Source organism: Elgaria multicarinata, chromosome 16 (genome assembly GCF_023053635.1).
Source record: "Elgaria multicarinata webbii isolate HBS135686 ecotype San Diego chromosome 16, rElgMul1.1.pri, whole genome shotgun sequence".
NCBI classification, from domain to species: domain Eukaryota; kingdom Metazoa; phylum Chordata; class Lepidosauria; order Squamata; family Anguidae; genus Elgaria; species Elgaria multicarinata.
The window spans coordinates 23635106-23779284 of record NC_086186.1 but is presented as its reverse complement, the minus strand read 5'-3'; the positions used below and the strand labels follow the sequence as shown (position 1 = coordinate 23779284).

Genomic DNA, 144179 nt, shown 5'->3' with positions numbered 1-144179 from the left:
GGAAAAAACTTCCTGACTGTTAGAGCTGTATGACAATGGAACCAGTTACCTAGGGAGGTCGTGGGTTCTCCCACACTCTAGGCATTCAAGAGGCAGCTGGACAACCATCTGTCAAGTATGCTTTAGGGTGGATTCCTGCATTTGGCAGGGGGTTGGTCTCGATAGCCTTGTAGGCCCCTTCCAACTCTGCTATTCTATGATTCTATGCCTGACATTTTTCCACAGCAGGAACAACCAGGGCGTAGAATTGTGAACACTAGGGATGTTGGAGAAGTCCACAACAGATTCAAATGAGTTTAGATTTCTATGAATCCAACACAGGGAATTCGCAGCGAATCAGCACAGATTCTGCAGTTATCTGGCCATTTTTGTTTTGTTTTTTACTTTTTTTTAACTTTCTGGAACTACACACAAATTTAGTTACACAAAATATACAAATACCAAAATAATTAAAATCACCAACCGAAAATGCACATTTTTCCACATAGGCTAAAGTGCGAAAATGAGGGTGCTGGGATTTGCACAAATGCACATTTTTGGAAGCGCACAATCCCGTCAATGAGTGGACAATAGAACAAAAGACACCTGAGAATCCACAAATCACAGACAGAAGAGGTTTAACAAACTTCATAATGCTCTAGTGAACACACGTTCACACAACCTTCCCCTACCTGGTGTCGACCAGAGGTTTAGGATTACAACTCCTATCATCCCTGTGTATTGGCCATGCTGGCTGGGACTGATGAGAGTTATAGTCCAAAATATCTTGGGAGACCAGGTTGGGAACATTGTCGTAAGAGCATACATTCTGCATATTTTCGTGGTAGAGAGTGGATATTTCGTTCATGATTAAAATCGCAAGGCACGGTACCGTGTATCACTAGAGGAGTCACGTTAGGTTATCTGAGAGTTAGTGTGATTCACTAAATAGCAGAGACTCTGCTGAGCTTGGGGCAAAAGAATCTTGAGGTCATGGAAGGATAACTTAGAGGCAATCATAATCATTTAGTGAACTTACAAGGGGAGATCACATTAGACACGGAGATGTGCTAAGTAATTCCAACATGATTCTTTTTTAATCATTAGCTTTCCAACAAGGTTTTTCATATTCCAAATGTTTACATTTTAGCAGGCACTTAGAAGAACCATTTGTAGAAAGGGGGAGATGGTGATAACAAGGGTAATTAATGAGCTTACCGTTCACATGGCTCTGATTAATTGAACGAGCAAGGAGGCATGTGTGCCTTCATGTTCTTTTATGAATGTGCCCCTCTGAGATGAATACACTCCATTGCACAATCTATCCCTGGGAATGTAGACAGGTTTTTTCATACAGCACCACTGTTGGCAGCAAAGTCATTTCGATGGATCTAAAAAACGGTATTACTTAAGATGGCGAGAGCGCTGGGTGCTATAAAGAAGGAATGTAGGCGCCAGAACACAAAATTGAGCATTCTGGTTCTATGCTCTAGGGGGGCATAGGATTTTGGGATCTTGGCTCTGGCAAGCAACAATGCCTGATGTTTCAGAACAAAGCCAACAAAAATTAAAATCTGTAACAAGCTGAGCCAGCCCTCATTGCTGTTGTTTGAAGAGTTGTGTGTGTGTGTGTGTGTGTAGGGGAGGGGCTTCCTAATGCCTGAGGCCATTGTATTTAGAAGCAGACTTTAGAAGGAAGGTCTCTGTGGAGAACCACAGATCAGCCATCTTCACAGTTCAGGGATCTTTGACTGTGTGGCTCTGTGTGCAGTACAGATAGACCAGCTGAGAAATGTGGGTCTCTAATTCTCCAGAATCTGGAAAGAAAAGATGAATTCGTGTCACAGGGCCAACTTCTAGTATCCTGGCTCTTTGAGATATTGACGTTTTGATATTTTCAAACTGCTAGAAAAATGTAAGTCGATGCTGACAACACCACATTAAATCTGATAGCATTGTGGTCACTGTTTCCAAGTGGTTCGACAGCACACACGTCTCGTATTGGTCCTGGTTGGCTCCACTTCAGATTGAATCCAGGGTCACCTCCCCTCTGGTTGGTTCCATGACCAACTGTTCTAGGGCATAGTCATTTAGGCCATCAAGAAATTTGACCTCTTTGTCACGACTGGCACAGGCATTTATCCAGTCAACGTGGGGGCAACTGAAGTCACCAATTATTACACTTCCTTGTTTGAATGCCTCCCTGAATTCATTTTCCATCTCAAGATCACTCTGAGCATTCTGGTCTGGGGGGTGATAGCATTTTCCTAGGACTAAATTGCTTTTGGAGCCTGGTATTATCACCCACAGTGCTTCTGTGGAGGTGACTGTCCCATCTAGGTTTTGACACTCTTTGACATACAGAGCAAAGTGTATCATCGAGGGAATATGCCCTTCCAGGTCCTTCCTATAGAGTTTACATCCAGAAATTATGATGTTGATGATAATGATGGTGGATATATTTCTTACCCGCCTCTTCGATTGAATCGAGGCAGGGAACAACAGCAAGCATAAAATACTGATTAAAAACATAGTATGCACTGTTAAAAAAAATCCTAAAAGCATACTAAGGAAAGGAAAGGAACCTCTCATGCAAGCACTTGAGTCATTACTGACTCCTAGAAGGACACCTGCTTTCGCTGATGTTTTCTTGGCAGACTTCATAGCGGGGTGGTTTGCCATTGCCTTCCCCAGTCACGGTTCCCTTTCCCCCAGCTAGCTGGGTACTCATTTTACCGACCTCGGAAGGATGGAAGGCTGAGTCGACCTGAGCCGGCTGCCTGAGAACCAGCTTCCGCTGGGATCGAACTCAGGCCATGGGGAGAGTTTCGGCTGCAGTAACTGCCGCTTACCACTCTGCGCCACACGAGGCTCATACTAAAGCATCCTAAAATTCCACTGGATAGGCCTGCTGGAAGAAATCAGTCTTGATAGCTTTCTTGAATGCTAAAATAATGGCTATATTCCACTGGTAATCTCCACTCCACCAGGTTTCTGTTATGCTCACTACAACTAGATTCTCCATTTAAAACCAGGAACTCCACCTCTCCCATTTTCACTCAGAGGCTACCTAGTGTCAGCATAGAAACACCTACACATGGTGCCTTCCCCAGGTGTCTCTCATGTGTGCATCTTCTGCTATGGCACTTAGGCCTCGTTGACTGGGTATCATATCTCACCATATGTCCATGGCCTATTTCTTCTCCATTTGGGCAATCAGAAACATTTCCATCTTCATCCCCTAAGAATGTTTCAACCCAAACCAGATGCTTCTCATCTTCTGTTGGCTTCCCTCCAGAGCTCATTTTGAAAGCTACTCTGCCATCTTTTTTTATGTTAAGCTACAGCAATCTGGTTCCGATCGGGTTCAAGTGGAGCCCGTCTCCCTTGCACAGGCCTGGCTTGTCTCAAAATGTTCCCCAGTGCCTAACAAATCTGGATCCCTCTTCTCTACACCACTGCCTCATCTGTGCTGAGACTCCTCAGCTTCTCCTATCTAGCTGGCCCTGTGCATGGAACAGATAGCATTTCAGAAAGTGCCGCCTTGGTGGTCCCGGATTTCAACCTCCTCCCTAAATTTGGCTTCCAAGACCTCACAGTTAGATTTCCCGCTGTCACTGGTACCAACATGTACCATGACCACTGATTCCACCCCAGCATTATCTACAAAGCTATCTAGATGGTGTGTGAGATCCACAACCTTTGCATCAGTCAGGCAATTTACAATATGGTCTACATGCCCATCACAAACCCCCTGCTGTCTATGTGTCTAACAATTGAATCTCCCACTACCACAACCCAACCCCCAAGGAGCATTCTCAGCAAAAGAGAATATTTGTTTGTCTTCCAAGCAATTGGCCCCTTCTAAGGGATCTTTTCCCTCTTCTTCAATCCTTCAAATTGAGAATACGTGGGCACCATAGATAGAATCATGCACCAAACACACATGTATTTGAAAAGGCAACCTTGTGAAGGACAGACCTGCACATGAAAAAAGAATCAAGTACTTTCATTCACTGGGACCAGATTTTGAATGCCATGCACTACAGATGGGTGCATAAGCACACTTCCAAGCTTAGCATCTGCACATCATTGGGCAGCCAAGTTTATTCTGCAGGGCAGAGTGAGGGTGCATGCGCTGAGAGCCTGTTGTTGTTGTTACAGCACTCTGTTGCGCAAGGGCAACTAGGTCTAGGGGAGCAGCTCTTTAAATTTCTCACAATATTTTATTTTATTTTATTATTACTTTTATATCCTAACTTTTTTTCCTCCAAGGAACCCAAGGCGGCGTACATAATCTTCCTCCTCTCTGTTTTATCCTCACAACAACCACCCTGCGAGGTAGGTTGGGCTGAGAGTCTGTGACTGGCCCAAAGCCACCCAGTGAGCTTCCATGGCGGAGTGGGGACTAGAACCCAGGTCTCCCGACTCCCAGTCCAACACTCAAACCACTACACCACACTGGCTCTCTTGCTGTGTACACTGTGACAAACTGAGATGGCAGCTCCCACAACCAGGACCAGCATCAACGGTCAAAATGGTTGGGCACTTGCTGAGGAGCCCACTGACAAGAGCTCCTCCTCTTCGCCATGGCAACCTGCTTGTACACCTGCCTTTCACTCTGGCCCAGACAATGTTGGTAGTGAGGAGGAGGAGCAAGAGATGCCAAGGCCTGCTCTCTGCCTGCCGAGCAAGCAAGGGGCTGCAATGATGAGAAAGAGGATGAGGAACAATAGCGGCTGGTGACAATGGTGGCGAGAAGATGGCCTTACTGAAAGAGGAGGCCCTTTGAAGGTGCCTTGTCCTCGGGCTCCCCAAAACCTGGAGACGGCATTGCCCCTCAGCACTCAGAGGTCCACAGCTGCCTCCATCAGGGGGGATTCTACACGTCGTACTGAGGGAGCTTCCATGCACCCCCAGTGTGACCCCAAAGCGATCGTGTAACTTGCCTGGCGAAGAGACGAGGAAGAGGCGTCCTTGCCGCCGCCGCCACCCACCTCGCCGGCCGGGTCGGAGAGCTCGGCGGAAGAAGGCGAGGTGGCTCTCTGACCCGGCCGGCGAGGAGGGAGATGGGTGGCGGCGGCGACAGCAAGGACGCCTCTTCCTCGTCTCTTCACCAGGCAAGTTACACGATCGCTTTGGGGTCGCACTGGGGGCGCATGGAAGCCCCCTCAGTACGACATGTGGAATCCCCCCAGGTAAACCAATGAGTTTCTCCTACATCAGGAAAGCCCCCTCCCTCAAACCTGGAACCAGCCCTACATACATCCACACAGCAGATTGGAGAGGGGGTACTTGTGCTACCTACCTCAAGCCATCCAATGGGGTAGGCTGTGTGTCCAAATAAAAATGAAATCTGTAACAACCAATGTGTGTTTTGTTTTGTTAAACTGCATGGATTTAGAAGGGAATTCCCTGGTCGCTTTTCTTTTTCCCAAACTGAATTCAAAGAAGTGAATCCAACTTCACCTCTTCTTCCATTGCCATCAAAGATGTGTTCGTGAAGTCCTTAAAGAGGAAGCAAATGCAAGGTGTTACTTTTGCCCTGCGGCTGCCCAGCTGCAATCTGTTCTTGTACATCTGCTTGCTGCTCTCGCTATACATGACAGCAAAGGTCGAAAGATTAAGAATCAGTTTATCCCTTTCGTTGGTAGATAATGGGGTGGAGGAGAAGAGATGATGTGGAGCAAAAGGAGATCAGGGCATTTGGATCCTACACCATACATATGGGCCAATGAGAATCAGGCACCCACAGGGCAGCCTGGGCAGGGCAACCTAACTCCATGACAAATTTATCTCTATAGATTCTACTTGAGCCAAATAATTCTGAAGGAAACTAGAGTAAATTATTGGCTGGCCCTGCTATGAGGCAAGTTGTGTCTTGTGACTCAGGTGGCAGACTGCAACTAGAGGCAGAGCAAGGTTCAATATAGCCATCATTGCTGAAAGTCATTGTCTTTTAAAATCATCTAAAGGCCAAAACAGATGTGAGATCCAGAGATTTGCGACTGGACCTCCTATGAGGGTTTTAAAGTTTAATAACAAAGGGACCTTCGACCCCCACCCCTGACCCCCACCCCAAAATTTTGTCCAGCACAATTCAGGGGATCCAGACTGCCAAATCTCAGCCTTGCAAACAAAGATCTCTATAAGAAGATGGTTGCTGAATGTCATACTTTAAAAAGCAAGAACCCAGGAGTTGAAATTGGTGGTTTTACTTATTCGTTTATTTACTCTTATTACATTTCTATACCACCAAATAGCCAAATCTCCCAGAGTGGTTTACAATTAAATCCATACAATGCAGCACAATAATATGAAACGTTAAGAACACATATGCCTGGCAAAATAAGAAAGTCCTCACCTGGTGCCAAAAAGACCACAACACAGGCGCTAGCCAATCTTCGTTGGATTACTCCCCCAGATGCACATTCAAAGGCCTGGTTCAGACAACACACTGTATACCATGCTGCTTAACCACAAAATGGTTAAGGGAATGCATTAAGGTTAATGCACTCCCTTAACCATTTTGTGGTTAAGCAGCATGGTTTAGCGTGTGGTCTGAACCAGGCCATTGTGTATTTAAGGTAAGCCAGGCAATAGAAGCTGTCTTTGGGCATCTTTGTTACCAGTTTCACTGAACGTGTGCGGAGCACTCCACTGCTACCACCCCTCCATTGTCACATCTGTCACCCTGATGGCGTGGAGGGCCACAGTCGGAACAGAAGAGCTGCCTTTACTGATGGTGGCTCTGAAAGCAATCCAGGACCCCAATATTCTGGGGTTCTTACCCATGTGGATAGCCTCTACAGATACAGGAGGTGCTCCGCTTTAGGCTAGCATGTACAAGGAGAAGGAAACGCGCAAGGATGAAAATGGCCCTTTATGACCGCCATGGTTGCAACAGTAGATCCATGACAACAAAGAGCCACCATCTTCTTTAAAAAAAATGACTGCTCTTATGCAGGACAGATGGCTCTTTGCAAAGAGAACCAAAGCAGAAGACATGAAAGAGACCTTGGATCCGATCTCCAAAGGTGTCTATTTGAGTTAAAAGCACTTACTGAAGAGAGGAGGCTGAATTGGATAGGGCAGAGCTGTTGGGGAATGAGGGTTTTGCCCAGATTTAATTCCTTCTCTGATCTACTATTAGTATCATGCATGGAACTGGAATGTTTGTCGCTAGGAAACATGTTTCCTTTTTTATTTGACAAAGTTCCACAGAGTGTATGACTCACTTTGCCTTCACAGCATCATGGTTTCCCCCAAACTCCAAGAACTTCTTTTGCACCTCTTTTTCTACAGGTCCTGCAATGTGCTCAATTTACAGCTATATCTGCGCAAATTCAGCCAAATTCGCTGATAAATTGTGCAAATTGCTCAAAAAATTGCACAGATTGCAGACGTGCCCCCCAAAATGCACAAAATGCCCATTAACATTTGCAAAATGGCTCAACTTGCTGCATACCAAGTTGAGAACCACAACGGGAACTGGAATAAAGTCCAAGGGGGGTGGGGAACCTAGGAAAACCCATAAGATTCCCCCCCCCAAATGAATTTCTCCAACATCCCTAGTAGGGAACTATGGATCGCTTGTGTCTCATCTCTTTTGGCCCTGAGCAGAGGAGAATGACAGGAACTTCCATAGTTCTATACTTTTAATGTTTGAATGCCTTTGTTGCTGCGGCCTTTGGATTTTGCAACATCAGAATAGAGACAGGGGTGGAGAACAGCAAGTGTGATCCAGAAGTGCCCTCAGCGCGTTCAATACAACTGGCCATTTCCTGTCCTGGAGCTCTGAAAAAACTGTTCTAGACATTTTCCATTGGGCTTCAGTCTGGAGACAACTGTGAACGATACTTACAGGGTAGTGTCTATATCATCATCAAATATATCTTCACTCCCTTACCCTGACACAGTTTTGGAACTGCTTTTTTTGTTCATGTTAATACTGCAAAGAACAAAAGTGTATACTTTTGGTGGCTTTTGTTTTTAAAGGAGCCTTCCTGCAGCGTGGAGGATGGAGCAAACCTGTTGGCTGAACTACGACTCAATTTTCTGATAGATTTGTGGTTACAGGAAACCACAAACCTTGGATCACATGGCAGGGGAAGGATCCAGGATGGCCACAGATAAAATGTTACATTCACCTTAAACTTCGCTAAAGCAAAGTGGAGAAGCAAAATCTTAGATTCCCTCCATCCATTCATCCCCTAACCTCTGATTATTATGTCCGGTACATTCAAAGATATTCTCATTGTCTGGCCAAAAGCATCCGCCTGTGTCATTATTTGTCAAATTGTCTCTTTCCCTAGACACAACGCAATGCCAACCACAAGCATTATGTAGCCTTCAGTGATGTGAAACGTACAGAAGCTCGGAGGCACTCCGTTTGGCTGAAGACTCCAGATGGCACTGGTCATTTTACCGTACTGTGAAAAACATTGAAGACCTCAGATGCCCTGCCGAGCACGGAATTCAAGAGACAGCTTTCCTTCGACTTCTTTGGCAACCCTGAAAATCAACTGGCAAATACACTTTTCACTTCCATGTTGCAAAAGTATTTCCCCCTCTCTCTACACAATATCAGATGAGATTACAGGGTGGGGGGACGTTTATTTTACTCTTCTTCAAAACATACACACTGTCTATTAACTTTCAGTTGAAGATGGCTGTAGCATACTATTAATGTCAGTATTGTTTGGAAGAAAGGATCTTCCTTTAATCAGTGAGTTAAAGGCAGTACGATAAGAGATACAATTGCCCCATGTTCATTCCATGATTCCATGGCTCTTAGTGGGTCTTTTTTTTTTTAGTAGGCTTGACACTCTCCAAATGTGTTGGATGACCATTGTCCATGTTGGCTTGGAATGACGGGATTTGTAGTCCAACGCATCTGAAGGGCACCAAAACCTGAAAAACAAGTTTGATCAAATGCTATCATACTAGTAATGTCCAGATCTGCAAACCAGCTCTGTAATTTCCATCTCAAAGCTGGTTCCGACTTGAGTCCATATTAGATTGCAAGCTTTGTTTTTGTTTTTTTCTCATCAAAACCCGTGCATATTTTTCCAAATATACACATCAGTTGTGCGCGTCTTTGAAATGTATACATCCCTCTGTCCCATCGATTGAAGCATACCTGTGCGCATTTTTTAAACATATGCATTTTTTCATGCATATTTTTGAAATATATGCATTCTGTCAAACACATTTTGGGAGGGTCTGTGAATCACATTGAAAATATGTGTGCGGGGGGGATCACTTTCTTCACACTCTTAAGATTATCTCTATTTATCCTCATAACAACCCTGTAAAGTAGGCTAAGAGGGTGACTTGCCCACAGCCACTCAGAGAGTGTCTGGACTGAGAAGGGATCTGAATCAATGAATTCCTGGCCCAAGCTGAGCATTGTATAGTCATATGATATGTGTGTATATATATATCATTTCCGCCATGAAGAGAAAAGCAGCCAAGGGGACAGACAACTGGCGTGAAGGGGAAACCATTCAGCAGTGCCTGTTTTTCCCTCCACCATTTCTTTGCTCAAACTCACAGCCAAACTTTTCTGCTTTGAGAGGGGGGCACAATGAGGGAATGGGACATGCTGATCTCATTTTGACTGCTGTTCCAAGGAACTTATTATTTATTTATTTATTTATTTATTTATTACATTTCTATACCGCCCAATAGCCAGAGCTCTCTGGGCGGTTCACAAAAATTAAAACCATTCAAAGCATAAAACAACAGTATAAAACCATAATATAAAATGCAATATAAAAGCTCAACCAGATAAAAACAGCAGCAATGCAAAATTACAAATTTAAAACACCGAGTTAAAATGTATTTATAGATTGTTAAAATGCTGGGAGAATAAAAAGGTCTTCACCTGGCGTCTAAAAGCGTATAATGTACGTGCCAAGCGAACCTCCTTAGGGAGCTCATTCCACAGCCGGGGTGCCACAGCAGAGAAGGCCCTCCTCCTGGTAGCCACCTGCCTCACTTCCTTTGGCAGGGGTTCGCGGAGAAGCACCCCTGAGGATGACCTTAGGGTCCAGGCAGGTACATATGGGAGGAGGCGTTCCTTCAGATAACCTGGCCCCAAGCCGTTTAGGGCTTTAAATGTTAATACCAGCACTTTGAATCGGACCTAGGCTGGCAGACAACGAAGCTGGAAAAGGACTGGCGTAATGTGGTCTCGTCGGCCAGTCCCTGTTAGTAAGCGTGCTGCCTAACAGGGAACTGTCAACTCTTCATCATTTATTATGTTCATACTGAGGGTTTATTGTTACTTTTGTTGTTAGAAATGGTGGGTGTGACATGTGATCTTAAACCCTTATGTTGTTTTCCATTTCATTGAGTTCCTTTTCGGAAATACGGCAGGGCGTAAGAATTATTTTTAAAATTTAAAAAAGCCGCACGTCACATCCAGTTTGGCCCTTAGGTTGTTAGGCCACTGTGCCACTAAGCCAGATAACTAGAGTGCTGGTCTCTGGCTGAAGGGGGGATCAGAGTTCAAAACCTCCCAAGCCATGAAGCTCACTGGGTTTGTTTTGGCAAGTGACTCTCTCTTAGCCTGGTTTTAATCTGTTTTAAACCGCCCAGAGAGCTTTGGCTATTTGGCAGTGTAGAAATGTAACAAATAAATAAGTCTACTTCACAAGGTGGATGAAAAACCATGTGTCTCCCCTTGAATTCCTTGCCGATAATACTATTCTGTATTTATATAGCACTTGAGAGTGTTCAAAGTGCTTCTCATAATTACCTCAGAAACAACACTAGGGCACTAAGTCAGGATTGAGATTGAAAGAAAGTGGCTGGATAGCTTAAGATCATCTGGCAAACCTGAGGAAAGAAGAAGCTATCCTTCCCGCTGCCACCACGAACAGGGCCGGCCTAAGACATGTTGCTACACCAAGCGAAAAACAAGATGGTGCCCCCTCGCGTTCCACATACGAAAGCCAACTGGACTGGCAGTTGGATCTTCACCACTGGCGATGGGACAGCATCCTCCACCATATCTTGAGGCAACAAGTTTGTGTCGGAGCGCAGGGCAGGCTGGGTAGCACAGAACACTCTCTTCTGACACCTTGCTTCCACCTTCCGGCAACTGCCGTCTAAGGTAACTGCTTCACTCTGCCGGTTAGCTACCAAGCCACATACAAGGTTATGCTGTTATCCCACAAAGCCCTAAACAGCTTGGGACCAGCATACCTAGCAGAGTGCCTCCCCTTATATATAGCCAGAGGAGAGCTACAATCTTCAGAGGAGGCCGGGCTGGCCATTCCAAAACAGACGAAATGTCACCATGTGTAGTAAATACTCATGCACACACTGAGGGTTGAGGTGACTCGAAGTGACCGGAGCCACTCGAGTGAGTTCATTGAGCATACACAGAGTTTAAGTAGCAAAATCCTTGCTCTTTCTTCCCCCCTCCCTCTTGGGTGAGTCAACGCCCATTGTCAGGTTTGGGTAAGGTAATTAACTTTTCTCATTACTGGTGTTTGCTAACCAGCTCTCTTATCATGTGTCTTCTTGGGATTAGGCTAGAAGTTGATCAGGATGCAGACGCACTGTTTGCAAGACAATAGCCAATTACTGAGATACGGGGTTTTGTCATTTCCACCTTTTTATCTCTCGACAGAGTGCTGTCCGCAAAAGACTCCAGGCTTTGTGACATCCCTACAACCATGAAGGGCCTCAGCGGCGGACCTTCTCTGTAGTGGCGCCCATTCTCTGGAAAACCTTCCCTCATGTGGTTCAGGAGGTGGAAAATGTAATTGCTTTTAAATGCCTCCTAAACACATACCTCTTCACCCAGGCTTTCCCTGGACTGCAATTTATCTGATTTTATATTGTACTTTTACATATTTATTTATTTATTTATTTATTTATTACATTTTTATACCGCCCAATAGCCGAAGCTCTCTGGGCGGTTCACAAAAATTAAAACCACAGTAAAACACCCAACAGGTTAAAACACAATTACGAAATACAGTATAAAAAGCGCAACCAGGATAAAACCACACAGCAAAGTTGATATAGGATTAAAATACAGAGTTAAAACAGTAAAATTTAAATTTAAGTTAAAATTAAGTGTTAAAATACTGAGTGAATAAAAAGGTCTTCAGCTGGCGACGAAAGGAGTACAGTGTAGGCGCCAGGCGGACCTCTCTGGGGAGCTCGTTCCACAACCGGGGTGCCACAGCGGAGAAAGCCCTCCTCCTAGTAGCCACCTGCCTCACTTCCTTTGGCAGGGGCTCACAGAGAAGGCCCCCTGTAGATGATCTTAAGGTCCGGGTAGGTACATATGGGAGGAGGCGTTCCTTCAGATAACCTGGCCCCAAACCGTTTAGGGCTTTAAATGTTAATACCAGCACTTTGAATTGGGCCCGGACCTGGACTGGCAGCCAATGAAGTTGTAAAAGGACTGGCGTAATGTGATCTCGCCGGCCAGTCCCTGTTAATAACCTTGCTGCCCTGTTTTGCACCAGTTGAAGTTTCCGGACCGTTTTCAAAGGCAGCCCCACGTATAACGCATTGCAGTAATCCAAACGAGAGGTTATCAGAGCATGGATAACTGTAGCTAAGCTATCTCTGTCCAGATAAGGGCGCAGCTGGTATATCAGCCTGAGCTGATAAAAGGTGCTCTTTGCCACTGAGTTCACCTGTGCCTCAAGTGACAGTTCTGGATCGCAGAGCACCCCCTGTTAACTTCGAATGTATTGTATACTTATTGTGTTTTTATGGTTTTGTGCACTGCCTGGAGAGTCTCGGCTATCGGGCAGTATAAATATGTAATCAATAAATAAAGGTAGGGCCAGCCCTGAACTCAGACAAAATCTGAAGGCGCTGGCAGGGAATTGGAGACCAAGAAAATGGCCAGGTAAAGCTAAAAGCAGGAGAAGCACAGATGTGAGGATTGTGGTGGCATAGAGGAGGAGGAGGAGGGATGATGACTCCAAGGAGTCATCCCCGCTTTCCTCTCTTGACCAGCCAGACTTGTCCAGGCTACACCCCAATGACCGGCAAGTCCTTGCCAGCCTCCTGGCCTTGCTCACTATCCAATATCTACTGGAAACCCTTATTTCCCTGGCTTGTGGACTAGGCAGATAGCACAGAGGAGCACAAAACCAGGGCTGGTGTGCCTAGGACCCGCACCTAGCAGGGACCCCTGACAACCACACCTTGGACTTGTTCCTCCTTTTCACCCTTGCAACGTGCTTATTCACCTGCCTCTTGCTGTGGCCCAGACCACGTTGGTGGCGAGAGGAGGAGGAGCAGCAGCAGATGCCCCGGACTTCTTGCTCACTGCTCTCTGCACCTGCCAAGCAAGGAAGTGGTGGCCATGGTGAGAAATAAGCAATAGCAACTGGGACAATGGTGGCGAGAAGGTAGCTTCACTGAGGGTGCCTCGCCCAAGGGCCGTCCAAAACATGGAGCTAGCAGCACCACAAAGAAGTCTGATCTTCTCCAACAAGCCCATATTCATCAAAAAGTAAATGGGGAGTTGGAGTGTGGGGGGGGGGGGGAATGGCTGAGCAAAGGGTGGATCACACACACACGGCAAAACACCCCTCCCGTTAGCAGCACCCGGGCTCCCGCTGGGAGAGGGAGAGTGACTCTCAAGCAATACGTCCGTACGTACACACACACACACACCGCATTACAAAAAGTAGGTTTTGTGCCAGCCTCATCAGTGTGGCAGGGTAATAAGGTCAATGTGAAAACAACTGGAAGGCACATTCCCCAGTAAACATGCGCTGAGTGAAAACAGCCCGACCTTATGTTGTAGAATCCAAACCCATCGAGTCAATTGCCAGAAAACATGACATGACCTTTCAGATTCAGTGAGCATCAGCTTCAAGAACAGGGCTGCTGTGCTCTTTTCCATTTCATTGCTGCCCCCGAGGGCCTCCAGTCACCGGAAATAATAGCTCAGGCCTCTAAATCTGCACTCCTTTAATGAAAAAAAATATATATACACATGGCATCCAGTTTGACCCTGGTGGCAGATACTTTTTCCTGTGTGCTTAGCTCAATTTCTTTAAACTTAACAACCTTCCTATTTATTTATTACACCCACACACACACACACATATGCTTTTCCTGGTATACCCTCGATATATTTCAGGATATCTTTCTTCCCCACACCCCATGATCCACACACATAAAGTTCAAATGTGACAAAGACATAAAGAAGTTTCTTATGGTTCATGAGGGTCAGGCGTGAAATGAACATGCGGGGCCAATGTCAAGGGTAGACATGATAGGGCACCTGTCAAGGGCCCACACCCCAGAGCACCCTATTTATTTATTTATTTATTTATTATTGTGTTTTTAACCTGTTGGGTGTTTTATTGTGGTTTTAATTTTTGTGAACCGCCCAGAGAGCTTCGGTTATTGGGCGGAATAAAAATGTAATAAATAAATAAAATAAATAAATAAAAATAAATTATTTATTGATTTATTTATTACATTTATATCCCACCTTTTTTCATTTAAGGAACCCTCACAACAACAACCCTGTGAGGTAGGTTGGGCTGAGAGTCTGTGACTGGCCCTAAGTCACCCAGTGGGTTTCCATGGCCAAGTGGGGACTAGAACCCGGATCTCCCAACTCCCAGTCTGACACTTTAGCCACTGCACCACACTGGCTCTAGAGTTCATCCTCACCTGCCTTGTCCCCCTGCCTCTTGCTCTGACCCAGTCAATGGTAGAGGTTAGGACGAGAAGCAGGAGACGCCACTGCTTAAATGCTCCCTGCCAAGCAAGCATGTATGTAGTTGCAATGAGGAGGAAACTAACACGGAGAAACAGGATCTGGTGACAATGGCTGCAAAAAGACAGATTCACTGAAGGAGAAGACCCATTGAGGATGTCTTGCCCAAGCCCTGAAAAACCTGGAGCCAGCTCCAGCAGCAGATGAATGTATGAAGCTGCCCAATATTGAGTTAGATCCTTGATCCATCTTGCCCAGCATTGCCTGTTTTATTTATTTTATTTATTTATTTATTACATTTTTATACCGCCCAATAGCCAAAGCTCTCTGGGCGGTTCACAGTCTGTTCTGACTGGCAGCATCCCTCCAAGATGCTCTGAGATCCTTTTCATCCCTTCTTTCAAAGGACACATTCCCTCAGGGGTAACTTCTTGGGGGCTGATGGTGGGGATGGGTGGGGACAATGCAGAGTGGTGGATGAGGACAGGGCCAAAAGTGGGTCAGGAACCCTTTCTCTCTCTTTCTGCCACCCCTTCACATCCACCCTCTCTCTCTCTGCCATCCTCTTTTCTTTCATTCCACCACCCCTCTCTCTTTCTGTCATCTCCTTCTCTCCACCCCCCCCTCTCTGCCACCCACTTCTATCCTGGTCTGCCTTTCTCTCCCTTTCTGCCATCCCCTCTTCTCTCTCTCTCTCTCTTTCCACCACCCCTTCTCACCCACCCTCTGTCTCTCTGCCACCTTCTTTTCTTTCTTTCCACCACCTCTTCTCATCCACCCTCTCTCTCTTTCTGCCATCCCCTTCTCTCCCCCCTCTCTGCCACCCACTTCTATCCCAGTCTGCCATCCCCTCTTCTCTCTTTCCACCACCCCTTCTCACCCACCCTCTGTCTCTCTGCCACCCTCTTTTCTTTCTTTCCACCACCCTTCTCATCCCCCCGTCTCTCTGCCACCCTCTTTTCTTTCATTCCACCACCCCTCTCTCTTTCTGCCATCTCCTTCTCTCCCCCCCCCTGCCACCCACTTCTATCCTGGTCTGCCTTTCTCTCCCTTTCTGCCATCCCCTCCTCTCTCTCTCTCTCTCTTTCCACCACCCCTTCTCACCCACCCTCTGTCTCTCTGCCACCCTCTTTTCTTTCTTTCCACCACCTCTTCTCATCCACCCTCTCTCTCTCTTTCTGCCATTCCCTTCTCCCCCCCCCCCTCTGCCACCCACTTCTATCCCGGTCTGCCTCTTTCTCTCCCTCTCTGCCCTGTGGGCTAATGGAAACAGAACAGATCATGCTTGGCAGAGGGCTGAACTGTTCATTTGCAAGGGGCTTTTGAAATTAAGCTTAGCGCCTCATGCAGCGCTAGGGCCACAGGTAGCCCACCCCTCTGCTAGGAACTGAACTGCAATCTTAGGCAAGCAGAAGTTAGGTTAGGACTAGGGTACCCTTACTTCTACGCTACTGTTCATCCAAAAAGGTGTCTGGCAAAGGTTAAGATACAAATACAAAATTCAAATACAATGGGAAAAGTTAGGAGGGTTGATCTAAATGGCCTTTTAGGGATCCCTGACAGTCAACTGCAAAGAGATTCTGGATTTTAGGGGGAAGTTTCTTTGCCCCACCCCGCCCCAACCCTGACCACAATCGAAGTGCAGTCAGATCTTAACTAGAGAATTGCCTGAATGGAAGATGACTCGTTCTTTCACTCTATCAGGCCAACATCCACCATGGTGTGTTGATTTAAGATAGAGGTCTGGATCCAGATTTACACTGGGCCAACTGCAATGGCAGAACTAAAATCCCCCGCCCCGTTCTGCCCCTGAAAATGCTACACAGAGAGTCAGGAGACCTTGCTGAATGAAGTGAGCTGTGGGGTAGTGGGGTGGGGGAATCCTCGAAATTTGGGCAAAGAGACCTTTCACAAGCACAGGTCTTTCTCTCGAGGAAGTTCCCATTCTCTTGCAGAAGGTAGACCCTGGAGCCAACCCAGAAGAAGCAGTGTAAGAAAGGCATGGTAAACTTGAGGAGGGACAATGTTTTAGGTAGCCGGCTATGCTCACTTCTGTCATAGGTACATAGGAAGCTATTTCATACTGAGTCCATTGGTCCATCTAGCCCAGTATAATCCACACTATGCTTGTCAAAGAAATATGCAATGGAATCAAGTAATGAATGTAATGAATAAATAAGTCAGTTCAGATTTTTAGAAGCCTGACCCGAAACAGCTTTTCTACAGCAAAACAGCTTTTCCCAAGTCACATGAATTCCATGGACTTGCAGATGAGGGTGTGTGTGTGTGTGTGTTTGGGGCGGGGGGTTGTTACATTCCAGAATTTTACACAAATGTAGCCATAGAAAAATACATTAAAAAACCCACCACTCAATAATACACATTTCCTCCATAGACTAAAGCATGAAAATGAGCAATTGGGGAGAATTTGTGCATTTGGGGAGAATTTGCACATTTTTACTAAGAGAGTTGCACAAATGGAAATGCGCACATATCTGCAGAAAAAATCCAATTCTGCCAATGAGTGGACGACAGAAATAAAGGCAACTGATAAACAATCTGTGAAACACAGAGAGAATGAATATTACAAAATCTGGACATCCCTACTCCACACTGACTTGCAACATCTCTCCAGGGTTTCAGGCACGCAGGCAGTTCCCTCCTGCCTCCGCCCGGGAGATGCTGAGGATCAAACCCAGGACCTTCTGCCCTGCCACTGAGCCACACCCCTTCCCTGATTTGCCAGCAGTTGAGAAACGGTAGCTTATAAGCCCAGAAGAGGATTCCCCAGAATACAGTTCAGCAGTTTAACCCACTATCTAACAAGCTGTGTCGATCGGTAATACACAATAGCAGTCAACGTTTGGAGGAGGGAGTTTGGGTTTGCGGAACATGGGCGATTTGGTTTGGGGGTGTTTTAATTTCTTGTGGGATTTCTGTTTACTTTGCTCTGAGGCTTGCCCGTGTGCTGGATACAAATGCATTGCCAAAAACCACCTGCCATCTGCGTGTGGTGTAGAGAATCATCCAATGGCCAGTTAAACACAGGTTAATTGCAGGGATGTATCACATTCCCCAGAGAGCTAAGTGCACTGCAGGGAGTTCCCTTAATGGAATCTGTTCTGTGTGTGTGTGTGCGCACACGTGCGTCAGGGGTGGAGGGAGCAGGGGAAGAACAGATTCTTTAAAAATGGATTCACAACTTAGCCAGTCTCGTTTTGCAGAAGAGCCTTATGTCTCTATGCAAAGTGAGGAAGGTTGCAGGAAGACTTGATTATTTTTTTAATGGAAATGGAAAAGAAAAATTTAACCAGCATTCAAAGGTTAGATCAGGCAACACCGATTTCTCTTCCAAAACTTCCAAGGACAATTGGTTATATTAGAGATGGATAGGGGTGCGCAGCCTTAAAATCATCTTAGAAAGAAGCTGCAACATTTGATCAACTAGAATGCAATCCTAGCCATGTTTAGACAGAAAGAAGTCCTACAACTCCCAGCATTCCCCAGCTATTGGGAACCATTGTAATGTAACCATAGTGCCTGGTCCCACTTAGAATGTTGTTGGTCTCCCTCTCCGACCACAGAAAGGGAAGTCTGGAGATGGAGAAAGAAGTTTGCTTCCAGAGGTGGAAAAGTTCTACCACCCTTTCTCCTCCACTGTAGTTGATCCAATGGTGGCAGGGGGTGAAAAGGGACATGTTTGGGGCACCACAGGAGACATAAGGAAGTTTGGATCTCCCCCTTCAAGGATAAAGATGGAGCTTCCTCTGTGGAAAGATTGGCGATCCTCTCCCTTCTGACATTGGAGCTCCCATGGCAGGGATCGGGGAGCTCAGGCCTGGGGGGGGGTCAAACCTGGCTCTCCTCGGGTCCCAATCTGGTCTTGAGAGCTCCCCAGATGGCCCTGGACCTTTCCCTGGTCTGCCCCCTCTCCCTCCACCACTGATCATTTGGTGGTTTTGTGGCTTTTGTGCAGTCCCCCCCCCCCCAACCATTCTAAAAGATTGAAATCCCTCTAAGTCTTAGAGCGTCATCACACGGGGGAAATAGTGTTTGCTTTCCGTCACTTCTCCACCCACACATTTGTCCCTCATCACTACCTCTTTTCGAAAGAGGAAGTAAACACCATGCACATGGCCCATTCAGTGGGCCATTTCCAACCCGCTGCTTCTCCTGCACACAGCAGGAGTCAGCGGCAATTTCCGTCTTTAAAAATAAGTCAGACTTACTGAGGTGCGTTGGGGTTTTTTGGTCACATGAAGGCTAGAAGGGGCAGGAGGTAGATGACATTGTGAGGGACCTGCGAAAATCCATGAGGGCCCAGTAATGCACACACAATAAAACACTCACCTGATAGAGCTCTTAGGTACCAGTAGAAGGAGCTTTATGCTAAAACATGCTGGGGTGGGTGTGTGCACGCGAGTGCATGCGTTTGGCTCCACGTCCTTTGGCACTACCCACCACTGAAATGTGCCACTCAAGGAAGTGCCTGAGATTGAATTCAGCCCTCAGGCTGAAAATCATTTCCTACCCCTATCCTATCAAGAGGGGGAGTTGTTTTGAATAGGTATTGTTGTTTTTATGCTTTTGATGGTTTTAAATTTTTGTATGTTTTTAACGTTCACTGTTTTAAACTTTTGTAAACTGCCCACAGGGCTTCGGCTATGGGGCGGTATATAAATGTAATAAATAAAGAAGGGAATGGAGTATGGTGTGGGTGGAGCTGATAGAGATCCCAATATAGGGGGAACATTTAGGGCCGAAACAGATATTCCTTTAAATCTGTATCTGGCAGCTACATCTCTCTTTTTTCATTTTTACTCTAGAGTAGGCTCAATCCAAATTGGGATCCTAGCATGGGGGATAGGGAGGCTTTTAAGATCGGTGTCGGGCATCAAGAGAGGTGCCTGTGGGTACATTGGTGCCCACAGAGACAAGGTTAGAGACCCCAGAGCCAGCTAGTCACCTACTAAAACAGCTCTCCCTAAGCAGCACTTTCCAGATGTTTTGGACATCAACTCCCATCAGCCCCTGCCAGTATGGCCAATGGTGATGAACTCTGGGAGTTGTCATCCAAAACATCTGGAGAACACCAAGTTGGAGAAAAAGTTGGAGAAAAAGTAAAAGATCCTTTAAAAAAAATATCCAGCTGTTCAACCCCCATTCCATGCCATATATTTTTTAAAAATATGAAGGATGATGTTTACACTGCAGTTGGATGGAGAGAGGAGGGTAAGAATTAGAAACAAAACCATCCCATGGATAACTCTTCCCCAACCCAGTGCCCTCTAGATGGAATGGACTGCAACTCCCATCATTCCTATGCTGGCTGGGAATGATGAGAGTTGCAGTTCAACATGTCTCAAGGATACCTGGTTGGAGGAGTCTGCCCTAGCCTGTGCAAACTTATGAAACGGCTGAGACGATTGAGCGTCTTGAAAAGTAACAAGAAGGCTAAATAACAAAGAGCTTAATGCAGCAGAATTGGCATGCTTTGGGGGGTTTCTAGGCCAACGAAGAAGCCTGACCTGGAAACTCGGAATAAGAGAGGCAATTTCCTTACTGCTGATTTCTTTTCCAGCTCCGAAACAAGGGCCTGGCGGAAGGGCTGCTCAAATTGCTGCACCAGTGAGTCGAAGGTTTTACCCCAAGGCTGACACCAGCTGGCGTGTCATACGGTGTGCCAGTTAACCGGAGGAATTAAGAGTAGACCTTAGTGCCGTATTTCCTATTATCCTGTACCTCCCATGGAAATCTGAGGGCAGGCATTTATGGTTGCTCCTCATTAAGGCCTTGTCCAGAGCATCCAAGGTTCCATAAAAGTACAGTGCAGGGGATTTTTAAAAAGGAAAGGAAAAGACTCCCACCGTGGCTTAGATTGCATTATGCGAGAGATGGCTGGGCGAACCCTATCCAGGATGAACAGAAGAGCGGGTTGCTCAGCATGAAGAGAACTAAAAAGAATAGAACTGGATCAGGATAGCTGTCGGCCTTGCATATTTTGCTACCACCAGCCGACTTCAGTGATCTGCAATCAGAAAGTCAGCAAAAATTAAGTTTGCACATATAGGCTTCAGCAGTCCTCCAAACAACTCTGAACTAGGAGACAAGCTTCTTAACAATTTGAGCCATTTAGCAGACGCCAAAGCACATGATGTAGCTCTTTGTGGAGGCTCCATTATCATCTTCAGGCTCTGAGAACTCAAGCCCTGCATGCCACAACCATTCCCACATTGCTGCAACCTGAGGCTGCTAAAACAACATAAGGCTCAGTAAAGGTATAGGCAGAGATAATCACCCGAAAGGCAGCTAACAACCTATTTAAGCCACAGGCTTGCTCTCATCTTTGTTGGAGCAATATACAGGCAATCCTGCCCAGCCTCCAATCCCAGCACTGTTCGGAGATTCCCGTGATGCTGATCTCTTTCCACCTTGATTCCAGAGAAACGTGACCCAACCTGATCCCTGCTTGACATCGGATCCCCAGCAAAACTCTGCGACCCAAGATACATCACAGATTGCCATCAGGACTCATGGCCTGAAATGGTACACCATGAAAAAATCAACTCTATGCAAAAAAAAAAGGCAAATGGATTTCCAGGGATTATTAGGAAAGGGATTGAAAATAACACAATGCCTATATGGTGCAGCCACGTCTGGAAAACTATGCATAGTTCTGGTTACTCAAAAAGGTACACAGAGATACATATGAATTTCTGCATATGGTAGGGAGAGACCATTTCATTATTATTATTATTATTATTATTATTATTATTATTTATTTATTTATTTATATAGCACCATCAATGTACATGGTGCTGTACAGAGTAAAACAGTAAATAGCAAGACTCTGCCGCATAGGCTTACAATCTAATAAAATCATAGTAAAACAATAAGGAGGGGAAGAGAATGCAAACAGGCACAGGGTAGGGTAAGCAGGCACAGGGTAGGGTAAGCAGGCACAGGGTAGGGTAAAACTAACAGTATAAAGTCTGCACAACATCAAGTTTTAAAAGCTTTAGGAAAAAGAAAAGTTTTTAGTTGAGCTTTAAAAGCTGCGATTGAACTTGTAGTTCTCAAATGTTCTGGAAGAGCGTTCCAGGCGTAAGGGGCAGCAGAAGAAAATGGACGAAGCCGAGCAAGGGAAGTAGAGGCCCTTGGGCAGGCGAGAAGCATGGCATCAGAGGAGCGGAGAGCACGAGCGGGGCAATAGTGTAAGATGAGAGAGGAGAGATAGGAAGGAGCTAGACCGTGAAAAGCTTTGAAGGTCAACAGGAGAAGTTTATAGTGGATTCTGAAGTGAATTGGAAGCCAATGAAGAGATTTCAGAAGCGGAGTAACATGGTCGGAGCGGCGAGCCAGGAAGATGATCTTTGCGGCAGAGTGGTGAACAGATTTCATGGAATTTATCTCGGGGAGGAGAAATTCTCCAAGTTTTCTTCACGACTGGGGCTTACCGTTAGCAGTGGGAATAATGCAGCTTCATTCTTTTTTTTCCCCCCGCTAAGTCTTATGTTATTGTTGTCCACTCCCTCCTTTCAAATGGCAGCGACAGCAGCAACTGTATTGACAGCTTGGCTGCCATTTTGGACCTCCACAGTGCTCTGTCTTTCTGGGGCATTGTGGGGCAGGGGGAGAAAATGATGACTGCCGTAAAAAGATGGTAGGGGAATATTTGGAGACAATGAAGGATAGTGGTCTGATTTTTATTGTGTGGTGGGGTATATAACAAATCAATAAAAAAATGGGTGGTGTCCTCTTTCAGCTTGAGCGGCAAAATGTCATGGGCTGGTCCTCCATGTCATATTTGAGCTGCAGCACTTTGCCTTTGCCTTGGAAAATGGGCGAACCGATACACCGAGGCCTGATTTGGATACTGCTGGAGTCTCCAAACAGAGCCACAGGCAGTGATGTCATGGAGACACTGTGTTGGCACTTGTGGGGGGAGAAATGGATTTTCCCAACAGTAATATTTATTTATTTATTTATTTAGAGTATTTTTATCCCGCACCTCAGCCAAAAGGCTCCCGGAGCGGCTTACAATGTATCAATAAAGAAGACAGTCCCTACCCTCAGGCTTACATTCTAAAAAAAAGACGTGACACACAAGGAAAAGTGGATGGGGAGGGAAGAGGGAGAAAATAAAAAGAAATTAAGGAGACTGTTTAGGCTGGTGGGAAGGCCCTGCTCCGTCCTCTCATCTCCCAATGGAGGGGCAAACCAACAGCTCCTTCTTCCCCACAAGGTGAAGATGTTAGCCCTGGGGGGGGGGGGGTTCCAACTGAAGCAGGCCCGGATGGTGCCTGCCTGCTCCAGTCTCTCTCGCATCTTCTTCCCCACAGGGTGAAGATGTCAGTTAGCCCTGTGGAGGGGGGGGGTCCAACTGAAGCAGGCCCGGATGGTGCCTGCCTGCTCCAGTCAATATAGTGTTCCCTGTTGTATCACAAACTATTTTGTGGTGGCTTTATCTCAAATTGGCAATTAAGTCCCATTAGCTTCACAAAGGACCTGTTCCTAAACAGATGAAAACTCCTACAATGGCTTTGTTGATATGGATTGACACAGGTTTGGTCTCTCCTTGGGAGCATGACGGTGAAGACTTCCATGATGAGTGCCTGCCTGCACTTCAAAATGTGCCACTCCACCACTGGCCACAGGTTGCAATTCCCCATGGCTCACCTTCCCCTTCTGCCAATGTGCAGCTGCTCCAATCTCTTCCTTTCCAGGATCTATTTCCCATAGTTCAAGTGAGGCGAGACAAGGCGTTTTTGACCATGGTTCCTCTTAATGTTCCCTGCTGCACGTGCTTTGCTAGCTCATTTGCTCTATGTCTTAAGAAACAGCGGATGGACTTGATATCCAACTCTTCCTATGAAGAAAAATCTCTCTTCTCTGAAGCAAGGAGTTCGAATGAGGATAATGTGCCTTCATTTTAGTAAATAATACAGTAGGTGCGCTCTCTCCGATGTGAACTTCTCTTGCACTTCTTCTAGAGCTCAAAAGCGGCAGAGTTGTTTAGTATTCCGATGAGGACGTTAAGGCACACACAGCACCGAGGAGGCCTACGCACATGGATTCAAAGATAAAATCATCTTATCTACGACAGTGCAAAGGGAAGAATATGACTTATGTGACTGAAAAACAGGGCCTTTCGTACACTGTGCAGTCCTGTGCATGTGTGCTCAGAATGAAGCACTGAGGATTGCAATGGGACTTACTCCCAGGTAAATACCTATAGAACTGTAGCCTGGAGCTGGGATCTCAAGGACGGTAACTTCTACGTATGGACTCCTTGTTAGAAGTTGACTTCAACAAGCATCGTCTCTCTGTCTACTGACCACCAATAGGGTGCAATAATTTTAGTTAGAAGAGAGTCCCTGCCTGATCCTTCTCTCCGCTATCATTTAAGCATGTCTTTGCTTAGACTTCCCCGCGGCCTGAGTTCGATCCCAGCGGAAGCTGGTTTCAGGCAGCCGGCTCGGGTTGACTCAGCCTTCCATCCTCCCGAGGTCGGTAAAATGAGTACCCAGTTAGCTGGGGGAAAGGTAATAATGGCTGGGGAAGGCAACGGCAAACCACCCCGCTATAAAGCCTGCCAAGAAAACATCAGCGAAAGCTGGTGTCCCTCCAAGGGTCAGTAATGACTCAGTGCTTGCACGAGAGGTTCCTTTCCTTTCCTTGCTTAGACTATCATAACTTCCACTTCCTGTCTTCTTCCCACAATCCCCTCTCGCTCAACAAAGGGCTGCCATGCAGCTGCCTATTCTCCCTTCCTTCTCCTCCTCCTCCATTCTAGTTAGACAAAATGAGGCTCCCCTATCCCGTGTATTTTCTCAATAAATATGTCCGTCTCTTAAAATAAAGATTCGTGAATTCTTTTTATCTCCAAGCCCACATACGCTGCTGCTTAAACTAACCCAACACTCCTCTCATGGGGCCTACTAGGGCTCCCGGCACGTCCTGATTAGGGATGTCAGAGAAATTCACAATGGAATCAAGTGAGTTTAGATTTCTAGAAATCCAACACAAGGATTCCGCCACAAACCAGCTTTTCCCACTCGGATTCCGAGGGCTTGCAGACTATTTTTTTTTACACAGATTTACTTGTAGAGAAATACATAAACTAATAAAGAAAGAAAAAAAACACTGCCCCAAAATATATATTTCCCCATATGAAAAAGCATTGAAATTTACATTTTGGGAGGATTTGCACATTGGGGGAGGGAGAACTTGCTCATTTTTGTAAGTGGGTAAGATGGACCAATGATCTGAATCAGTATAAGGCAGCTTCATATGGTCCTATCCATTGACCCCCAAGGCGGCTGACAATAGGCCTTGCTGATACAGGTATTACTCCATCCTCAACCACACCTCTCTTATCCCAAGTTTGTCAATGGGAGGGGCAGATGGTACCCCTCAGAAGGCTAGATTGGTTCTGGTACCTGTAACTGCTGATCCCTACAGTGCAGTCATACATATCAACAAGAGCTAAGACCCAAACTGCAAATTCAGGGCTACACCTTCCCATGCGTTCGCTTAAAAATGAAAGGCACTTCCATAAATTGGGCTTTCGGTGGACCACTGTTAAAGGAGAGGGAGGTTAAGTCTGATTTATAAGCATTAACCCAACTCCACTTCATAAACAGCTAATGTTTGCGCGCTTTGACATAATTGCTGATTTCCTCCGCAGATTTCAAAACCTAGCGCTGTCTTTGCATTAATCCAATTTCACGCCCAGAAACCGAGCAGAGCACAACAGAACATCTCCCTTAACCTTGTGATATCATTAATTATTGCCTCACATTGGGATTTTCAGCATGGAACGAACAGGTTTTTAAATAGAAATCATTTGTCTCTCAGCAGGGGAACGCAATGGTATTATTCCCTACAAATCTCCCCCAAAGCCGGCGTTGACTAATCTGTTTTCATGGCCATCTTTCCCCATGACCCCAAGATGCAATGGGGAGATCCCTATCTACGTTGTCTTGTCTCTTCGCTAGCCCTGGTGGCCACCTGTGGCAGGAGGCGGCTATTCCCTCCCTTAATTGCAAAAGAAAGGTCCCCCCATACTTTCACACAGTTTATTCATCCCCAAGCTTAGGGCACTGGTCCGGTTTCCTGGTGTTTTTCTGCAAAAGGAAATCCCTCAACTCATTAAAAAAAATAGATTAATTGACCAGTTCAGTAACAAGGTGCCCCAAGACCCAATAAACTTTACAAAGGGTGCATTCCAATTACCACTGGGCTCAGCAGGAACTTGATAAGTAAGCCAGCATAATCTTTTCCTAGCATTAAGAAACTTTTGCATTTCAACAAAATATTCCAGAGAGAGAGAGAGAGAGAGAGAGAGAGAGAGAGAGAGAGAGCGTACCTCTCAGCATCCTACTAACACTTATTTAACTCCTTGCCAGCACATTTCAGTTTTAAATACTTAGTATTTCCAGCAAGCTTCATGACTGGGTAAAAGGTAACGGTTGTGCTTCGCATGATGGAAAACTTGGTAAAATGAAAAAGGGTCTACCTTGTCAGATCTGAGAGGGGCTTGGTTCTCCTAGAATACAATTGGACAACTTGTAGCCCTCCTGATCCTTTGGCTTATGGGTGGTTATGCTGGCTGGGCTTGATGAGAGTTATAGCGTTCCAGCTGCTTTGGCTACAAGTTGCCCATTCCTATTGTAGAGCAAGGCTGAATTTGAGCCACCTGGATTTAGCCATTGCACCATGCGGCCATATATATGCAACATCCTCACACAACTGTCTGTGGAGTTAGGCCTCATCTAGAGTATTGCATCCAGTTCTGGGCTCCACAATACAAGAAGGATGCAGACAAGCTAGAGCATGTTCAGAGGAGGGCAACCAGGATGATCGGGGGTCTGGAAACAAAGCCCTATGAAGGGAACTGAAAGATACGGGCATGTTTAGCCTGGAGAAGAGAAGATTGAGGGGAGACATGATAGCACTCTTCAAATACTTAAAAGGTTGTCACACAGAGGAGGGCCAGGATCTCTTCTCGATCCTCCCAGAGTGCAGGAGACGGAATAATGGGCTCAAGTAAAAGGAAGCCAGATTCCAGCTGGACATCAGGAGAAACTTCCTGTTAGAGCAGTACGACAACTGAATCAGTTACCTAGGGAGGTTGTGGGCTCTCCCACACTAGAGGCATTCAAGAGGCAGCCGGACAACCATCTGTCAGGGATGCTTTAAGGTGGATTCCTGCATTGGGCAGGAGGTTGGACATGATGGCCTTATAGGCCCCTTCCAACTCTATTCTATGATTCTACAACACTACCTACACAGAGTTTTCACAAGCCCCCCTCTGTCCATCCACGGCATGGCATTGTCCATTCTACCCACCTTCCACCTTTCCAGGTTGCCACCAGTGCCATGAGCTGCTTAGTGCTGAAATTATTCAATTCCCTCCCCCCAACACACACACCATTTTATTAGCACTCAGTCTTGTGGCAGAGGACAGAGGACTTGAGAATTTCCAGTAGCGTTACAATTTTCATTCAGAGCAGTGCAATGTAATACACACCCATAACCAAAGTTATCGATGTTGGTTTGATTTACAATGCGACCGTAAACTAATACTGTTAAATATTCAAAATTTGCCCAACTTTCCAGTTTCACCGTTCAAGCGTTCAATGCGACCTTTCATATTTGAAACTCAACATTTTGATTTTTACCTTAAAATTTGACATTTGGATGCTTCAGACTCGGAGCTGGCATCCTTCATTATTTTAAGCTGGCAGACATCAAATTTCATGAGCTGTCGGCTGTCAGCTATGAAACAACATCTTTGATAGCTTCATGTCAGCTATTAAATATTGTCAAATATCAAATACTATTGACAACCTTCAAATGCTGTCAAATATCAAAGACGGATTTCAGTATTTGAGTCACATCTGTTCTTTGATTTCAAATAACAGGTGTCAAATGCAGGTGTGAAAAATTCAATCAATGTTCAGCAAATATTAAAATATTCAGAGATGGCCAATTAATATTTGATGTACATTTTTATATATATAAAAAAGTATTGTGGCACCTTAAAGCCAAACCCTCAAATCTGCTTGCTGGAGAAGGTAGCCAAGTGTTGTACTTTACAGTCCTCTACTTAGAAACCCTGTTGGAGGGCAGTCCTCTGTTTGAAAGCATCCTCTGTTTAAAAGTCCAATTGAAAGGAAAGCAGGGGCAGACCAGGAATTACCCCATCAATAGTTAGCACCTAGGCAGCAGACTGGACAGGCACACGGGAGACCTGGCTATGGTCTTCCCTACTACAGTGAGATGTATTTTGTTTCTATTTAAAATTATAGTCATTATTTTTTAATTTGCATCTGTATCTATAAATTAACATGCAATGATTTTGTGCAAATCTGTGTCCCCCTCTTCTGTCTTCTTTTGGGGGATGCATTTCCTCATTTGGGGCAGTGCATACATGGCCTCCCTATGGTTGGATGTTAGGTTGCAGCTGACCCAGGGTTAGGGTTTGTCCCTGACCCAGCTCGCTCTCTAGCAGGGGGCTTGTCTGCCCTAGTGGCCCTTTACACGCTCTCAAAAATCCCTGCAGGATCTTCCACGAACAGTGTTTCTGGTAGCAATAGGCCCTGAAACAGGGAATTCTCGGGGTGGCTGCAGAGGCAGCTTCAGATTGACTGGATCCAAGGACCCTTCATCTGCCAAAGGACCCCAGAATTGGGCCGTTCAGCCAGTGGAAGCTGGTGGCTCTTATTGTGGTGGGGCTGTGAATCCATTCTGGGTCCTTTAGACTTCTGGCTGGTTCGGAATGAAACTCAGAGTGGAATCACAGCCCCACCAATCTCCACTGCCCTCACCTACACCAGCTCACATCTTTAGGATATGACATGTACACCAGCTCAGCTTATCCTTTGTGAACTGGACCTACAGAGGCAGTTAGATAAAGTAAGAAGATGATAAGACTCCTCAGGTGGTAGAATGGACAACACCAGATTACAGGTGATGATTGTGGCGCTACACCCCACAAGTCAGTTCCCTAATGTCTGTCTGTCTTGGTAAGTCTGTGGTGCTTAGAATGTTGACCTGAGTGGGTGGAGTTAGAATGTCTGGGGAGGGGGGGAGTGATATATAAGGGAAGGACTGGGGAGATTGAGAAGAGACTTTTAGGTACTCTTAGAGTCTTTAGCCTTTTGTGCTTTAGCTCTCTGTGTGTAGAGTACTTGGGTTCTGGAGAGTCTGAGATTCAGTATAGAGAGTGGTGTCTTTTGAGTGGGGCGTGCAGATAGACAGTTTGTGTAAAATAAACAATACTGATAATAAAATACAAGAGTGAATGTGTGTGTGACAGGAAAGCGTGTATGTGAACGGGTGAAAGGATTGGATGAGAGGTTTCAAAAAGGTTTTTAAACAAAGCTTGTGAACTTTTAAAATAAATTTTAATTATTTTGTTTTAACTACCGCAAAAATCCCACGTGTCTGTTTGGCATTTATCATCTGAAGTTTATTCATTTAACAAGGCAGTGTTTGTCCCTCGCCTCAAGTGTATCAAGTAGTGGTGCTTGGCTTGAGCAGGGAGTGTCCGCAGCCGGGCCTGTTGTTCAGAGCCTGTGTCGTGGCAATGATCCCCTCGTTAAATACATACATATATATACACACACACACACCAAACACCAAAATATCTAACAGAGTGCTTCTCCCAGTAAAAACCAACCCATAAACTATGATAGTCATCTGAAGCCCGCTCCCAGGAGCCTCATCCAAGGAAGATTTGGGGGATGGCAACAAGGGAGAAGGCCTTCTCGATGTTGGGCCCCCAATTATGGAATGCACTCCCCAGTGAGGTCCACCTGGTGCCAACATTGTCATCCTTTCAGTGCCAGGTTAATTCTTTTCTCTACTCCTAGGCATTTAACAGCATATGATAGGGTTTTAACCAGTGCTGTGATTTTTATTGTTGATGACTTTGAATTTGTGTGAGCGTTCTATTGTTTTATGTTGCATTTTTAAGGTTTTAGGTGTTGTATAAACCACCCAGAGACCTTTGGCTATTGGGTGGTATAGAAAGAGAAATGTAATTATTATCTAACAAGGCAAAGGAGACTAGAAGAGCAAGGAGAAGAAGGCTGGGCTGGAAAGTTCCTCCGTGATGTTTCTCATGTTTCTTCTCGCACTGAAGTTTATTTTTACACATAGGAGAGCGTTCAAAACATGGTGTCCCCCTTCCCACCTGCACCTCAAAGAGGTACAGCCCAGTCTCCACCTTCAGCACTCTATAGCCTTGGCCAGATCTACACTACTGCTTTAAATCACTTTATAACAGTTTTGACAACGCTATATGGTGTGTGTCCTGGGCCCCAACAGTTGTCAAAACTGTTATAAAGCACTTAAAAGCAGTAGTGTAGATCCTGCCCTTGTTCCACTGCAAGAGCAGACCAGGCCCAGGTGAGCAAAGTGCAGGCAATTGCATGACTTCCAAGAACACCTTTAACTTGTCATCTTTTTCACTATCCTTTCCTAATAAGGGGCTGCGTAATAACCAGGTGCATAATAGGTATCATTTGGAGTTAGGCTGGGGGCCAGGTGCAAAGAAGTCTCCAAGGGCCTTCAGGCTGCCAGTTGCCAATGCTTGCCCCAACCTTTCCCAACCTGGGCCAATGGTCAATGCAACTGGGGATCATAGGAGTTGTAGTCCAACACCTCTGGAAGCCCCTAGGTTGGCAGAGGCTGGGCTGCCCTACAATGTGTATATTATCCATCCTTTGGCACGAAGTAGAGCATTCCTCCTCAAAATAAGCATGGCCCTCCTTTAGTAAATGAATCAGATTTATAGATGCCTGTCAGTTTCCCCATTGCTTTCTTAATCAGATGTCACCCAAAGGCGCCAATCTAATTAGGGATGAGATATGGAGTTTGGTGGGGGAGGAGAGGAAAATGTCACCACCCCTCACTCATCATCGTAATGCCTTGCTCCGTGATCACCGGTAAAGAAAGCCGTACTTCTTGCTGCATGACATTTGCTAAAAACAAAACCTTCTCCGTAACTCTCTGCAGTCCCATATAGAGTGCCTCCATGATAGCTTGACAAAAGGCCATATTTATCTCCAGGGATGCCAAGCTGTGTTAATATGACATTTTGTCACAAATTAATCTCACGCAGGGGTAATATCTTTGACTCAGAAGATGGAAGTCGGCACAGAAAGGTGGTTCAGGTGGTTAAACTGCCAATGATCTCACCTTTAGCCTGAGCCAAAGTTCAGGACTGCACCTACCACCCTGGTGAGGAGCAGCTACAGTGGTCGTCTGACAGTAGGAGTTCACCACTAGTGACATGGAAGGACCTGTCAAATTTCACTCCATTTTTTTTTTTCCGGAACTGTCAATTTCGATGTGACTTCATTTCTCCTTACAGATCTGTCAGTTTCACTTGCACTCAGTTTCTCATTTTCCCATTTCATTTCATCTCATTCCCACCACAGTTTAATTCCCCCCGCCCCAGTCTGCGTAAAAATGCATATACTTTTTCTTGTGCATTTCCTAATAGATGCATCTTGGTATGTATTTTTGCCCAATATGAACATTTTTTGCAAGCTACTTTTCTTAATATAATGCATGTTACTTTCATGAATGCTAATGTAAATACCAGATGCCGTGGTCACTGGTAGTGAAACATATTGTTCCTTGAACCCCACAGTCCTCCAGAAGCTGTATGGAGGTTACTTTCCTTCAATGCAACCAAGGGCTTCTGGCCCCCGCTACTTCACACCCGTTGACACTGAACAATGGTCACTTCTTCCTGTCAGGCCTCAAGCCTTCCCTCTTCCCTCACATTTCAAAGCCTGGCTTTTCCTAGAGCTGCTTCTATTCCTCCGCCACTGACTCAGAGCATTCGCCCCTGCCTCCACCACCATCCCTGCCACCAATATGGCCGCTTCAAGAGAGGGCTCAACTTGCAAAGCCCAATCGCCTCCCTCCTTCTATCCCTGCCTCCGTATTTTTCTCTCTGCATGCCTTTGCGTCACGGAATTTGTAAGAACTGTAGTTCTCCAACTGTCTCAGGCTCTTGACCAGGGCATGGAAACATACACTTTGGCTATTAAAGCTTGAGCTTTGAACTTTTTTTAAAAAAATCTGCATATCTGCACTGCTCAATCTTCAGTTTAAAACAAAAATGAGCAAAATTGGTTGGGTGGATCTTGAATAATAGCCCTTACACTATCATAAGACATGTATATGCATCTTTTGACTGGAGGTGCACATAATTATCACAGCATTCAGGAAAAGGCAAATATTAAAGCATAACTGTGTCTCAGTTCTTGTATTGGACCAGGAGCTGCAAATTAGGTACCGTAGTTTCCGGCATATAAGACGACTGGGCGTATAAGACGACCCCCAACTTTTGAGAAGATCTTCCTGGGTTAAAAAGTCATCTTATACTGGGCGTATAAGACGACCCCCAATTTTTGAGAAGATTTTCCTGGGTTAAAAAGTCATCTTATACTGGGCGTATAAGACGACCCCCAACTTTTGAGAAGATTTTCCTGGGTTAAAAAGTAGTCTTATACGCCAGAAAATACAGTAAATTGGCATTAAAATGTGAAATGAACAAATTTCTCCGCTATCCATATTCACCACTTGAGTTGCAATCCGTGGGGCAGTATCCAATGGTAGTCCTATGTAAACTATGCCCACTCGCTTCAGTGGGTCCACTTTGTGTAGTACCCATTAGACGCTACATCTGGAAGGCCGTAGCTTGCTCAACACCACATTAAACAGGATGTACAAATTAATAAGCAGCAAACCAGCGTTAAGTTGCCAACACTTACAGACTCTTAGTTTTGAGAAAAGACGGCTGCAGTTGATGGCCCCACTATTCCCATGGCCCCCACCATGTTGATCTTTTCTTTACAAACTGGAGAGCAGGTGAGGGAGGAAGTCATGGTTGGCCACTGAAATGTGATGGCAGATCACTACAGAGGCTTGGAATGGACAAAAGTAGGTCATTTTCAAGCTAAATTTGTCCATTTTAAGCCTCCATAGCAGTTATGGACCCTTAGAACTGGGGAAAAATAGTTTGCAGGGGGGATCCTTTTTTATTTCCAATATTTGGCTGCACAGTAGGAGTGCATCACACAGTAGGTCCATTCGACCATTTTTGTCTGTCTCTTCTGCCAAGACTCTCGTTCACGCACTGTTTATCTCTCGGTTGGACTACTGCAACCTTCTTCTCTCTGGCCTTCCTTCGTCTCACCTCAGTCCGCTGGTCTCTGTCCACCACTCTGCCGCTAAGATCATCTTCTTGGCCCGCCGCTCTGACCATGTCACCCCACTTCTGAAATCTCTTCATTGGCTTCCAATTCACTCCAGAATCCAATATAAACTTCTCCTGCTGACCTTCAAAGCTCTTCACGGTCTAGCTCCTGCCTATCTCTCCTCTCTCATCTCACACTATCGCCCCGCTCGTGCTCTCCGCTCCTCTGATGCCATGCTTCTCGCCTGCCCAAGGACCTCTACTTCCCTTACTCGGCTTCGTCCTTTTTCTTCTGCTGCCCCTTACGCCTGGAACGCTCTTCCAGAACACTTGAGAACTACAAACTCAATCACTGCTTTTAAAACTCAGCTAAAAACTTTTCTTTTCCCTATAGCCTTCAAATATTGAGTTTGTTCTGACTCTATACTGTTAGCTTCACCCTACCCGGTGCCTGTTTACACTTCCCTCTGCCTGTTTGCATTCTCCTTCCCTCTTTATTGTTTACTACAACTTATTAGATTGTAAGCCTATGCGGCAGGGTCTTGCTATTTACTGTGTTATCTGTACAGCACCATGTACATTGATGGTGCTATATAAATAAATAAATAATAATAATAATAATAATAATAATAATAATAATAATAATAATAATAGGTCCAGGGAGGGGAGAAATTATTACCCAAAGTTGCCCACCTTTGAGCTAGATGGACCAGTGGTCTCACCCCAGTATAAGGCAACTCCACGTGTTCATACGCACTACAGCACATGCCATAGAGGTGCCTGGGAGTTTATGGGAGTTACGGGATTATGGCACCAGGTTGGGAGAAGGCTGCGGAAGAGAAATGTTAGTCTAGATATCGGGGGGGGGGAGAGATTTCTGAACTGTAATAGCAGGCATGATGAGCATCTTTTTGGAGGTGATTAAAGAAACGTTGCCATTGTATATGGTTTGGCTAGTTGCCGCTTTTCAATTCTGCAGTTCCAAACCGCACAGGTTTGAGAGAGTGACATCATGTAATGTGTTCTGATCTAATGGGCTACTTTTGGAAATGATGTCAAACGTAGGTCCTGGCCCCTGTTAAATTCTTCACGGCCTCTCTTTTTGCTAGAGGAGTGGGTATTGTGAATGTCCGGATCCTGGCTACATTCCAGTTGGGGTAATTGCTTTCTGCCTCACTAAAATGCCCCCTGTAGTTCCAACTGGAGAACTTACATTCTTCACTTCCTCCCAAAACAACTAAAACATGTGACTTGAGGCCAAACTACTGCTACGTTACACCTGAGCAGTGGCTCAGTGTTTCAGGGGCAAGTCAACTGACCCTGAAGAATACACATTTATTTCGTAATCGGTGCTTTGGGATCCATTAAACAAGGGTATTCAACACGTCATAAAAAAACAAAAGCACACCAAGGCCCCAGCTACATGGTAACACATCGCGCATCACTGGTTACCGGCAAGGTCTTACGGACTGTGGGAGCTATGTGAAATAAATGCTTGTTAATCTGTTAAATGAAATTATTGCAGTTTATGTGAACATTTTACCACCTGCTCACCTCGGAGTCTGAATGCCACAGAGAAGCAGGACGCAAAAGACACTAAAAAGCAATCTTTGGCATTTGAGGACGGCCAGGCTGGTTTCAAGTTTCTAGTCCAGAAGGCCCTAGGGGTGCACACTCATATCGGAGACCTACAACTATAGAGGGCCCAGTTCCTGGATATCACCTCTTTGGCATCCAGTGTCACTGTGAACACAATAAAGGCACAAAATTCTTGCTATGATCTATGCCGTGCTGCCTTATCTCCACTCAATGGAGTCATCTTTCTGTGCCACCAGGACTAGTCCAGAAGAATACCTTTGCACTCCTTCAAACCAATGGTGCATCTGTCCAAATACACAAGACTCCAATCCATGGTTGGCCAACTCTCAGGGATTGTGGGGCTGCATGCCCCCACCCCCCAAAACCAGCAAGAGCTGCAGACCTGCAGCCAGCCTAAACGTCCTGTGTGAGCCATCACAAAGGTTGCCGGGGGGTGGGGTGGAGTTCATCTGGTTCACAGTTCTTTTAACAAAAATTGTAATGGGGGGAGTGTTAAATTTGTTTGTTAAAAAAAAGTGGGAGGCAGAGCGAATTTAGGGGGCAGGCCCCCCAGGCTACAGGCCTGGATAGATGCACCCCCTGCCCACACTTTCCATGCCACCCCACCACCAACAGGGGGGAAAGCCCCTTAAAAAGGAAAATCAGGAGAATGCTACTGTATTTTGCCCGCAGCAGCAAAAGGAGCTATTCTACATTGAAATAGCCCCCTTTGGCTGCTGCAGCTGCACTGTCAGAATACTGCAGCAAACCACCGATTCGCCTTTTAAATTGAGCTTCTTTTCCCCCGCCCTCTTCTTACCACACTATCCGTATGCCAATCCCTACCCTGGCAATCTCAAGGTCCCTGAACGGTCATCACCAGAAACTCTGGGACATTGCTTTAACGGAAAAGCTTAAAAAGCAAATTCGGGCCCAACGTACAACCCCAAAAGACCACTTTTAGGCTGTCCGCTTGCCATTCGTTGAATATGCAACACAAAATAAACTGGACCTCATTCCTCCAGCCGCTCATGGCAGTTTGTGAAAAGATCTATTGGGGCAAACTGCTATGGTGCCCTACTCTGTTCTGTAACCTGCCTTTCCTTCAGCAACAATGTACCTGAAGTTCAGCCGGAAGCCAGATTCTGGCTGGGCATCAGGAAAAGCTTCCTGACTGTTAGAGCAGTACAACAATGGAACCAATGACCTAGAGAGGTCGTGGGGTCTCCCATACTAGAAGCATCCCAAAGGCAGCTGGACAGCCCTCTGTCAGGGATGCCTTAAGGTGGATTTCTGCACTGAACAGGGGGTTGGACTCGATGGCCTTATAGGCCCCCTCCAACTCTACTATTCTATGAATCTATAACCTTTTGTGTACATGGGCAAACACTCTGTTTTGACAGTTTTGTCATTATATACATATTTTCATTTATGATGGACCTGTCCACATACAGGGATTCTGTACACTGATACACAGAGGAATAATTACTGTTATCAGAGTAACGATAGTGTATGAACCAGAACAGTTTCCACTGTCAATATATAAAGGATCCAAGTATTAAGGGCAAAGATTTGCTATCATTTTTGTTAATTGCCGCTCGTCAGACAATCACACAGCAGTGGAAATAACAGGATAATCTGAACACCTACATGGTGCCGAAATATATGGTCTCTGGCCATATCAAAAAAATTCTCATGATTTGCTTTTGATTCAAGTAAAGCCAGAACCATTGGCATTTTATGCCATATGGTGGAGATTATGGCCAGATCTACCCCAGGCAGGATAAAACACTTTGAAAACTATATATGGAGTGTGTAACAGTCCCCTACAGTTGTCAATTCCATTATAAACCATTTTAAAGCAGTAGTGTAGATCAACATACATCACAACCTGATTTACAACAATATATGCCCACGTCTGCTTCGAGCATCTGGACAATATAACAAGTAAATGAAGATTACACAGCACACTTATTTTTAGTTATTTATTTTCCTGTCCCCCCTAAAACTGCATTAATCAAGTCTTTTGAAACTGATTATTAAGACCCAGTTGTTAGGGTACTGTTCTTTTTTCTGTTATATTTAAAATAAAAATTGTTTTTAAAGTAAGTTGGAGAAGTACATCTGTACATATTTATGACCCTCTTCAGAATGATGTTGAGTACATAGAATCATAGAATAGCAGAGTTGGAAGGGGCCTACAAGGCCATGGAGTCCAACCCCCTGCTCAATGCAGGAATCCACCCTAAAGCATCCCTGTTGATCACGAGTGTATGTGTGGCTCATATCTAGGGGACACGGCTAGCTGATGTGTTCTGAGAAGCCTCTTCTCATGTTCAGGACCCAAAGGTACCAAGTTCCTGAAGAGGGCTATAGTATTCCCAAACCCAACAGAGATTATGGGACACCAAAGTCCACAGTTTCCAGTCCATTGAAGTATGCCCAGTTGTCTGATGGATGGTGACTAGAAAGAGCCATGTCGCTCATTTAAATGCCATTAACGTAAGAGTACGCGCACACACATTGTGTATATTTAATTTCTTTTTAATTGAATTCCCCATGTGACCTACACTAGTAAAGAATGTGCAAGGTAATATATGAGAGAGAGAGAGAGAGAGAGAGAGAAACCAAAATACCATCCCAAAGAGAAATTAATTGCTAAGAATGGTTAATATGACAGAAGAGTACATAAAATCCCATTATATTTCTTCACAATTCTATTCTGTAGTGTATACTACTGCTATACTCAAAGGCCAGGGCGATCTCCCAGGGTAAATTGCTACATTAGTTTGACATTTCTGGCTCCAATTAACCTTACATTTGAGCTATTTTCTGAGGGGGTTTTTCCCCTTTCTTTTTTTGCCTGAATTTGTTAGAAGGTTATTTTCTCTCTCTCTCTCTCTCTCTCTCTCTCTCTCTCTCTCTCTCTCTCTCTCAATTGGAATTTCAGTTGCTAATATACAAGTGCTAGTAGAGGCTATAGATATCTTCCTGTACTTGCCCCAGGTACAGGTGCTTAATCTTGCATCTTGTGTGAAAGAGGTTGTATGGATCTATTATATGATACTCAGGGCTGCTGGTAAAAATAGCAGCCCTGCGTTTTGTCCCACCCGCCTTAAATTCCTTAGAGATAAAGCACAACAAAAAATAACAGCATCAAATTCTATCACTCTTGACCTTGGGATAGTGTAAACTATCCCTAGTAAAACATCATTCGTGCCTGCTAAGCAAAATGAAAATGTCATTTCCCCCTTTGCCTAGCAAGCACTAATGACGTTGATTTATGCTAGCGCTGTGTCAACATTGGATACTGCCCAAGAAATTAACAGAGTTCATTCTATTCTTTAACATTTATATACTGCTTTGCACCAAAGAGGCAAACAAAATAAGAATAAGTTAGAACAGCAGCAAACAACAGAGCAATCAGTAAGACGTGGCCGGCGCTGAATCACAGCCACAGAAAGAGCTATCAAAAAGCAACACTAACCAGCAGTCAACTTCTCCTCAAAGGGCTCCTGAAAGTGCCATGTTTTGGCCTAGCAGCAGGAAACACACAAGGATAGGGCCACAGGGGCTTCCTTGGAGGGAGTATTCCAGTTGGTCAGTGCCACCACTGAGAAGGCCCTGTCTCTCCAAGGGATACACCCCACACTTGTTCCACCAGTTTATTCAACCAGCACCCTCTTTTTATCTTGGGGGGAGGGCAGAAGTCCATGCAGGCCCCAAGCATCATGAGGGGGGAGGCATTACAAACTTGTATTATGCCACATCCGACAAACATAACATGATCCCAACCCATACATGCAATCTCATGAGACATGAAAGAAAAGTATCTAAATTCTGAAATGACATTTTCTACATTTCTGAAATTGCACCATGGGCCACACTGGGTACCCCAACACACACATCCATTTTTTGCTATTTTTAACATCCAGCCTGAAGAAGACCCTTCTAAAGCTTGCTGGCTCTTTTGCAATGTTTTCATTGGCTCTATTAAAGGTTTTATCTCGTTTGCTGCTTCATTGGAATAAAACAATGCAATGCCAGCACACTTTATAAATTGAATGATTCAATTTAAAAGCTTTATTTTTCTGGCTTTTTCAACACAAAATCATAAAAAACCTCCCCAAAGTCAATTTCTCTTACAAGCTCATATTCAACAGAGCATTCTTGCTCAATAGTAGAATGCATTTTTTTCAGCTTTCACCATAGTCACTGGCACACTATACAGAAAATTAGTTCACCCCATAAACCCCACTTAATAAAATAATTGGGAGGCAGTTCATAGTATTTTCAAAAAGCAGACTTGAAGTTTATTTTTCCCTTTTCTTTTAGATGCAATACTTCGCAAGGAAAAGTCTTAGAAAGATCCACAGGATATTTGTAAACTAGATATCAACTTCCATCTACTTTTATCCTGAAAATCTTACCAGCAGCACCCAGAGCGCAGCACCATCTCTGGGATCAATGTCCCCAATTATCATGGCATGTTTCTCCTCCCACCAGCCGTCCCTCCCTTCTGCCTATGCACAAGGAACTCGGACTGGTAGTTCTTGAGAGAACATGTCACACAGGGAAACACTTTCTCTGAAACTACAAGTCCTAGTTTAACTGCACTAGGGTGACCATATGAAAAGGAGGACAGGGCTCCTGTATCTTTAACAGCTGTATTGAAAAGGAAATTTCAGAAGGTATAATTTGTATATATGGAGAACCTGGTGAAATTCCCTCTTCATCACAACACTTAAAGCTGCAGGTGCCCTGCCCTCTTTTAAATCTGGCCACTCTAGTATAGCTCCTGCAGCTTTAACAGCTGTGATGAAGAGGGAATTTCACCAGATTCTCCATATATACAAATGATACCTGCTGAAATTTCCTTTTCTATGCAACTGTTAAAGATACAGGAGCCCTGTCCGCCTTTCCATATGGTCACCCTAAACTGCGCAAGCACACCGTTTTCATTCTAGAGATGGGCCTAGGTCAGCTGCTCACAGTTCAGAAGGTCGCTGGTTGGTTCAACCGCTCCTTCTAATGAGCCCTCTGAAAGCATTTGTTACACACATGTAAGGACTAGAAAGGTAGTGAGTGTGATCGCATGCAAGCACGCTCCACCCCCAATATCACCACCTCTGCCCACTCAGTCTCCAATATTTCTGTCTTGAAAGAGAGGGACTGAAGGGTGTTTCTTCTCCCATTTGCTTGAATCCAAGTACAAATCACCGCACAACTGGGAATCCTAGGAAGCCGGGTTCCTAATCATACAAAAGCTTCAACAAGTGGAAGCAAACACCTGCATAGCACTACTGGCTGCAGCAAATCTTGCAAAATCGGGACAGTAGATACAGGGATAGAAGTTTCCATAAATATTCTCCAGCTTTGGCTGTAGCAGCCTCTAAATGCAGTGAGTTTAGGGTACAACAGAGATGGTTTAAGTCCAAGCAGAGGTCAGAGCACAGGCAGGCAGACAAGAGGGTCAGGCAACAACAGGAATGGCCATGATAACAAGCAAGAGGTGAAATAGGGTAAATAAATTGGGTACATTACACAGTTCAGAAGCAGAGCAGTCCAAAAGGTCAGGAAACCAAGCACAGGTACAAGACAGGAGACAAGGAAGGATGGCCAAAATTGTTCCAACACTGGCTGGATTTCCTGTGGAAGGCTTTGAAGCCCAAACACTTCTGGCCCCACCCAGAGCTCAGCTGGCATAATCAAGCCTCCCTTTGCAGAGCCGTACTCCTGAGGAGTCACTTTCTCCTGGGGAGACCTTTTCAGCAGGCAAGCGCTCCTTTGCACCGGAGCCTTACTTGACTGCCGCTTGAGGCGATGATGTTTCCAGGGGGTCAGGGGGTTACTCAGCCTTTGCCTCAGGGGCAGAATCCCTTTTCCTGGGCAGGGATGTCCCTGTAACCATCTCCCCTGAGGGCTCAGGCTTCTGTGGTTCTGTGGCAGTCCCTGGTCTAGGGTGCCCTGGGTTTCTGGGGCCTCTAGCTCTTCCTCTGAAGAGGACGCCTCCGGTTTGGGCATGACAAATATCCTCAAACACAATCTACAACAGGGTGGGGAAATTCTTTCACATAGGGTGACCATATGGAAAGGAGGACCAGGCTGCTGTATCTTTAACAGTTGCATAGAAAATAGAATTTCAGTAGGTGCTCTTTATATGCATGCAGCACTGGGTGAAATTCCCTTTTCATCACAACAGTTAAAGCTCCAGGAGCCCTGCTCTATTTGAAATCTGGTCACTCTTGCTAAACAGGATGGGGCTCCTGCAGCTTTAACTGTTGTGGTGAAGAGGGAATTTCACCCGGTGCTGCATGTAGACAAACGACACCAGGGCCAGATCTACACGTCGTAGCGAAGGCGCTTCCGTGCGCCTTTTTTAAAAGATGTAACCTAAAAGAAGCACCTCTTTCTTTACTGTGTGTACTGTGAGCTAGGCAGCGCCGCTTGCGGAAGAATCTCTACCCCATTCAAAGACGCTGCTCTGCTCTGGCCACTTCCCCCTCGCGTGTTCTTCCATTCGAATAATCCCCCCTCCCACCCGGCGGCTCTTCTGGCGCGTCCTGGTGGCGGTGGCTCCTCCTGCAAAACACTTTTCTCCCTTGGTGTGTTTGTATTTGCGTTTGCGTGCGCGCGGCGGACGCATTCAGCTCCTGCTTCTCGCTCTCCCCCGCGGTGTCATCTCCCCAGGACTCTCTTCGGTGTGTGCTCGCACACGTGCACGCAAACGCAAATACAAACACACCGAGGGAGAAAAGTGTTTTGCAGGAGGAGCCGGCGGCGGCGGGACGCGCCAGAAGAGCCGCCCGGTGGGAAGGGGGATTATTCGAATGGAAGAACACGCGAGAGGGGAACCAGGCAGAGCTGAGCAGCATCTTTGAATGGGGTAGAGATTCTTCCACAGGCGGCGCTGCCTAGCTCACAGTACACACAGTAAAGAAAGAGGCGCTTCTTTTAGGCTACATCTTTAAAAAAGGCGCACAGAAGCGCCTTCGCTACGACGTGCAGATCTGGCCCTGCTGAAATTCCCTTTTCTATGCAACTGTTAAAGATACAGGAGCCCGGTCCTCCTTTCCATATGGTCACCTTAGGCAAAATTACAAAATAATGCTGAGATATTTTAGCTTATACCCCTTTACTGCCAGTAACTAAACCTAAATAAATAAATACACACTGAACTGTGGATTAAGGTTCGGAGAAAAACATCCCTTGTATTTCTCGTTGCCAGTCCAAAATACCTACAAGGAGCACTTATGTAACCTTCCTGCACAGTAGACTTTGCATGAGGTCCACACACACACATGCACAAAACCTCTCTCCATGTATCCGGAGTTTACAACCCTATGATTTATCAGGTTGCCTAAAAATTACCTTTAGAACTAAAAATGCAAATCTGACTGTAAAGAGAGAGAGAGAGAGAGGAAAAGAAGCCACTGTTTACAAGAACAGGGGCAAGATCTCAGTGAAGAGAGCTCTACACTCATTAATACAAAATAAAGTGTTCTATTTTTCAGCAGCTAAAGATCAAGGATAGCTTTTTACATAATTAAAACTCTGAAATTTTAATCGTTTCTCCCCTTCACAAGACTGTAGGGGGAGAGGGAGAGAGAGAGAGAGAGAGAAAGAGGAACAAACAGGAGGAAACACATATCCATGAACATTAATTGCCTGTGATAATCTAGCGTTTGGTACATAGAAGCTATCAGAACTTTGATGTGCTAAAACTGATTGCTGAGTAGTTGTTCACAGCCATTTTGCAGAGCTGATATTTGCCTCTCTTTTCCGCCTAGGTTCATTCAAAGGGCAGAATATCTAAGCATCCAAGCTTTTGACCCTACTAGCAAATATTTAATGTATGAATTAAACTGGACAGGGCTTTGCCAGGAGCCCTCTTCATGTTTTATTTCTGAAGCTATTTTTACCAACATTTAATCGCTTAAATGTCTGACAAACTATGTTTATGGAGCTAAATGCTATCAATGGAAATCTCTGACAAACTATGTTTATGGAGCTAAATGCTATCAATGGAAAGCTCATGTATGTATGTATGTATGTATGTATGTAATAACAAGTTCCAGTACACTTGAAGTCTCTGCCTTGATGCTGAAAAGTGGAACGAAAAGTTGTTACAAGCTGGCAATGTACACACTAATAGACACAGAAGGGTCATGGATGCAAGGAACAAGGTGTATATTGGGGCGGGGTGGAGTTTTGTTCAGTTTGCATTTTGATAAGAACTTACCAAATTTGTATTTTCTGAATCCTGGAGAAGACAGCTATCAATGGCTACTAGTCCTGATGGCTCTGTTCTACCTCCAGTAGCAGAGGTGGTAAGCTTATGTGCACCAGTTGCTGGGGAACCTGGGCGGGATGATGCTGTTGTGCTCATGTCCTGCTTGTGAGTTCCTGGTCAACAGCTGGTTAACCACTTTGTGAACCAAATGCTGAACAAGATGGACCCATGGTCTGATCCAGCTTGGCTCCTCTTGCGTTCTTAACAGAGTGTTTTTATGAGAACTTATTACTGTGTTCACAGGTATCAAAAACAGCTGAAGGCAGAAAACAATCTTCAACACTGACAAAATTAGGTAAGTAAATATACGTGGGTGCTAGTTTTCAAGTTCCATTGAAAACTAGATTCCTAGCGTGACCCCCTGGCTCAATTGAGACCTCTGGGTCAACTCTACTGCTATCCAATTCCCCCCCCCCCCCGGCACACACGCACACATGCACGCTTCCTGAAAACAATTCCCTTTCACGAACCATGCTAAAAGGCAACCTATGTGATGAAATCAGTAAAAGCAGGGCCAAAGGCTTGCATTAAGCACATTTTCAAGGGTGAGTTGGAGTTAATTGAGTTTAATTGTACAACAGCTGTACAAATTAGTCATTCCTAAGCCTGGGTATCCTTAGAATTGTGTTTTCAAAAGGGGGCATTTCCTAACCTGCTTGGATTAAGCAAGAAATAGATGCAGCTGCAGGTTTTGGGAGGAAGGAGGTTGATGGGAGGGGAAGCAGGACGGCGCACGGCGCACACTGGCTAAATGCACTAACTGCTTTAGCGCAGTGACCTCTCCCTGCTTGCAGGAGTGCAATGAGCAAGGAGAGCGATAGCTAGGGAACTTCGCCCACCGAGTCAATGCAGCGGCGTGTCTCGTGGACGCGAGACGGATGGACGGTGGGCGCCCCAGGGGGAAAGAAAACTGCCGAGCTCTTCCGCATCAGCGGAGCCAGGTTTGCTGCGCTGACTTCAAAATGGGCAAAGGCCAACCCAGAAAGGGGGTGGGGGTGGGAAGACAAGTTTCGACCTCATACAGACACATATTTGCGCAAGGCATAGAAACGAGACTACCTAGTGAAACATCAGCACATTTAGGTCTCACCAGTGGAGGCTGGTGGCTCCAGATTTTGGTAAATCCATTGCAGGTTTCAATTAGAATCAGGGGAGTAAAAAATAGCCAAAGGCAAGGGTGGAACCAAGTAATCTTCTACAATAATATTATTAGTAAAAGTTTTATTAAAATGCCTAGCAGCTTCTGCAGACAACTGCACTAACGTTATAAAGCCCTGCGGAAGAATGCAACTGCGTTCGAAACGTCTAGGCACCTGGCACTTTAATAAAACTTTTACTAATAATATTATTGTAGAAGATTACTTGGTTCCACCCTTGCCTTTGGCTATTTTTTACTCCCCTATGGGATTTTCCTTGCTTTCGCACTTTCAATTAGAATCAGCCAGAACTCTTGATTTGATTTGATTTATTACATTTATATACCGCCCCATAGCCAAAGCTGTCTGGGCGGTATACAAAAGTTAAAAACAGTGAACATTAAAAAGTATACAAAACTTAAAACCATCAAAACATAAACAGTATAAAAACAACGGTATCCATTTTTAAAAAACAACAGTTCTGGGGTCTGTTAAAAAAACAAACTTAGCGTTGTTAAATGCTGTTAAACACCTGGAAAAAGAGAAAAGTCTTGACCTGGCACCAAAAAGATAACAATGTTGGCACCAGGCAAGCCTCATCAGGGAGATCATTTCATAATTGTGGGGCCACCACTGAAAAGGCCCTCTCCCTTGTTGCCATCCTCCGAGCTTCCCTCGGAGTAGGCACTCGGAGGAGGACCTTAGATGTTGAGCGCAGTGTACGGGTAGGTTCATGTCAGGAGAGGCGTTCCATCAGGTATTGTGGTCCCAAGAACTTTAGATAGTTCCTTTAGGGTTCTGGCTTGTTCCGATTGAAACCCATAATGAATTCACAGCCCCACTGAACTCAGAGCCACAAGCCCCCACTGGATCTCACCCTTCTTCCAATGGACTCCAGGCACAGTATGGGGTTTTCCTCCATTTTAGCTTCACAGCAACCCTGACAGGTCAGTTAGGCTGAGAGAGTGCCCTGGCCCAAGGCAGACACTTAAAAACCCAGATATCTCCAGTCCCAACCAGAGTCAGAACGAACTGTCATGAGAACAGACTTTCCCAATTCATTAGCTTTCCCCGCCCAACAGCTGCCAAACATTTGGGACTACAACTCACATAATCCCCAGCCAGCCTGGGTGTCTTTTCAAGTAACATTCCATGACTGAAAGTAAAGGGCCGCAAGAAAGAACTTCCTTGACTACATTAGGAGGTGTGCTGATGTATTATAACTCCAGCGGTCAGCCTTCTATGGCCCTTTCTACACCTAGGATTTTTCCAGGGATCATTCCTGCACATCCAAATGACGATTCCGGGATCCAAATGGGATTCCGGGATCAGGGAGGGATGATCCCTCCATTTCCCCGGGATATTATTTATTTATTATTTATTTATTTATTTATTTATATAGCACCATAACTGAGACCTCAGTTATCCAGGTTTTATTTGTGGTCCCAGGAAAATCCCGAGGACCATGGGAGGTGTGGGCACCTGTCCCGGCTTCTTCCCTCTTACCTGTGAATAGCAGGGGTCATCAGAGGGAAAGAGCCGGGACGGGGGTAGTCCAGGGCCATCAGAGGTGGGGTGGGGCACGGGGGCAGGGCTTTTTTTTTTTCTTTTCTTATTAAATTGCCTTAAGTCTTGATGGAGCGCAAGTGTGCTCCAGCTCCTGCAGCTTAAAAAAATGGCCGCTTCCACGCACTCGATGTCCCTCCTCCCATCCCAGAAACGCTAGCCATTTGGACATGGGGATGATCCCAGAAGAAGGTAAGTCCGGGATCGCCCCCACCCACCCACCCTCTACACCCATATGGTGTAGAAAGGACAAAATGGTTTTGTGTAAAATGTAATATACAGTATGCAGATAAACTGGCTATGGTGGTCTTCTCAAACCTGATGTCCTCGAGATATGTTGGACTGCAACACCCATCATTTCCAGATTGCATGGCCAGCACATCTGGAAGACTTGTCTATGGCCATGATTATAAAGATGGACAACTAGCAGCCTTTGGGCAGGCTGCAATCCTCAAAGCCGCACTCCAGATGTCAACCTGGTTCAGGGCCACCTCCAGCATGACAGTGAGCGACAGGTTGGTGTGGAAGAGAGGGATGCAGTCCATAACGCTGAGGCATTCTGGCTGCCCGGCCGTCGTCGGATGCCTTTGGGCCAAGAGCAGCCCATTCACTGCCGCATGGGGGTAACGTGCAGCGTGGAGGCACATCTTGACAAACGCCCGGGCCGAGATCTCCACTTCACCCATCCTTTGCATTCCTGCCAGCTAGTCACTGCTCGAAGTCCCCCTCAAAGCAATTTTTATCTGGCCCATGCTGATTCTAACATATTTGGTTACACAGTTCGCTTGTAATTTCACTCATAGATTCCTTAAAGGGAGTGGAAGAAAACTCTAAAAGAGCTATCCAAGGTCCTGAACCCTATCCCCAAAGTAGGTTCAGCATACTTAGAGTTCTCACTGGTTCTGACTGAAACCCAGAATGGATTCACAGACCCATCAAAACTGGAGACATTTGTCACCACTGGGGCAGGTTGCTTGCCCTTTGCTGCACCACCCATGGTAACTGTGGTATTGTGGTGGTGCCCCTGACCATTTCTCCAATGGCCAAATGTGCCCATAGGCCCAAACAAGGTCGCCAGACCTTGCTGTACACTGACTGACCAATGTTCTCCAAAGTTTCAGGCAGAGATCAAAGTGGTGCGTGTTAGGGCAGGAACGCTCAACTTTGAAGTATAACCTGATGGGATATCAGCTAGAGGGGGCTGACCAAGAAAGATCTTGGGGTTGTGGTGGACAGCTCAATGAAAACATCAACCTAGAGCAGTGGTTCTCAACCTTCCTAATGCCGCAACCCTTTAATACAGTTCCTCATGTTGTGGTGACCCCCAACCATAAAATTATTTTCGTTCTTCTCTACACGATCCATTGCCATGGGATGGTTTGCTAATGAAAATAATACATAACAATAGCTTTAATAATACAAAAGATGATACATGACATAGTTCAGTCAATACAGTTTCCTAAGACCATCGGAAATATGTGTTTTCCAATGGTCTTAGGCGACCCCTGTGAAAGGGTCGTTCGACCCCCAAAGGGGTCCCGACCCACAGGTTGAGAACCGCTGACCTAGAGCATGACTGCTGTAAAGAAGGCAAAGTCCATGTTAGGCATTATAAGAAAAGGAGTTGAAAATAAATCTGCTAGTATCATACTGCCTTTATACAAATCTATGGTGCAACTACACTTGGAATACTGTGTACAGTTCTGGTTACTGCACCTAAAAGCTATATTATAGAGCTGGGGAAAGTGCAGAAAAGGGCAATTAAAATGATCAAAGGGCTGGAGCATCTCCCCTATGAAGGAAGGTTACAACAGGTTGGGTTGTTTAGCTTGGTGAAGAGGTAAGGGGAGACAATAGAGGTGTACAAAGTTATGCATGGTATGGAGAATGTGGATAGGGAGAGATTATTCTCCTTCTCTCATAATGCTAGAATCTGAGGTCATCCCCTGAAGCTGATTCGTGGGAGATTCCGGACAATGTACTTTTATCTGTCCTGAATCTGCCGTCAATCAGACTTCCATGTTAAGGTATCTCTTTTCTGAAGCATTAAAAACATGGAGAACATTTATAGTGCCATCATCCACCCAGAACCTCCCAGAGAGCTTCAGTTATTGGGCGGTATAAAATGCAATAAATAAATAAATGAAATAATCCCATCTGTGCACTTAAACACACACACACACAAACACCGCAAGCTCATTAATTAATGGTATAATTTATTATTATTTATTCAATGATATGTGTAGAGCCTATGGCCGTAACAACTCTAATGATAATGCTTCAAAAACCAGCAACAACATGAAAAGAAAATGTGCATGAATAATTAAAAGCTTGCCTTGTTCCCTGAAAGGGAGCAGAGCAATCCTGTGCTTTTTTTTCCTTTTCTTTTCTTGCTTTCTTTTGCTTTAGTTCTCCGACCAGGAAAAACGGTGAATCGCCACTAGCTAAACGCCAGGCTGGTGAGAAGAGACTTATAAATCACCAGCATCGTAAACAGAGCTGCAGCAGCACTTGCATAAATTTTAAATGACATCGCAAGTAGGGATTGTGGGGGGGACCACTCCCAGTTTCACGGAAGGGGTGAGGCAGGACTACGAAACAACTAACCATGGATTAAGAGCTCCGTTGCACCAGGCTGACGGTGTGCTTTCACGGCGAATCTCATGCAAAAGACTCCCATGATGTCCACCTTTTAGTCTGCTATCGTGGCGAAGGACTTGGATGACGTTGACTATGTCCTGCTGTGATTGCGGTTCTTCTCCACTTCTTGGCGACATATTTTGCCCCTTGGAAAGTGTGATTCTTCTTGAACTCCGAGCAGCCACTGGGGGAGTGGAAGGATGACGAGGAGCAGACCCACCTCCCCTGGCAGCCCTGAAGCAAGCCCCGTGGAGCCCAGCCCAGCCCTCCTGGGGGGCACGCCGGAGCAGGGCAGAGGTGCAGAGGCTGGTGTGATGTAGCTCAACAACAACAACAGCTTTCGAACGCTATGGGATAATTCGAGGGAAAACCAGGACAAATGTGTAGGTGTGATGGAGCTTTAAGACTCAGCCCGATTGACTTGCCGGGTCCAATTTGCAAGTGCTACAAAGCTATCAAGTAACTTCAAGCACATTGGAAGGACAAGACTTAGACCTGTGGTGTTGGGCCAAATTCCATTTCAGAGAAGCTCTTGTAGGCTGCACTGCAGTGGTGGGTGGATCCAAAGTCAAAGGGGTCATGGACAAAATACCAGCATATTTTAGCTGAAAGCTCCTTCTGTCAGTAACTAAGCCATAGGAAAGGCATTCCAACTGTGAAGATTTGAGGCCTACAGAGGAAAGGTAATAAAGTCAGGCATTAGAGACCCGGGGGGGGGGGGCCGTTCCTGTTGGGAGTAGGTATCCTTGAGAGGAGTAGTTTCATTTCTCCAGTCAATTTTCATTTCTCCAGTTAAATTTCATTTCTTCAAGGTTCAAACAGTACTTAATGTTTTTTGAGGGAAGAGGATACATAAAGAGAGGAGAGAGCCAACCAGGGGAGAGCCAGGAAAGACCAGAGCATGAGGCAGGAGCAGAAAGAAGACGCCTGAAGAAGTCTAGGTGAAGCATAGGGTAAAAGAACTTGCATTTTTGCAACTTTTATTTTCTTGTAATGCCTTTTGTATCACTCAGCTCTGTTGACTAAATAGCTTTAATTGCAATTTGCTCATTTTAATATATTAGTCAACTGTTGTGTTAAGCCTAAAACGTCTGGTGTGCAAATCACCTCATGTCTACAGCCTAAACCCCATGCTAAGAGGAAGGGAAGAAGAAGAGAGGTGTGACCCTTGAGGAGACAAGAGATCCTTATAGAGTTGGTCAAAGGGTCCAGGACATAGAAGGAACCTTGACACCAATGTTTTAGAAAGGGGGGAGTGTGCAAATGATCAGTGGTCAGGAAAAGGAGGATGGAGAAAGCAGCATGGCTATCTGTGGAATCCTGAAGGGGCAGATTTGACCCACAGGCTTGAAGATCTGCACCCTGAGTTAGATAAAGTTTAAAATTTGGAACACTGGACTAAAAGAAAAAGAAGGAAGTCAGATTTTTTTTAACAAATGTACCAAATGCAAAATGAAGAATACCTGGTTAATTATTAGAATTCTTGAGAGAGAAGATAGGAGTTACACTGATCACAATACTGGCAAAAATTCAGGAATATCCATTATCTTCCAATAGAATACGTTTATCCCTTCTGTTGTTGTGTTTTAACCCAAATATCTTTCTTCATATTTCCTTCTGTTTTAACCTTGGTTGTGTTATGTCGTGCTTTGAGGTTGCCTTACTGGTCTAGTGACAGAAATGGGCTAGTGATAGAAATATCAAGACTTTTCCCATTTTTTAAAAAAAATAAATAAAACTAGTTTCATGCACATGTTCATCTGCAGTTGCTTCAAAATGCTCAAAATTCTAAAACAAGACAATGAAAGATGGGGCTCTTCAGATGGTTTAGCAAATCCTGTCCATTTTTCTACAGGTTAGTGTTATTGATCACTGACACGGGCGGGCCTGACACATAATCAATAGGCCTTTGCGACCCACACCATTTGTGCCATGATCTGTAGGAGCTCTGGAAACAAGACCTGAAAGAAAAGAAGAAAATAATAAATGGAGCTCCCCTTGAAGCTTTCTGTACCATTTCCACTGAGACCACTGTTTTGAATGACACAGACTGATTCCAACAGTTTGGTTATTTCTGCTCCTTGCCGCCAGGGCTGGTGCCAAGCGTCGGTATGGTTGGTCAGGCTGTGTTGGAAAACCGGCTCACAAGTGTTGATAGTAAGGCTACTGAATCCCTTTTGCCTGAGGCCACTACTGATGGTCCATGGCTGTTAGCCATGGTGGCTATTTGGACCTCCACATTTAGAGGTTCATAAATGTGCATGATACTGAGGGCCTTGCTAGACCAGGCGTTAGCGTGGTGGGAGGCCCGGTTTCCCTCCTGTGCATCCAGATGATGCACAGGGGAATCTGGGGTCAGGCCGCGCTAAAACCTGCCTTAAGCCGGCATAAGCGAATTCGCTTATGGCCTGGCTTTTCCGCAGCCCCGGCCTCAGGCCGGGGCTGCGGAACGTCTAGCAGGGTCCATGGCTTTTTGCGGCTGCTCGCTTACTTGTGAGTAGCCGGGGAAAGCCAAGGACTGGGCACAGCGCTCATAGGAGCGCTGTGCCCATCGGGGCGGGGGGGATCCGGGGGGGAGATAGGGGCCGCGAGGGAAGGCTGGACCCAGCAGGAGAGAGGGAGGAATAAGGCACGAGGCATGGAGGGAGGGAAGAAGGCATCGGGCGAGGGAAGAAGGCACGGGGCATGGAGGGAGGGAGGGAAGAAGGCACGGGGCATGGGGGGAGGGGTTCATCGGGCATTGGGGGGAATCAGGGGGAGCGGGGGGGCTTTATTGTTTTTTTAAAAAGCACTTATCTTCTCCGGCTGCACATGGTCCCTTTTAAAAAAAATGGCCGACACTACGGGGCTTCCCATTGCCCCGTGCGTCTAGAAGCCGGCGACGGCGCGCGCTAACTCTAGTGCACCGTTGCCCCTCCTCCCTGCCGGCTTATCTGGCAGGTCTAGCAAGGCCCTGAGTCAGACCGTTGGTTCATCTACCCCAGTATTGTCAACATTGACTTTCAGCAATGACTCTCCAGGGTTTCAGGCAGGACTCCTTATTAGCCCTACCTGGAGATGCACACAAATCAAACCCGGGACCTTCTGCGTGCAAAGCAGGTGCTCTACCACTGAGCTACATCGTCTCCTCTTATCTGGGGCTGCATCTGATCCCAAGAACCCTGAGCCCCAGGTGGGCACATTCTTGATTTCCAGCAGAGGGATGAGCAGGAGAAGGTTGGGGAGGACATCCAACTCAATGGACAATCAGGGAGTCCACAAGGAAGGGCTGGATTCTCTTCATTGGGCTGAAGGTTCTGCTCCAGGGCTCAAAACAGAGGAGGCTCAGGCAGGATTCGTTCCCAGTCCCCTTAGCTGGAGATGCCAGGGTTTGAACTGGGGACCTTTACCAGGCAAAACAGGTGTTCTACCACTGAGCCAGGAACCCTCCCAGAATATAGGAAGTTGCACTATACTGAGTGAAGTTGTTGGTCTATCTAGCTCTGTATTACCTATTACACTTACTGGCAGTGACCCCCAGGGTTTCAGACCTCAGTGTTTCCCATCCTTGCCTGGAGGTGCTGGGGGTTGAAAAGGGGACCCTCTGCACACGAACCAGGAGCTCTACATCCCTTTCCACTTTGGAAGCTATGTCATTAAATACCAGGCACTGGAAATCACAGCAGGAGAAAGGTTTGTGTCCCGCTAAGGGGCATCTTGGAGGCATGTGGTTGATTCCTGTGGGAAAGAGGAACCGGACTAGTTAGACTTTTTGACTGATACAGTGGAGGGTTTTATAATAACACTGACTAAAATGATTTACCATCTTTATAGGATGTGCCCTCAACGCAGCCCTGTGAAGTAGGTCCCTGTTACTCCCATTTCACAGAGAGGGAACTGAGGCTGAGGAGGAATGATCGGTGCACAACCCTGTAATGGAAGTAGCAGGATTGGAACTTGCATCACACGGGACTGAATCTTGCTTCCTTTCCAAGGATCCATCTCTACAGAGAAAGAATCAGTCTCCACAGAAGGCCAGTTAGGTCCTACAATCCCCAGGTCAATGAGGGGAACTGAATTTTGTGGGCTCACACCGAACACCGGCTGTTGCCTTTTTAAATTTTCCCATGAAAAACAGATGTCACTTTCACTTTGCCATCCTTGTCCACCTCCTCTGCCCTAAAGCGCACACAATCAAGGCTCATTCAACACACAGACAATACTACGTCCCTCACACACACACACACAATCTTTCACGATGGTAAAGCATCACTTATGCAGACATTTCCACAGTCCTGTACTAACTGTGGCAATGGAAAAGGATGAGCTAACAGATTCCTTCAGGATCACTTTATGAAATAATGATGGTGCGCATGGATGTGGCTGCTCCTGTCAGTGCCGGTGCCAGACTATTTTGCGCCCTGGGCAGGTGAGCTGCTTTCACCCACCCACACTCACCCCAGCATACCTGGGCGCAGGGCGCCATCTCGCCTGCCCAGCCGAAGTGAAGCCAGGACGTTGGAGAGGGTGCCCGGCTTCGGAACGGCGAGCCCGGAAGCTGCCCTCTCAGAGCCGCTGTGGGACAGAGGCTTCCAGGTGTGGTGTTCAGCGCCCCCCTTACCTTGGCGCTCTAGGCGGCCGCCTGAGTGGCCTCTATGGTAGCACCGGCCCTGGCTCCTGTCCTTTTAGGGATAACAGGACGTCGAAAATACACAATAAGGAACCCTATGTCAGCTTCCAAGTGGCCCTCTTTACCTTGTTGACGCTTAAAATTAGAAGAAGAACTGTGTCTGTTAATCCGATTAGACACTTTGCTAAACTGTAATTTAGGGTTAGTTTTAGTACCAGGATTGCCTTCGGTATAGCCATAACCACAGTTAGATATTTAGGATTTTATTATTTTATTGGTATTTCAGTAATTAATTATTGGGCCTGTTCAGACAACATGCTAAGCCATGGTTAGGCCACTAACCCTTTTGCAGCAAATGATTAGTGAGTGTGTTTAAACCGTGGTTAGGGAGCCACCATGGTTAGGAAAGGTTCACATGACCCAGTAAGCCATAATGTTTAGCTCAAAATCCTTAGCCATTCAGCGTGTCATCTGAATGGGGTCACTGTTGTTTATATGCATGGTGTATATATGTTCTATTATCTCTATGTGTATGTTTGATTTACTGTGTTATGAGCTGTGGTTACGACAAGAAACTACTACTACTACAATACGGAACTCAAATGAGAGTGGTGGGGGAGAGATGAGAGTGGTGGGGGAACAGGCTATTCCACCAGCCTACTGAAAGACTTAAACATCCCCCCCCTCTTCCTTCCCCATTCCTTTCTCCTTGTGTTCCCAGTCTTTTTAAATTGTTAGCCTGTGGACAGAGACTGACTTCTTTTACTGAAGACATGTAAGCCATGGCCAGAGATTTTGGGCATGAGTGGTGGCATAAAACTACTTCAAATCAAATCAATTCTCCATGGCTTCGGACGCCAGTTTTACTCTGTGGGAACCGCTGGCTCTGATTTCGGTAGGGCTGTGAATTGGCTCTGGGTTTCAGCCAGAACCAGAAAGAACTCTAAAGGTGCAAGGAGCTATTCAAGGTATCCAAGCTATTGGGGGGGATAGGGTTCAGCACCTTGGATAACTCGTTTAGAGTTCTGGCTGCTTTTGACTGAAACCGAGAGCCAATTCACAGCCCTACCGAAATCAGAGCCAGGGGCTCCTACAGGGTAAAAGCGGCGTCCGAATCCATGGAAAAAAATTATGCCACCACTCATCCCCAAAATCTCTGGCCATGGTTTACCAACCTCCACTGCTTTCATCCAGCCCTACCTGGAGATTATTATTGCATTTAGATCCTGCCTTTTTTCATCCAAGGAACCCAAGGCGGTGTACATAACCCTCCTCCTCTCCATTTTATCCTCACAATAACAACCCTGTGAGGTAGGTTGGGCTGAGAGTCTGTGACTGGCCCAAAGTCACCCAGTGGGTTTCCATGGCTGAGTGGGAACTAGAACCCGGATCTCCCGACTCGCATTCCAACACTTTAGCCACTACACCACACTGGCTCTGCGGATCAATCCAAGAACCTGTCGCGTGCAAAGTGGGTGCTCTACCATGGAAGTACAGCCTTCCCATATGGACTACTGAGTTATGGCCTCACCCATAAAGATCTGTAGTGAGAACTTCTGAACAGCAGCACCCACTGTCACCACCATAACCAGTTTCTGTTTATTGCTCAGACCAGAGCATAAGCTTGATCTGGGAGTTTTTATAGGCAGTAAAGTTTATACTACGTGATCTGCTCGAGATGCTTCCTTCTTCATCTGGCTGGCTACTGGGCCATGCAGAAATGTAATACAATAAGTAAATAAATACATCCTGCAATTTTCAGCTTTGGACAGGGCTTGATGGGATCTTCAAGTTCAAATCCCCCGCCCCACCTGACTACCATAAGAATGCAAGAAAAGCCATGATGGATGAGACCAAGGGTCCACCACTGTGTTCACACATTGGACAACCAGCTGTTGATCAGGACCCCACAAGCAGGATATGGGTGCAACAGCACCTTCCCAGCCATGTTCCCCAGCAACTGGTGTATCTAGGCTTACTGCCTGGGATACTGGAGGTAGCACATAGCCATCAGGGCTAGAAGCCATTGATAGCCTTCTCCTCCGGGAATTTATGCAACCTCCTTTTAAAGCCATCCAAATTGGTGACCAGCAGTACATCTTGTGGCAGTGAATTCCATAGTTTAACTATGCGCTGTGTGAAGAAATACTTCTTTTGATCTGTCCTGAACTTTTCACCAATCAGTTTCGTGGGATGACCAGTGGAGGCTGGTGGCTCTGATGTCAGTGGGACAGTGATTCAGCTCCAGTTTTCAGTTAGAACCCTAAAGCATCTTGCGTAGCACTTTTAGCGTTCTGATTGGTTCTGACTGAAACCTGGAGTGGATTCATCGCCACACTGACATCGGAGCCACCAGCTTCCACTGCTGACTAGCCTCGTGCTCTGTGTGGCCTCAAGTCCTGCCACATCCGACCACATAGGCAAGCTAGAACCTAAAATTCAACCATCACTCTGACGTTTCCAGAGTCTTCAACGCAAGACACGGCTTCCTCCTTGAGATGTGTACACCAAGCATGATCACAGCGGTTGCCCCCAAAAATGCAGCTTTGGTGGAGAACGCCGTTTCTCTCTCTTACACTTAAGAAATGTTTAATACTCGGTGTGCGTGGGGGGGGGAGGGAACCTGCTCTTGATAGCGAAGCGGAAAAGTTCACGGCCTCTGTTTAAGGTGAATTTTGGAAAAACAGTGTCCAAGCGAAGAACACCACCACCACCTTGTGTTCAAAGAACGAATTGTTTCCTCCTCCTCCAACACGTTTCATGACACCGGAGATCAATGTCTCAGGACGAGGAATCTTTTCAAGATAATGAATGTGTGATCCTGGCTGATCCAAGGTCACATTAAATTAATGCAGTCTTCAAAGCTTTTTGTAGTAATACAATTAATGATTTGCCGCCATACCATTCAAAGAACTAATGACCAAAAAACCTTAAGGGCTTTGACCTATTTAGATATGGTTTTCAAAATCACCTCAAAGCAAAAGTGTCCTTTCCCCACAAACCCTGTCCCTCCTCTGCCCCCTTGATTTATGCAATCCCCAATTCAGAATTATTAGACAGGTCTTTGTACCTCTGATTTTTCCTATTTTAATCAACTTTTCGATGTTCATGTTGAGTCTATTACTCCTTTGCCATTACTAGGCCCTGCTGAACTGGTCAGTGAAGGTCCGGCTTATACTTAAGAGAAAATAAGATCCTTAATTAGGAAGGTCCCACTACATCAGTCTTCAGACACACTTGCATTCTTTTTTGAGATTCACAGAAGGTTATGGGAGCGTAAAACTTACTAATCCACTCCCCTTGGTCCCCGAAATCTGAGATGCTAATGCTTCCCTTCGCCTACAAGCTATTCAAAGGTCGACTGGATCTTTGCTAACAATCAGGAAGGCTTAAAAGACTAATAAAGTCTTTGGTGAGTCCTAGACTTGCTTCTGTCTACGATTATCTAATTCTTTCAGCGCAAGTGACCCATCCATTGATCCTAAATTACATTCGTTAATTGGGGAGAGCCAGGCAGGGGAGGAGAGAGTTGATGTTACGGATTGGGTACAACAGCTTTTCAAAGCCCACTGACTTGGGACAATCTCTCCTGTTTAAAAATGAGGCCAAATATTTGGGAGCTTGATCTCCAGAGCCTGTTGTTCACCTAAGATCAAGGCAGTACTGCCTCAATTAAGCAAGTGTTCAAGAAACACCCAAACTGCTCGGATACAAACAGGTGTGCTACACACAAAAGTACTCTGAAGAGAATTACACAGAGTTCTGATGACACGGCGTTGATCAAACGAAGACTGGACAACAGAATTTTGCTGCTCATGTAAAAACTTGTTGGGTCACTGAGATCTTTGTCAAAGGCCCTTCTTCTGGTGTCTCCTAATTCTCCAGGTCAGCAACTCAGAGAATGAACTTGTTCCCTGAGAGCCAGAATCTCATTAGATCCTGAAACCATGCACCAACAATGTCTGTCCAGCTGATAGTCATGCTAATAATAATAATTCTTACAATTGTATTAGTGCAACAATACAATATAAATATTAGTACAAAATACAATATAAATCAAATACATAAAATAAATTAAAAGAGCATATAAAACCAATACAATATCAAAAGAACAATCAAGACATCTTAAAAATCTTGGTTTAAAATTCATCTGTGTAGGCTTGCCAGAAGAGGCTAGTCTTTATAGCTGCCTTAAACTCGGAGAATTAAGTTGACGAATCTCCCCCGGCAGGCCATTCCACAGTCTGATGGCAATGGAAGAAAAGCTCCTCTGTGTAACAGTTGTCCCCCTAGTTGTGGCAGGATGAAGTAAGTTCTCCCCAGAGGACCTGAGTGTGTGGGGCGGATTGTACGGGAGAAGGCGATCCCACAGGTAACCAGGACCTAAACCACGTAGGGCTTTACAGGTAATGACCAACACTTTGTACTTCGCCTGGAAACTAATGGCAGCCAGTGGAGTGATTTTAATGTTGGGGTAATATGCTCACCCCTAGATGTACCAGTGACCAACCTGGCTGCCATGTTTTGAACTAATTGAAGTTTCTGAACTAGGTACAATGGTAGCCCTATGTACAGCACATTGCAATAAATTGGATAGCCCTGGACTCCTCTTGGCTTTCTACATTCATAGCTATTTCTTTTACTGTTATTACTGGGTTTATTTACCTGGAAAATGAAGTTATTCACTAGGAGAAGGCAGGGAATGGTCAATGCCCTGGCTTCCTTGTTAAATTCACATGGGTACTTAACTCACATGTGGGCTTCACTTCTGTTTACCTTGACACTTTCCCTATTTCTCACAATACTAGAACCCGGGATTCATCCCAAGAAGCTGATTGGTGGGAGATTCAGGACAGATAAAAGGAAGGACTTCTCCACACAGTGCAGTTAAATTTCCAAACTGTCTGCCACAACATGTAATGATGGCCACCAGTTTGAATAGCTTTAAATGGGATTAGACAAATTCACAGAGGAGAAGGCTATCAATGGCTACTAGTCATGATGGCTATATATTACATACAGTATAAAGGGGCATATGCCAATATCAGTTGCCGGGGAACACAAGCAGGCAGGTGCTATTACAGTCATGACTTTCTCGTGGGATTCCCATTGGCCATTGGAGAACAGAATGCGGGATGAAATTGGCCTTTGGTCTGACCCAGCATGGCTCTGTTCTTATGTAGAATGGGCCGTAGCCAGGCCCACTGCAGAGAAAGCAGCTCCAGTCTATAATAAGTGAGATTCAACCACAAATAGAATCTCACTGCAAATGCACCACTGAAATAGGACATTTGTTGAATAGTTGTCATGGTCTTGGGAGGTTGTGCAATTGCTTCAGCGTGTGAAGAACGTCATGGTTGTCCATGAGTTCTCAAGCAGACAAAATGGTGGTGGAGGTTGCTTACAATCCCTCTAACATGCAGCATTTGGTAATGTAATTGGTTGAGGCGTATTTAAAATGAGATGTGCATAGCTTCCGTCCTCCAATACCATGGAGAATATAGTGCAGATACCGTATTTCTTTGATTCTAAGACGCCATCGATTGTAAGACGCACACTAGTTTCCGTACCACCAAAAGTAAAAAAGCTTTGATTCTAAGGAATAATAAATGCACCTGCGATTCTAAGACCCACCCCGTTTTTAGAGATGTTTATATGGGGGGGGGGGGAGTGTGCCTTAGAATCAAAGAAATACAGTAAGTCAAACTTCAGTCACGATTCTCTCACACATGATGCCAGGCATCAACAGACACCCACATTTTGTTTCAGCCTACAATGGAATGAAGGGTTAAAAGAGGGGTCAATGTAGGAGAAAAGAATCTGCTCTCCCTTCACCCCACCCTCCTCAGCTAACCATATAGATAAGTGATGAGACATTGCAGACCACAAGTGTAAGGATGGTCATCGACGTACTCTCAAAAACAATATTAAGAAATGTAATACAGATGAACTCTTCAACATCAGGAGCAGGCAGAAGTAACATTGGGGCCTGCTCCTTTTGGACTCTTCCCCCACCCCCACAGGGCAAACTGCCATCTTGGCCCTGTGGGGAAGAAGAAGGACCGAGGGGACAGGAACAGGCAGAAGTAACATCGGGGCCTGCTCCTCTTGGACTCTTCCCCCACCCCTACAGGGCAAACTGCCATCTTGGCCCTATGGGGAAGAAGAAGGACCAAGGGGACAGGAACAGGCAGAAGTAACATCGGGGCCTGCTCCTGTTGAGACTCTTCCCCCACCCCCACAGGGCAAACTGCCATCTTGGCCCTGTGGGGAAGAAGAAGGACCGAGGGGACAGGAGCAGGCAGAAGTAACATCGGGGCCTGCTCCTGCTGGACTCTTTCTCTCTCTCTCTCTCTCTCTCTCTCTCTCTCTCTCTCCTCCCTCCCTCCCTCCCTCCTGGACTCCTTTTCCTTGTGTGTCATGTCTTTATTAGACTGTAAGCCTGACGACAGGGACTGTCTTTTTTGCTAAATGTAAGCCGCTCCGAGAGCCTTTTTTGGCTGAGGAGCGGGGTATAAGTATGATAGATAAATAAATAAATAAATAAATAAATAAACAGAGAGTAATATGGCACTAGCAAAATGGGACAACCCATAGCTCAGTAGTAGAGCACATGCAGTTGTCATTCTCCCTCCCATTCTAAAAGATTGAAATACTTCTCCTATGTCTTAGGGGCTGTATTGACGTCGTCTTTGCCCCAGGCGACAGTTATATGATGCAGCCGCAGATTCGAAACCACCCCAGGGCAAAGATCCGCGGCAGAAAAGTCGGGACTTGCCCCGACTTTTCCAGCCACAACAAGGTCAGCCCCACCTGCGGCAGTTTTTCTAGATGGACATAATGGGCTTTGCCAAGTCATGCTGTCTTTTAGTGATTCAGGAATTTCCTGACTATTGAGCATGTTTTAAGTATGACTGCATCTTTAATGATGTATTTTTGGTAGTTCTCGGTTGCTATAACTTGATCCTGTATAGATATTACTGCAATGCGCTCTGTGTGGTGCTGCCCTTAAAGCTGCTCCGGAAGCTAGTGCAGAATGCTGCAGCTCAGATGTCATCCAGAGTTGCCCCTTTCCAGCATGTAACTCCTTTGCTGAAGGAACTGCACTGACTGCCTTTTTGCAACCTGGCCAGTTTTAAGGTTCTTGTACTAGTGTACAAAGCCCTAAACAACTTGGGACTAGGATACCTGAGAGAGCTCCTTCTCCCCTATCAACCGGCCTGGTCACAGGTTATCCGAGGGCACGTTCTGAGGTTCCACATAGACCTATCATGTGATTGGAGTCCACCAGGGGAAGAGCCTTCAGTGTGGTGGCCCGACTCCTATGGAATTCCCTGCCTCTGGAGGTCAGGCAGGCGCCAACCTTGTATTCCTTCCAGCGCCTCCTGAAAATATCAGTTTTTCCAGTAAGCCTTCCCTTAATGACGAGCCGCGGTTTATTTTGCACGTTTCTTTTCAAATGTACTTCTAATGTGTTTTTATTCCGTTTTTAATTCCATTTTATTTTGCCCAACACTCCGAAATACTGAATGGGGAGCGGTATATAAATATTGTAAATAAAAAAAATAAATAAATATTAGGAATCCTTCCGTTTCATGAATAGCTCACCCTTCCTGAGCCATACATACAATTGTTCTTTGTTAATTTTTGTGAACCACCCAGAGAGCTTCGGCTATTGGGCGGTATAGAAATGTAATAAATAAATAAATAAATAAATAAATAAATAAATAAATATTTGTGGGTTCTGAACTATGTTGTAGTGCTTCCCATGTAGTGGTTGTTGTTGTTGTTATTATTATTATTATTATTATTATTATTATTATTATTATTGCCTGAACTCAACTGCAGCAAAATACACACTCACACCCTGGATATTTGGAAAATCAATGGCTCCTTCTTGTCGGATGTTAAAGGTTTCTGACCTGCACGAAACAAGAGGCTGGCTGGTATCCTTGCCCTCTGTTTAGATAGACTGACCTGCTGTTAACAGCATTAGTTCCACGCTGCCTTTGGAAAATACAGATGCATGACATGTCCATAAACCTCCCTGTATGGAGACAATAATCCCCTCCCAAGCTTTAAGCTATTTCTGCAAAAAGTGGAGGGTGGGGGGCAGCTCAACCCCCTCCCCTTAAAGATAAAGCCTCCTCCTAACAGGATTATTTAGACTGGCTAATTTACCATTTAGAAATTCTGCATGGCGTATCCTTTTTGCTTTTGAAACTTTTCGGTTGAATTGCTTAACCAAGATTGAATCAGAAGCTATCGACCCCTGTCCCGAATTGCACAATATAGAGAGAGGGTTCTCTGGAATCTCAAACCATCTCCAGATTCCTCAATCTCCTTTTTTCCCCCCCTCCAAGCTCTTTATTTTCTCGCGCGGCCTTCTGAGCCCATCTGCTACAAGGCCATTTGAAATGCTTCTTTTATTCTAGCTACGCCGAGATCACGGGCTGGGGTGGGGAATCCGTGGGACTGCAAGTCCTGCACAAATATCTTCATCTTAATGCTTTGCTCGGAGGGGAGCCAAAGCCCTTTGCCACAAGGTCCGTCTGGGAGTTCAACCTCCTGCGTTCCTACGAAAGGATGGGGAGGGGGTCTCAGAAAAACGCAGAAGGAAATACAGCCAAGCAGCAAGAGAAAAGGTCAGGAAGGAATCCCTCTCCCTGTAGACATCAGAAGGGTATTTAAGATGGTATTTAGCATGGCCTGCCCTTCATGGTTCAGGCATCAAAGACATTAGCAGCACCTGGAGGAAAGCAAGGTTTTCCTGGTCAGTTAAATGCAGCATTTTGAAGGTTGGCAGAGAGGCCTTATGGGCTGGCGTAGGATTCCTTGCTCTTTACGGAAGGGCGAGAAGGGTAGCCAGTGAGGTTTGTAAGCTTCCAGCAAAAAATAAATTTGTACTGTAATTGTGTCTATTCTGGAGCAGCAGAGACAATTCAGATGATTACGCAGTTGCCTTATGACGAGAAGACCACTGATCCATTGTAGGCCTTTTTACTGTGTAAGCATGCATAGGATTGTGCCTTTAGTCTCCAATAATGCTCATTTCTTCTTTCTCTACTATCGAATGCAATTCTTCCAGATAAACAGAGCTGGAATATACACTATGCTCTCATGTTAAGGATATCCTGCTAAAATACGAGTACCAGCATCTGGAAAGGCTGGAGTAGAGAATGGCAATCTGCCTGAAGTTCTGTTAAAGTCCTCCTTCAGCAGGACTTACATTATAAGTATTTTTAGGCCTCATCTAACCTTGAGGCCTTCCGGGATGGGCGGGGAGGGATTGGATTACCTGCTTCCAGGACTGTCCCCCTGTATCTAAACAACAGCGTGTAGTCCCAGAAGTCAAGAGGCATGTTCCAGGGCAGCGTGTGTGGGTTGTTTTAGAAGGATGGCGCCCTGATCCAGCACAGTGAGGGTTTTAAAAAAAAAATCGGAAAACTCAGCAGCCCAACATGCCAAGAGCCATCCCGGGGATGGCGAAAATGCTGCCCCCCACCCCTAATGGGATGGAACTCCCCCTGCACAGCTCCATGCCCGTTTGAAGAGCCCTGCTGTTCGTGGAGAGGAGGGAAGACCCAGGAGCACTCGCCACATAGCCCATGGTCCTCGGGGTTGTCCCAGGACCACGGGGAAAATCAGGAAAACTGTGGTCCCAGTTATCCTGGGACAACTGAAAGGTCATCCCTGGTTGACCCCAGGATCTCCTCTGTGATATTTGTATGCACAGGAATGACCTTGAGCTGACCCCAGGATAACTGGCAGGTGTAGATTAGGCCTTAGAGACTCTTGACAATACTCATGGTTTTTTTTTTTCCTTTGCCTTCCAAAGAGTCCAAAATTGAATCATAAGTACTGTTTGCACTATATTAGTTTGGCTTAAAATTTCATTTATTCCCCGTTTTGTCCAAGCGTTGGACACTAAAAATTTCAGCTCAAGCAAGATAAGCAGAGCCCCAAGGGGATTGTTAGTGTTCCAGGGGCAGACCTGCATTTGAGATGAGCATTAGAATTCTGTGCCAGGAAATGCAAAACTCCGTGACGTCTCTATTGCTAATGTAAACACGTGCCCATTTTTCAGATTGGGGCACTGCAAGCCAGCCCTGGGGGGCTCCACTTAATAGCCTGCAGAAAAGCCTGATATAAATAATCAAAAGTGCATATAAAAACTTAACACCTGCGGTTCGGAGATCTCTGAAATCTGTGTCGATAGCTGGAATTAAAACTCCTTGTCCTGTTTTTGGTTTGTAAATCACTACCATAGATTTTGTATGCAGTACATATCTGGAATTTTACCTAAGGTTCCCTATTATTATTATTATTATTATTATTATTATTATTATTATTATTTATATAGCACCATTAATGTACATGGTGCTGTACAGAGTAAAACAATAAATAGCAAGACCCTGCTGCATAGGCTTACATTCTAATAAAATCATAATAAAGCAATAAGGAGGGGAAGAGAATGCACCAAACAGGCAGTATAAAAGTCAGAACAATTCAAGTTTTAAAAGCTTTAGGAAAAAGAAAAGTTTTTAGCTGAGCTTTAAAAGCTGTGGTTGAACTTGTAGTTCTCAAATGTTCTGGAAGAGCGTTCCAGGCGTAAGGGGCAGCAGAAGAAAATGGACGAAGCCGAGCAAGGGAAGTAGAGACCCTTGGGCAGGCGAGAAACATGGCGTCAGAGGAGCGAAGAGCACGAGCGGGGCAATAGTGTGAGATGAGAGAGGAAAGATAGGAAGGAGCTAGACAGTGAAAAGCTTTGTAGGTCAACAGGAGAAGTTTATATTGGATTCTGAAGTGAATTGGGAGCCAATGAAGAGATTTCAGAAGTGGAGTAACATGGTCAGAGCGGCGAGCCAAGAAGATGATCTTAGCAGCAGAGTGGTGAACAGAAACCAACGGACTGATGTGAGAAGAAGGAAGGCCAGTGAGAAGAAGGTTGCAGTAGTCCAACCGAGAAATAACCAATGCATGAACAAGAGTCTTGGCAGAAGAGACAGACAAAAATGATCGAATCCTGGCAATATTATACAGGAAAAAAAGACAGGACTTAGCTACTGCCTCAATATGAGGAATAAAGGAGAGCGAGGAATCAAATATAAAGCCAAGACTACGAGCTTCCTTGACTGGAGTAAGCGTAATATCATTGACAGTAAGAGAGAATGAGAGATGAGGAGAAGGTTTAGGAGGAAAAGTACAAACCCTTTGATAGTCAAAGCCTTGTGGAAGTAAACTGAATGTGATCAGTATATATCACAGACAAGCTTCCCATATATTTTTCTTAACTTTTTAGTAGATGTTTGATTCATTGGCACAACGATCTCTAGGGTACGGCTTCAAGTTGTTAAGCAGTGTGGTGGCACCATCTTGTGGCAGCAGCAAAACATAACTTAAGCACACACACATGCACACACAAATGAACGCCATGAACATGGACCAAAGCAGCACAGAGAAATCAACTACAGACAGATTAGTGAAACGTCAGTTGACTCTTCCTTTTCCTTAGAAAGACATTTCAGAATGTAACGTTCATGCGCACACACGCATAATAGTAGAGTCTGAGTGGGCAATGAGTGGCCAGGAAAAGGATTTTGGAGTTGTTGTAGATAGATCGATGGAAATGTTGATGCATTTCACACTGGCTGTGAAATAGGCAACATCCATGTTGGGATCTCTAGGAAAGGAATAAAAAATAAAGCTGCCACTATCATAATGCCTAATGGGGCACCCATACTTGAAATATTGTGTACAGTTCTAGTCACTGTGCCTCAAAAAAGTTATTGTACAGCAGTAAAAGGGCAACCAAAAATGATCTAGAAGATGGCGCAACATTTGGGACTGTTTAGTCTAGAAAAATTGTGAATAAAGATAGAGGTGCACAAAATTATGCATGGTGCGGAGAATGTGGACAAGGAGGCATTTTTCTCCTTCTTCCATAATACTAGAACCCGGGGTCATCCCATGAAGCTGATTGGTGAGTGATTCAGGACAGATCAAAGGGAGGCCTTCTTCACACGGTGCATAGTTAAACCATGGAATTCACTGCCACAAGTTGTAGTGATGGCCACCAATTTGGATGGCTTTAAAAGGGGGTTGGATAAATTCCTGGAGGAGGAGGCTATCAATGGCTACTAGCCCTGATGGTTGTGTGCTATCCCCAGTATTCGAGGCAGTAAGCCTGTGTGCACCAGTTGCTGGGGAACATGGGAGGGAGGGTGCTGTTGCACCATGTCCTGCTTGTTCATCCCTGGTTGATGGCTGGTTGGCCACTGTGTGAACAGAGTGCTGGACTAGATGGACCCTTGGTCTGATACAGCATCAGGGCACTTCTTATATTCTTATAGCTGTCCAGCATCAATAAGGGATGCTGTAAGAGTGGATTTCCTGCATTAGTGGGGGGTTGATCTAGATGACCTTTGAGATCTCCTCCAACTCTTATGATTTTCTGAAGCAAGAAACAAACGTTGTCTTTAGGTGACATGCATGTGTCATACCAGAAGAGACATTCTTAGAAAAGGCTTTTCTTCTAGACTAGGAATAGACTAGTAACCTCCAGTATCAGAGGCAGTATGCCTCTTGAAAACCACCCAGAGAGCTTCGGCTATGGGCAGTATATAATTGTAATAAATAAATAAATAAATAAATAAATAAATAAATAAATAAAACAAGCGGGAGGGTGCTATTGCACTCAAGTCCTACTCGTCCGCTTCCCATAGGTATCTGGTTGGCCACTGTCTAGTTCAGCATGCTGAACTAGATAGGCCTTCTTGACTGTTCTTACATTTTTATTGAATACTGTTGGAAGTTAAAAGGATAATTAGCGAAATAAGAGATTCCAGGTCACAGGAAGCAATAGCTCGACTCTAATTTGCATGAGTCAGGCCACCGCGGGGAACTGTTTCCGGTTCTGGGTACCACATTTGAAGACGGGCATTGGCAAACCGGAGCATGACGTCCAGAGAAGCGTGACCAAGATGGTGATGGACCTGGAAACCAAGTCCTAGGAGGAGTGGTTGAAAAAGCTGGGTAAGATTGCAGGAAGGAGACATGATAGCAGTCTTTGAATATCTGAAGGGCTGCCAGATGGAAGAAGGGCTTCCAGAGAACAGGAGTCAAACTAATGGTTGAAAAATTTAGGGAAGAAGATTTCAGCTAAACATTAAGAGAAACTTGCTACCAGTGAGGTTGTTCCTCAGTGGGATGGATTGCCTTGGGAGGTAGGAGGTTCTCCTTTGCTGGAGATATTTAAGCAGACACTGGATGCCCACCTGCCAAGGATGCTGTAGCTGCATCCTGTATTGCAGAGCCTGCACTGAACAATCGGCTGTGTGTTGACCTCCAAGATCCCTTCCAATTCTATGATTTAAATTATGCAGAATGACAAATAAACTGTTCTCTGGAATTTCACAGGAACAGAGGAAGAGAACTTGGTTTAAAAACATTTTTGATAGTAGCATCATGACCATCATTTTCAGAAGAAGCATATATATAGCAAAGTGCAGTAGTGCACATCATACGAAGTGTGCAAAGTACTTCGTATATATATTAGCTTAATAATCCTTACAACAGGCCTGTAAAGCAGACCATTGTTATGAGGTCCACGTAGCAGTCTCAAGGCTGAGAGCACAGACCATCTCAATAAGTCCATAGCTATGGGTAGATTTGAACCAGGGGCATTCTAATTCAAAGCTATTATGCCATGTTAGTTCACATCGTGGTCTCGTTTTGCTTCTCTTATGCCCTAAAGTTAGGGCATTGCTCTAACGTGCTTAGGAACTCTGCCTTCAACTGGTTCCTCTCTGCCGGCTCTTTTCTTTGATTCCTTACGTTGCTGTACTTCAGCTTTACGTTGAATGTGTTCTTCAGCATTAGGCTGTAGGTCAAAAACCTCTTCTGGATCATCATGAAATACCTTCACTTCATCTGGGGATGCCTTAATATCAGGAACGTGGCTAACCCTCTGAAATCAAACAGACAGAAATCCCTATGTTAAAAGTATTGTACAGTCCTGCTGAAGAATATCTAGTTTGTGGTCAGTTTACACACTTTCGACAACCCGGTCTTGTGGTCTGAAGGCACAGGATGAAGCCACCTTGCTGAAGCAAAGCAGGTTTGGATCTGGTCAGTGCCTGGACGGGAGACCTCTTGGGAACTCCGTGTGTGCCACCTTGAGTTTCATGATGGAATAAAGGTAGCATATAATTGTTCTAAGTACTTATCTGGACGGAGATAGCCTAGCTACAGCTATCCATGTTCTGATAACCTCTCGTTTGGATTACTGCAATGCGTTATACATGGGGCTGCCATTGAAAATGGTCTGGAAACTTCAACTGATACAAAACAGGGCAGCACGTTTACTAACAGGGACTGGCCAATGAGACCACATCACGCCAGTCCTTTTCCAGCTTCATTGGCTGCCAGTCCAGGTCCGGGCCCGATTCAAAGTGCTGGTATTAACATTTAAAGCCCTAAACGGCTTGGGGCCAGACTATCTGAAGGAACGCCTCCTCCCATATGTACCTGCCCAGACACAAAGGTCATCCTCAGGGGTCCTTCTCCGCCAGCCTCTGCCAAAGGAAGTGAGGCAGGTGGCTACCAGGAGGAGGGCCTTCTCTGCTGTGGCACCCCGGCTGTGGAATGAGCTCCCTAAGGAGGTTCGTTTGGCACCTACATTATAAGCCTTTAGACGCCAGGTGAAGACCTTTTTATTCTCCCAGCATTTTAACCGTCTATAAATAAATGTTAACTTGGTGTTTTAAATTTGTAATTTTGCATTGCTGCTGTTTTGATCTGGTTGAGCTTTTATATTGTATTTTATATTATGGTTTTATACTGTTGTTTTATACTTTGAATGGTTTTAATTTTTGTGAACCAACCAGAGAGCTCTGGCTATTGGGTGGTATAGAAATGCAATCAATAAATAAAGAAAGAAAGAAAGAAAGAACAGAGCCGAGAACAAGAGGTTGCCAGGACATCTGAAGCCTGAATGCACGCAGAAACCCAAAAGAGCTCACTTTCCCTGGCCGTAGGTCAGGTGTGTGGGACCTCCAACCTGCAAAGCATCCTTGGGTTCTTCCAGGGGGTGGGGCTTTGCTTCTTTGAGCAGAAGGGGAGGGGCTTCCCACAGCCTGGGGCACCTTCACAGATTCAGCCAGCTCTGGAAGGGGCAGCCCAACGAGGACAGAAAGAGGTGTGTGGAGGAGGAGGTGGCTTACTCTGGACAGGTCTAGGAAGGGCGGCTCCTCCCAGTGTTGGCTGAGGCCTTCTTCATCTGCCTCTCACCACCCCAAATACGCAAAGGAGGTGGCCAACTCAACCAGTGCTGCAAGAAATCGCCTTTTCCAATGCTGGCCAAGCTCTTTTCTCTGTGGCTGTTCTCTGAGAAGCTCTGTGTCTCTCCCAGCACGGAAAAAGGCAAAACGGCCCAAGAGTGTGGATGATGATGTCAGCGGGCAGCACCACGGCCACTAACGTTGTCTGCAGAAGGCACCATGGGTCTGCGATTCCGCCCCTCCACTCTTATACACCTTGCTATAGGTTCATGGCTCAAGCTACAGAGACCCCCCCCCCCAACATTCAGGTAACCAAGTCATCTCACCTGTGGCAAGTCTCACTGAGTTGATTACATGTAAACTGGATAGCATGCTGTAGCTTTTAGATTTTACCCTACCCAGGTGAAACAATAGGAGCTCACTTTGAAACGGCCACTGATATATGTCCTTAGTGGATGTGATGATCAAATAAAAAGGGATGCAAGCAACAGCCGCTCTTTAGAGATCCAATAACCATTTGCTAGCGATTTCGGCTCCCTAGGTTCCTTGGTGGAGAACTGCCTTTGACATCAAACAAAGCACTGCAGGAAAAGGGACAGTCTGCTCTGAAAGTGCTATGCAAATTACAAATTGGGTCCTAGCATTTAATTAATAGTAGAGGAAAAACAGCATTCATAGCATTGGGTGGACTTCAGAGAATCATGAACAATATTCACCTATTGTTCATGTGTCTCAATAATAAAAAAGATAGGTTTTTAATTATAATAGCCCAATTATAACAGTCCTTCCTCAACCAAGTTTTCACTAATTAGTCATACAAATCAGCTCTAATACTTGGCAACAAACTCCTCTGTTCAGACCTCCTGCTCAAATCATCAGGACCACCGTGGTTAAGGAAAGCGAGATTATAAAGTGACTAATGCATCCATGTACCTTACTCATCTGCCCTTCATCATCTCGAATATTCTTCACTTGGCAGCTCAAATTCACATCTAGAGTAGTATAATACATTTCCCAAGGGAAAAATCAAAAATGAAAGAATGTCAGTAGCTCTTCCAGGGCAGCAGGTATTTTGTTTTATTGTATTTTCTTTCTTTTTTTTTTAAAAAAAAGGTGCACTGCAAGTTCCTTACATGCAATGACAATCCCATCCCATCACCCAATTCTGATGACCGAGCCATTTCGTTACATGTAAGGCTGCCAATGAGTTAAGCGTTCTCGGTTAATTAACTTCCAAGTAATTTATTGCAGCTTTAGAGCACAGGTATTGACTGAAATAATGACGCCGTTCATGATGGTGAATGCTGTCATTGTTTGACCTTCAGGTGACGCAGGCAACTACCTTCTCCCTTATGAACCTTCCTGATCTTTAAGATCCTCCATGAAAGTCTTTCTCTGCGTGCTTTCACCTTCAGAGAAGGTGGGTGATGATTGGGGGGGGGGGGAGGGAGACAAGATTTTCATCAGGGACACCCCACATTTGCAATACACTCCCCAGAAAGATGATGATGATGATGATGATGATGATGATGATGATGATGATGATGATTAATTTATATAGCACCATCAATGTACATGGTGCTGTACAGAGTAAAACAGTAAATAGCAAGACTCTGCCGCATAGGCTTACAATCTAATAAAATCATAGTAAAACAATAAGGAGGGGAAGAGAATGCAAACAGGCACAGGGTAGGGTAAGCAGGCACAGGGTAGGGAAAAACTAACAGTATAAAGTCTGCACAACATCAAGTTTTAAAAGCTTTAGGAAAAAGAAAAGTTTTTAGTTGAGCTTTAAAAGCTGCGATTGAACTTGTAGTTCTCAAATGTTCTGGAAGAGCGTTCCAGGCATAAGGGGCAGCAGAAGAAAATGGACGGAGCCGAGCAAGGGAAGTAGAGGCCCTTGGGCAGGCGAGAAACATGAGGCTCAACTTCTGCAATGCAGAACTTCGAGGCTCGACTTCTGCAATGCGCTCCTTTGTACCTAGTCCGGAAACTTCAACTAGTTCAAAATATGGCAGCCAGGTTGGTCATTGGCACACCTGGGGGGGGGGCATATTACACCAACTTTAAAATCACTTCACTGGCTGCCAATTAGTTTTTGGGTGAAGTATAAAGTGTTGGTTATCATCTTTAAAACCCTACATGGTTTGGGTCCAGGTTACCTGCGGGATCGCCTTCTCCCGTACAATCCGCTGCCCCCACACACACTTAGGTCCTCTGGGAAGGATTTATTCCAGTCAGCCAAAACTAGGCTGACAACTGTTACCCAGAGGACCTTCTCTGCTGCCACTCCCAGATTGTGGAATGGCCTGCCGGGAGAGATTTGCCAACTTAACAGTCTTGCCAAGCTTAAGAAAGCCATAAAGACTGATCTTTTCTGGCAGATCTACCCAGATTTTTTTTTAACATGTCCAATTGTTTGTTTATTTATTTATTTATTTATTTATTACATTTTTATACCACCCAATAGCCGAAGCTCTCTGGGCGGTTCACAAAAATTAAAACCATAATAAAACAACCATTAATTAAATTAAAATTAATTAATTAAAATTAATTAAAACAACCATTTAATATTGTATCAGTTTTATGTGTTTTTTAATCAGTTTTATGCATTTTGTGGTGATTTCACCTCCTCAATCCAGAGGGAGAGGCAGGTAAGAAATAAATGTTCTATTCTATTCCATTCCATTCTATTTCTTTTAATTGATCGATATTGTATCAGGTTTGTGTCTTTACTGTAAAACACTTTGGATATTTGTTCTGAAGTAGAAAAGCAGCAAATCACTGCTTAAAACAAGTCAAAATAAACAAACCCCTTAAAACAAACTTTACATTTACTTCAAAAGGCCATTATATTCACAAACTAATCTTATCTACCCTTGCTTGGCAACAGCTAAAGTGCTCTCTCTCCTGCAAGCTAAGAAGGCCAGGTGCTCCTCAAACTAAATGCATTTGGTCATTCGTTTCATTTCTATGCTGCCCAATAGACAAAGCTCTCTGGGCATTTCACAGAGGTTAAAACGCGATATACATCATAAAAATATCATATAAAATCTTTAATATACAAAATTTAAAAATAACTTGAAACAGCTAAAATAGTTACAATAAAACCCAATAAAACAACTGATATTAAAGCTTCATCATATACCATGAAATGTCTGGGAGAAGGGGAAAGTCTAAACCTCGCACTGAAAAGATGACAATTTTGGCCCCAGGCAGACCTCAGTGGGAACAACATTCCACAATGGGGGGGGGGGCAACACTGAGAAGGCCCTGTCCCTTGTTGTCATCCTCCAAACCTCCCTTGAAGAAGGGCCTCAGATGTTGACCATAGTGCCTGGGTAGTTCAAATTGGGAGAGGCACTCCATCGAGTTTTGCTGTCCCAATTCATGTAAGCCTTTATAAGTTTATTATTTATTTATTTTATTACATTTACATACCGCCCCACAGCCGAAGCTCTCCGGGCGGTTTACAACAATTAAAAATGTTAAACATGAAAAGAATACAAAATTTAAAAACCATCAAAAACATAAAAAACAGTATAAAAACAACAGTATCCATTTAAAAATCCATTTAAAAATCTCTGTAAGCCTCTTCCTGAACTGTAGTGTTACTTTGCTTTTGAGTTTAACTTCGTCTGAACATTCTTCCCTTTACAAACTGCATTCTGTTAATAAACCAAACTGTTGCCTGGTTACCAGTCTGCCTCATATATCTTTGTCAGCCATTTGGCGGTTTTCCCGGACACACACTGAGGTCCCTCTGATCACTTGCTACCTGGGATCCTTCAACTGGAGGTGGCAAAGATGAAATCTGGAACCTGCTTCATGCAAAGCATGTCCTCTGTCCTGGAGTTGGAGCCCTTCCCCCTTTGCCGTACGAGTCAGAGAAGATCACTCTTTAAGGATGCTGTATAAGGGTTCATGGGAGGCCCCTTCCCAACTCCAGACAAGTTCTTCATACCGAGGCTGGGCTCAGAATTTCATCCCAAGTTTCTCTGCTGCACTGGGAGAGGGGCCCTCCCAAAAGTCAAGAGAGATAGACATTTGGTGGTCAATTACTTTCAAGGTGATCAGAGAGTTTCCCCCTCTTTTAAAAAAACCAAGAACCTTCTCTGCCTTTCCAAGTAGCAGCTTACGTTTTAATTTGTTAAACTAACTGCTAACGCCTTGGAAAGCTGGAGCATGTTCAGAGGAGGGCAACAAGAATGATCAGGGGTCTGGAAACAAAGCCCTATGAAGAGAGACTGAAAGAACTGGGCAGGTTTAGCCTGGAGAAGAGAAGATTGAGGGGAGACATGATAGCACACTTCAGGGACTTGAAAGGTGGTGACACAGAGGAGGGCCAGGATCTCGTCTCGATCCTCCTAGAGTACAGGACACGGAATAATGGGCTCAAGTTACAGGAAGCCAGATTCCGGCTGGACATCCGGAAAAATTTCCTGGCTGTTAGAGCAGTATGACAATGGAACCAATGACCTAGGGAGATTGTGGGCTCTCCCACCCTAGAGGCCTTCAAGAGGCAGCTGGACAGCCATCTGTCAAGGATGCTTTAAGGTAGATTCCTGGAACGCTCTTCCAGAACATTTGAGAACTACAAGTTCAACTGCAGCTTTTAAAGCTCAGCTAAAAACTTTTCTTTTTCCTAAAGCTTTTAAAACTTGATTTTGTTCTGACTTTATACTGTTAGTTTTACTCTACCCTGTGCCTGTTTGCTTTCTCTTCCCCTCCTTATTGTTTTATTATGGTTTTATTAGAATGTAAGCCTATGCGGCAGGGTCTCACTATTTACTGTTTTACTCTGTACATCACCATGTACATTGATGGTGCTATATAAATAAATAAATTAATTAATAATAATAATAATAATGGCCTTGTAGGCCCCTTCCAATTCTATGGTTCTATGATTCTATGGAAACAACTCTACATGATGACGTAGTGCCATCTCCTAGGGCATTCCTGGAGGGAAATAAGATGGCTGCCCCCAAAGGGCTTTCTGGGAAACACAGCTCCAGTGAAGATTGGGGCAAGGGATTGTGGGTTGGGGGAGAACAGTGACTGTCCCTTCTTCACACCATTTAGAAACATATCTATAAATCCGCCACCAGGATAAGGTGGTGCGTTTAAAAAATACGATATTAGAAGCTGGGCCTGCAAAAAATAATAATAATGCTGCTGTACATCCTCGCCTCCAAACAGGAATGCTCCTATTCAGGGATCTTGCTAGTCAGCTTTCTTCCAGGATACTATGTTAGCATGTTTGCTTGCTAAGCACAGTCATTTGAAAACAGTTCATTACTACTTTGATTTTAGCCCAGAGTGGTATTTTATCCATTCCAAATGTTCAATTATATTTGTTTTGATTTACCCATTATGCTACTAATTACTTTCATAAAACTGCCTTTCTAAAAATGGAAGATCTTCTGTAGAAAAAACACAGCAGTGGAAAATGTCTCTCCTCCATCCCTTGAACAGCACTAACCCTTTTCTCTCTTGGATTGCATGAAAGGAAATAACATTTCTATTTTCTGCAAGCAGAAAGAAATTTGATACAGAGTTAATATTAACGGTGCATTATTGTATTGTATAACTATTGTATATTACTGTAAAGCTGTGCATTATGGAATAAGCAGTGGATCATAACCACAAACTCGCCCATTCTTGTGCATAAGGCTCCAATCTCATACACACTTATGTGGAGCAAGCCTCATTACCTACACAGGGCCTTAATTTTAAGTAAACGTGTTTAGGATTACACTGTAAGACTAGCACTCGCCGTACTATTTCTAGCATGCAATTCTGGAAATTGGGCACTAGGTGCAGCTAGAGCTGCAACATGCAAAACAACATTTAGGCTTGCAGATGGAGGAGGCTTTTGGGGACATACCATTTACACTGGAGTCCCTCTAACATGACATAAAGAATATAACTCAGCCCTCATGATATGCAACCAAGTTGTGGGTTTTTGATCACAGTAGTGGTAGCACAGGTCTCATCTGAGGTGAAGCTCAGCTAAGAGCAAGCCCCGTCCAACAAGGAGAATGTAAGAATTTCTCTGCACTGCACATCTTAGTAAAGATGTCCAGATAAGTTCCAGCCAGGGCTGGGCAGAGGGGGGGGGCAGTGGGGGCCACTTGGCATGGGCCTACGATTTTGAGGGGGGTTATTCGGAGTCCCCCTGGTAGAGGCAACGGGGGACCCTTTGGTAAAGATTTGTTACAAAGTAGCTCTCCTCTTCAACATAATTGACTTCATTATCAATGACCTTTCACGTCGCTTTTCTGCAATCGGGGACATTCGTGGACTTTTTGATTTTTTTGTGGCACTTTAAGCAGTTAGATGAGAATGAGTTGTCACAAAAAGCTAATCAGTTTCAGCTGTGATACCCAAGTCATTTTTCAACTGACATTCAGAGTGAAGTGCTTCTTCTTAAAAAAAAAAAAAAAATTTGATGTGAATTTCAAACTCGATGCTGTTTCACCGAAAGAAATTTATGGTCAAATATTGAACTTGAGATTGGGCAATATTTTCCCAAATGTCCTCATTGCGTTGTGCATTTTTCTGTCACTGCCAGCAACAGTGGCCTCTAATGAGAGGAGTTTCAGTGTCCTAAAACGAATCAAGTCATACTTTCGGTCTGCAATGGTGCAAGAACGTTTGAATGGATTTTCTCTTCTCCCAGGCATTTAACACCGTTTAACAACGCTAAGTTTGTTTTTTAACAGACCCCCAGAACTGTTGTTTTTAAATGGATACTGTTGTTTTTATACTGTTGTTTATATGTTTTTAAATTTTTTATACTTTCAATGTTAACTGTTTTAACTTTTGTAAACCGCCCAGAGAGCTTCAGCTATGAGGCTATATATAAATGTAACAAATAAATAAAATAAAAATTAGCAGTTTTGAACATTAACATTGACAAGGCAAAGTTGCATGATTTTTCTGTTGTTGATTATGAATTTGCCCAAAGAAAAGCACGTAAAGCATTTCTGAATGTGAAGAAGTGATGTCTTATATACATCTTGAATAAAAGTGCTTGCCATTACCTTTTTTATAAATTGTTCTAGTTTAGGGTGACCATATGAAAAGGAAGACAGGGCTCCTGTATCTTTAACAGTTGCATAGAAAAGGGAATTTCAGCTGGTGTCATTTGTATATATGGGGAACCTGGTGAAATTTTCTCTTCATCACAACAGTTAAAGCTGCAGGAGCTCTACTGCAGCTCTACTGTGACTAGATTTAAAAGGGAGCAGGGTTCCTGCAACTTTAACTGCTGTGATGAAGAGGAAATTTCACCTGGTTCTCCATATATACAAATGACACCTGCTGAAATTCCCTTTTCAATACAACTGTTAAAGATACAGGAGCCCTGTCCTCCTTTTCATATGGTCACCCTATTCTAGTTCATATGTATTTAGAACTGATTAAAAAATACTTAATGAGCAGTTTGAAATGGGGCCTACATTTCCCATCTGGCCCGGGCCTATTACCAGCTTTGCCCGGCCCTGGTTCCAGCCCCGTTCAACATTATTTTTAGTCCCTTTGGAGTGGCTCAGGAGAACAAATGCTGCCTTGCCCCCAGCAAGAAAAAGGGATTTTGGTTTGTTTGTTTTATTGCTTTAACTACAACCGATTTTGTTAGCCACCCGAAGGCGTCAAATGAAATGAGCCAGCAGGATCTAAATCCTGAAAAAAGGAGCATAAACGTATTAAGCACGAGTCATCCCATGCTTGTCTTTCTGACACTGTGACGATGCCTGCGTCCAGCTCTGAAATTGCTTTGCGAATCAAAGGAAACACGGTGTAAAGGGAGATGATCCATTAATTGCCCACTTCAGAAATACAAGCCTAATGGGCTGAAATGTATTACCTGAATCGTCTCCCTCATGCTGAAAACAGGGAAGAAAATAAAGATACTGCCTGGATGCAGCCTCTGTATTTATTTATTTAAATAATGATAATGATGTTGATGATGCAGAGGCTGCATCTAATGAGGATGAGGGTGATGGTACGGGGGCTACATTTATTTTATTTATTTATTATTGCATTTATATCCCGCCTTTTTTCCTCCAAGAAACCCAAGGCGGCGTACATAATCCTCCTCTTCTCCATTTTATCCTCATAACAACAACCCTGTGAGGTAGGTTGGGCTGAGAGTCTGTGACTGGCCCAAAGTCACCCAGTGGGTTTCCATGGCCAAGTGGGGACAAGAACCCGGATCTCCCGACTCCCAGTCTGACACTTTAGCCACTGCACCACACTGGGTACATCCACACTGAGGTTTTCCAGAGTGCCGGCTTTGTCATTCACCTCTGCGTGGTTTTATCCTGGTTGTGCTTTTGATACTGTATTTTGTATTTGTGTTTTTAACCTGTTGGTAGTTTTATTATGGTTTTAATTTTTGTGAACTGCCCAGAGAGCTTTGGCTGTTGGGCGGTATAGAAATGTAATAAATAAATAAATAAAACAGCCCCTGATTTCCTGGAGCTAATGCTACTCTTAAACACCAGCCAGAGGACCTTCCTCCATTTTCGTTTGACTGTTAAGTTTACAGTGAACAGACACGACAGTCCTTGATGCTCTTCAACTCACTTTTTGGAAGATTTTGTTCCAGCTGAATCTTTAGCCAGATACTAACACGCTGGCTCCAGTCCCCTGGTGGCATAACCTCCCACAGTCGAGACTGCTCTTCAGGGTGGGTCTCCAAGAATCTTTGACAAACTAAATACAAAAGGCAAGCAATGCAAGGTGAAACCATGTAGAAATTCAATCCAGAATGCCTACTTTCTTAAGATTCCCTCTAGTAACTATTAGTATTATTACTTATCTATAAAGCATCTCACCTCACACTAAGCACTGTAAAAATTAAAAACAATCCCATATATTAAAGGCTAGTGTGTTTAAACCCACTGTGTCCACAACACAGTTTGCAAAATGTAAGAGGTTGGTTGTGAGACTTGAAACACTTTAAATAAGGTGTGGATAATCCATCCACTGTTACAATCCTCCTAACTGCTGTTGCATCCTAGCTAGTGATGCAGTTAGGTCATTTAAGTTCTGAACTCAGTGGTTTTACATGGGGGTGAGTGTATGACTTCACTTCCTTCAAAATATTATAAGCCAGCCTTGCTGTGTTTATGGTCCCTCTTGCTTATTCTGCTGAATGCAGCCCTTGACCTCTGCCCCAAAGTTTTGCCCTCATAGAATCATAGAATAGTAGAGTTGGAAGGGGCCTATAAGGCCATCGAGTACAACCCTCTGCTCAATGCAGGAATCCATCTTAAAGCATCCCTGACAGATGGCTGTCCAGCTGCCTCTGGGATGCCTCTAGTGTGGGAGAGCCCACAATCTCCCTAGGCAATTAGTTCCATTGTCATACTGCTCTAACAGTCAGGAAGTTTTTCTTGATGTCCAGCCAGAATCTGACTTTCTGCAACTTGAGCCCATTATTGTTTGTCCTACACTCTGGGATGATCGAGAAGAGATCCTGGCCCTCCTCTGTGTGACAACCTTTCAAGTCCTTGAAGAGTGCTATCATGTCTCCCTTCAGTCTTCCTTTCTTAAGGCTAAACAAGCCCAGTTCTTTCAGTCTCCCCTTATAGGGCTTTGTTTCCTGATCCTTGATCATCCTCGTTGCCCGAATGGTACTGATCTTCGCATGGGGCAGTTGCTAGGCGAAGATCCTAAAGACATTTCAAAATTGCATCTACGATTGCACATCAAGTAAATTAAGGAGATTCTGCCTTCTCTGGGAAGAGCAAAATAGCAAGTTAGGGTCAAGAGATAGCAAAGTCAGTCAGGTCCTGGACATGGATTTACCACTTTATTTATGTAATGGGTGCCTTACACAACAAGCTGAACATTTTTATTTTATGTGGATTAGTGTATTTGTGGCAGCCTGGAAGAATATGGAGTGGTGAAGATTAGTCTGGGACTTCTAAAGTTGCTTGCATAACAATTTGCTCTATAACAACATTTGGAAACCGGTGAAGAACCCTGTCGAAAAAAGAAGAAGCTGATTTATGTCTTCCGTTTAACACTGAGTTTTTCTTTACAACAGTGTCTGGGGCCTTTAAAAAAAAAATTAACGGTTTGTCTAAGTAGACACTGCACAGCTGTTTATAATGAGAAGTCGCTCAAGAAGCTTGGCCTCACATTACATTGATTTCAACAAGGACCAGTTAAGAAAGATTGTCCTGGTTTGATTAAAGATAACGCCATCGAAATTAAAGCCCAGGAACAACCAACACCAGCTTATTTGTGTATTTATTTCACACTTAAACATGCACGAAGAGCCTCCGGTCATCCACGTTTCATTGCAAGATTCCTCCCTTTCAGTTTGTGCCAAGTGGCACATTTCAGAAGCTGGGTCCACTGGCCATGGCCAGCTGAAATACTCTGAAAGACGGCTCCTTAGACTCTTTTGCACCAGAAAATTAATGTTTTGGATAGGACATAAATACACACGGCATGATGCATAATCTACTTTGCTGTGGCAGCCTTGAAGGGAATGTAATTCAAGCATAAATGTTAAGTAAGGGTCAAGTACTAGATAAGGAAACACAGAGCCTCTGTGTTTTTATCGCTTAGCCTTAGAGAAATTGTGGAATGTCCCTCCCAAGGAAGGTAGATTCCATTTGCACTTGGAAAAACAGAACTACGCCTGAAATGTTGTGTTAAGAAGGATACACTGGACATAACACTGGCCTCGTCTCTCTACGCCACTAAAGGCCTTTCGCACATTACGCAGGAACAAACCCAGTTCCTAAATTGAATTAATTCCGTCCCCCCTCTTAATTTTCCCCCTCCCCACGCCATTTTCCTTTCGTGTCGTGCCTTGTTACGTTGTTAGCTTGCGAGTACAGACTGTCTTGTTTTTATGGGCTGTCTGCAAGCCTTTTTGGCTGAAGAACAGGATAAAAACACTTCAAATAAATAAATAAATAAATAAAGGTGACTGGGTAATAATGCTTAACAAATAAGCCATCCCCAATCTGCTGCCCCCGTCTTTTTAGCCACACATAAGTTACATAAATATTTATGGGCACTCAGGTTAGTAAACATGTTTCTGGGGTAGCATCTTTTGTGGATTTATTGACAAGTCTGCGTCAATCGTAGACTCAACAGGGAGCCACGGGTAACTCAGCTCTCTGGCAACTATCACATTCACATGGTTGCATTTTAAGGTATCAGGGCCAGCCCTACCATTAAGGCAGGGGGAGGCAGACACCTCAGGCAGCAGATGTTGGTAGGTGACAGCAAGGTGTTATAGGAGAGAGCAAGAACAATGGATTGTGTAGTCTTCCCTGTATTCCCCTAAAGTAGCATGCTGCTTTCACATGCGGTGGAAGATGATGTCCCATTGCCAGCGTTGAAGAAAGATTCAATTGCCTGTCCAGTCAGTTTCTGTACATGGAATGGGAGAGGGCGCCATCTTGTTTTTTGCCTCAGGCAGCAAAGTGTCTTGGGCTGGCCCTGTAAGGTATACAGCTAAAGCAGCCTTCCCTCACCTTGGGCCTTCTCGATGGCTGGGGATGATAGGAGTTGCAGTTGAATGCATCTGGAGGACCTAAGGTTCGGGTAGACCGACCTACAGAATACCATTTGTGAGGACGTTCATTATCTCACATCTGAAGCTACCTGCTAAGTTGACTTATAGAATCATAGAATAGTAATGTTGGAAGAGGCCCAAAAGGCCATCGAGTCCAACCCCCTGCTCAATGCAGGAATCCACTCTAAAGCATACTTGACAGAGGGTTGTCCAGCTGCCTCTTGAAGGCCTCTAGTGTGGGAGAGCCCACAACCTCCCTAGGTAACTAGTTCCATTGTCGTACTGCTCTAACAGTCAGGGAACTTCTCCATGCTAGTTCCCACCACATCTACTGACCTGCTCACTATGCTTGCCCCACCACATCTGCTCATTAGTTGAAGGTGCTGAGCAACAGCATTGATCCCCCTTCCTTCTAAAGCTCCTAAAACTGCAAAAGGGAAGCATAGCTACCTGTGGCAGTCAACAGCAGTGAGGGTACTCAGCCTCTGGTACGCAGCATTCCCTGAAGTGCTGGTGACCCAATGAAAATGCTGCATTTGCACTTGGCTAGCCCTAACCAAGTTCGTACAGCCAAAGTTGGCTGCACCAATGCCTTTTAAGAACCGAAGAGGCTGCCTTTTTCTGTTCCAGGACCATTGCTCTATCTAGCTCAATATTATCTACACTGACTGGCAGTTGCTCTCCAGGGTTGCTCTCCGGGGTTTCAGGCAGGATTCTTTTGTAGCCCTACCTGGAGATGCAAGGGGTTGAACATGAGACTTTCTGCATGCAAAGCATGCTCTCTACCATTGCCCATAAAATGTTCATGATCTTTTAAACCAGGGAGTCAAAGTGCTTTCAGCCACAGGGCCGATTCAATTTTGGAGAAGATCTTGTAGGGGAGGGGTTTTTGCATTCCAGTGGTGGGGCCGAAAGCAAAATGGTTGGGGCCAAAATACCCCAAATGCCAGTCTATTTAGTTTAAAGCTCTTACTGCCAGAAACTAAGCCTCAGGAAAGACATTTTAGCCTTTTAGAATGGGAAGAAAAGCATGCGAAACCATCATCAAACCATCAGTGGTTGGGGAAAAGGGCAGAACCATTTGGGGAAATCTGGAGGGGTGGACTGGGACACCAGGTGAGTTGTGGGCCAGATGTTCGACACCCCTATTTTAAACTTTCTGTTTCTAAAACAAGTCCTTTACCTCGGTACATGTCAGCAGAAACAGGACAGCTGAGTCCCACGGCATCCTCTGTGGCAAAGTTCCGACAAAAATCATGAAGCATTTTCATTCCAAGTCCACGTCTTCTGAACTTTTTCCGGACAAACATTGTATCCAAAACTGGGAGCGAGTAGCATTGGCCGGTGTGTCCATCACACAAGCTTCCTGGAAGCAGAAACACAAAATTGCCTGTAATTATGCTGAATTCTAAACAGAGCTCATGAATGAGTTTATTAAAAGCGGTATGAAGTGGTAGACAGGAGGCTGGCTTTGGGAACTGGCGGTCCTGGGTTTAAATAAGACCCCTCAACTGTGTTGATCTTTGGATATCTTACCAGTTGGGGTGGTTGGGGTGGGAATTAAGTGAGATAGAACGTTGTATGTTGAACCGTGCTGTAGAAAGTATTCCGCCAATACAAACCACTCCAGAAACAGTCATGGGAGTCAATGCTGGTTACAGGTTTTGCAGGGCCCTTGGGCAAGAATGGTACCCAGAATGGGAGGCCCGCCCTCAGTGAGTCAACCTTCCTACCAGCATTGTCACCAGCTCTTCCTCTTCTTCCCCATCACTGCTGCTTCTGCTTGCCAGGCAGAGAGCCAAGGAGCCAATAGGCAGCGGCATCTTCTGCTCTTCCACCGAACCACTGTTGTCTGGGCCAGAGCGAGAGGCAGCCGAACAAACACCGTGGGCCCGTTCAAACAACACTTCGGGCTCTGTGGTTAGCGGAACTGTGGTTCTCTGGGGTTAGCACTAACCACAAGCCGTGCTGCCGCACGCAACACTTTAAGCCACGGTTAGAGCCGCTAACCCTGCTGCAGATGGTCCAAGTGCGGTTAGCGAGTGAGCAGGGTTTAGAAAAACGCGTCGCCCAAGACACCTTAAACCCTGCTGCTTAACTAAAAGCATTAACCAGCAGGTTTTAAGGTGTCTTATGAAGAGGCCCATTGAAATGGTGAGGAGGAGGAAGAGCAAGTCCCCTGGGGAGGGGCTCTTGCCAGAAGGCCCCCTGCTGGGGTGTGGGCCATCAGCAGCTGTCCAACCATGCCTGGCACCACCCCTGAAGCGAGTAGGGGGGGATCCACACGTCACTCCCAGAGCGCTTCTATGCAATCCCAGTGCACCCCGAAAACGATAGTCTGACTTCCCTGTAAAAGAAATGAGGAAGAGTCGTCCATGCCGCCACCGACGACGACGAGGAGGAGAGCTCTCCCCCGGCGAGGAGAGCTCGGCAAAAGAAGGAAGGGTGAAGAGCTTCTTCCGCTCTTCATCCCTCCTTCTTTTGCCGAGCTCTCCTCGCCAGCGGAGAGCTCTCCTCAGCGGCAGCGGCAGCATGGACGGCTCTTCCTCGTTTCTTTTACAGGGAAGTCAGACTATCGTTTTCGGGGTGCACTGGGATCGCACAGAAGCGCTCTGGGAGCGACGTGCGGATCCCCCCTAGGTCCATCCTTTTACAAATCCAGAAGGCTGACATTTAAAAAATAGCCAAAGCAAGTAACCATCAGTGGTCCCCCTTAATCAGCAAGAGGCGGAGGGTGAGCCAACCAGGAGCACACCCAAGAGTCCTCTGCCAGATGAGTGATGCAAACGAGCCAAGACACATGGTGAGTTCTTCTTTTAAAAAGCCTCCTTCCAAATCGCAGTGATGTAATGAATGGCACCCCTTCTGTTCTCCATAGTTACACAGGCCGAGTGAAGACTCGGGCAAAGTAAAGACCATGCGGTCACTGTTGTAGTGAAGCCAGGACTCACAGGAACACAGCGGCAGATCAGCGGATTAACCTCCAGAACCCAGCATCTGCCCCCATTTGCCACTCGCTGGAGCAAACCCTATCCAGGCTATTATAACTCTCACGTTTAATCGTGAGGAACTACAGCTGAGAAGTGCAAGAAAGGAAGAGTCCCTGGTTGATCTGGAATGTGAAATCAAAACGTATGCATCTAAAACTCTGGTTTTCAAGTTATTTAATCTGTTCTTTCGAATTGCATCTGCACAATCTTCAGTTGCATCTGAGCAATAAGCCCAGGCAAGAAGTGGCAGGGGGCAGCACAGGTGTGCCAACTTTATCTGCCTCTTTGCCCGCCAGGCGGATGAAACTCTGCCCACCCGGCAGGTGCAGGAGCAGAGAACACAAACAGCGAGAATAGTGCCAGGGTGCAGTAAACAGTTTCATTGATGAAAAGCCCGACGCGTTTCGGCCTCTTCCTTTATTGCTAGGCCTTCTTCGAAGGATTCTAATAATACAGCACAGATGGTCTTGTGCTGCAACTCTGGCGACTGTTTATGGCACATGACAAGCTGTTGTAAAAAAAAATCTCTGCAGACATTATTACAACCCTCTAAAGAAGGCCTAACAAAAAAGAGGCTTTTCATCAATCAAACTGTTTATGGCATCCTGAGATGGTTCTCTCTTGGTGTTTGCCTTGGATGCTCACCTGCCTTGCACCGCAGAAGTGGAGAAAACCACTTCAGAAGACACTCCCGTTACTTGTTCCCTTACTCCTGAGTAAAATGACAAGTGGGGGGGCGTGCGCGTTGTTCCAGGCATGTTCCTGCCCCACCCAGTCTCTACTGAAAGTCCAGATGGGGCAGTGGGAGAACATAAGGAAGGAAAGGAAAGGAACCTCTCGTGCAAGCACTGAGTCATTACTGACCCTTGGAGGGACACCAGCTTTCGCTGATGTTTTCTTGGCAGGCCTTATCGCGGGGTGGTTTGCCGTTGCCTTCCCCGGCCGTGATTACCTTTCCCCCAGCTAACTGGGTACTCATTTTACCGCCCTCGGGAGGATGGAAGGCTGAGTTGACCCGAGCCAGCTGCCTGAAACCAGCTTCCGCTGGGATCGAACTCAGGCCATGGGGAGAGTTTCAGCTGCAGAAACTGCTGCTTTACCACTCTGCGCCACACGAGGCTCATGGGAGAACATAAATGCTGCTGGAAAAAAGGTGCTCCATGCACTTTTGAGAGGCAGAATTCAACCCTCCTCAATTTAGCCCCCAAACAGGAAACACCAGCAGGGGGGAGGGGATCCACTTGCCACGCTCGCCAGAGGACAGTGCACACTCGCCATGGCGAATGCATGTCTTGAGGCCTAGCACCAACAAACGGGAAAAGATCAATATTGCTCTATTAAGTACATCACAGCAACATTTTGCCTGCAATGTACTTAATCTAGCAATATCGGATTTCTTTTAATGGTGTGCTTGGAAGATATGATATGCATCCTTCTGCTAGAAAATAGACTGGTCGTTCTCCTGCCTGCTACTTTGGGAAGATGCTTTCCACTCGCGTAGCCGGAATTGACCCTTTCAATCCCATTAAAAGACCCACACAGCCGATGACCCTCCGAGACCACTCAGTTTCATAGCCACGTACCCTCCTGATTTTGCCACACCCTGCAAAACAAGGGCGGGGGTGTGTGTGAAATGGCTGAAAGAACACAAAACATAGCTTGTGAATTCTGTTGTGCTTGTGGGTCTCACGTGGGCTCTTATTTGACGGAGAGGGCCCTGTGGTCTCAGAGAAGCATGTTCTTGTTTCTTTCCCTGATCTCACAGGCAGGTTAACTGGTCACTGGCAACTGTGTTCTCGCTCAGCGCCCAGCCATGAATAACGTCTCCTCTTCTCTGTTTCATTTACGAGGGCAGTCCAGTTTTTCAAACGTCCAAGAATCCCGCTGTGTAAAGGTACCCATTGGGTAGGACACACTGCCCTCCGATTACTCACAAGATTGGAGTCTACAGACACGGCTAAGAAAAGCATTAGGGCCCCGTGTGAGCCAAAAAACCCAGCGCATCCTGGACTGGCTGGCAGCCCAACTGAGATGTCAGATTCTGGCAGTAGGATACCATTCATTTTGGGAAGCTAACAGGGTTTTTGCTACAATGTCCGCAACAGCCTTAAAAGGGGATTGTGCAATTATTTATTTTATTTATATCCCACATTTCTACCAGGAAACGGCCCTCTAGGCAGCTCACAACAATCAAAGGCAACATTTAAAATGAAAACATAATTAAAACAATCCTAAACGAATGCATTTGTTTAAATGTAAACAATTCAAACGCGCAACAATAGAAGAATGAAAACAGCACTCAATCCAAAAAACCAGCTTACATGCCAAAGGCCTGCTTGGATAAAAATGCCTTTGCCTGTCGGTGGAAGGACGGCAGAGAGGGAACCAACCTAGCCTCCCCAGGCAGGGAGTTTCAAAGCCAGGAAGCAGCTGCAGAAAAGGCCCTCTCCTCATCTCCCTATCAAACGCACCTCTAACGGTGGGGGTACCATGGCGAGGGATTCCCCTGATGGCCTTTAAACCCGGGCAGGCTCATGTAGGAGAAGGTGATCTTTCAGAATGGCCTCTTCAATATATCATTATTGCATGGAGCTTCTTACCATTCTGCCTGCTCGCTTGATATAACTTCGTGAAAACGTGAAATGAGGAAAGCTAAAGGGCCAACATATACCCTGTTCAGATGACACGCTAAGGCACGGGGGTTAAGCATTTTGAGCTAAACTAGGGTAAAAAGGTGGATCATATGGAAAGGAGGACAGGGCTCCTGTATCTTTAACAGTTGTGTAGAAAAGGGAATTTCAGCCGGTGTCGTTTGAATGCATGCAGCACCTGGTGAAAACCCCCTGTTCATCACAACAGTTAAAGCTGCAGGAGCCCTGCCCTCCTTTCCACAACATTATACATTTACCAGTTACAAAAGAGGGCAAGGCTCCTGCAGCTTTAACTGTTGTGATGAAGAAGGAATTTCACCCGGTGCTGCATGCATACAAATGACACCTGCTGAAATTCCCTTTTCTATACAACTGTTACAGATACAGGAGCCCTGTCCTCCTTTCCATATGGTCAGCCTAGCTAAACATTATGGCTTAGTGTGTCATGTGAACCATTCCTAACCATGGTGGCTACAGAACCACCGCTTAAATATGCTCACGAACCATTTGCTGCAAAAGGCTTAGTGGACCAACCATGGCTTAGCGTGTCATCTGAACAGGCACACTGATAGCTAAACGTTCTGTCATAGTGGAATGGGCGCAATTAAACCCCTGATAATCTGGCTTTAGAAAGACAGGGGTGTGTGGTCTAACAAACTCATGAACAGTACACTCTTTTCTAGCAAATTACTATGCAACTCTCTAATAACCAAGTTTCTTAGCTTAAATATAGCAATCCAAGTTCAAGCCTTGTCAACCAGAAGAAACCAATTGGAAACATAGCAAATGCAGGCAGACAATCCCTTTGCAAAACCACAAAAACAAAATACACACACACACACAACTGGCAAGTCAACTGAACATTTGACTGCCAGATCATTAACCCTTGCATATGAGAGGCAGTGTGGTGTAGTGGTTAGAGTCTTGGACCAGGACACAGATTCTAGACCCCATTTGACCATGGAGCTCACTGGATGACTTTAGGCTATTCACTGACTTTCAGCCTAACCTACTTTGCAGGGTTGTTGTTGTGAGGATAAAATGGAAAGGAGGAGGACCACGTAAGCCACCTTGGATTCCTTCCAAGAGGGAAAAAATGGTGGGATAAAAATATAATAAAAAAATAAAAGTAGGATTCAAAAGGCATTTAACACAAATGCACTTTGAGAGTAAATCAAAAATATGTTCACCATATTTGACCGGCTTGAGGCTTACACCATCATGTATTATTTTTTTAAAAGTGTTAATTATTAAATTTATTTATTTATTTATTTATTTAATTACATTTATATACCGCCCCACAGCCGAAGCTCTCTGGGCGGTTTACAACAATAAAAATAGTAAACATTAAAAGTATACAAAAATTTAAAAAACATAAAAACAGTATAAAAACAACAGTATCCATTTAAAAACAACAATTCTGGGGTCCATTAAAAACAAACCTAACGTTGTTAAATGCTGTTAAAATGCCTGGGAGAAGCAAATAATAATAATTGCTTTAACTGCATTGAGCAGGAGGGTTGGTCTCGATGGCCTCACCGGCCCGTCTAACTCTACTCTTCTATGAAATTCTATTCTGTGGTTCTAATATTAGTACAGGGCAGAAGCACACTCCTTCCACACGCATTCTTATCACGCGGGGGGCATTTCACTAGTCATAGTAGTAATGCCTTGTTCCATTAGGGGTTTCCCCCCACCCGCCCCGTGCAGTCAGTGAATGCATGAGGGGGAAGCAGAATCATGCCCACTGGCCACTCACAGCCACTAGCCATGTGCTCAGCATTGGTGAGAAAGGACCGTATGCGTAGGAGGTTCTGCCTCACAGTGAGGAAGCCGGAGCGTCCCAGGAAGAAGACCTTCACATGTGGGGCCTTCTCTCGCTAATGCAGAAGATGCAGCTACCAGTGGCACATCAGCATCAGAGGCAGGGGAACGTGGGTGGGAGGGTGCTGTTGCACTGTGTCCTGCTTGTGGGTCACTGAACGACAGCTGGTTGGCCCCTGTGTGAACAGTGGTCCCTTGGTCTGATCCAGCAGGGTTCTTCTTAGGTTCTTATGTTTTTATCAGGGGTCAGAGCCACGGGGCCCAATGCAATCTTGCTCCCACGTCTCACGCATTCCCTGAACGGGTGGAGGGGGTTGTTGCATGAAGACCCCCTATTGTTTCTTTGGTATAAACATGGAGCATTATGGGTGAAGGAAAAGACAAGGGAAGTAAACGCATGTCATTGGAGAAGGAAGCCTTTATGCAGTCTGCCTCTCTCAGAGCCTTTAATCTGTTTGGTTAGGTCACACATGCTAAATGACTAACCTGTGAGCCAGCAGGATGGTAAACAGCAATTACAAGGGCAGAGAAAGGAGACAGCCATTAACGCTCTCAAACATCCAAAAAACCCAGGAGAAGCCCAACCCCATCCCGCCCCACATCTAAAAGACCCAAACCAAACAAAATTGCACATTCCAGCCCGTTCCCTGATTAACAAGCTGGCTTGGCAGACGTCTGTCCAGAGAGACCTTCTGCAGACAGAGCCCTTGTGTAACAGCAGAAAATGTTTCTGCTGAATGGTGCCCAAAGTCAACCCATTGTGTGATTTGTGTATATACACAAAAACACGCCTACACAAAATCCAAGAAAGAGAGCAAAATCTCTAGGTTCAAATAAAATTCAACGAAGGCAGGGCCTGCAGTATGTGTTCAGTTCATTCTGTTGTATTCCAAGCTTTGTAGCTAGGGCAAAAGAAAATGTGTGCATTAAGAATCTGTCTTGACATCATCTTTGCCCTGGGGTGGTTTTGAATCCATGCTGCTTCAGTTATGTGATGCAGCCACAGATTCGAAGCCACCGCGGGACAAAGAGGGGAAGATGCGTGGCTGAAAAGTCGGGGACTTATCCTGACTTTTCCACCCAGTGCGAGGTCACCTTGGCTCTTCCATTGGTCTGTCCTCACTAGGAATCACTCCGAGGGCATTCCCAGATGGAAGGCAGCCTCCTATTGGTCGCTGGAAGCTGAGCCCAGCAAGCCTAAGAGCCACTGGAAAGCCCGTGATGCCTCCTGTCGTGTACTATAGCGGCTCCAGCTTTCTGTGGGAGACGAATAAGGCAAAGGGCTAGGCAATTTACAAAGCTTTATTGCAAGCAATAAACACTTCTGTAACACAAACTAGGCACCTTCTGTGAAACTCCCCCTTAGGCAAAAACTATGCAAACTAAGCAAGACAATTGTCCGTTCAAAGAAAAGAAAAGGCTTTTCAAATATCTATAACTTCAAGGTGGTTGATGTGTGGGCGATTTCTCATGTAATCTGTCCGCCTGTCTCTTTGCCGCTAACCTCGCTGAACGTTTCAGTTTCCGGAGATTCCTAGCATCTAGTAAGGTTTCTGAATGCACTCCCGGAAGTTGACTCTCTGTCCACTGATGGCATAGAATTTCGCCTTGAAGAGATAGACTCTGGAGGGGGCAGATTACCAGCTGAAGCCTCTCCCGTGTGAACCTCCTCCCCCAGTGGCTCAGCGTCTTCTGAGTCTGAATCTGTTTCTGATTGATTACCTGAATCACCTGCTCCCAATACAGGAGCAGTAGGGCTATACATGACACCTCCCTTCGTAAGGACAACTTGCGACCACCACACATCTGCGATAGCGCGGGGTTTGGCAGTGGAGCGGTGCCAACCCAGCGTCGTGAAGACAGTCCCAAGGATACATTGGAATACGATGGGAGTCACCTAGGCAATGCCTGTACCTTAAGGCAGAGCGTTTTATACTTCCCTGATAAAATATCCCCAACCTTGCCCTTTTCGTAAAAAATACAGTGATTCCTCAAACTCCCTGAACTTCATAATCCTATATGCTAAGAGAAAATTCATTCTCTGAGTGGCTGTTCTTAGGCAGTCAAAATAATACATGGTGGAAGGATCAGGAGGGTCATGGGGACGCCCAAGGTTTGCAGAAATAAATAAATAAATAAATCCTTTAGGGGGTCGGGGAAATGAGGAGGGTTCGGGGCTGGACAAAAACAGCTTAAGGCAAGTGTCGGCAAACCTGTCAGGTCGTGGGCATATTTGGCAATATGAGACTGACTTGGGCACCAGCACAAAATGGCTGCCATCGGAGGCATGGCAAAGAACAAGTAACCTGTCCAGATGACTTGAATGCAAGGCAGACAGACAGAGCCTGAGCCCCAACGCACTAAGCAACTCATTTGAACCTACAGTTTTTGGTGCCAACAGAAACCTATTTCACAACAATCCCAACTGCCAGAGGAAAAAATGTGTTGATTTTTTAAAAGTGGGAGGAGTAATGCACCTTAGGGGCACCACAGAATGCTGTATGTTGGGGCAAGGGGTGAGGGGAGATGGGAAAATGTGGGCACCTGGGGGAGAATGGAATAGAATATCCTGAAAGAGGACATAGTTGATTGTGTGGAGACCTGAACAGGAGCTCTCCACTCAGTAGGAGTTCCAGGTCCCCCTTGTTTTGATGTACTACTGAGGGGCTTTTAGGGTTAAGCGGCTTCTCCGAATTCACCCCACTGAAACTTCACTGGTAACACCTCAGAATCTGAAATGGTTCCAGATTATCTATGTAACTGGCTGCATCCAATTCAGCCAACATTAAAAAACGATAGCTCCAGTTGTGAAAAACGTAAGCAAGTCCTTGAAAAAAAGAAAAAGAAATAAGGATATTTGTATTTAAGCAAGCTCTAACTGTTATGGTAACAGTTTAGGGATGCTTTTTGCCATCTAACCCCCATGATTTAGAACACATGATATTTTCTATATTTCTGGCCAACTTGGTTTGACATCTCTAAGTGATCATGGTTACAAACAATTAAACAGACCTTTGTACAAGATATCCATGCCAAATGCACACATTCCTTTGCCTAAAATGGGGAGTGACTACATGACCAGCGTTGATCATTTATTTGTATTTCTATATAGATTTAGTTCATTAGTAGAAGCAATTCTGTTTTTCTGGGCAAGCCCTTTCAAGGCAGCACACAATAAAAAATTTAAGAATGCAATACGGTGAAATCACGTTATAGTATTGCTACGGTTATGTCGATCACTTCCCAAGTTCCCCAAGCAGACGAAAAATGCCAGGGGAAAAGCGCTACCCAAGTTTGATTTCCTTTGGAGGAAAAAGCTCTTGAGAGTCAAGGCATTTTGTTTTGTAATACTTGCTTTACTTACAAAGATACTAGCCCAAATAAGATCCTCAGAGAGAGATAGTTGTATCCACACGGTGCTTCCAGCTCACTGTTCTCTCGTCCCCTACTTCACTCTGTCCCATGACAAAACTGCATGATACACACACCTTACATCAACTTCTACTATTAACTGGGGGAGATGGGAACCATCTTCCCCAAACTCTGATTGCTGTCATAGAAACATAAATTTTTAGACTTGAAAGAGACCTTGGAGTTCATTTTCATCCAACTCCTGTTCAATGCAGGATCGACAATGCAGAATACAGCTACAGCCTCCCTGTCAGATGCTGTCCACCCTCGGCTTCAATTTCTCCAGCAAAGGTATTTAAAGCACACAATTTTTATTTATTTATTTATTTATTTGCTATATTTATATCCCACCTTTCCTCCTCCTCCTCCTCCTCTTCATTTTATCCTCCAAAGAATCCTATGAGATCGGTTAGGCTGGGAGTCAGAGACTGGCCCAAAGTCACCCAGGAGCTGTCTAAACACGGGGAAAGCCCCGTCGTGGTTGTGGATCTGCGCCCCGTCGGGTACGCAGCCACTGTGGGGCTTCCCCGTGATACTGCGATTTGATAAAGTTGAGGATTTGCCTCGACTTTTTCAAAGGGAGCGATAGCAACACGATGCTTCCGCCATGTAAGATCGCTCTGTGGGCAATCCAGGGGTGGAGCCTGCTGGAAGGCTACCAGCAATTGGCCACCTTCTACCAGGAAGAGGGCGGGGGCAGCTCCGGGACGCAGATGGGTGCCAAGAAACCCTGCACACCCTCCTCAGTGTTGGGTGATCCCAACGACGCCTCGGGAGAGGGAAAACACCACCACCCTCCTCAACCCCACGCCAACCTGGCATCGTGAAGACAGCCTCCCAGTGAGTTTCATGGCCAAGTGTAGACTAGATCTTGGTTCTCCTGATTCCCAGCCCAACACTCTAACCACTACACCACATTTCAGTATCAAGAATCCATGTCTTAATAATTAGCTCACATAGACAGGCCACCCAGTAGGCACAATATCACCTATTAAAAAAATGGGGAAAGCACCACAATAAATGGTCTTAAAATACAGAGTGGGAAGGGGTATTGCACTTTCATCTTGAATATATACAAGAGCAAGCCTTTCCAATTGTAGAGACTAGCTGTGTTTGGACAATCGTATCTCGGCTTATTAAACTGTTCTCTTCACAGCATGCAGCCATCAAATCCAGAAGTCTCCACTTAACCTTAGTTTCCCATCTCATCCAAACTGGCAAGTTGTGGTTACAGAGTTTGTAAGAAGCCAGGATTTAAAACCATAGTTTGATTCCTGTGTGCTGTGAAAGGAGGAGAAAAGGGGCAAAAGACTTGTGCGCACCTCAGCTTGTTAAATCGGGATATGATCATCCATACAGGGCCACTACCTTCTGTCCCTTATGAAACGGTGCCCCTCGTTGTGGTAAACATGCTTACCGATGGGAAAGTATGCTAAAAAAATGGTACCTTTTGCTTTGACAGTGTAGAAAGCAACAGCGTCTCCATTCCTCCAGAATATTTTGGCACACTCCTTCTTGGAATGCGGCACAAAGAGTACATCGTGAGTCAAATTTCTCTCTAGCATTCCAAAAATAATGCAGTTAAGCATAAAGAGGACAGTTCTTTCTGCAAATGTCTGGACCTTACAAGACAAATTGAGGGAGGGGGGAGGAGAGAGAGAGAGAGAATAAGAGAAATGAGACATTCTGACATCCAATAAAGAATTGTGTGGTTTTTTTTAAAAAAAGCAATTTATATGCGATGCAAATATCTCATTTGCCCCAAACACGTGCAATTTGCACAGGAGATATTTCCAGCAGACAACGCTTTGCGTAATTAATACGATTGCAAAACAGGTAAGATTATTATAGGGAAAACAGGAAGCATTCAACTGCTAGAGGAGGTGAAAGGAAGAACCAACACACAATGCAAAATCATCTGCCCCACAGTTATGCGATTCCTGCACAGAATAGGTTTATAGTGTCTGATCAGTTGGAGAATTTGTAAAACAAAGAGATAAGCGCACCCTTTTATCAAACTTCCAAAAGCATCAAAATTAAGAGATGGCATGGGAGGCATTTTAGATCAGAGAAATCTCTTAAAGCATGAAGAACTCAATAAAACAAAGCCAATATATGTTTAAATGATCCGAGACAGAAGGCATTTGCAAATGGACGTGTAAGTAAGACACTGTGCCAAAGGATAATAAGCTGGGCTCTTCCGAACAGATGGCCAATCATGCAGCACTAATAGTGCTGGGCTATTATTGCTAATGAAATAACTCCGTTATCTGATTGCCTCTTCTAGTACCTGTCAAAAGGGGCAAAGTGGACAGAAATGGAAAAGGAGAAACGAAACAGGGCTGTAGAACACTACTGGCTTTTATAACATTTGGAAGGTGGAGGTGTACACAGTAGGGAATAAAGTGAAAGTGCCCCTGGGAAAGCATTTAGAAAGGTGCAACCTAACAGGGTATGATGAGAGCCAGTGTGGTGTAGAGGCTAAAGTGTTGGACTGGGAGTCGGGAGGTCCGGGTTCTAGTCCCCACTGGGTGGCTTTGGGCCAGTCACACACTCTCAGCCCAACCCACCTCACAGGGTTGTTGTTGTGAGGATAAAATAGAGAGGAGGATTATGTTAGGGTGACCATATGAAAAGGAGGACAGGACTCCTGTATCTTTAACATTTCAGCAGGTGTCATTTGTATATATGGAGAACCTGGTGAAATTCCCTCTTCATCACACCAGTTAAAGCTGCAGGTGCCCTGCCTTCTTTTAAATCTGGTCACTGTAGTATAGCTCCTGCAGCATTAACTATGGTGATGAAGAGGGAATTTCACCAGGTTCTCCATATATACAAAGGACACCTGCTGAAATTCCCTTTTCTACGCAACTGTTAAAGATACAGGAGCCCTGTCCTCCTTTGCATAGGGTCACCCTACATAATGTATTTTTAATGCTTTTTAATCTTTGCGAACCGCCTGGAATTTCACCAGGTTCTCCATATATACAAAGGACACCTGCTGAAATTCGCTTTTCTATGCAACTGTTAAAGATACAGGAGCCTTGTCCTCCTTTTCACATGGTCACCCTAGATTATGTACGCCTCCTTGGGTTCCTTGGAGGAAAAAAGGCGGGATATAAATGCAATAATAAATAAATAAATGATGTCAAGGGAGCTGTACCCATGTTGTTGATTTTAATTTTTAGACGCCAATCTTCCTCCTTGTCAGACCAGCTCAGGGCCGAGCTACACGTGATGTGGGACATTCATGATCAGACCTCCTGACATCTTTTTTGTACCCAGGGATACTCCATTTGGATTAAATCCATGGAATGGGGAGAAGGGGAGAGTAATTCTTTCCTCAACTTAAATCCTCTCCCATCAAAACTGTTATTAGCTGTGGAAGGGAGAAAAAGCAAGGGTCCTCCCCCACTGTGTTTTATGGCAACTTGCAGGAGGACAATTTCAACTGGAGACATGGTGTAGCTGAAAGAGTAAAAGCTCTCCCCTCTTTATGGCTCCATTCAGAAGACACCTTAAACCATGGCTTTAACCATGGTGGTTAAGCCAGAAAGCTGGGCTATGTTCAGAAGACACCTTAAACCATGGCTTTAACCATGGTGAATAAAGCAAAAAGCCATGGTTTAAGGTGTCTTCTGAACACAGCCTGGCTTTCTAGCTTAATCACCATGGTTAAAGCCATGGTTTAAGGTGTCTTCTGAACACAGCCTGGCTTTCTAGCTTAATCACCATGGTTAAAGCCATGGTTTAAGGTGTCTTCTGAACACAGCCTGGCTTTCTAGCTTAATCACCACGGTTAAAGCCATGGTTTAAGGTGTCTTCTGAACACAGCCTGGCTTTCTAGCTTAATCACCATGGTTAAAGCTATGGTTTAAGGTGTCTTCTGAACACAGCCTGGCTTTCTAGCTTAATCACCATGGTTAAAGCTATGGTTTAAGGTGTCTTCTGAACACAGCCTGGCTTTCTAGCTTAATCACCATGGTTAAAGCCGTGGTTTAAGGTGTCTTCTGAACAGGCCCGAAGTATGCTAAATTACATCAGCCTCCTCCCTCCCACCCACCCCACTCCATTGTTTTAAGGCTAAAAATTATGTCAGGGAATCTAGGATCCGCTGCATCACCTGTACTTTCACACCTGTATCTGTTTCCCATTCAGGTACAGCCCACGGCCAGTTCTGCTTAAGCTTTAAGAGTTATAGCATCAGGTTCCTTCAGACAACTTTTTGAATCAAGAGCTGTATGGTTGTATCATGTGATGCTGTATGGAGTCAGAGATCATTTTAAAATAAAAGTTTGCTTGTCCTCACACTGAAGAGCAAAATAATGAAAAGTGTATCTACAAGTCTGAATCAGTAGTAGGAGATGAATCAACTATACTCAATAAGGCTCTGAGTTACTCAATAAGGCATGCTATTTATTTTTCTGAAGCCACTGTCTCCCTATACTAGATGTAAATATCAAAGGTGGCCTTTCCTTCTATCAAATTTTGGTAGTTTCTGTTTCTTAAACTCTTGATTTCTGCATTGAGCAGGGGGTTGGACTCGATGGCCTTGTAGGTCCCTTCCAACGCCGCTATTCTATGATTCTATGATTTACCATATACTCCTTCAATATCTCAAAAGGATGCCTATCTTAGATCCAACTCACCACTGACTGACAACCACATTTTGTAACCTGGTGAATGGTTAGCACAGTTCCAGGAAGGGTCCCTCCTGACTTTCTCCCCATGTCTAGAAAAAGGCAGGGGGTTCCAATTTTGAGCAGAGGAGCAGCTATGGGAAAGGGCTGGTTTGCTCTCCCCCCCCCACCCATTTGGCGGGGGAAGGGCAGCCCCAAAACTGATGCCAGTACTTTTTCTTCACCATGGCTAATAGCCTGTGCAGGTAGAAAAGGTTAAGCACATGTTCCCCCAATCACTATATGTAAATTCCACTAGATAGTGTTGTTTTATTGAGTTGAATGGAAGATGCAGAGACAGAAAGTATTCAATCCATGTAATTGAGCCTATTGCAATCCCAGAATGAAAACGGAAGCAGAAAGCAGCCGGGGGTGGGTGGGTTGTTTGGTTGTTTATTTGTTTGTTTTTAAAAGTAGAGAACCTCCAAGTTAAAATCCAAAGCAGATCTCCCATGTTCCATATAGCAGTAGGGGCACTGCTAAGCCTGGACATGGCACTATAGCCCCAAATCTATTCCTCGGGGCCCGGATCTATTACCGAAAGCTCTGAGTTTCCACTGGTGCCAGTGGAAGGTGTGTGTTTTCCTCAGCTTAACCCTATCCATGCACATGTTAATTTTCAAGGGGGACTGCAGCTGGGTATGGAAGAGTCAACTCTCCTCCCCTTCCCACATGCTGCAACATCACCCCTGCAACACACACTCAAATCTCCCCTACAAAGCCATTAAACCAAAAGAATAACTGTGTCCATTTTTTGGAAAGATCTGGGTCGGGGTACACATTATTTTAATATTTTTATTATTATTATTGGAGATGATTTGGATGAGAAATCAATTTGACTGCCTTTGACATCTGTGAAATTTAAATAATCCTGGTAATTATTTCTAAATTTGATATATATTAGCATAGGGAGATTTGTGTCCCTGAGTCTTTTAAGTGCCTAGCAACGCCAGTGTGTACTGAAAACTCACAACAGTGATCCTTTAGTTGAGATTTCAGAGCCGAGAGTAGGGAATATTACTCCCTACTCTGTAATATTCCAAATTCTCTGAAAACCTAAATATTTAAAATAAATGTATTATGCAAATCAAGTCAAGTATATGTTTATATTTTATATAATCTATTCCATACATATATTTGGAGGGGGCTTTTTATTTTTTTGGCACTAAGCATCACCAGTTCTGTTTAAAAAAAAAAACACAGCATAAATCATTGAGGCTTAATGGCTGACAGAGATAAATAGCTTAAAGTAACATCTTCACCTGTATCAGACCCTCTCGGGAAGGATCAGCCGTTTTCACTGCATCTTCAACAAGCCACCAGGAGTTGTGCAAATAAATTGCTAAAACTAAAGAAGAATAAAACAAAGGACTTCCATTTAAAACAGTGTGCGACAATGACACCAAGGGTTCATATAGATTTTCAGTGCTATTATTGTCTCCTTTTCCCAAACACTTTATACACACATCTATGTTTTGCCTTTCCGTCACTAGCAAACCTTCCCCCACCCCCCGCAGAGTTTTCGGCAGAATTAACAGATCTCAAAGAAGCAACCAAGCTACCAACACACCTGATCATGTTGGAAAGTCCCTAGGTGTGCACACAGATGCACTCTTGGGCAAATCTAGTTCATTGAAATTGAGCTACTAGGAAAATCATCATTATCATCATCATTTTTCTGTGGAATTGTTACCATAGTCCAGAAATACTACCAAATCACTTTCGTTTTCTCTCTCTCACACACACACACACTTACAAATACAAATAAACAGTTATATTTATTTGTTTGTTTATTACATTCCCATACCGCTTAATAGACAAAGCTCTTTGGGGTAGTTCTACTTACATAGTAAGGGCTAATTCACAGGGCTAAGTGGCCTCCATGGCCCAGTGGATAAGAAGAAGGAGCAAGGGAGACAGGTGCAGGTAAAGGGAACACCACGGATGACTCCAGGTGGGCTGCCATGAGTCTTCTTCATTTTTTTCCTCTTCCCTCCCCACCTCCTTTTCCTTGTGTGTTGTGCATTTTTTAAGGTTGTAAGCCTGAGGGCAGGGGCTGTCTTCTTTGCTGATTGATTGTAAGCTGAACTGGGAGCTTTTTTTTGGCTGAGGAGTGGGATAAAAATACTAATACTAATAACAATTTGTAGCTTAATGCTCTTACAGTAACTTAGGTGTAGGAGATGCATTTTAGAATGGGGGGAAAACAGCAGAAAAACTGGGAAACCATAGAACAGTGGTTGGTGGAAGGAAAGAGGTGGGGGCAGGGAAAGGAAAATGGCAATTTGGGGAACTTCAAAGGCAAGATTGGGGTTCCACGTATGCCAGGTTTGGCCCCCAAGCCTGAGGTTGTACAGCCCTGCTTTAGGGCTGTTAGGTCATCACCAACACCTTGAAAAGAACTCAGAGCACTGTAGGGAGACAATGTGGACGTACGTGTGTGTGTGTGTGTTCTTATTTATTTATTTATTTACAATATTTATATACCACTCGATTATCTAACACAGATTCCAGAGCACTGGACATAGGTATAAACAGTAAAAGAAAGATTTAAAAAGCAAATTAAAATTGTTCAATTTAAAAACAAAGGAACCAGGGAAAAAACCATTGGCTGGTCAGTTGAGGAAGGCTTCTCGAAACAGAGTTGTTTTCAAGAGGCGCCGGAAGCAACCTAGTGTTGACGCCTGCCTGACCTCCTGGGGCAAAGAGATCCACAGAGAAGGGGCCACTACACTAAAGGCTCCTCTCCTGGTGGATTCCAATCGGGGCACAGGTCCACATGTTCTTGAGTTTCACTTCAAATCAAAGAATATTTCCACAAAGGAAACAGAATGGCGTGCACTGAAAAAAAGATCTATGCTACCAAGAAAAACAACAACAGCTACACAACATTTACTCTGTGTGTGTGTGTGTGTGTGTGTGTGTGTGTGTGTTTGCGGAGGTGTGGTGGGGGAGGATTTATGTACGTGAAATGGTGCATTTCAAGGGCTGTCATCAATTACCTACTCTGGCTCCAGGGTACTACAAACGTTTCTATTGTACACAGACAAGTTTTGTTTCTCTTCACTAGCTCCCAAAGGAGCTTGAAGGGGGAAGAGCTATTGCTTCGTTAACCTATACTTTAAAGGAATTATTAAGGCATGTTCCAAAATGTGGCATGTGCGCATTGTGAAAGAGCAGCAAAGGGAAGCTGCAGGTGCATGATTACGCTATGGCTAATTCATTGCATATTCCACACACCCTTGCATAGGAGTTTCATGTGCTTTTTTTACGATGCATGAGCAGCCTACAAAAACTCAACCTCCCTCCCCATGCTACATTCAAGTGCAATTAAGCGCTACTTCATTACACAATCAAGAAATATGCGATAAGCAAACAACACAAACTAAACATAAGGGGGGGGGAGCCCAACATCCGTGGGAGAGGCTTCCATTTAATAGCAAGCTGGAATTGGCAGTATGCACCTTTTACACACACACACACAATTTAAAGGAGCAGAGAGAAAGTAGTGCAGTAAAACTGACATAGCAGCTGTCACATCATATTACTTAGGGGGGATCTACACTACTGCTTTAAAGCACTTTATAACAGTTTTCACAACTGTTGGGGCCCAGGACACACTGCATACACACGTTTCAAAACGTTTTCAAAGCGCTTTAAAGCGCTTTAAAGCGCTTTAAAAGCAGTAATGTAGATCCCCCCCCTAGATTATCCTGCCTACTCATAACCCTTCCCTTAAAGAGGGGAAAAAGTCTTCTCTATATCCCGTATGAAGGCACATTCACTGTTTATATAATATACTGTTTCTACTAGCTTTTAAAGAGAACATGTTGGAAACGTTCTTCGCTTACAATCAAATTGGTAGAAATCATTTTGAACGCAAAGAAGGCTTGCCACGCAAATGTGATGCTCAGTAGTCTTACAACAGCGGTGTGTTTTTCATCAACCTCAGTATTACGTAGCTCCCAGATTGAGGACTGCCTCACACATGTACAGGACGTGTACATGCACCAAATGATGTAAATTGTGAATGAAGCAAATATGTATTTGCAATAGTCACGCAGGTATACATATCAGCCAGGAATAGCAACAGACATACAAAGCCGCTGAATGTAGTGAACTCATCTTTATTATGCAACCAAAATAGGTGCCCAAGTCTTTGAATTTCCTCCGTTGCAAGCCTGCCATTAAGGCAGGAGCAGGATTATTATGGGAAGGAGGCACATGGGAACGCCCCCCTCAAATGCACAATCCTCCCCATGTAAATTATGAACATACCAGCCCACCTAAAGCTGATTGGCAGTTGTGGGCAGAGCAATGTATTTATTTATTAAAACATTTATATCCTGCCCTATAACACAAGGATCTCAGGGCGACGTACAGATAAAATCATACACATAAAATAAAATAAATATACAATTCTAAAAAAAATCAAACCATTAATATGTTAAAACCAATATGAAATTTTAAAACAATAAAATCCAATTAAAACAGGACAGTGTGCAGGCTGGTGGATTTAGCATCAACGGCTTTGTTAAAAAAAAAAAAAGTCTTAACCTGGCGCCGAAATGAAGCCAGTGCCGGCGCCAGGCGGGCCTCCAGGGGAAGGGCATTCCACAGCCAGGGTGCGACCACAGAGAAAGCCCTCTCCCATGTCCCACCATAGTGTCTATCTTGCATTGGTGGGGCACGGGGAAGGGCTCCTCTGACAGATCTCAGTTCTCGGGCAGGCAGATATAGGGAGAGGCGCTCCCTCAAGTATCGAGGTCCCAAGCCGTTTAGGGCTTTAAACGTCATTACCAACACCTTGAATTCCAACCGGAAATGTAATGGCAGCCAGTGCAATTCCTTTAAGACCAGTGTTAAATGGGGGGGCAGGGCGCAAGGGTGACTCTCCCCCTCCCACACACACACTCTTCATCACAATTGTGCTCCCCCAGCTGCCTCATGGGAGAAGGCAGCATGTGTGGAGGAGCAAACACCAGGGGTCACCATCACCCCCGTTGGTATTACACACTTCCCCAGCCCAACTGATTGGCACTAGGGGAAGCAGCAGCCAGCTGGGTACCAAGGAGGATGGGGATCTCAGCTTGCAAGCAGAAAAGCTTTAAACCTCCTCATCCCTACACATAGAGATGGAGACGTTGTGAGGGAGGGGAAAGGTTTGTGTTGTGTGTATGTGAGAAAGGGGGGGGCACACCTGGCCGTGTCCACCAACACTTCTGGCCACACCCATTACTAAAAATTCCCTCCCCCAATCTGCTTGCATTAACCCAGGGCCTTTGTATGAAAGACATATGCTCTACCACTGAGCTGAAACTCTTCCACGGTTTAGTAATCCCTGCTCAGTGGCAAACCTAGGTTTGTTCATACATATTGGGCAGATGGTTATTACTTAAGTCACCATGGTCTGCAGCATATGCCAGTTGCCCACTAGCACCTGTTCCATAACCCAATCCCCACTCATAGATTGATGACAACCATACCCAGCAAGGGTGGGTTGTTAACAAGCTACCCAGAACCTCTGGGGCCGTTTTAGGGTTGTGGGTGGTTTGTTCTCCATGCCGTCCTCACCAAGTTCAGAGGACACAGCAACCTACGAGCTGGGGCTGAGTAACGGAACAAGCACCCAGCACTTCCCTCAAACCAGGGTAGCTTACCTAAGCCACCATGCCTGAGAATTACTGTGCAAACCAGGTCATTGTATGAAGACCTCACAAAAGACAACTAGCTATGAAAGCTTGAACAGCTGGAAGGAGGTGCTAACTTTCATAGAATCCTAGAATAGTAGAGTTGGAAGGGACCTATAAGGCCATCAAGTCTAACCCCCTGCTTAATGCAGGAATCCACCTTAAAGAATCCCTGACAGATGGTTGTCCAGGTGCCTCTTGAATGCCTCTAGTGTGGGAGAGCCCACGACTTCCCTAGGTCACTGGTTCCATTGTCGTACTGCTCTTTGCATGTATATATTCTGCATCCATTTTCCATTAATAAACTGTCATCTTTTTGCACAAGTGGCTTGTTTCATCTTGATAACCAAAAGAACCTGATTGGCATAACCAGAACCCAAACTCAACACAGCTCTTGATGTTGTGGGGAAGTCTCTGTTACAGAATATGGAGTTACAGCCCACACCAGAGGCCAAATCATCATGAATAACAGGGGGGTATTGTGTGCACATGGGGAGCATTTTTAAGGACCACTTGGACAGAAAACATTTGGGGACCTAGAATGCAGCTCAGGATAGGGCTGCTGTATCTTAGTCTGGTAACCAACCCATGCCCAATAGGTGAAGTATAGCAAGAGAGGGTGAAGTGGGTGAAACACACACATATACATATATATGCCCACACACAAACTGCAACAAGGTTTTAGTTTCTCACAGATCTTAGGAAAGGTAGATTCTGCCTTTCTTTCCCTTATTCAACCTTGGCCACAATGGCTTCAAAAGCAGCAGTGAAAAAGACAAACTTCTCTTACTTATTAAATGGATTGCAAACTTCTACACCTACTTTTATATTTCAGTAGAAAGCCATTATGACACATGGTGTTCCAGGGAACTTACAAGGGAAACTTTTTGTGACCAACGCTCATTAAAAAGTTGACTCTTCTTCATTACTACAGATTGATGTCAGGTAACAGCGTGTTCTTCTATTCCCCTCTGCACCTTATCATGAACCATTACCATACTGCAATCGTATTAAAGGAAGCTTAAGGGAGATGTCAATCTTAAGGTTGCTAGACATGGTGATTATAAAATAAATGGAGGAAGGCTGTAACTTTGGGCTCTCCATGTTCCTAAACTAACAAACCTTACAAAATGGGAAGTCACTAGATGGTTGAGAGAACTGTTAAGGAGCTTAGTAATAAAGAAGGCATTAAATTGGGCAGCAGTGGATTAAAATTCAAAAGTATGCATAAAACAGAAAGATAAAACACGGGGACCATAATGTTCTCTTGGATTTCTTAAACTGCATCCACAAGAAGAACTTATGAAAAAAAATTTAAAAAAGTAATTTCTCTGGAAATCATTTGTGGAGGAAAGTTTAAAATGATTTTTTTTAAAAAATGTTAGCGTAAGAATTGCTAGAGAAATTTCACAAGGTTCATGAATATGTATTAGAATGCATTCATTATAACCCCCCCGCCGCCCAAGTTTTGGTATAAATAGGAAACACATTTTTGAAGTATGTAGAGATGTATTGCCACGTTTCCATATATGAAAGCTAGTGAATTAAACCAAATTTTGGTTCATTGTAATTAACTTTTCATTTAAACACTCAGTAATGTTAAAGATGAAATAAAACAATTTATCCAAACCATCTCCGAGGGCACTGGGTCTAGCAGCAAGGATATTGGGGGGGGGGGGGGAGGGAGGTCCTCAAGCAAGGGAACTTCACCCTAACTTCTCCCATAAACTTTCTGCATGCACCAGGTTCCAGGTTCATCCCTGGCATCTTCAGGTACAGCTGGCAAAGACTCCAGTCTGAAGCCCTAGAAAGGTACCACTAGATCCATGTCACTTTCACATGTTTTTTACCCATAATTTTGTACTGATTCCGTATTAACCAGTGATTAAACAAAGAGAAAATGCTTTTCATAATATACATTTAAATGTGTATTTTCTCTCAAAATTAATGTTTAACATGTATTTTCTCTCAAAACATATACTATGAAAACATGCATTTAAACTGCCAAGAACTGTATTGTCACATTTAGAGAAATGGAAAATCCAGTGGGTTGTTATGTTCTGAGCCACACATCAGTCAGAGGGGGGTTGATCAGGGTGTTTTGCACAGGTACTTGCAGATATTGGACCTGTTCAGAAGACACTTTAAACCATGGCTTTAACCACGGTGGTTAAGCCAGAAAGCCAGGCTGTGTTCAGAAGATACCTTAAACCATGGCTTTAACCATGGTAGTTAAGCCAGAAAGCCAGGCTGTGTTCAGAAGACACCTTAAACCAAGGCTTTAACCACAGTGAATAAAGCAAAAGGCCTTATTCACCGTGGTTAAAGCGTGGTTTAAGGTGTCTTCTGAACAGGCCCACCTTAAACCATGGCTTTAACCACAGTGAATAAGGCTTTTTGCTTTATTCACCGTGGTTAAAGCCTTGGTTTAAGGTGTCTTTTGAACATAGCCTGGCTTTCTGGCTTAACCATGGTGGTTAAAGCCATGGTTTAAAGTGTCTTCTGAACAGGGCCACCGTATTCCTGATGCACCCCTAGCTGCAACCAGCCAGTGTAGATAATACTGAGCTAGATGAACCAATGGTCTCACTCGGTATACAGCAGCTTCCTATGATCCTATCCCCATTCATTTTCTGAATGGGGGGTAAGAAATTCTCGAATACTGGCGATAGGAGTTCTCAAGTATTTAGCATTACCTCAACCAAATGTGCGAGCCAACAAATAGGGGTGGCAATCCTATGCATGTTTAGACAGGAAAACTTCATTCTACCCTCAACATCCTTCCAGCCAGCCATGCTGACTGGGGCAAGCTGAGAATCGCAGGGCTTTTTTGGTCTAAATATGCATAAGACTGAGCCCTAAGAACAATGGGATAAAGGAGCCAGCTGGGTGAAGAAGCAGCTATGCAGGGGTTATAGGAGCTCAGCAAGTAAACTCAATGGGGTTTATAGGTTAGCACAATGACTCACCCCAAATAGTTTGACAGGGGATGAGATGTGCCTTGGAAATAAAGCCACCATGCTGGTTGCATATACCAAAGTGTAGTGAGGCATGGATTCTCACTGCTTTCTGCTAACGCAGGCATGGGGAACAACTTTTAGTCTGAGGCTGAACTTAGTTTCAAAGATGCTGTGAGGGGCCATCTTCCCTGCATTTGATGGGGCCAAAAGTAAAAGGGGTCAGCCCCAAAATCACCAGCATCATTTAGCTTAAAGCTCTTGCGTCCAGTAACTAAGCCTTAGAAGAGGCATTTCAAGTTTTCAACCCTTTTGAACGGGGCGAAATATCTGCACAAAACTCGTGAAACTACCCAAAGTTTGACGGTTGGATGAAAGGTACAGAGCCATCTGGGGAAGACTAGAGGGCTGGACTGGAAGGACCCCAGACCTGAGGTTCCCCACCACTGTGCTAATAGATATCATCCCAAGGGAAGTAGTAAAGATGCACCCAACATAGCCCATGCTAGAATTTCCAAATGCAGAAGGAACCACCACTGCCCAGTTTCCCTAAGCCTACGAATACTTTCCTCTTGGCCATGAATGGTGCCATTTTGACTACATAAGGAACGGCACTTAGGGAATTGAGTTCAAGATTAGTCTATATGATTGTGGTCCTGACTGAATCCTAAGTTTCTGCACGAGCCATATGTTGGAATTCACTCCTCCTCTCTTCAGAATACCAAACGGTGGCCATTTAAATCAGATTTTTCTCAACTGGTGTCCTCCAGAGCCTGTACCAATGCCTTGGAATAGGGCCTTCTCTGCTGTGGCACCCTGGCTATGGAATGAGCTCCCTAAGGAGGTCTGCCAGGCACCTACACTATATTCTTTTAGACGCCAGGTGAAGACCTTTTTATTCTCTCAGTATCTTAACTGTCTATAAATTAATTTTAACTTTGCTGTTTTAAATTTGTATTTTAAATTTGTGTTTTTGCACTTCTGCTGATTTTATCCTGGTTGTACTTTTATATTGCTTTTAATATCATGTTTTTATACTGTTGTTTTATATTTTGAATGGTTTTAACTTTTGTGAACCGCCCAGAGACCTTTGGCTAATTGGGCGGTATAGAAATGCAATAAATAAATAAATAAATAGGGCATATCTACGTTTGTCCATAGAGTTATGGTGCTGTAAGAACAAGGTTATTTGTTTTCACCATTTGTGTTTATTAGTATGCCTATACTTACTTTCCAGTGTTCGGGGAAGATTTCCTTAAGATTTTTATTATTAAAAAGCTATCTTCAAAACTTTCATGATCCCTAGCCAGCATAGGATGATGGTAATAGTAGTCCAACTTATCTGCAGGGCAGCAGTTTGTGGCAGGCTGATTTGAACCGTTATATCAGCGGTTCTCAACCTGTGGGTCGGGACCCCTTTGGGGGTCGAATGACCCTTTCACAGGGGTCGCCTAAGACCATCGGAAAACACATATTTCCGATGGTCTTAGGAAACTGTATTGACTGAACTATGTCATGTATCATCTTTTGTATTATTAAAGCTATTGTTATGTATTATTTTCATTAGCAAACCATCCCATGACAATGGATCGTGTAGAGAAGAACGAAAATAATTTTATGGTTGGGGGTCACCACAACATGAGGAACTGTATTAAAGGGTCGCGGCATTAGGAAGGTTGAGAACCACTGCGTTATATCATTCACCACATTCAAAACAACAATGGATATTTTAAAGAGTTCTTTTTTGAAGGAGGATAAAATGAGGGGGTTGTGTCTATTGATATGAATTATCTGGCAAACACTACTGGAATAGCCTGGGGGCATTGAGTGGGTATGGAAGTTATTATGGAAGCATGTTGGAAACTACAGATAGGCGAGGAGAGAGGACAGGAAGTGTTTTCAAAATGGGGATCTGTACAAAAGTCTGATTGAAATGTGGCAAAGGAAAGAAGCCAGGGAAATGTGTCTTAATCAAAGCAACAAGTCAAAGAAAACGAGTTGAGCTATAAACCTGCTCTGAATTTCCTTCCAAAACATTTTTTGTTCAACTACTAGAGAAGTGCTCCACATTTAAAGTACCGCAGCCAGCCAATTCAGATATTAGGTTACACTCCAGAAACTCAAGACAATGCACTTCTGTTTACAGAAACATTCTCTCTGTTTCTGCTCCAGGTGTGGATTTATTATCCTAAACATTCCTAAAGCGCTTACAAAATGGAGGTCCCCAGTTTTGAAGATACCTTTTTAATAATACAATTCTTAAAGAAATCTTTCCCCAAACGCTGGAAAGTATAGGCAAACTAATAAACACGAACGGTGATAACAAGTAACCTTGTTCTTACAGCACTATAAGGGAGAATCCGCACATCGTTCCGAGATCGCTTCTAAGCGACCCCAGAGCGGCGTGAAAGCGAGCGTGTAACTTGCCTTTTGAAGAGCCGACGAAGAGACGTCCTTCCCGCCGCCCCCACCACCTGCAGACCTCCTTGCCGAGCGGCGAGGAGAGCTCGGCTGAAGAAGGCGGGGTTGAGAGCGGAAGAAGCTCTCCACCCCGCCTTCTTCCCCCGAGCGCTCCGTCCCAACCGCCGAGGAGGGAGGTGGGTGGCGGCGGCAGTGCGAAGGACGTCTCTCCGTCGGCTCTTCAAAAGGCAAGTTACACGCTCGCTTTCACGCCGCTCTGGGGTCGCTTAGAAGCGATCTCAGAACGACGTGCGGATTCCCCCTTGGTCTATGGACAAACGTAGATGTCCTATTCCAAGGCATGACCATTGGTACATGGTCCGTCTAGTTGAGTACTGTCTACTGCTTACTTTCTGCATGGCAGAGGTTCTTCAAGATTTCTAACAGAAATGTTTCCCAGTCCTTCTGCCAGAAATCTTTTTTTCAAAAACTATAAATACCAAGGAACTGAAGCTGGGATCTTTTGCATGCAAGGCTGCACTCTACCACTGTGGTGTCGTGGTGAATTTCAAAGTGCAGCAACTCACCCTGAGAGCGGCCAAAGCCATGTCCTGAAGGAGGGTCCATAGTCACCATGCCACTATTAGGCTGACCATATGAAAACGAGGACAGGGCTCTTGAAACTTTAACAGTTGCATAGAATAGGGATTTTCAGCATGTGTCATTTGTATGCATGCAGCACCTGGTGAAATTCCCTCTTCATCGCAACAGTTAAAGCTGCAGGAGCCCTGCCCTCTTGACCAGATACATAAGAGGGCAGAGCTCCTGCAGCTTTAACTGTTGTGATGAAGAGGGAGTTTCACCAGGAGGGAATCTACACGTCGTTGTGAGGGCGCTTACATGCGCCCCCAGAACGACTGTGTAGACCGAGAAAGAAGAGACGGAGGAAGAGGCAGAGGAGGAGGCGGCTGGGGAACCGGCCGCGTCCTCCGCCTCTTCCTCCATCTCTTCTTTCTCGGTCTACACAGTCATTGTGGGGGCGCACTGGGGGCGTATGTAAGCGCCCTCACAACGACATGTAGATTCCCTCCAGGTTCTTCATATATACAAATGATGCATGCTTAAATTCCCTTTTCTATGCAACTGTTAAAGATACAGGAGCCCTGTCCTCCTTTTCATATGGTCATATACTGCTTTTTAGGGGTGTGCACGGACCCCCCGCTCCGCTTCACTTGCAGATCCGCCATTTTTCGGAGCGGGTCGCTCCGCCCCGCCCCCGCTCCGCCCACTTCCGCTCCGCTCCGCTCGGAGCTCCGGATCCGGATCCGGAGCTCCGTTTTTGCCCCCCCATAGGGTTGCATTGAAAGCTAAAAAAGTAAACAACTTTTTTTCCGTTGAAGTTAGAAACCTCACGTTTGGCACCATGACACCTCATGGGCGTATACACACACACGCCAAGTTTCAAGGCAATCCCATCATCCCCTGATTTTTGGCGAATTTTTGAAAATCGGGCACCCCATTCACACCCCTTGGGATAGCTCCGTCAATTTGCATGTTAGAAACCTCAAACTCGGCACCAGGGCAGCTTATCCATGTGTCCACATGCACGCCAAGTTGCAAGCAAATCCCATCATCCCCTGATTTTTGGCGCGGCTCTACCCTCTAACGCACCTCCCATAACCCTAATTCACACCCCTTTAGATAGCTCCGTCAATTTGCACGTTAGAAACCTCAAACTCAGCACCATGATAGCTTATCCACGTGTCCACATGCACGCCAAGTTTCAAGGCAATCCCATCATCCCCTGATTTTTGGGGAATTTATGAAAATCGGGCACCCCATTCACACCCCTTGGGATAGCTCCGTCAATTTGCATGTTAGAAACCTCAAACTCGGCACCAGGGCAGCTTATCCATGTGTCCACATGCACGCCAAGTTGCAAGCAAATCCCATCATCCCCTGATTTTTGGCATGGCTTAACTCACCCCAAATTGTCCCATTCTACAACTACGTCAATTTGCACGTTAGAAACCTCAAACTCAGCACCATGATAGCTTATCCACGTGTCCACATGCACGCCAAGTTTCAAGGCAATCCCATCATCCCCTGATTTTTGGGGAATTTATGAAAATCGGGCACCCCATTCACACCCCTTGGGATAGCTCCGTCAATTTGCATGTTAGAAACCTCAAACTCGGCACCAGGGCAGCTTATCCATGTGTCCACATGCACGCCAAGTTGCAAGCAAATCCCATCATCCCCTGATTTTTGGCGCGGCTTAAACTTTTTAACTCACCCCAAATCAAGTCCCATTCTACAACTACGTCAATTTGCACGTTAGAAACCTATCCTTTGGTCCCATGACAGCTTACCCATGTGTCCCCATGGACACCAAGTTTCAAGGCAATCCCATCATCCCCTGATGTTAGGGGAACTTTTGAAATTTGAACACTCCAGTATGTCAGGGATTTAAAGTTGCAATTGCAGACAGCTCAATGGGGCCAGTTCCAAGGCAATCCCAACATGCCACGAGATAACCCTAAATCTTCTGGCACATTTGAAAAAGGGATTATTGAATTTGATAAAGTCTAAGTGAGCGCAGGAAGGACTTCTCCCCTTAGTCAAAGCAAGACACATACACCATCGCTGCAAGGCGGGAAGGGGAGAAGGGAGGGAAAGCAGGCAGGCAGCATGCATTGTAGTGCCGCAAGGATGGCTTGAGCACTAACGCATAGCAAACCAACCCATAAGTGGGCGCAAAGTGAGGCAAAGATGGCTGGTTGTTTCTTTCTAAGCCAGCAGTTACGCCTTGAGGGGCACAGAGGAGGACGACTGGGAGCAAGCGTGCCGGAGGGTGCTGGCCACGAACCGCAAAGCCCATCTCCCAGGCACCAGGCGGGCAGAGCAGGCGAGGAGTCAGTCCTGGCAGATGCCCCACCACAGCAGCACCCCGGGGGAGGCGGGCAGACAGGCAGGCAGGCATGGGTTGGCGGGCCCAGAAAAGCTGGTACCTTGCACAAGTAAGCCATAGATCTGTGGGGGAGTCAGTCCCAGCAGATCCAGCTACCTCACAAGGATGGCTCCCAGGCAGGCGGGCAGGCGCCTCCACTGTAGTGGCTGTGCTCAACTCGGCGGGCGCACTACAAGACGAGTTGAAGTGAGAGCTCACTTCTCAGGAAATGTAGTGGCTGTGCTACGGGAGATCGGTGGACTGCTGGAGCTTAGCTTTTTCTCTGAGGGGAAGTCCATGAGTTGAAGTGACAGCTTGCTTCTCAAAGACAGGGTTACAGCGGAAGAGGGGTGGGACGAGACCGGGGAGACAAGCTCGACCAGTGACTACTACTAATCCCCACATCCTGGAGGACCACAGCATCCCACACAAAGTGGCTGTGGTGAAGTCAATGGCTGTCATGAGTCGAAGTGAGTGCTGACTTCTCAGGAGGAAACTTAAACTGTCCCTAGTATGCACTAAGTGGCTGTGCTATGGGAGTTCGGTGGACTGTTGGAGTACCAGCCACAATTGGGGAAGTGAATGAGTTTCAGTGAAAGGTTGCTTCTCAAAATCAGCACACAGATCAAGGACTCCATTTGATCCCCGAGCTATCTAAAGGGTGACCCGTGGACTGCTGGAGTTTTCCTCCGGTTCCCGGTGGCTGGGATGGGTCTCGGCTTCTCAAAGCCATGGCACTGCTGCATATGCAGTGCAGCTTCTCGAAAGAGAGCTGTCCCACGGAAAAACGGTGCATTACTGGAGCTTAGCTTTTTCTCAAAGGGGAAGTCAATGAGTTGAAGTGAAAGGTTGCTTCGGAAGTCTATGGCTTTCATGAGTTTCAGTGACAGCTTGCTTCTCAAAGAGGGCGTTACAGCGGAAGAGGGGTGGGACGAGACCAGGGAGAGGAGCTCGACCAGCTGCTGCGACTAATCCTCACCCACATCCTGGAGGACCACAGCATCCGCAGTAGTGGCTGTGGTGAAGTCAATGGCTGTCATGAGTTGAAGTGAGTGCTCACTTCTCAGGAAAATTAAACTGTCCGTACACACTAAGTGGCTGTTCTATGGGCGATCGGTGGACACCTGGAGTACCACCCGCACATAGGGGAAGTCCATGAGTTGAAGTGACAGCTTGCTTCTCAAAGATAGGGTTACAGCGGAAGAGGGGTGGGACGAGACCGGGGAGAGAAGCTCGACCAGTGGCTACTACTAATCCCCACATCCTGGAGGACCACAGCATCCCACACAAAGTGGCTGTGGTGAAGTCAACGGCTGTCATGAGTCGAAGTGAGTGCTCACTTCTCAGGAGGAAACTTAAACTGTCCCTGTGCAGTCAGTGGTTGGGGAGAGAGGCACGGCCAGCTGTGCCTCCACCGTAGGGGCTGTGCTCAAGTGTCTGAACTTGGAGTCGAAGTGAGAGCTCAAAATTGCTCCATATGAGACTGGGGAGAGAAGCTCGACCAGCTTCTGCTACTAATCCTCACCCACATCCTGGTGGAACAAAGCATCCACCGAGAAGTGGCTGTGGTGAAGTCAATGGCTGTCATGAGTTGAAGTGAGTGCTGACTTCTCAGGAGGAAACTTAAACTGTCCCTACGCACTAAGTGGCTGTGCTATGGGCGATCGGTCGACTACTGGAGTACCACCCGCACATAGGGGAAGTCCATGAGTTGAAGTGACAGCTTGCTTCTCAAAGATAGGGTTACAGCGGAAGAGGGGTGGGACGAGACCGGGGAGAGAAGCTCGACCAGTGGCTACTACTAATCCCCACATCCTGGAGGACCACAGCATCCCACACAAAGTGGCTGTGGTGAAGTCAACGGCTGTCATGAGTCGAAGTGAGTGCTCACTTCTCAGGAGGAAACTTAAACTGTCCCTGTGCAGTCAGTGGTTGGGGAGAGAGGCACGGCCAGCTGTGCCTCCACCGTAGGGGCTGTGCTCAAGTGTCTGAACTTGGAGTCGAAGTGAGAGCTCAAAATTGCTCCATATGAGACCAGGGAGAGGAGCTCGACCAGCTGCTGCGACTAATCCTCACCCACATCCTGGAGGACCACAGCATCCGCAGTAGTGGCTGTGGTGAAGTCAATGGCTGTCATGAGTTGAAGTGAGTGCTCACTTCTCAGGAGGAAACTTAAACTGTCCCTATGCACTAAGTGGCTGTGCTATGGGAGTTCGGTGGACTACTGGAGTACCAGCCGCAATTGGGGAAGTGAATGAGTTTCAGTGAAAGGTTGCTTCTCAAAATCAGCACACTGATCGGGTCACCCAGAGGTCCACAGCCTCTACGTAGTGGCTGTGCTGAAGTCAATGACTTCCATGAGTTTAAGTGAAAGGTTGCTTCTCAAAGGCGAGGACTTGCCTGTTTCATTTTCGCAGCGAGACAGGCAGCTGCAGTAACACTCACAACCACACACACAAGGACAGCTTTTGCACAGAGGCTCATGAGTTCAAGTGACAGCTTACTTCTCAAAACCATACTTCGGGATCAGGGAGTACGTCTTCCACTCCCAGGGCACTCCAAAGGGCGACCCGTGGACTGCTGGACTTTACCTCCCTCAGTTGGGGAAGTGAATGATGAGTTTAAGTGAAAGCTTGCTTCTCAAAGACGGGTTACAGCAGAAGGGGAAGAGGAAGAGGATGAGACTGAGGAGAGAGAGGTTGCATCGGAAGTCTATGGCTTTCATGAGTTTCATGAGTTGAAGTGAGTGCTCACTTCTCAGGAAAATTAAACTGTCCGTACACACTAAGTGGCTGTTCTATGGGCGATCGGTCGACTGCTGGAGTACCTCCCACACATAGGGGAAGTCCATGAGTCGAAGTGAAAGCTCACTTCTCAGATAACTTGAATTGCGAGACTGGGGAGAGACGCTCGGCCAGCTGCTGCAACTAATCCTCCTCACCCACATCCTGGTGGAACAAAGCATCCACCGAGAAGTGGCTGTGGTGAAGTCAATGGCTGTCATGAGTCGAAGTGAAAGCTCACTTCTCAGGAGGAAACTTAAACTGTCCCTATGCACTAAGTGGCTGTGATATGGGCGTTCGGTGGACTGTTGGAGTACCAGCCGCAATTGGGGAAGTCCATGAGTTGAAGTGAGTGCTCACTTCTCAGGAAAATTAAACTGTCCGTACACACAAAGTGGCTGTGGTATGGGCGATCGGTGGACACCTGGAGTACCACCCGCACATAGGGGAAGTCCATGAGTTGAAGTGACAGCTTGCTTCTCAGGAGGAAACTTAAACTGTCCCTACGCACTAAGTGGCTGTGCTATGGGCGATCGGTCGACTACTGGAGTACCACCCGCACATAGGGGAAGTCCATGAGTTGAAGTGACAGCTTGCTTCTCAAAGACAGGGTTACAGCGGAAGAGGGGTGGGACGAGACCGGGGAGAGAAGCTCGACCAGCGACTGTTACTTATCCCCACATCCTGGAGGACCACAGCATCCACAGTAGTGGCTGTGGTGAAGTCAATGGCTGTCATGAGTTGAAGTGAGTGCTCACTTCTCAGGAGGAAACTTAAACTGTCCCTGTGCAGTCAGTGGTTGGGGAGAGAGGCACGGCCAGCTGTGCCTCCACCGTAGGGGCTGTGCTCAAATGTCTGAACTTGAAGTCGAAGTGAGAGCTCAAAATTGCTCCATATGAGACTGGGGAGAGAAGCTCGACCAGCGACTGCTACTTATCCCCACATCCTGGAGGACCACAGCATCCGCAGTAGTGGCTGTGGTGAAGTCAATGGCTGTCATGAGTTGAAGTGAGTGCTCACTTCTCAGGAGGAAACTTAAACTGTCCCTGTGCAGTCAGTGGTTGGGGAGAGAGGCACGGCCAGCTGTGCCTCCACCGTAGGGGCTGTGCTCAAGTGTCTGAACTTGAAGTCGAAGTGAGAGCTCAAAATTGCTCCATATGAGACTGGGGAGAGAAGCTCGACCAGCGACTGCTACTTATCCCCACATCCTGGAGGACCACAGCATCCGCAGTAGTGGCTGTGGTGAAGTCAATGGCTGTCATGAGTTGAAGTGAGTGCTCACTTCTCAGGAGGAAACTTAAACTGTCCCTATGCACTAAGTGGCTGTGCTATGGGCGTTCGGTGGACTGTTGGAGTACCAGCCGCAATTGGGGAAGTGAATGAGTTTCAGTGAAAGGTTGCTTCTCAAAATCAGCACACAGATCAAGGACTCCATTTGATCCCCGAGCTATCTAAAGGGCGACCCGTGGACTGCTGGAGTGTAACCTCCCTCACCCTCAATTGGGGAAGTGAATGAGTTTCAGTGAAAGGTTGCTTCTCAAAATCAGCACACTGATGGAGTCACCCAGAGGTCCACAGCCTCTATGTAGTGGCTGTGCTGAAGTCAATGACTTCCGTGAGTTCAAGTGAAAGGTTGCTTCTCAAAGGCGAGGACTCGCCTGTTTGCTTCTCAAAAAACCATACTTCTGGATCAGGGAGTACGTCTTCCACTCCCAGGGCACTCCAAAGGGCGACCCGTGGACTGCTGGAGAGAGGCAGCCTGGCTAGTGGTGGTGGTGGTGCCAGGCATTGCCTTGCCCCCTGCTTGCACCTCACCTAAACGTGCAGTCAATCATGGACAAACGGTTGTAAACCGCCCAGAGAGCTTTGGCTGTGGGGCGGTATATAAATGTAATTAATTAAATAAATAAATAAATAAATAAATAAATAAATAAATGGAGTCTTTTGGAACTGGGTGGAAAACTATCCGGATGAGTTGACTAAGCTGTACCGGACGCCACAGAAATGAAATGAACTCAAGTGCGGTGCTTTGCCCTCACAGTCAGTCACACACACGCACGGTGACAAACTCTGCCTAGTGCCTACAGAGAAAAAACCAGCCTGCCTGAACTGTAGTGTGCCTGCCAACCCAAGGAGGGGTGGAATTAAAGGGAGCCTGCCTGTCACTCCCACGAGGGCTTGAGGGTGGGGTATCCCAGCAGGGGGAGATTGCCCTTCAGAAAGACCAGCTGCTCCACCAAGTCCGGCTCCAAGCGAGAGCGGTGAGGGGTCACTATGTCGCCCGCCATAGAGAACACCCTCTCGCTTGGAACACTGGTGGGTGGGCAGCTGAGTCGATCCATGGCCACCCGCGCCAGGTCCGGCCAAATCTGAAAACGGGATGACCAGTAGGCCAGGGGGTCCATGGAGGAGTCCTCGATGGGCTCTGACAGGTAACGCTGCACGGTGGTTGCAGCGTCATCCTGGCTGGTGGCTGGGGAGGGTCTCTGCCCAAACACGGTGTGCAGAGCCTCTTCCCAATACCCCTCGCCTGTGCTGCTGCTGGGAGGGATGCAGGTGAGGCTGCTGCTGGTGCTGCTGGTGCTGCTGCGGGGAGGGGTGGCCTGCTCCTCTGCCTCACTCTGCCCCACCCTCTTGGCCCATGCCGCCCGCACTTCGCCCACCAGCGTTTCCACCCAGTGCTGCCTGCTATTTGGCCCACAAAGCCCATCCTTCACACGAGGGTCGCACATGGCTGCCAACATGTGGACCCTGTCGGTTTGGATGGGCTCCAGCCTCCGCGTCACGCCGTCCCTCAGCCTAGTCACCGCTTCGCGGACCTCGGGCTCGAAGCGCCTGCCGGTGACGGGATCCCTGTACTCCAGAAAGTCGCCCATCTGTTTCTGGAGATGCCTGCATACAGGGATCACCTGGCTGAGGAGGGCAGAGCTTTTGCTCAGGGTCTCGGTGGCGTTCAGGAACGGCTTGAGGACCGCCACCAGCTGGGACATGGCGTCCCACTGCTGCTTGCCCAGGTGGTGGACGCCCATGTCCCTGACCCTGAACAAGTCGTGGATGGCACGCTGTTGCTCCACCATCCGCTCCAGCATCAGGTAGGTGGAGTTCCAGCGTGTCACCACATCCTGCACTAGCCTGTGCTGCGGGAGATTCAACTCCTCCTGCTTCTCCCGCAGCAAGCGACTGCCCTTGACGCTGTGGTGGAAATGGCCTGCCACCTTTCTGCAGCTCTCCAGGAGGTTACGGATCCCGGACAGGGGACCGAGGTTGGGCTTGCTGCTGCCCATCCCAAGGCCATCCCTCACCACCAGGTTCAAGACGTGCGCGATGCAGCGGACGCCCTCGAATCCGCCGTCGCGCACCGCCTTCACCATGTTGGCTCCCCCGTCCGTGACCATGTAACCGCGGGTGACCTTCTGCCCAGCTAGCCACCCATCCACCATGCGGTTCATGGCCTCCGTAATCTCCCCTGCCGTGTGGGACTGGTCCATCACTTGCGTGTGGAGGAGGGCCCAGCAGTAGCCCTCCTTGCCAGTCCCTGTAGTGCTGGATCCTTCCTGCCCCACGGCTGCCCACCAGTGTGCCGTCAGGGACAGGTAAGCGTGCACTCCGCCCTCGCTGGACCAAATGTCCGAGGTGAAGTGCACCATCCGTGCCTCTGCCTGGCACAGACGACCCAGCACTAACTCCCTGCAGGAACGGTACAGGGAAGGCACCACCCGCCTGCTCAGGGTGGTGCGACACGGCAGCTTGTAGTATGGCACCACAAGCGCCATCAGCCTCTTGAAGCCTGCGTTGTCGACGAGGCTGAATGGCTGGTCGTCCAACGCCACCATCTCACCGATTGACGTGGTGATCTGGGAGGGCGTTGGAAAACGCCATCTTGTGGTTCCATACTTCCCCCACCCCATTTCCGGCAGGGTTGCCTGCCTAACCCTTGTGGGGATGGGAGATGGAGAGCTGAGACTGGAAGTGCCAGCAGCAGCAGCAGCAGCAGCAGCAGCAGCAGCCGCCGCCTTCGGCTTTCCCCTGGAACCAGTCGCCTTGCCCGCCTCTTTCCCCAGCAAGACCGACTGGTGCTGCCTCTTAAGATGCATCTTCATGCTGCTGGTTCCATAATGCCCTGTCGATGAACCCCTGCTTAGGCTGAGTTTGCAGTGGCGACAGACAGCAAAGCGGGGATCCGCTCCCAACTCAAAGTGGTCCCACACGATGCTTGTCTTTCGTTTCCGTGGTGACACCACCAATTGCCCGCCTGAGCTCTCTGGTGTTGCCACAGAAACAGGGGTGTGGGATGAGACTGGGGAGAGAGCCTCGGCCTGCTGCTGCTCCTCCTCAGCCCCCACATCCTGGAGGCCCACCGCCTCCTCCTCCTCCTCCCCCCCCTCCACTGTGCTGAGGACCTCGTCTACGTCCATCATCGGGCTCGTGGGCTGAAAGGAGAATGAAGGAGTTGGGGATACTCCTCCTCCTCTAATGGCACTGCTGCCACGTGCCTCTTGCAAACGGGCACTTTTCCCATTCCCACCCTCAAAAAGAGAACGCCGGGCACAAGTTGCAGAAGAGAGTGGCTCTGCCTGCTGCTTGTCCTGCTTCTGTTTTGGAGCAGTCAGCCAAGGAGTTGCCCGTTTGAGTTTCACAGGAGGAGAGGAAGCCTGCTTACTGCTGGCAGACTGAGCCTTGCTGCTTTCAGCACGCCTGCTTCCTCTTTTCATGATGACTAACAAAATATTAATACTACTAATACTATGTATAAGGTACTACTAAGAATATGTATAAGAAGATATAATATGTTTAAATGTAGGGAAATGGGACAAGAACAATAAAATATACTACTACTAATATGTATGAGAATATACTAATATATATATATATATCTACTACTAAGAATATCTACAAGAATATAATAATATGTTTAAGAATATTACTAATAAATGTAGGGAAATGGGACAAGAAATGGGACAACCACTACTATAACAAGAACAAAATATGAATACTACTACTACTAATATGTATGAGAATGTATACTAATAGACTACTAAGACTATGTCAAAGAATATAATATAATATGTTTAAGAATAGGGAAATGGTGTGCGTATGCTTTCCCCAAAATGCTCAATCTGTGGCTGCCTGTTGAACTTGACAAAAGCAGCCCACTCCGTCGAAGTTACACAGAGAAGAAAAAGAGAATCCAATTTTTTTGGTATATTTGGTATATAGAAGATAGAAGGAAACACAATCAGGATTTAAGAGAGGGGAGGGGGGAAAAGAACCAACCACTACTATAATATGTATGAGAATGTATACTAATAGACTACTAAGACTATGTCAAAGAATATAATAATAATATGTTTAAGAATAGGGAAATGGTGTGCGTATGCTTTCCCCAAAATGCTCAATCTGTGGCTGCCTGTTGAACTTGACAAAAGCAGCCCACTCCGTCGAAGTTACACAGAGAAGAAAAAGAGAATCCAATTTTTTTGGTATATTTGGTATAGAAGATAGAAGGAAACACAATCAGGATTTAAGAGAGGGGAGGGGGGAAAAGAACCAACCACTACTATAAGAAGAACAAAATATGAATACTAATATAATATGTATGAGAATATATACTAATGGACTATGTGAAAGAATATAATAAAATATGTTTAAGAATATAAATGTAGGGAAATGGGACAAAAACTGTGTGTATGCTTTCAAAAGAAAGCTTTCACAAAAGCAGAACAGTCAGGCTTTAATACAGGGAAGGGGGGGGGGCAACCAACCCAACCAACCCAAACACACACTCCAAAATTCAAAAATAAAGTTTATATTAAATCAAAGTAAGGGGAAAACACAGGGCAAACTAAGCTACAAGTCAGAAAGAAGCAAACAAACACACACACACGCCAAACTAAACCTATCCTAATCTATCTCCAAAGTCCAAAGCAGGAGCACTAACTAACTAAGTGTTCCCTCCACGAACGCCAACCCACAAAGAGACACAAAACAGAAAGTTCTCAGGGTGGGTCTGCCTTAGTCCCCCCTCCAACGCTGGGATTGGAGGAGGATGCTTTCTGAGGAGATCAATTCTCATCAGGATTGGGAGTTGAATGTGCCTGTCATCGCTTCCAAAAAAATAAAAATAAAAAAATAAAAAAAACCCAAACCCCGATTTTTAAAAAAATATTGCACGTGAACCACAGCACGCAGAAAGTTGAGAGTGGTCTCAAAATGACCCCCATCCACGACTCTCTGTGCACAAGAATTTTCAGAACGATAGCTTAAACCCCCCCCCAGTTATCCCCGATTCTTTCCCTCAATGCAATCCTATGGGCGAAAAGCCGAAACGGAGCCCCGCGGTTGACCCTATTTTTAAAAAACTTCTAGCCCGCGACCCGTACGATGCAGAAAGTTGAGAGTGGTCTCAAAATGACCCCCATCCACGACTCTCTGTGCACAAGAATTTTCAGAACGATAGCTTAAACCCCCCCCCAGTTATCCCCGATTCTTTCCCTCAATGCAATCCTATGGGCGAAAAGCCGAAACGCAGTTTGAGCCCCGCGGTTGACCCGATTTTTAAAAAAATATTGCACGTGAACCACAGCACGCAGAGAGGTGAGAGTGGTCTCAAAATGACCCCCATCCACGACTCTCTGTGCACAAGAATTTCCAGAACGATAGCTTCAAAAACAACGTAGTTATGCGCGATTATTTGCCGCAATGCAATCCTATGGCGAAATGTTTTCAAGATGGCGACCGGAGCGCTCCGACTGAACTCGGAGCTCCGAAAAATGGTCGCTTCTCTTCGCCTTGCTTCTAGGGGGTCCGCGGTCCGCTCCTACTCCGCCTCTGGGTAAGGCGGAGCAGGCCAATCCGCTACTGCTTCTACGCTCCTAATCGGAGCGGAGCACATCCCTACTGCTTTTCCTTTATTGATACTTAAGGGAGCCAACACATTGGTTAAGGACCCCATTATAAAACACATACATCCAAAACAAACAAACAAACAAGCAAACGAAACACTAATCAAATCTCATAATTAAGATCATGAGCCGTGGAACCCTATGCATACCTGGGAGTAAGCTCCACAGAACTCAGTGAGGCTTACTTCTGGTTGCAGAAGTTCATCTTGTAAAATACAATTGATTTACAAATACAAAAGATTTTTCAACAGCTGAAATGCAACCTTTAGCTTTTAATTTAAAATGCAAACTATCTTGTTCCAATTTAAAACTGACTGTGTGAACTAGGAACCGCATCACAGAAAAGGAGCAAAGTATCCAGCCTCTGCAAGATTATTTCAGCATTCATAGAATCAGAATAGTAGAGTTGGAAGGGGACTATAGAGACATCAAGTCCAACCCTCTGCTCAATGCAGGAATCCACCTTAAAGATGGCTGTCCAGCTGCCTCTTGGAGGCCTCTAGGGTGGGAGAGCCCACAACTTCCCTAGGTCATGGGTTCCATTGCTGTAGTGCTCTCAGGAAGTTTTTCCTGATGTCCAGCTGGAATCTGGCTTAATGTAACTTGAGCCCATTAGTCTATGTCCTGCACTCTGGGAGGATTGAGAAGAGATCCTGGCCCTCCTTTGTGTGACAACCTTTCAAGGACTTGAAGAGTGCTATCATGTCTCCCCTCAATCTTCTCTCAAGGCTAAACATGCCCTGTTCTTTCAGTCTCTCAGTTTCCAGACCCCTGATCATCCTCGTTGCCCTCTTCTGAACCCCCTCCAGCTTGTCTGCATCGTTCTTCAATTGTGTTGCCCAGGACTGGACAAAATACTCAATACTTCTTTGATTTCCTCTGTGCTAATCTGTCACAATCAACAGTACAACTTGTGGGCTCCCATCCAGGCATTTCTTGAGGCCAGATTCCCTTAGCTTCTGCAACTGTATCATATGCCTTCAGACCATTCTCCAAGCCATCCTAAGAAATGAAGGAGAACAGAGAGAAAAAACATGCACACTGACCTGTATTCTCATCTTGTGGATCAATTAAAACCAGAAGCCTATGTTTATTGTCTTCTCTGTACAGAGGTAGAAATCTCATCAATGAAGCTTCAAGTTTAACCTATAATCAAAAACATTATTTACATTCATAATCTAAGGCACAAAGTGTGCTAGTGACAAAAAGGAGAGCAAGAAAATTGTAATTAAAAGCAGTACCATTTTTATTTATTCATTTTTATACCAACCATTAACAATAAGTTGTCTGGGTAGTACTACAGCTTACAGCTTAAAGAAATGAGCCACTGAGCTTGGGATCAGGCTAAGGAAAGTGGTAGCAAAGTTCCAAGCTCTGGTGAAAGCACATAATTGTTATGACAAACTAGGATCAAACTGAAATCATAGAATCATAGAATAGCAGAGTTGGAAGGGGCCTACAAGGCCATCGAGTCCAACCCCCTGCTCAATGCAGGAATCCGCCCTAAAGCATCCCTGACAGATGGTTGTCCAGCTGCCTCTTGAATGCCTCTAGTATGGGAGAGCCCACAACCTCCCTAGGTAGCTGATTCCACCGTCACACTGCTCTAACAGTCAGGAAGTTTTTCCTGATGTCCAGCCGGAATCTGGCTTCCTTTAACTTGAGCCCGTTATTCCGTGTCCTGCACTCTGGGAGGATCGAGAAGAGATCCTGGCCCTCCTCTGTGTGACAACCTTTTAAGTATTTGAAGATGTCAGATCCTGATTTCTCAACCATGGTTTGAACAAACCAGTTTCCTGTATTTGTATATAATGAGAAGGAAAGGAAAGGAAAGGAAAGGAAAGGAAAGGAAAGGAAAGGAAAGGAAAGGAACCCCTTGTGCAAGCACTTGAGTCATTGCTGACTCCTGGAGGGACGCCTGCTTTCGCTGACGTTTTCTTGGCAAACTTTGTAGCGGGGTGGTTTGCCATTGCCTTCCCCAGTCGCAGTTACCTTTCCCCCAGCTAGCTGGGTACTCATTTTACCGACCTCGGAAGGATAGAAGGCTGAGTCGACCTGAGCTGGCTGCCAGAGAATCAGCTTCCGCTGGGATCGAACTCACGCCGTGAGGAGAGTTTCAGCTGCAGTAACTGCCACTTACCACTCTGCGCCACACGAGGCTCATATAATGAGAAATTGTGATTTATTCCAACTCGCAACCAGAAGCTTTAAAGTTCCACCTCTCATAAATGAAGGAAGGAAGGAAAGGGGAGTGAAAAATCCATAGCTTACCACAACAGGTTCTCAAAAAGAAAACCATGGTTTCTATTAGATCTGAATTAGATTGATGTGAGTGAAATACTTTCAACACCCTAAAATGCTATATAAATTCTATGTATTATTATTACTACTATGGTAGCTACAGCAATCAATAGAATTAGCCTATCCAAATATATCCCATGTGACTTTTTTTTGGCGGGGGGTGACAAGGCTGGTATTAATGCCTTATATTGTATGGAAGCACTACTCTGTGATTTCCAAGGTAGCCAGCTATAACATACTATATTATATTAATATAGTATAGTATTTAATATAGTATATTAAATCAAAACACCCTTGATTTAATAATTACGGTCAGCTTAGTGCCATTACTTGAATAGATGTATCCCCTTCTCATTAAGAAAAAAGACGATTGCTAATTTGTCTATTTCACTTTTTAAAAAAGAATGCATGCAAGATTAAAAATGGTTCAAGCACTGAGACTGTGTTTAAAAATAAACAGCACCCCCACGAAACAGTCAGGGTGACACCCAGGCAAAACTAGTGGCAGACTTGTGCCTGAGATGGAATTTAAGCTTAGGGGCGGGGGATGACAGTGTTTTCAGTCACAGCGCCCCATCTCAAGGCTGGGGTCTCAGTGTAATCTTCCATCATAGCGTGAAACCAAATGCCTTCTTTTCCTACCCTTCGGATGATGTCCTATTTAATTTTTCAGGGCAGGACTTGGTTAGCATTTGGTCAAAATTCAAGTGCCGGGAGGGGAGGGTGAGAGAGAGAACAACCGAAGGAAGATGGCCCTTCATGTTGTGTCGGTCTGGGGGTCACTGTCGTATCGGTCATTGGCACCCACAGCAGATGCAGCAGAAAACTAAAATAATATTTAAATCCTGACTGTAAACCGCAGAAATACTTCAGAATCAAGGCCAAGCGTGCATCCTTAGCTCACCCCATTGTGTCTCGCTATTGTAAGGATGCAGAGTCACTTAGCGTGCTAAGCTCCTCTGCCCCTCCTCCCCCTCTCCCTAACCGAGCACCAGATGGGATGCTCACACTGCATCCAGGCACGACAGGTTGAGCTAAGGACAGGACGACAGCCATAACCATCTTGTGTCCCCATTCCCCCATCCATCCACCCACCCACCCACTGGGCACAGTTGTTTTATTTTGCCTTGGAAGCAGTGATGTTCTTGAGACACTAGAGGGCATTGAAAGAGTGTTTTAAGCCAGGCGTCCTGGCTTCTTCCCTGGCTGTCTTAACACTCCCCTTGTCTACACACTGGCTTTCTCCCTCCCCTTGGAAATGACAACAAACCATGTTCCAAAATTGCACGAAGCAATTATTTCAGTTAGTTTCTATTGCTCCGGCTCAAGCAAGTAACGCACTTACAGAGGCTATTTCTTGTACTGTGCAAATTAGAAGAATCCTGCAAAGAAGTAATGCAGTGGAATGGATGCCAAACAGAGCAAGGGATTGGAGAAAGACTTACCCGTCCAGCCCACCTCCAGCTGGGGACAGCCTGCACTGCAGACTTAAAGCACTTTTTATCTCGTCTGCATCAACCCGTTTTTGTTCAAATTTTCCATGACAACCCAATGCATATTAGCAAACGCAACTGTTAGAATCACAAACACCCCCTGGTACTGAAAGGAAACCAACTGCATCCATTCAATAACAACTTTCAATCTACAATGTTAATGCTCTCCAAGCTCAGGCCATGGGGAACTGAAGTCCACAGCCAGGATCCAAAGAGGTACTTCAGGGGCTTGTGATTATCGACATTTTTCACTGAGCACCAGATGAGTTCAAACTGCTTTGGAAAGCCCCCTCAGTTTCGAAAGAGGCTTACCATATGGCATGAGCAGCTCCTGTCTGAGCAACACAAGTCAAAAGTCCCCTTGGGCACAACAAATAAATCACATGCATCAGGGACTCAGGCATGAAGCAGAAACCACGTCCGCCTGAGCAAGGCTGGCTCCAGATCTGAAGAGGCTCTCAACGAAGTGCCCTTGTAGCAGACCCCGTCCTACGTCAGGGAGCCTCTGGCAGCGACCATTTTAATTTCCCACACTGCGCCAGAGTGAGGCTATGTTGGGGGAAATTAAAATGGCGCCCTGCTGCTGGCGCTGGGTAACCTGATAGCTAGGGTGAAGGCCAGGGAGTCCTGAGGTTCCAGCAGCTGGTATCAGGCCCCCAGCTGACTGAGACCTGGGGGAGACTGTGGCGTTACACCCCACAAGTCAATTCCAAATGTATGTCTGCAGTTTGTAAGTCTGTGGTGAGTTTAGAATGTTGGCCTGAGTGGGCGGAGTTAGAATGTCTTGGGAGTCGGAGGAGTCATATATAAGGGAATGACGGAGGGGATTGCGGGAGACTTGTTAGGTACTCTTAGAGTCTGTAGTGCTCTCTGTGTTTAGAGTACTTAAGTTCTGGGAAATTGGAGGTTCAGGGTAGAGAGTGGTGTCTTTGGAGTGTGGTGTGCACATAGTTGGTGTATATTAATCAATACTGAGAATAAAGAAAGTTCAAGAGTGATTGTGTGAGAGAAAGGAAAGCGCGAATGTGAATGAGTGACCGGATTGTATGAAAGGTTTCAAAAAGGGTTTTAAATGTTGTTATTTGAAACAAAGCTTATGAACTTTTAAAAAATAAATTTTGATTGTTTTGTTTTTAAACTACCACAAAAGTCCCACGTGTCTGTTTGGCATTTATCATCTTAAGTTTACACATTTAGCACCCACTCTGACAATCATTCACCTAAGCAGATATAACTCACAGCGCATTATTATATATATTAAAAATCCTTCTCCAATTTAAACCCCTTTCTCCACATAGTTTGGAGGAAGGTGGTTCTTATCCCTTGCCTCAGGCGTATCAAGCGGTGGTGCTTGGCTTGAGCAGGGAGTAGTCTCGGCCGGGTCTGGTGTTCAGGGCCTGTGTCGTGGCAGAGACCTCTTTGGAGGACGATTGGGATCCCACAGCAAATCCCCGTTCTCACAGCTGATGTGGGGCAAACAGGTGAGCCCTATGACAGGGATTATTTCTTTAATTGATGGGCACCCTGACTTTCTACTAAAAAAAGAGAGAGAGAGAGAGAGAGAGGGAGGGAGCAAACCTAGCCACCCTTAGGAGGAAGTTCCACAACCTAGGAGCAGCCACGGAAAAGGTCCTGTGTTGAGTCACCACCAAATGTGCCTCTGAAGGCTGCACTTTCAACAGAAGGGCCTCTCCAGAAGATCTTAAGAACTGGACAGGCTCATATGGGAGAAGATGGTCTTTCAGGAAGCCTGTTCCCAAGCTGTATTGGGCTTTATAGGTCTGGAAACAGACTGGTAGCCAGTGAAGCTGCTGTAACAAGGGAGTGACGTGTTGACCTCAGCATTCTGGACCAGCTGAAGAGATGCCTTTGTCTCCATTCTGAGCTCCGCCTTGGACCCTGACTCTCCTTCCTCATCCTGTGGCAATCCATTATTATTATTATTTATTTATTTATATAGCACCATCAATGTACATGGTGCTGTACAGAGTAAAACAGTAAATAGCAAGACTCTGCCGCATAGGCTTACAATCTAATAAAATCATAGTAAAACAATAAGGAGGGGAAGAGAATGCAAACAGGCACAGGGTAGGGTAAGCAGGCACAGGGTAGGGTAAAACTAACAGTATAAAGTCTGCACAACATCAAGTTTTAAAAGCTTTAGGAAAAAGAAAAGTTTTTAGTTGAGCTTTAAAAGCTGCGATTGAACTTGTAGTTCTCAAATGTTCTGGAAGAGCGTTCCAGGCATAAGGGGCAGCAGAAGAAAATGGACGGAGCCGAGCAAGGGAAGTAGAGGCCCTTGGGCAGGCGAGAAACATGGCATCAGAGGTGGGATGTAGGGGCAGAGTCATCATCAGAGTGCCCACCTGGCTGCCAGAAGACCCTTTTGCCCAGAGTCTACTAATAAGCAAGGGTCTACTCAGGAGGGGAAAGTCCCAGCTGCAGACAATGCGAAAGCAGACCAGGGTGTAATTGCATCTGCCGCTGCTGAACCTGGAAAAGAGGTAGATGAAAGCATCTATATACGCCTTCAGTCTCCTCTCAGACCTTTTGTCCTTGGAGCCTTTGCTCTGCCTCCTTGCTCATGGATAGCTATTCAAGAGTTCCAGCTGCTGATGCTTGGCCTGGTTCTAAGAGCTTCTCTTCATGAGCGATTTATTGCAAGCTCGTGATTAGTCAACTCGCAGAAGTTAGCGGGTCCTTTATACGACATTGTCAACCTCCAGGATGTCGTCTCCCGCATTTTCCTCCCTTTATCGCTAAGATAAATAAATTAGGCCTTTGGGAATACTCTGGACCTGTGTTAATGTATAGGATTTTTTTTAATTGTGATTTGCTTTTTAATTTTTTTAAAAAATGTTTTTAATATTACAGGGATTTAATTCTATTTTAACTTTTGTAAATTTATATTTATATGCTTTAATTTTATGTGTTTTAATCTTGTAAACTGCCTTGAGTCCCAGTATTGAAAAAAGGCAGGGTATAATAACAACAACAACAACAACAACACACAGTATATTGGCAGTGTGTAATGCAGATGTAGCACTATAATACAGCCACTAGATGCCACTGTTTCATTCAACATATAGAGCATCACCAAGAAAGGAAGTTTTCAATTCCAAATCATATGTTTGAAGTGTAAAGGACCCTAGTGTAAACTGGAAGGACTCCGGAAGATGGAAGACCCAGTAAGGATATGAGATTTTGGTTTAATGTAGAGAAGCTCTAAGGCACAGACTGTGGAGTCTTGTGAGCTCAAGCCTCAGAACCTCTATTAGAAGCAGAACAGAACAGGCATAAGCAACAATAGCCCCTGCAATTGGCAGACAAATTGGCAGCCTCTGGCATAAATGCTAGGAGCCTGAGTTTCCGCCTTTGCTAGTTCAAAAGGATGAAGATCTTCTTGCTGTATTTCAAGCTCTAACTTCCAGCCACTGAATTCAGGGATCCTTAATGGGAGAATATACTTTATAGCTCCAGGTGGGTATGGTTGATCATTGTCTTTGCCCGGAGCCCACTGCAGATTTGGGGGGATGGGAGGTGTTTTAATTCTGACACACATGTTTTAAATTATCAAGCTGCATTGCACTCACTTCTGCTTTTGACACTCTCTCACTCTTTTTTTTAAAAAAAAAAGGGGGGGGGAGAAGACAAATTGTTTGGCCTTAAATATGAAGTATTTTAACCTGATATGGTGTTAGTTAAGCCAAGTAAGAAAATGTACTCACGTTCTTTCTTCCTGGAATAGGGAAAACCTCAACAGTGGATAATGGTTCCTCTAAAAGTTTTGCATGGTATACCTGAGCTGCTGCTTCTACAGCTTCAAGCGTTACATCTTTAATGTCCACTGGATAAAGATGACCTAAAAGAAAGGAGAGTATTAACTATTGGCTTGTTGATGTGGATTGTTCAAGTCAGTACCACAGAACTATGAAATACAAGATGAGTTTCTGACTCTGCTGTTGGGTATTATCATTGCCTTGTGGGGCAACTGCAACAAAAAAGTTCTTCTGATGTTCTTCAGATGTTCCTTCAGAAGTAGGGGGTGGGACCCTTATAGCCCTCCAGATGTTTTGGCCTTCAATCCCCACATTCTCTCCCCATTGGCTATGCTGGTTGGCTAGGCCTGATGGGAATTGTAGGCTAAAACATCTAAAGAATCACAAGATGTGATTCTTGGTTTAGGTAGCTGCTTTGTGGGGTTTTGCTATTAAATATTCTACTTCTCACTAAGACTGCAACATTGAATAAATGACTTAGTTAGGTAAATAACCATTTTGATCAATTAAAAATGCTCTGATTAAATCAAGCAGTAGAGTTTTAAATTATTTTCCTACAAGTAAGTACAAAAACTGCAGGTGGCAAATACCATCTTAAGAAGAATGAATTCAGCCTTTTCTCTCTTTTCTGAGGAGTTCAGCGCTCTAAGACAGGGCTGTAGTTGTCCTCCAGGTGTAAGACTACAAATCCCATCATCCCCAAACAACAGCCATGCTGGTTGGTGCTGATAGGGTTTAGAATCCAACATAACCTGGTGGGACACATGTTCTTCACCCCGCTCTAAAATTATGCAAGTTATGACACACATATGCATCATAAAACTATAAAAATAATGCATTGCTTTTGCTTCGGAACTATTGCTTTATTCATATTGAAATGTAGTTGAAATCAATCTATTAAAATTCATATTATTAATCAACGAGGATTTGTTGAACTGGGTGTGTGGCAGCCCTTACACCTCTACAAACTCAACGCCTCACCACAGCAGGGAGACTAGAAGTGGTGTACAACTTTTTGTACGTCAAATAATTTTACAGCTCTGTGAACCGCCCAGAGAGCTCCGGCTATTGGGCGGTATAGAAATGTAATAAATAAATAAATAAATAAAAATAAATTGGAAGGGCCAAGAAATGGAAACAAATGTACACAAAATGATAGCAAAACCATGGAAATAATTTCCGTCCTGTCACAGTAGCCTGAACCACAAAATAGCTGTAAAGTTTAAAAGCAAAGCTAGCAAAATGTATCTACCTAGTTTCTAATGTTATAACAGAACCACAGGAATAACAAGCTCAAAATGGTCTCTTCTTAGATTTCTGCACAAGCAAAGAACTGAGAATTTCCAGTGCTTAAAGTGGCTAAACAAACCTGAGAGCAATTTCTTTCAAATATACTCCACTTACTATAAAATTTCTCCTTTGGTTTTCAAAGATTTCAACCTTGCAACCAAAAGGGAGAGCCACATAATGTCTCCACCATTGCAAAAACAAACCGGAGACTGTTAACTTCGTTGCCTGGTTCTTTGGACGTCAATCACAATACTTTGCAGCTCTGAATGGTCAAGAACCTGCATTATGGAGTCCTCTTTTTAATTTGACACAATTACTAAATAAAATGCCTCTTTATGCCCAGAATGCAACTATAGTTAGCTAATATAATTAAGCTTTTGCTAGTGGTGTTCTTCACATTAATGTGGACAAAGAAAATATCTCTGGTGCTGTGCACAAAGTTGGGGAACCGCTTTCAGCCCTTGGCAGTGGTAGGACTTCTGGACTCTCCCTGCAACTACAGACGGTATCATGGGTTACATTAGGTGCGTCTTTATTCCCTCTCGTGGGATGAGGCTACTGCATGTTAGCACAGGGGTGCGGAATTCAATTTCGGTGCTCTTGTGGGCTGCATTCTTCACATTGGCGGGGCAAAAACACACAAAAATATCAGCAAAGTATTGTAGCTTAAAGCTCTTAAGGCCGGTAACTGAGCTGTACGAGAAGTGTTTCAACCTTCTAAAATGGGGAAAAAACTGTACAAAAGCAAGGTAACCATGAAACGATCAGTGGTTTGGGAACCAGTGTGGTGCAGTGGCTAGAGAGTCAGACTGAGAGTCGGGAGATCTGGGTTCTAGTCCCCACTCGACCATGGAAGCTCACCGGGTGACTTTGGGCCAGTCACAGACTCTCAGCCCAGCCTACCTCACAGGGTTGTTGTTGTTGTGAGGATAAAATGGAGAGAAGGAAGAGGATTATGTGTGCTGCCTTGGGTTACTGGAGGAAAAAAGGCACGATATAAATGTAATAAATAAATAAACGCTCAAACTCCATAGCTCTAGAGGCACAACTACTTTAAGGCACTGTGGTCTGTGTACATACTGTAGTAACGCATACTAGCATGACACTGACCTACACTTTGGATTTTATGTGGGGTATATTTGATCAAAAGCAGGTCAAGGCTTAGATTATCATAATATCCATTTACACAGTGTCATGCAGAAGGGGGGGGGCTTCAAAATTAGTTGCTGGCCTTCTTAGGCAATATTCCTGAGGCCTGAAACTTTCTAGCAACGTGGTGCAGCCAAAATGTTGGACGCTCAACCTGGAATGAAGCAAACATAGGCTAGAGCGTCAGACTAGGGTGACCATATAAAAAGGAGGACAGGGCTCCTGTATCTTTAACAGTTGCATAGAAAAGGGAATTTCAGCAGATGTTATTTGTATATATGGGGAACCTGGTGAAATTTCTCTTCATCACAATAGTTAAAGCTGCAGGAGCTATTCTGTGACCAGATTGAAAAGAGGGCAGGGCACCTGCAGCTTTAACTGTGGTGATGAAGAGGAAATTTCACCAGGTTCTCCATATATACAAATGACACCTGCTGAAATTCCCTTTTCAATACAACTGTTAAAGATACAGGAGCCCTGTCCTCCTTTTCATATGGTCGCCCTACGTCAGACTTATACTGAGTCAGACCACTGATCCATCTAGCCCAGGGCCCCGGCTATATGGAGGTGCTTTGGTGGTGGGAGGCGCCTTGCACCTGCATTTGCCTTCCTTCCCGGGGGTTGCACGGGAAGGAAGGCAAGTGCGGTTTTTCCTGGAGGTTGCCTGGTCCTCCACATATTCAGACTCTTTAATTATTATTTTTTAAAGGAATCCGGGTGGGGGGGAGGAACAGGGCTGTCCCTCCCCACCTTTTTTAATTTAAACAGCCAAATCTGCGGAGCTCCGCATGGGGGTTGGCCGGTCCTCCCAAATTTATATCTGTTTCTGTGGAGCTCTGCAGATTTAGAGCATAAAATTAAAAATGGGGGAAGAATGGCACTGTCCCTCCCCTCTCCCCCCCCCCCCCCGTACATTTTTTAGCTTCTTTACAGCCGCAGAGACTCCTCCACTGCTAAAACAGTCGGGGTAAATGCCCAACTTTTTTGGTGCAGATTTTCCAGGGTTTGCCCCTGGATGGCTTCGCATTTGCAGCTGTGTCATCTGTCCAAAGATGCAAAAATGTGCGTTTTCGGAGCAGGAAACAGCCGTATAGACAACCCCCAGTACTGTCAATAGTGTCTGCAGCTCTTGAGAGTTTCAGGCAAGAGTTTTCCCAGCCCCCATGTCAGTGGTTTTCAATACATTTGTGTTTGAAGGCCAACATAAGCATTGTTTTAAATTCGTTTCTCGCAGCAATGGCCTTTTAAAATTATTTTTAAGAACTTAAGAACATAAGAAGAGCCCTGATGCTGAATCAGACCAAGGGTCCATCTAGTCCAGCACTCTGTTCACACAGTGGACAACTGGCTCTCAACCAGGGGCCAACAAGCAGGACATGGTGCAACAGCACCCTCCCACCCATGTTCCCCAACTGCCTCTGATATTGGAGGTAGCACACAACCATCAGGGCTTGTAGCCATTTTTACTCTAGAGTAGGTGCACGGGCCCAATCCAAACCTTAAAAGCCCCCGTCTACCTCCCATGTTAGGATACTGATCTAGACTGGGGGGCAGGGCGTACCCACTCTAGAGTAAAATAAAATAAGATGTAGCTGCTAGATATGGTTTTAAAGTATTGTCTCTTTCGGTACTTAGAGAGAGAACAAACAGAACAACATAAGGCATAAATCAGCACCTTGCATCAAAGAAATCTTGCTTAAAAAGATGGAGAGAGAGCTATGCAAGAGGTATGTCAAACAACCATATAAGGCAAAGGGAATCTACTCTGGAACAAAATGAGACATCATTATTATTAAATGCGCTAATAAGTTATTTTGGAGTAGAAAGAATGCCCTGCAGGATTAATAGCAATCTTATTTTTAAAGTGTTTATGTACAGATTTAAGTTGACTGGGTGTGTGCTTCCATCAACAAGATGTGTGGCATTCCATATATGTAGCTGAAGAGTATAGCACATAGCACCATATATTCTATCCCAGTTATGGTTGAATTATAGATATGACATTTCTTTCGTTCTCACTCCAAAAGTGTTGCCAACTCAAAGGAAAGATTTCAAAATCTTTTAGCAAGGGGGTATTCTTCCCAGTGATTCATTTGAACTAGTATGATGTTAATCATTTTTTTTAAAAAAACGGAAATATTACATGACAAACTATTTAAACAAAGCAATCGTTCCCCACACACTACTAGCCAATAACTTCAAAGTACAACCCCATGGATGAGTCAATCCCCCTGCTCCCAAATGAATAAGAATTTCATTTCATGTTCTGTTGAATCAAGCATACCATTACAAGGAAATATGTCGGAAATAATGGCACAAGTTGAATTTATTTTCAAATTGAGCATTCAACTTTTCAGTAGAAAAGATGGTGCTGCATTTTCATTTCAATTTCATTGCGTCTCCGTTTTCCTAAATGTAAGAAGAGATGTTGACATGTGCCACTCTTCCTTCTAAAATATTTTCAAGTTCTAAAACAAAAAAAGGCTTCTTCCAGACGGAGGGCTCTGAGGGCTACCAATCAATCGACATTTATTTATTTATTGCATTTCTATACTGCCTTGGGCCAAAGCTCTCTTGACAGTTCACAAAGATGGTAGAGATTGAGTAGCTATTCCATTTTTTCCTCTTTAACAGTTATTTTGTGCAAAGAAAAAAGTTATAAGCAGCAAGGGGGAAAACGGAAGAGTTACTAGGAAAAGAAGGTGTCTGCTCTCCCATAAAATCTGCAAATCAGGAAAAGTGATTACACAGTAAAAGGTTCATTGGGAAACACCCTAGATATTATGTTGTCAGACATAAGCTGATGTAGTCATAGCAAAACAATGCTTGCTACTGCCGAACACAAAGATGGGAGTTAAGGGTGGAAATCCCAATGGTTTTTTTTAAAATGCTTTGTTAAAATTAGCTAATTTTCCTTTGTTGTTTATTCGTTCAGTCGTTTCCGACTCTTCGTGACTTCATGGACCAGCCCACGCCAGAGCTTTTTGTCGGCCGTCGCCACCCCTAGCTCCCCCAAGGTCAAGTCCGTCACCTCCAGAATATCGTCCATCCATCTTGCCCTTGGTCGGCCCCTCTTCCTTTTGCCTTCCACTTTCCCTAGCATCAGCCTCTTCTCCAGGGTATCCTGTCTTCTCATTATGTGGCCAAAGTACTTCAGTTTTGCCTTTAATACCATTCCCTCAAGTGAGCAGTCTGGCTTTATTTCCTGGAGTATGGACTGGTTTGATCTTCTTGCAGTCCACGGCACTCTCAGAATTTTCCTCCAACACCACAGTTCAAAAGCATCTATCTTCCTTCGCTCAGCCTTCCTTATGGTCCAGCTCTCGCAGCCATAGGTTACTACGGGGAATACCATTGCTTTAACTATGCGGACCTTTGCTGTCAGTGTGGTGTCTCTGCTCTTAACTATTTTATCGAGATTTGTCATTGCTCTCCTCCCAAGAAGTAAACGTCTTCTGATTTCCTGGCTGCAGTCAGCGTCTACAGTAATCTTTGCGCCCAGAAATACAAAGTCTGTCACTGCCTCCACGTTTTCTCCCTCTATTTGCCAGTTATCAATCAAGCTAGTTGCCATAATCTTGGTTTTTTTGAGGTTTAACTGCAACCCGGCTTTTGCACGTTCTTCTTTCACCTTTGTCAGAAGGCTCCTCAGCATCTCCTCGCTTTCAGCCATCAAAGTGGTGGCATCTGCATATCTGAGGTTGTTAATGTTTCTTCCTGCAATTTTAACTCCAGCCTTGGATTCGTCAAGCCCACCTTTTAGATACTGTTTTAGGCAGATGCCTGATTATGGAGTGTTTAATGAATACTACATGGAGATCTTCTTTCAGCAGCTCAGTAACTGGAGATTCCAAAATTCCAAGGAGAACATTTTAACCAATTTAAGTTGCTGGATTACATTTGAAACAGCTATTTCTCCACAGAGGATATTGTGCCAGAAACGCTGCATTAACCAGCCTGAATTTATACATATATGAAGGTTATCTACAAAATGAGGTAGGTGGGAAGAGGACTAGAATTGTAAAATATGAGGGGTTCTCTGGAATTGCAGAAAAGGTACCGTGTAACCATCCGGAGAGTATATTTAGAACAAGAGGCCTCCTGCCTTTGAGAGATTCCAGACATTCTAGGCGCTGCATTTCTGCAGAGCTGAAAGGCACTGCCATCTTAAATAACCCAGGCTGGTAAACAAGGTCAGGACATCACATATGCAGATTCTACAGCAAAATGTCAAAGAAGGTCTGAACCAGTAGGTAGCAGCCTCCGGCCTTTTACATGTGGCAATTAGCTTCATTCACACCGGAGAGGAAAATGTTTCTGTTAAATCAAAAGGAAATAACATACATAGTTTATGTCACTCTATAGGATTCCCCCTATCCCGTTAATCTGGTAAACACCATTTTAGAAAGGGGATAGGAGAGCTCACTACTTAAGACACTCACCCCACCCCTCAAAATGTGCTCACAGGGATCCTAAATAAAGTCAGACTCCTCTAAGTTGCGTTAGTTCTGAAACTGTAATCACAGCAAGTTTATTGCAACACCACTTAATTCAGCAGAGATTTTGAAGGAAACAGGGATGGGGCGCAAGACAATTTTGCTTCCTGAGGTGGAAAAGAAATTCCCTCCGACCCACCCCGATCAAGATGCACAATTCCTAAGGACAATTAAGTTATTTTGACACCTGCCCTACTTGCAGTAAAAAAAAAATACAACAATAAAATTATATAGCTAACCATTTGCTGTCTTTTCATGGCACCCCAAATTATCTTACTCTGCCTAATTGAAGGTCCTGCCCTGCAGGAAGTATTTGTAAGTAAGGTTTTAGATATAGAAAGTCACAACTTCATGCCAAAATTTGGAAAAGATGAGCCATAAATTGCTTTTCGGATCTTTCAGTCTATTTGGTTTTCAACCCTTTCAATTTTCTGCTGAGGCGCCCCTAACCATCTTCCATTTTCTTCTGCCCTAAATTTATTGATAACTGATATGCTTATTTGACATATTATTAAACAAAACTAAAAAATACACACACCATATTTAATATTCTCTAAGATTTTTCTAATAGCCAAAAGCAGTTGTAATGTAAGGAGCACTTACTGTAGTAAATGTAGAGAGCTTCGGCTATTGGGCGGTATAAAAATGTAATAAATAAATAAATAAATAGTTTACATTTTACATTCAAACAAATTCAGTGCGTGTTTGGAAATAATTGATTACGATACTTGTAAATATTTTAAACTGTGGCAGCTCAAAAGGTGGCTACCAGGAGGAGGGCCTTCTCTGCTGTGGCACCCTGGCTGTGGAATGAGCTCCCTAAAGAGGTTCGCCAGGCACCTACACTATACTCTTTTATTTTCTCAGCATTTTAACAGTTAAGCAATTTAATTTTAACTTCGCTGTTTTAAATTTGTTTTTTAAATCAGTATCAATTTCTGCATTGCTGCTTGATTTTATCCTGGTTGTGTTTTTTATATTGTATCTTATATTATGTTTTTATGCTGTTTGTTTTATATTTTGAATGGTTTTTATGGTTTTAATTTTTGTAAACCGCCCAGAGAGCTTCGGCTATTGGGTGGTATAAAAATGCAATAAATAAATGAATATACTTTCTCTACATTAGATCTTGAAAAATTATTAACATAGTAATTTTAGCATGTAGAAAAAGCTGTGTAGATAAAGATATCTGCTTTCGAGCAATAGTCACCAGGGAAAAAAAGTTAATTACAACTCTGATTTCAGATATGACAAATGGTGTATCCGCTCCTCAGGCACTTGCTAAGGGTACACACCAAAGCAGTACGCCATGGACAAAGCCTTCCTCTGGACAAAGCCTTGCTCTTCCTCATTGCAACCTCCCTCTTGATTTGGTCCAGACAACGGTGGTGATGGAGAAAAGGAGCAGCAGACATCACTGCCTACTTGCTCACTGGTTCTCTTTGCCTGTCAAGTAAGCAAGCAAGTTTAGAATGGTGGTAAGAAGATAGGGTGACCATATGGAAAGGAGGACAGGGCTGCTGTATGTTTAACAGTTGTGAAGAAAAGGAAATTTCAGCAGGTGTCATTTGTATGCATGCAGCACCTGGTGAAATTCCCTCTTCATCACAACAGTTAAAGCTGCAGGAGCTATACTACAGTGACCAGATACAAAAGACGGCAGGGCTCCTGTGGATTTAACTGTTGTGACGAAGAGGGAATTTCACCAGGTGCTGCCTGCATACAAAGGACACCTGTTGAAATTCCCTTTTCTCTACAACTGTTAAAGATACAGGAGCCTTGTCCTCCTTCTCATATGGTCACCCTAAGATAGACTCAATGAGTGTAGCTACGGCCCATTGAGAGGGATCTCAAAAACCTAAAGCCAGTCATTATATTTTCCAGCATTCTCATATTAACAGTTAACAAGATAAGGGATTTTGTGTGTATGGGTATGACATGCCCTGAGTTAAACCATGTACATTGATGGTGCTATATAAATAAATAAATAAATAAATAAATAATAAACATGATGGCTACCAAACTCACTTTGCTTGGGATCAAAGATGGATGAGAATGCCAAAGGTCGACATGTTTGCTTAATCGCTGCATGATGTAAACCCCACTGCAAAGCCTCAGCTCTGGTCAACTGTAGAATGGTTATTTACTGTCTTGAACTAAAATTATGATCGTTTATACCCACGGGCCCAGATGGCCTCATTACTGATTCAGCATGGGGCGAAGCAAGCCAGAAATATTATTCCATAGCCAAAAGAATTTATCCTCTTCAGTACAAGAGAAAAACACACTCTGCATTGCTTTCATGTGAAATCCCACAAGGGAAATCAAAAAGGCCATGAAGCTGCCATATATATATATTTTAGGCAATTCAAATCCAGTCTGTCCCCATCCTCTCCAAGAAAGACAGATTTCTTTGAAAAACTGACGATAGGTTATTGCACAAACTGAACTTCATTTGTTTAAAATTGTCTTTGGTGGCATTTCAAGTTGTAGAAGCTACTAACTATATAAATCAAAGTGCTATTAAGCAATCCTTGAAAGCCACTGCAGCCCCTTGTAGCTGACGTGGGAGACTGGAAAAGCTACTCTTTCTTACAAGAGGCAATCTCCCCACATGATTTTGCATGGCATTTTCAAGGATTTTTATGTAACAGGAATTTGAAATCAGTTGTGCTGTAGTCACAGAGAAATGTGGTTAAAGTCATTCTTTACTCTGTTCTCAGTTGCTATATCAACCTTCAGCTAGCATCAATAGGGTGACCCTATGGAAAGGAGGACCGGTCTCCTGTATCTTTAACAGTTGTGCAGAAAAGGGTATTTCAGCAGTCATTTGTATGCATGCAGCATGGGGTGAAATTCCCTCTTCATCACAACAGTTAAAACTGCAGGAGCCCTGCCCTCTTTTGTATCTGGTCACTCTAGTATAGCTCCTGCAGCTTTAACTGTTGTTATGAGGAGGGGATTTCACCAGTGCTGAACCCAGTCAGTTTCTAACAATCAACTGGGAAGTTTGTGGTGTTGTTCTTTTACGCTTAGCTGTTGAGAAACATGGTAATTCATGCAACTCATGAATCACCATCTCCAGGAATAACAGTAAGTAATAAAAGAAGCCGCAGACAAAGGTTTCTGGGGGTTTAAAGTTAACCTGGAATTCACCCAGCATTGTAGATTTTACTAGAAGAATTTCAGAAAGTTACAATCCCTTGCTCTCTATTCAAACTGTGTGGATATTTTTTTTAATGTGACATTTAAAAACTAAGTGCCACACACCCAACCTATCTCACATAATGAAATAATTCCATTTCAGAGAAGTATGTTGTATCACACAGAATGGAACATCTGGATTGATACGCTGTATAAAGAATTACAAATCTGATGTCATTGAAAATGCTGAGTTCTGGGGGGGGGGAAATGGAATGAAAAATAAAAACATTGGTACACCATTAACTACAGAAAGGATGCCAGATGTGGCTATATCATATTTATTTATTACATACTTATACTGCCCAATAGTCTAGGCTCCCTGGATAGTTTACAACTAAAACCATAATATAACAATCCAGATTAAAATTTAAAACTTTAAAAATCACATAAAACCAGAATAAGTTACAGTCCAGGGAAGGCTTATCTAAAAAGATGTGTGTTTAGGAGGCATTTAAAAGATATGACATTTTCCGCCTCCCGAACCGCACGAGGGAGGGTTCTCCAGAGGGTTGGTGCCGCTACAGAGAAGGCCCTGCCGCTGAGGTTCTTCATGATGACATTCTCTTCATCTTGGAATGACGAGCAGGGCCTCCTCTGAAGATCGTAAATGTCGCCTGAGTGTATATAACGGAAGGCGGTCTGCTAGGTATCCTGGTCCCAAGTTGTTTAGGGCTTTGTAAGTTAATAGCAGCTTGTGATCCACACAGATGGGTAGCCCCACACAGAGTGCATTACAGTAGTCTAATCATGAGGTTACCAGTGCATGAATGACAGTGGCTAGGCTATCCCTATCCAGGAATGGGCACAGCTGGTGTACCAACCAAAGCTGATAATGGGCTCTCTGGGCCACCAAGGCCACTTCTCCAGTGACAAAGATGGGTCCAGGAGCACCCCGAAACTATGGACCTGCTCTTTAGAGGGAGTGCAACCCCGTCATAGAGTACTCTCAACATTCATTACTTTACAAAGTGGAGACAGGATTAGGGAACAGAGACATCAATAATTTCATTAAAAAGATGGAAAGGACTGAAAAGATGTTAATTTCATCTACTTGTCTCTCACTCACACTTGAGGTATGGCCAAGTGAGACAGATGTGATCTCCAACACAATTTTATCTGACCACAACTGATTTAGACAGCCACACCCAACACAGATAGAAAATGTAATTCCTTCAGGGTATATAAAGGGCCTTCTGAACCCATATGCATCTGCCTTTTATGTTTACTACAGGTATCTTCTGAGGTTAGGTGGGTAGCAGACTTTTTGGTGGTGGCTCCCTCCTTATGAATTGCTCTCCACAAGGATATTCCCCTGGCATCTTCTCTCTTAGCTCTGAGGTCCCAGGCAAATATTCTCCTATTCCCCAGGCTCTTAATTATATTTATTTTTGCTGTCTTGACTGTTTTGTTTTTACCTATGCTTTTGTGTTTTGGACTGTTGATGTTTCTGCTTTTTTTCCTTTTTATTGCTGTTCTGTTTTGATTGGACTAATTTTATTGTTAAGTTTTGTTCTTGGCCGCATTTCTGCAGAAAGGCAGGATATAAATTTCTTATGTAAGGTAACATTCTTGTCAAGCCTGAGGATACAACCCTACGCTAGGTATTGTATGAGTCACAATATTCTCATCAGAAGTTCAAAGGTGCCATGCTAAGAAAAAGTTATCTTTCAATTTTTACTTGTCTGTGTCAGGAAGAATCTGTAAAGTTGTACCACTCTTATTATAGTATCTAGTTGTACGGCCAACTAGACGTAACACAGACAACTATTTTTTTATTGTTCACATGTCTGCTCTGTTCACATAAACACAATAGTCAATGGTGGGTTATTAGTCAACTCCACAGTTGATTATTGAGGGGGTACTCCCCACACAACACAATTATAATCAACTGTAGCGTGGATTAAGGCCAGCGTCGAGTTGAATATTAGTCAATGATATGTTTGATTGACACATCCCCTACCATCTCTCTCCCCCTTAGTCCTCCTGCTGGTTTCCCATCAGCCATTGCGAATTCTGTCAGCTGGGCTAGAGGGGCAGCCACCACGTTAGTCGCTCTTACCAGGGGACTCTGTAGTCACCGAAAATAACCAACTGTGTGCGATGAAATAGTCAACGGTGCCCAACACGCGACACGATAACCAACGGTGGTTCAAATAATCAACTCTGCACAGCGTTGTTTATTTTGGCCAAATAAACAACCATGGTGTGAAAAAGTCCTGACAGACGACACAATAACCAACCGTTGGTTATCGTGTCTGTGGTGTTACACCCCACAAGTCAGTTCCCTAATGTATGTCTAGAATTTGTAAGTCTATTGTGTTTAGAATGTTGACCTGAGTGGGTGGAGATTGAATATCTTAGGAGGGAGGAAGAGGAGGATATATAAGGGAATGACTGAGGTGATGGGGTGGTGGTTTTTAAAGTACTTTGGTTCAAGGGAGAATTAGAGGATCAGGGTAAAGAGGGTTGTCTTTTGAGTGTAGTGTGCAGATAGTCAGTTGGTGTGTATTAAACAATCCTGATAATAAAGAAAGTTCAAGAGTGAAGGTGTGAGAGAAAGGAAAGCATGTATGAGAAGAGAGAAAGGATTGGATGAGAGGTTTTACCAAGGGTCTGAAAAGTTTTATTATGAAACAAAGTTTGTGAACATTGAAATAAATTTTTATTCAGTTTGTTTTACTACCACAAAAATCCCACATGTCTCCTTGGCATTTATCATCTGCAGTTATATACATATAACACCCGTTCTGACATTAATTCACCATCAGCACATTATTTTATTCCTGAAATTATTCCTGTTTAACTCCTTTCTCCACATAGTTTGTAGAAAGGTGGTGTTTGTCCCTCACCTCAGGCTCATAAAGTAGTAGCGCTTAGCTTGAGCAGGGAGTGTCCGTGGACAGGCCTCTTGCCACCACTTTATGTGCCACGACACAGGCGCTTTACAACAGGCCTGTCTGCGGACACTCCCTGCTCTGAAATGGAATTTGGCCCATGGTCTGAAAGAGTTTCAACACCACAACAATATGGTGAAACAAGTCAGGGTGGGGGGAACTGCAAGAGACTGTGACAAAGTAGAACAATTCATTTCAGGAGCTCACAGATAAAACCTTCTCAAATGCCATTTGGCAGAAAGGTGTCACACAACTGAATGAAAGAAAATAAAAATACCAACAACAATACCATCAAGTAAACCAAACTGGATCTTATACTGGCTTCAATTTATGCACCTACCTTTAATTCTGAGGTTGTTGAAAATCTATTTTCTAACAAAGAAAGTCAAATAAATTAACTGTAATGGTTAAGGAGAGAAAAAGGGGGTTGATTATAGGGGCTCAATATATCCCCAAAATGTGACAAAGGGGATGTGGGGATTTATTAACAGTGTAGATAAAAGAGGGGAGAATTAATGGCTTGATTTCAGGGCAGAAAATTGACTTAGGCTTTGCATAAACAATGCCATACCTTTAAGCTTTCTGACTGACAGTCTGGCTTGGGAAACAGCGTTCAGTCTGAAAGCAGAGCCTATTAAAAAGCATAATGTTTCTAAACAGCATCTGTTATGTACTAATAAGCATTACTTAAAGGACACAGACCTTTAATTGCTACCAAACGTACACTTACTCAAAAACGCTGCAAGGCAATCTTTACCAAAAACATCACATGACCCCACAGGAATCCCAACAATACAAAATGTTTTTTAGTTTAATTTGGCTTGAATTCACCCAGTCCAACAAAAGTATGGAGGCGCTTTCTGCAAATTCTATGGAAACGTTTGTGAAGCTTCACCGGAATGAATTACAAATAAGAATTACATCAGAGCTATTTGCCATCTGTTGTCAGCAATACCACAGTGCTATGGCTGGTCACCAGACTGTAGTTTCGTAAATTCCAAATGCAACATTTTTAATGTGCAACTCAGTAGAAGGTTGTGTACTTGCAGAGAGATGGGGAGAGTCTGGTGTGTGTGTGTGTGTGTATGAGAGAGGAAGAAACACACCTCAACCTGGAACCCATTTGACAAACTCATCACAAACAATATGCACCCAGAAAAGAGTACCAGAACACCCTGGGAGTTTTCACAAGTGGCACTTTTTAAAGGACTTAGGCCTTAGCTAGACCTAAGGTTTATCCCAGGATCATCCCGGGGTCAACCCTGTTCATGTAAATGACACACAGGATATCCCGGGAGCAGGCAGGGACGACCCCGGGACGATCCTGGGATAAACCTTAGGTCTAGCTAAGGCCTTAGAATGCAGAGTGTTGTGTTGGGTTCAGACAACACAATAACCAATGGCAGTTTAAATAGTCGGTTAGTTATTTAACCTAACATGGGTTATTGTGTTGTATGAAGGGAGTTTCTTAACCAACAGTTGGTTATTTGGCTGAAATAACCAATGCTGTGCAGAGTTGTCTATTTGAACCACTGTTAGTTATTTCCTCAGCCACCCTTGGTTATTTCGCCAGTCACAGAGTTGCAAGGCAAGAGTGGTCAAAGCAGTGGCTGCCGCTCTAGTCCAGCTGGGAGGATAGATTTTCAGCAGCAATGACTGATGGGATGCTAGCGGGAGGCTTGAGAGAGGTGGACTAATAGTCAACTCAACGCTGATCCCAATCCACACCAGGGTTGATTATCATCATGTTGTGTGGGACATACCCTGTAGATAAACTACTGTCGAGTTGATTATTACCCCACCGTGGACTATCATGTTGTCTGAACGCAGCCAATAACTTATTTGTAGGCTATAGAACCACAATATTGTTATTAAAAATATCAATCTACTTTTAGTCCATGTACTTTTTCATTCATATTTACAAAACTAAGAAATGTGGTTTTAAAATATATTTTAAAAACTCACACACACCTCATTTAAGCATTATATCTGAAAATGTACCTTATGTTCTTTGTGATGCTCAAAGAACATTGAAAAGGATTAAAGTCACACCAACAGCTCTCAAGCTATAGAATAAACCTCCTACATAGCAGATGTCTTTGATCAAACTGAATCCCAATTTCCGTAAGTACATTTCACATTTTCCTGAAATACAAGTATTTTAACAAATCATGGATGAACCCATATGAATGGGTTTGGTCCCAAGACACTTCTGTGGAAAGAAGAGGGGACAAATGAGGGAAGAAGAGACAAGAGAAGATGGAAATGCCAGAAGAGAAGGAGAGAGCGCTAGGCAGATAGAAAGATTTAGGTAAAGACAGATATAGTAAAAATAATATGAAAGATGAAAAAGGAAGAATGGTACACATGTTAAAGGCTGGTGCTTAGATCTGGATCTAACCATATTGAAGGCAACAGCTGTAGGAAAGCATTGAGGCTGTGCTGATACACAAATCCTGTTTAAATGTTAAAGCCACTATTTACCTACAAACTATAACACTGTAGGCTCTGTATGTATTAGCGCAAACTCTTGAATAGGTAAGTTCCACTTGTACACACACAGGCTCTTTTAGATGTTCCTCCAAATCCACTATCCCAATCCCCCTCCTATGTCCATTCACACAAAGGTCTGTACCCCCATATTAGATTGGCCAATGAGGGTGTGGTCGAGGGGGGAGGGATGAGATAGGATGGGTTGCCACATATCCTACTTTACAGAAAAGAGTCCTCTATTTGAAAGGCTTTCAGAGGAGTGTCCTCTAATTGAAGGGTTGTTCAATTTAACAATAAAGAACAGTAAGAAGGGAAAGTGGGAGAACTGTATGAAGGGAGACATTGTCCATCAATAAATCTGGACAACTGGCTGAGAAGGTACACAGGTTACAGTCTTCCACACTACGATAATATGCACTGTATTTCTATTTGAGTTATAAGTGGCTACCAGGAGGAGGGCCTTCTCTGCTGTGGCACCCCGGCTGTGGAATGAGCTCCCTAAGGAGGTTCGTTTGGCACCTACATTATATTCTTTTAGACGCCAGGTGAAGACCTTTTTATTCTCCCGGCATTTTAACAGTCTGTAAATTAATTTTAACTTTGCTGTTTAAAATTTGTATTTTAAATTTGTATTTTTGCATTGCTGCTGTTTTTATCTTGGTTGTGCTTTTATATTGTATTTTATATTATGGTTTTATACTATGGTTTTGTTTTGAATTGTCTTAAATTTGTAAACCGCCCAGAGAGCTTCGGCTATTGGACAGTATAGAAATGCAAATAAATAAATTTTTATTTCTAAATTTGCATATATACCTATAAATGAGCATATGCACATTTTATGTAAACTTGTGCCCTCCTTTGTCTTCTTTTTTTGATGATGCATTTTCTCTTTTTTAGTAATGCATAAGTAGCCAACACTTTTTGGAACTCTGCAAAGACCTATCCTACTGATAGGTCAAAACTTATTGGGGGAGCACCCATAGAACTTATACTTATGTGGTCAAAACCTTGGGGAAGCCCCCACAGTTCTTGTGGGGAGCAATTATGTGTATGGTTTGAAATGCGAGAAGGACCCCCACCGATCTACAGAAGATACAAGCCTGGATCCATTGCTATTGTTGGAGATCTGGGTGACCTCTGTGGCTAGGAATGCAGGTTTGGGCTAGTATGCCAACTGCTCTTGTTCCTGGGCAAGAATAGCCTGGCCACTGTGAGCCATGCATAGGTAATCTTGAGACTGGATTACTGTAATGCACTCTAGCTTGCACAGTGTGCAGCATCTGAATTACTGACTGGGGGAGCTATAACTAGAGTGACCAGATTTAAAAGAGGGCAGGGCCCCTGCAGCTTTAACTGTTGTGATGAAGAGGGAATTTCACCGGGTTCTCCATATATACAAATGACATCTGCTGAAATTCCCTTTTCTATGCAACTGTTAAAGATACAGGAGCCCTGTCCTCCTTTCCATAGGGTCACCCTAGGCTGTGTGGGGCCCTGGATTGTGGCCCCAAGATCCAGCCCTAGATGCGCCTCTAGAAGGAGGCGGGAGCTGGGGGTGGAGGGAATCTGTGTGGGGAGGAACAAAGGGCGCAATCCTTCTTGGGGGGTGGGGGAAGGCCTACAACTCCCAGCATTCCTCAGCCAGCCACGGCTGCCTGGGGAATGCTGGGATTTGTAGGACTGCTTTTGTGACTAAACGCGCTTGTGCCCAAAGAGGCTCAACCGCGGCCTTGATTTGTGCGTGTGGGGAGAAGGAGTCGGGGGGGCGAAATGCCCCTTGCGCAGGCTGAGGGTCACTCGCTCCGGCTCGTAACCCTACGAAGTTTGCTCCGTCCTTCAATAATAAAAACAAAACACACAAACACGTCCTTCCTCCTCCTCCTGAAACCGAAATCCCTGTCAGGAAAAAGAAGAAGGAAGCCCTGAGAGAAGCGAAGGCGGCGGCGCTTCTTCTCCTCTTACCCGCAGCTGAGGCAGCGCTTCCCGCTCGCTTCTCAGGCGGCGCCGCCGCCATCATTATACTCCTCCGAGGCGGCTCCAAAGGCTTCTCTCCTCCTCCTCTTCCCTCCCTGCGAGCCGCCCATATCCCTTGCCTCGCCAAGGCCCGCCTCATACTTGTTAAGCCCACGGTGGCCCCGTCGACCGACACCTGGGCAACTATACTAGGGTGACCCTATGAAAAGGAGGACAGGGCTCCTGTATCTTTAACAGTTGCATAGAAAAATGAATTTCAGCAGGTGTCATTTGTATGCATGTCGCACC

General features: G+C 45.0%; 1 protein-coding gene across 1 annotated transcript; it reads right to left on the bottom strand.

The window, feature by feature from the left end:
• Positions 1-66026: 66026 nt before the first annotated feature.
• On the bottom strand, positions 66027-143944 carry LOC134409442 (protein FAM169B-like). Its single transcript, XM_063142165.1, has 9 exons — positions 143880-143944; positions 126341-126474; positions 119865-119964; positions 96399-96484; positions 91905-92079; positions 80765-80947; positions 76623-76751; positions 68964-69022; positions 66027-66718 (listed from the first exon to the last, which is right to left on the bottom strand). Exons 1-9 carry the CDS (start codon positions 143932-143934, stop codon positions 66506-66508), a joined length of 1134 nt encoding a protein of 377 aa, XP_062998235.1. The 5' UTR covers positions 143935-143944; the 3' UTR covers positions 66027-66505.
• Between the last annotated feature and the right edge of the window lie 235 nt (positions 143945-144179).

Bases quoted from the DNA above. Each gene is read 5' to 3' on its own strand.
- LOC134409442 (XM_063142165.1), bottom strand. From the start codon at position 143,934: ATGATGGCGGCGGCGCCGCCTGAGAAGCGAGCGGGAAGCGCTGCCTCA. The intron at 126,475-143,879 runs GTAAGAGGAGAA...CCTTTCTTTTAG, and splicing joins AAGCGCTGCCTCAGCTGCGG to GTCATCTTTATCCAGTGGAC. The intron at 66,719-68,963 runs GTACATGGATGC...GTTTGATTTCAG, and splicing joins ATGAAGGGCAGATGAGTAAG to AGGGTTAGCCACGTTCCTGA.